The sequence below is a fragment of the Mobula hypostoma genome, chromosome 9 (assembly GCF_963921235.1).
Source record: "Mobula hypostoma chromosome 9, sMobHyp1.1, whole genome shotgun sequence".
In the NCBI taxonomy this organism is placed as follows: Eukaryota; Metazoa; Chordata; class Chondrichthyes; order Myliobatiformes; family Myliobatidae; genus Mobula; species Mobula hypostoma.
The window spans coordinates 4,501,936-4,639,104 of NC_086105.1; the positions used below are offsets into that span (position 1 = coordinate 4,501,936).

The following is a 137,169-nucleotide window of genomic DNA, read 5'->3' on the forward strand; positions in this document are numbered from 1 at the left end:
AGGGAGTCGTCAACGGGCTGTTTTGGAATGTTGTTAATCACATTCCCGTCAAATGAGACGGTTTGATTTAGAAGATCTTCAAAGTGCTCCCTCCATCTAGAATTGATGTCAGCATTGCTCTTCAGGATGGTTGAACCATCTTTGCTTTTGAGAGGGGCTTGACCGTGCGTGGATGGGCCAAAAGTAGCTTTAGTTGCGTTGAAAAAGCCTCGAGTGTCGTTGGTGTCGGCTAGTTGTTGGATTTCTTGAGCTTTCTTCCTCCACCATTGTTTTTTCAGGTTTGGGGTGTTCTTCTGGACTGCAGCCTTGCATTCCTGATAGCATTTCCTTTAACTTCTATAGTTGTACTGTGGAGAGCATTCTGACAGACTGCATCACTGTCTGGTATGGAGGGGTTACTGCACAGGACTGAAAGATGCTGCAGAAGACTGTAAGTCTAGTCAGCTCCATCTTGGGCACTAGCCTACAAAGTACCCAGGTCATCTTCAGGGAGCAGTGTCTCAGAAAGGCAGCATCCATTATTAAGGACCTCCAGCACCCAGGGCATGCCCTTTTCTCACTGTTACCATCAGGTAGGAGGTACAGAAGCCTGAAGGCACACACTCAGTGATTCAGGAACAGCTTCTTCCCCTCTGCCATCCGATTCCTAAATGGACATTGAATCTTTGGACACTACCTCACTTTTTAAAAAATATACAGTATTTCTGTTTTTGCAAGTTTTTAAACATCTATTCAATGTACGTAATTGATTTACTTGTTTATTTATTATTATTTTTTAAATTTTTCTTCTCTGCTAGATTATGTATTACATTGAACTGCTGCTGCTAAGTTAACAAATTTCACGTCACATACCAGTGATAATAAACCTGATTCTGGTATGTTGGCAAAAGACAAGAATTTACATTCGAAATTTAAATAGTATCTTGATGCCAGATTTTTATTTTAAAATTAATGACCATAAAGGTTAATTGCACATTTACAGATAAAACATCAATCTCTGATAAAATATAAAAATGGATTTGCTTCAAGAAATGGATCACTTTGAACATACAAATACAATAAAAGTTACGGTCACCCTATCACACAGTTGCACCAATTCCTCTAAAAATAAATAAAATTTCTAACGCCACTGTCATCTGTAATATCCAGGACAGGCACTTAGGTATGGAGTGTGCGGAGAAGAACAGATTGAGATGAAAGATGTGGTCAGATTTAAATATTTATACTTTTGGATAGCATGTTAAAATTAGTGCATTTTGACATATTAACAAAAGTATAAATATTTAAATTACATCAGTTAATGTATTTTACAGTAATACAAGCAGTACTCTGGTGCACACATAGGTGCAGCATTAGATCAAATGCAACTACATTTGCAAAGTTCAAACGCCATAAAAGACCCTACAGTCAAATTGACAGTACAGGCTCTTCGCAGTCCTCAAAGTGACAGTATGATCATCTTATTTCACAAACTGTTTTTTTTAAATAGTGCAGTAGTTCAAACAGAGTATAATACCATTTCTGCAATGTACGCAGGTGCTTCTCACTGAGTACTCCAATGACTCCTTCCGAGAATGTCTCCACCAAATCTATCTGTGATACTGATTTCCCATCCCTGATGTACTTTCATGCTTTCAATAATTTTGTAGCTTGTGAGAAAGCCCAAATGGCATTAAATACAGCTGTTTCTGTAAAATACGCTCAGTTTCTGGTCCGCTACTTTCCAGGGTAATACTACTACTGTACCCAGTTCCATTCCTTTTGGTTCATTCAGAGCCTTGTTTGCCTCTGTTATTCAATTCATCCTATGATTATTACAGTTAATCACTTTCTTCCTTCTTGCTGGAGAAACATCTGAATTTTGGATTAAGAACAGAAGTAGAAGTTTGTCATCGTTCCCCTTACACACTGCTTCGATCAGGAGCAACATTTGTGTACACTCGTCTTCTTGGGAAAATTTTTCGCTTTAGTGCAATTAACTGAGGAAACAAGAAGCAATGTGCAATCTTTAATGAGAAATGAAATCTTTTTGAGTGCTACTTCAAACCATAATTGCTTGTCCACAAAACATCTCTTAACAGGAAGAAAGGACACACAAAGCAACATTAAAACAAGAGAAGTTTACACACAATGAGATTATGTGATTAATAGATTTGGTTTGGGATGTTTAATTATGGTGCTTTTTACTACAGCATTGTGAACAAGTTGATGAAAACAGCACTTTGCACTCATAGCAACATCTATGGGTGTAATAGGATCTACAGAAAATGTAGACTTTTTTTTGGAGACTGTACTCACTGGAACTCAGAAGGATGAGAGGAGATCAGCGAGAAGACTTTAAAAGTGAGAAGAGTTTAAAGGGAGTTGGTTATTTCTTCAGCATTTTGATCGGAGCATGACTCCGCAAGCGTGTGGACGTCAGCCAGTGAAAACAGCAAGAAGAGTTTAAAAGGAGACAGCATTATAGAGCAGACGTTCGTGGAGTGGGTGACGGAGTAGAAGGAGACAGAGTAGGAAGGCTTTGGCGTTAACAGGTCAAGGTGAGGTAGGTTGCCTGAGCAGAATACAGACAGGAAGTATGTGTGTGAGGCCAGTTTTCTGTGCTTGATGTCAGATGTGGGATATCTGGGAGACTCCCAGCCTCCTGGACGGCCACATCTGCGCCAGGTGTGTCGTGCTGCAGCTCCTTAGGGACCGTGTTAGGGAACTGTAGATGCAGCTCGATGACTTTCGTCTGGTCAGGGAGAGTGAGGAGGTGATAGAGAGGAGCTATAGGCAGGTAGTCACACCGGGGCCTGGGGAGACAGTTAAGTGGGTAACAGTCAGGAGAGGGAAGGGCAGGAGTCAGAGGCTAGAGAGTACCCCTGTGGCTCTCTCTCTTAACAATAAGTACTCCTGTTTGAGCACTGTTGGGGGGAGACTGTCTACCTCTGGCACAGAGTCTGGTCCTGTGGCTCAGAAGGATAGGGAAAGGAAGAGGATTGCGGCAGTGATAGGGGACTCTATAGTTAGTGGTCAGACAGGGATTCTGTTGACGCAGGAAAGAAGCACAGATGGTAGTTTGCCTCCCCAGTGCCAGGGTCCAGGATGTTTCTGATCGCGTCCACGATATCCTGAAGTGGGAAGGAGAACAGCCAGAGGTCTTGGTCCATATTGGTACCAACGACATAGGTAGGAGGTCCTGAAAGCAGACTACAGGGAGTTAGGAAGGAAGTTGAGAAGCAGGAGCACAAAGGCAGTCATCTCGGGATTACTGCCTGTGCCACACAACAGTGAGTATAGGAATAGAGTGAGGTGGAGGATAAATGCGTGGCTGAGGGATTGGAGCAGGGATTCAGATTTCTGGATCATTGGGACCTCTTTTAGGGCAGGAGTGACCTGTAAAAAAAGGACAGGTTGCACTTGAATCCCAGGGGAACCAATATCCTGGCAGGGAGGTTTGCTAAGGTTATCGGGGAGAGTCTAACCTAGGATTGCTGGGGGATGGGAACCAAACTGAAGAGACGGAGGAAGAGGCGGTTGGCTCACAAATAGAGAAAGCTTGGAGACAGTGCGGGAGGAAAGATAGGTGGTCGAGAAGGGACGCGCTCAGACCGATGGTTTAAGACGTGTCTATTTTAATGCAAAGAGTATTATGAACAAAGCGGATGAGCTTAGGGTGTGGATCAGTACTTGGAGCTATGATGTTGTGGGCATTATAGAGACTTGGACGGCTCAGGGGCAGGAATAGTTACTTTGAGTGCCAGGCTTTAGATGTTTCAGAAAGGAGATAGTGTCACAGCTGCAGAAAAGGAGGAAGACATGGAGGGGATGTCTACTGAGTCTCTGTGGGTGAAAGTTAGGAACAGGAAGCGGTCAATAACTCTACTGGGTATTTTTTATAGCCCACCCAATAGTAACAGGGACATCAAAGAGCAAATAGGGAGACAGATTCTGGAAAGGTGTAATAGTAACAGGGTTGTTGTGGTGGGAAATTTTAATTTCTCAAATATCAATTGGCATGTCCCTAGAGCGAGGGGTTTAGATGGGGTGGAATTTGTTAGACGTGGTCAAGGAAATTTTTTGACACAGTATGTAAATAAGCCTACAAGAGGAGAGGCTGTACTTGATCTAGTATTGGGAAATGAACCTGGTCAGGTGTCAGATCTCTCAGTGGGAGTGCATTTTGGAGATAGTGATCACAACTATCATAGCACTGGAGAAGGATAGGAACAGACAAGTTAGGAAAGCGTTTAATTGGAGTAAGGTGAAATATGAGGCTATCAGGCAGGAACTTGGAAGCATACATTGGAAAGAGACATTCTCAGGGAAATGTGCGGAAGAAATGTGGCAAATGTTCAGGGGATATTTGAGTGGAGTTCTGCATAGGTATGTTCCAATGAGACAGGGAAAGGATGGTAGGGTACAGGAACCGTGGTGTACAAAGGCTGTTGTAAATCTAGTCAAGAAGAAGAGCTTATGAAAGGTTAAAAAAGCTAGGAAATGATAGAGAGCTAGAAGATTATAAGGCTCGCAGGAAGGAGCTCAAGAAAGAAATTAGCGAAGCCGTGAGAAGGATTAAGGAAAACCCTAAGGCATTCTACAAGTATGTGAAGAGCAAGAGGATAAGACGTGAGAGAATAGGACTAATCAGTTGTGACAGTGGAAAAGTGTGTATAGAACCGTAGGAGATAGCACAGGTACTTAATGAGTACTTCAGTATTCACTATGGAAAAGGATCTTGGTGGACTGAAAAGCTTGAGCATGTAGATATTAAGAAAGAGGATGTGCCGGGGCTTTTGGAAAGCAGCAAGTTGGATAAGTCACCAGGACCGGACGAGATGTACCCCAGGCTACTTTTGGAGGAGAGGGAGGAGATTGCTGAGCCTCTGGATATGATCGTTGCATCACCAATGGAGATGGGAGAGTTTCTGGAGGATTGGAGGGTTGTGGATGTCATTCCATTATTCAAGAAAGGGAGTAGAGATAGCCCAGGAAATTAAATGAAGAGCAAGAGATACTGTATGCTTTATAAATCCAAAGCCAAACCTCATACACTTCCCATCATGCCAAATCTTCTCAGACTCTCAAACCAAGAATTCTATAGTATCTAAATAAATAGTCACTTCTCCACTGGAAACATTGCCCCAGCTACATGAAGGTACACCATGACTTTCAATCAAACAACATCCATAACAAATTCAAGATTTACGCACCTGTTCAGCAAAGAAAGAACAAACAGTGAAAGCGATGAGAGTCACAAGCACACAATGTGTCCAGAACTTCAACTTGTCTCTGTAAGCTCTCCTATAAGGAAAACAGTCAATTACATTTAGTTAACTATTTTAAATACAAATCATAGACTTGGCAGCTGATCGATTCTCAAAAGTGTTTGTTATTGCTGACATGATAAACTTTGATAAGCATCTGATAAACTTTGCCCCCATCCAGATCTGTCCACTTGGCGTGTGTATGGGAGAGGGGGAAGGAAAGATGCCCTATTTGCACCCACATTTAATTTTAATATTCTTTTATGTGTTCATTCTATAATTTAATCCACTGTAATGTTCTGAGCTATAGCAAATACGATTGAATAGGAACTCAAATGATCAAACTTAATCAGTTGATTTTTTTTTACTAAGTCAACATCTTCAATGGCTGAATATCCAGACTTTCAAACAGCTTTGCAAATTAAATTTCTCACCCATGATTTCACTAATTAATCTCAATATTTAAGCAACTGTTTTGCTATTCTTACCAAGGTGAAGGAGTGAAGACTTTGACAATCACAGCTACTTCCTGACCCAACCCCCAACACCAAACATAAACAATAACCCCACCACCCCACAAACCCTTATTATATTCATAACCCTAAAACTCAAGATAGATACAAAAAGGAAAAAGATCTCAATAAAGGCAGGTAATGTGGGACCAGGTTAGTGAAGACGTGGGCCAGATCAAAGTGGCAGGGTCGAGCGACACTGAGTCTCCAGTAATGAGATGAAGAGACAAGAGGGATCATTTTCCCACTGTCCACATAATTACATCCTAACCCCACTACAGATCCCCGCAAGGCAGGCAGACCAACTCAAGGGGCACTTCACACCATTCTGCAAGTAGATATACTGAAATATGGTGCCCCAAGATGGAGGGTCATTATCAAACATGGTGATTTTCCACCAAGAACATAAACTACAAGCCACATTTGAATTGTATGAAATCCTGACCATCCCTCAGACTGAGTAACTTGCAAAGGCAACATTCAACACTGAAGCTTACCAATCAACCTGTTTTAGGAGCGCTCCAGTGTAACATCGGCCAATCTGTAGCCTTCAGTCAATGTAGATTTCCACTGTTCGAGTTTTAGATGTTCCTATATAGACCTTTTAGCTTCAGTCACAAAATCCTACAAAAGGTAGTGGACTCGGCCCAGTACTTCATGGGTAAAGCCCTCCCAACCATTGAACACATCCACATTACTGTCGTAGGAAAGCAGCATCCATTAGAGATCCCCACCACCCAGGCCATGCTCTTCTCTTGCTGCTGCCATCAGGTAGATAGTACAAGAGCCTCAGGATTCACACCACCAGATTCAAGAACAGTTTATTACCCCACAGCCGTCAGGCTCTTGAACAAAGGGGATAACTACATTCACCTGCCCATCCATTGAGGTGTTCCCACAATCATTAATCGCACTTTAAGGTCTCTTTATCTTGTTCATTCATGTTCTCGTTATTTATTTCTATTTGCATTTGCAGTTTGTTGTCTTCTGCACCCGGTTGATCTTTCATTGATCTCATTATTGTTGTTATTCTATAGATTTGCTGAGTATGCCCACAGGAAAATGAATCTCACGGCTTTATATGGTGACATATACTGTATGTACTTTAATAAAATTTACCTTAACTTCAATTTATTCCTTATGCTTTTAAATTTACAATGACATTTTTCTGTCCATTCAAAAATGATTTACCTGAGCATGTACGTGTCCCTGATGTAATACTGATTAAGAGAGACAAGCAGATTCTATTCTACAGCGGAATGTTATAAAAAAAAGAGCCTGTGAACTATAGTTTGACTAATCTGGAAAATGGGCAAAGTGCACATGGAATACAGTATAGGGAAGTGTATGGTTGTGCACTTTAGTAGAAGGAATAAAGATATTGACTATTTCTGAATGGGGAGAAAATTCAGAAATCAGAGGTGCAAAGAGACTTGGGAGTCCTCGTGCAGGACTCCCTAAAGTTTACATTGCCGGTTGAGACTGTAGTAAGGCAAGGAATTGCAATGTTAGCATTCATTTTGAGAGGACTAGAATACAAAAGCAAGAATGTGATGCTGAGTTTTATAAGGCATTGCTTAGATTCCACTTGGAGTATTGCGAGTAGTTTTGGGCCCCCTATCTAAGATAGAACATAGAACAGTACAGCACAGGGACATGCCCTTTGGCCCACAATGTCGTACTTTACCTCAAAGTGCCCTAGCATATCAATACACTCAGCACTGATCTCCCTATCCTCATGTCTTTCTCCTTGGTAAATACTGAGTACTTATTAAGGACTTCACCCACATCCCCTGCGTCCAAGAAAATGATCTCCTCCCCCCCACCCCCACCCTGTTACCTTTGAGTGGTCCCACCCTCTCCCTAATTATCCTCTTGCTCCTGATGTATGTATAGAATACCTTCGGATTAATTTTAATCCTACTTGCTAAGGACATTTCATGGACACTGCTGGGTTTCCTAATTCCTTTCTTGTGTTCTTTTCTGGCTTTCTTAGAATTCTCAAGGGCTCTGTTTGATTCGAGCTTCCTAAGCTTTACATACTTTTCCTTTTTGTTACTGACTAAATTCATCACGTCTCTTGACATCCAAGGTTTCCCTTATCTTCTCCTTCCTTCTACAGGAACATTCTTGTCCTGTACTCTCTGCAGTTGGTCTTTAAACACTCTCTACATGTCAGATTTGGACTTGCCCAAAAACAGTTATTTTGATGAAGGGTCGACTGTTTACTCTTCTCTACAGATGCTGCCTGGCCTGCTGAACTCCTCCAGCACTGTATGTAGCCCCAATTAACTCTCCCTAGTTCCTGCCTAATGTTTTCATAATTTGCCCTGCTCCAATTTAACACTCTCCCACAAGGTCCATGCTTATCTGTATCAACAGCTATCTTAAAACGTATGGAGTTGTGGTCACTGTTCACCCACTGAAAGGTTGGTCACCTGGCCAGACTCATGACTGAACACCAGGTCCAAAACAGCCCCTCCCTCTTGTTGAACTATCTACGTACTGATTTAAAACTTCCTGGATGCAGCTAACAAACTGTGCCCCATCTAACCTCTTACACTAAGAAGGTGCCAGTATATATTAGGGAAGTTGAAGACCTCCATGACAACAACCCTATTGTTTTTACACCTTTTGTAATCTGCCTGTGCATCTGTACCTCAGTGACAATGTGGCGGGGCGGGGGGGTCTGCAATACAATCCCAGAGTGATCGCATCCTTCCTTTTTTTGTTCCATCCATATAGACTGTGCTGGCATTGGAGAGGGTTCAGAGGAGGTTAACAAGAATGATTCCAGGAATGAAAGGGTTAACATAAGAGAAGTGTTTGATGGCTCTGGGCTTGTACTCATGAGGGGAGATCTCATTGAAATGTTTCGAATATTGAAAGGCATAGATAGAATGGATGCGGTGAGGATGTTTCAAATAGAGTCTAGGACCAAGGAGCACAGCGTCAGAATAGAAGGACGTCCCTTCAGAACAGTGATGAGGAGGAATTTCTTCAGCCAGAGCCCGGTGAATCCAGTCAATTCATTGCTATGGTAGCCAAATCATTGGGTATAGTTAAAGTGGAGATGGGTAGGTTCTTGATTAGTCAGGGTGTCAAAGATTATGGGGAGAAGGCAGAGGAACAGGATTGAGAGGGATAATAAATCAGCCATGATGGAGTGGTGGAGCAGACTCAATGGCCTAATTGCGCACCTATGTCTTATGGTATGAAAGGACAACAGTTCATATAACAGATACCAGATTCAGAACGAAGTTAGGAGAGAAAAGGCCTCCAGGAAGGATATTATGTCTCAATTAGAAAGCATCACGTTTACTGAGTCAGAGTCATACAGCACAGAAACGTGACTTCCTCATCATGTATCTATCTATTTACCAGCAGTTTGTCCATGGTTTTCATCTTCTAACCATCCATCCCAGGCAACATCCTGGTGAACCTCCTCTGCACATTCTCCAGTGCAATCACATCCTTCCTATAGTGTGGTAACCAGAAATGAACAGATTTCAATCAGCTGTTCACTAACCAAATGCTTTATCTGGTGGAACCTGTTCTTATATTCCAAACCCTGGCTTTCCCACATGCCTTTTAACCATCAAAGCTACCTGTGCCTCCACTATCAAAAATCCTTGGTCTTGCACACCTAGCTCGCTCTGTTCCTCAGAATTCCTTATTATTGCATTTCTCCTACATTTCCTGGTCTCCCCAAAATTCCTTTAGGATTAAATTCTATCTGCTATTTCAATGTCATTTTACTCTCCATTCTTTCCTAGTTTGAAGCATGCCATTCAAGAAGCAATAGATTGGTGTCTACACCATGCTGTGAATCTTTATCTGCACGCATTCAAAATGAGCACACCATTTCTTTGACAAGGGCTAAAGACCTAGTAAATGACTACATTTATCTTGACTTGCTCACAAATGGAACTAAAAACTTACTGGCAAATTAAAACATTAGTATTTTTGACTCCAGTAAATCACATCCTTTTGTATATTAACAAAATGCACCATATTTTAGAATCAAAATTACTGTAACATTATCTTGCCGTATATAAATAGCTGTGTAATAGTCTGTAATCAAACAAATTAACAGTAGGTATAAATAAGACAAACGCTATTCTTGGCAACACACTGGACTAACCTGTAATTACCACTGGTCAAGTGAGGAACAACACATTTTATCATGTTGTACAAGGAGAAATAAAATGAAGTACAATTTATGATGATTTTACAAATGGAAACAGTATAGCAGAGAGTGTACTGCCCCTCAAGAGAACTGGAATAGGGATGTGTTACCATTCATCACCTTCATGGCTATAAGATAAAGTCTAAATATTCTACACACAAAATGCTGAAGGAATTCAGCAGGCCAGGAAGCATCCATGGAAAAAAGCACAGTCGACGTGTTGGGCCGAAACCCTTTGGCAGGACTAGAGGAAAAACGCTGAGGAGTAGATTTAAAAGGTAGGGTGAGGGGAGAGAAACATCAGGCAACAGGTGAAACCTGGAGGGGGAGGGATGAAGCAGAGCTGGGAAGTTGATTGGTGAAAGAGACAGAAGGCCATGAAAGAAAGAAAAAGGGGGAAGGAGCACCAGAGGGAGGTGATGGGCAGGCAAGGAGATGAGGTGCGAGGGAAAAGGGAATGGGAAATGGAGGGGGGGTGTGTTGGGGGGGGCATTATACAACACAGTCACAAGGGAACAAAAAATACAGGGTTAAACTCAATGCCTCGACTAATAAAGGTAAGCACAGCATAAGCCTTCTCAAATTGTGTGGCCACTTTCAAGGAGCTATGAACTTGGACTCCAAGATCTATCTGCTCATCAACACCATTAAGGGTCTTGCTCTGCCCTTAAGTATACTGTCTCTTTACATGGGTAACTCCATCTGCCATTTCTCTACTCATATCTGCAAATGATCTGTTGTACTCTTTATTAATTTTCTATGCTATCCACACTACCACCAATCTTTGTATAATTTGCAAATTTACTATTCCACCTACCTACATTTTCATCCAGGCCATTTATATACATGACAAACAGCAGAGAAACCAGTACAGGTCCCTGAGGAATGCCACGAACCACAAACCTTCAGCTAGAACAAATCCCTTTGACCAGTACCCTCTGTCATTTAGCCAGTTCTGAATCCAAACAGGCAATTTACCAGGGATCCCATGCACCTTCATCTTCTGGAAGAGCCTCCCATGGGGGACCTTTACAAACACCTTACTATTGTCCACATAGACAATGTCCACAGCTCTACCTTCATTGACCACTCTCATCACTTAGTCAAAAGAAAGCAGTTGTTGAGTCTGTGTCCACCACTCTCTTCAGCAATGTACACCAGATACTCACCACCCAATGGGAAAAAGGCACCCCTCAGATCTCCTCTAAACTGTTAACATCTTACTGAAAATCTATCTTTCCTTCAGTTTAATTCGCCTCTTTTACGGGGATGGGATGAAGATGCCTGCAGTCTAACCCATCTGTACTCAGTTTTATATATCTGGTAAAACAGATCTAGCCTCACTAGTCATTCCTTGTTACAACAAACAGTGCAAACCCTTTAGTAATGTATACCAATATTATGTCTTTGTACTGCAGTGTTCCTGCAAAAAAAAACAAATTTCATGTTATTTAAGACAGTGATAAATTTGATTCCATTCCAGACAACATCCTGGTGAATCTACTCTACACTGTCTCTGCGCTATCACATTCTTCCTGTACCTTGGTGACCAGACTACATACAGTGCCCCAGACTGAGTTCTGACCAATGTTTCATAACTTGTTTTCAGTGCTCCAGCTAACGAAGGCCAGTTTCCCATATGCTATCCCATTCATGACATCTACCTGCTTTGTCATCTTCAAAGATCTTTGGATGCACTCTTGGGTTCCTCTGTTCCTTAACATGCCCTAGAATGGTACCATCCATGCTGCATGCCTAAGCTTCATCAGTACTCCCTAAATTGAGCATCACCTCAATTGTCTCGATTAAATTCCATCTGTCATTTTCCAATCCATTTCAATACATCAGTATCACCCAGAAGCATAAGACTACCTTCCACACTGTCAACCGGTTCCCCAATCTTAGTTCAATCTGCGAATTTATTATTCATGCCACCGACATCCATCTCTAAACCATTCTTCTACATTAAGAACAATAAGAGTCCAGCACCAATCCCTGCAGAACACAAAAGTATCCAATCAGAACAACAACTCTCTACCACCATCTTCTGTCTCCTATTGCTAAGCCAATTTTAGATCCAATTTGTCACGTTCTGCTGGTTCCCATGGTCCCTTTTGGATCAGTCTCCCACGTGGGACATCATCGAAGAACATGTAAACACATCTAATGCACAGCTTCCTCAAAAAAAAAATGAGATTGGCAAGACCAGATCTGCCCTTGACAAAACCATGTTGACATCTCTGATTAGAATCAGGTTTTGTGAAATTTGTAGAATGCAATACATGATAAAATAGAAAAAAGTAACTCAATTACAGCAAGTATATATATGTATATTAAATAATTAAAAATAGTGCAAAAACAGAAATAATATTTTTAAAAATGAGGTAGCGTTCATGGGTTCAATGTCAATGTAGGAATCGGATGGCAGAGAGGAAGAAGCTGTTCCTGAATCGCTGAGTGTGTGCCTTCAGGCTCCTGTACCTCCTTCCTGACGGTAACAATGAGAAGAGGGCATGACCTGGGTGATGGAGGTCCTTAATAATGGCCACTGCTTTTCTGAGGCACCGCTCTTTGAAGATTTCTTGGATACTATGGAGGCTGGTACCCAAGAAGGAGCTGACTAATTTTACAACTTCCTGTAGCTTCTTTCAATCCTGTGCAGTAGCTTCCCCCATACCAGCATATCAGAATGTTCTCCATGTCAGGCATGACCCTGCCTTTAACTACTCCCACCGCTCTTTTTCTTACAGTAGCTTCCTTATGACTAATATCAGAACCACAGGTCTATAGCTGTTAGGCTTTTCCTCTGCAGTCCCTTCTTGAAGATTTACCACCCTCCAGTCATTTGGTACCTCCCTTCTGGATGGAAAAGATATAAAATTATCATCTAGAGGCTGAGCGAGTTGGTACTGCAAGGACTTTGTAGGCACTTACCACCCGGGTAATAGTTGGTGCCATAATTGTTCATTGTACTATTTATTGTTTACCTCTGCTGAGCACTACATGCATTTTGAATTATATTTTATTAACTTATTTGTGGTAATATTTTGGCTTATGTGCTGTGTGATACATGTTTTGTGGGTGCACTGTTATCCAGAAGACCATGTTTTGCTTGGTTGGATGTAAGTAAAATCAGATGACAATAAACTTGCAACTTACAGGTGAATCCAAACCCTAACATCAAACCACGTTTTTCTGGGACTACAGCACTTCAGCTTTGGTTTGCAGGCTGGCATAAAGCTGAGCTCTATATCTCTTGACATGAAGCTGGTTCACATTGTTTCTGGAAACATGAACTAACAGTTCCAATCCTCCAAGAGGACCACAACCTTATCGTTGGGTTTGGAGGCTTGCAGGCTTGCATCCTTCAATGACCCAGTGATCTATGCTGGCTTTATGCTCTGGCTCTTGCAGGGTCACCCGTGCCCAAAAGGTCAAAGGGTAGAGGCCAGATTAAGAGTGGTCCACTTGTCCTCTAGGTTTGGGGCTTCAGCTCAGGGCTAACAAACATGACTGGTAAAAAAAAAACTGTTAGGGAAACAGCAATAAAGAATTATTTTACATCTGTGTGTGATGGCATTCCTGAGTCTCCTCTAGGCCTAAAATGGCTGCCAAAGACAGACAGAGATGGGGGGCCTTCATTGCTGCCCAAAATGCCAGCTGGCATGACAGGCAGCAAGTAATAGTACCAATGAAAGAAATGAAATTGAAGTATCAAGTACAAAATTAATATTCTGAAAATGCCATTGGCATAATGGGCAGCAAGTAATAGTACCAATGAAAGAAGTGAAATTGAATTATCAAGTACAAAATTAATATTTTGAACAACATATTTCCTATAAAAAAGTGGGCTCCCAGACATAGTATCACCTTTAATAAGGTTGAATAGGTTCAAAAAGTTCAAAGTAAATCTATTATCAAAGTACATATATGTCATCCTATACAACCCTGAGATTCATTTTCTTGCAGGCATTCACACTAAATACAAGAAACACAATAGAATCAATGAAAAGCCACACACAACAAGATGGACAAACAATCCATGTGCAAAAGACAATTAACTAGGCAAACAGAAAGAAAAAAGTATAAAAAGTAACCAAAAAATACCGAGAACATGAGATGAAGAGTCGTTGAAAATGATTCCACAGGTTGTGGGAACAATTCAGTAATGGGTTAGGACTTTATCTGCAAGAGCGTAGGAGAATGAGGAGAGATTTGATAGAGGTATACAAAATTATGAGAGGTATGGATAGAAACATAGAAACATAGAAAATAGGTGCAGGAGTAGGCCATTCGGCCCTTCGAGCCTGCACCGCCATTTATTATGATCATGGCTGATCATCCAACTCAGAACCCCACCCCAGCCTTCCCTCCATACCCCTGATCCCCGTAGCCACAAGGGCCATATCTAACCCCCTCTTAAACATAGCCAATGAACTGGCCTCAACTGTTTCCTGTGGCAGAGAATTCCACAGATTGACCACTCTCTGTGTGAAGAAGTTTTTCCTAATCTCGGTCCTAAAAGGCTTCCCCTTTATCCTCAAACTGTGACCCCTTGTTCTGGACTTCCCCAACATCGGGAACAATCTTCCTGCATCTAGCCTGTCCAATCCCTTTAGGATTTTATACGTTTCAATCAGATCCCCCCTCAATCTTCTAAATTCCAACGAGTACAAGCCCAGTTCATCCAGTCTTTCTTCATTTGAAACCCCTGCCATCTCAGGAATCAATTTGGTGAACCTTCTTTGTACTCCCTCTATGGCACGGATAAATATAAGCTGGTTTTCCCGCTGAGGTTGGGTGAGACTCTAACTAGAAGTCATGGGTTAAGGGTGAAAAGTGAAATGTTCAAGGGGAACATGAGGAGAACTTCTTCACTTAGAGGATAGTATGTGTGGAACGAGCTGCCAATAGAAGTTGAGGATGCAGGTTCAACTGTAATATTTAAGAGAAGTTTGTGTTAGTACATGGTTGGGAGGGGTATGGAGGGCGATGGTCCAAGTCCAGCTCAATGGGACTAGGCAGATTAGTAGTTCGACTTAGACTAGATGGGCTGAAGGACCTATTTCAGTGTTGTAGTTCTCTATAAGCATATAGATGGGACGAGTATGTTGAACTATGGTCCGGGTATGGGTTGATGGAATGTGGGAGAGTAACAGTTCGGCATGGAATAGAAGGGCTGTTTCTATGACTCAACAGCACTTACCATTCTCGAAGCTCATGCATGTGGAGAAATCGATTGCGGTATTCCCTTGGAAGTTCAAACTGGGACGCTACTGGGAATAATGACTCATAGAAATCACGAAGCACTGCCTTCACTGTGGCTCCGTCTTTGTGATTGTGATCAATATTGTCATTCAAACAAATAAACTTCCTGTGGGAGCATGAAGATACAGTATATATTTAAATCAATGGTGGAACATTTGGTCATTAAATATTTGAAAACTCAATTCAGTTGTAGGAGCTCATTATTTTAAGCATATTTCTCAAATCTATAAGAGCCAAAACATGCTGCTTCCACATGACTCTAATACACATTTTTACATGGTGTTCAGTTTGTCTGTGTAGTTTAGATGCCTCCTGAGAAATTTCCCTCTCCAAAGGATTTATGCCACATACTTAACATTTATCTGCTTCAAAAGGTCCTTGGTTTTGTTGAATGCTGGAATTATGATGCTAGTGCACAGGAGGCTTGGTTTTAAATCAGTCCATCATTGCATGTCCTTAGTCCCACAATGTACACACTTTAAACATTCATCCACTTCCTATGTTAAGGCTGTAATGGATGCTGCTTTTGCACCTGTTCTGGCCAAAACAATTCATTATGCTGAGAGTATTTTGCCTTCTCTTCAGCCTTCTGACATCAGCTTAAATTTATACAATTGGAACCAACACCAATACCATGGGGTAGCACAGAAGCATCGTGGTTAGCACAATGCTTTACAGTACCACCGACCAGGGTTCAATTCCTGTGTCTTTCTGTAAGGAGTGTGTACGTTTTTCTCGTGATTGCGTGGGTTTCCTCCGGGTAATTTGGTTTCCCCCCACATTCCAAAGACATACGGGTTATTAGGTTAATTGGTCACAGGGCTGTTGGGCCAGAAGGGTCTGTTACTGTGCTGTATCTCTAAATTTAAAATTTACAGGAAAACTTAATTCCAATAGGAAACATCAAGAAAAATGAATCTGCAGAATCTCAAGCTAATGAACTCCACTTGCCAATTTATCTCACTATTTGTATCGTTAGCATTTTCTCTCTCTTTTCATTACTAAAGCTCTTCATAGTATCCATGAATCTCTTCTGTAATTTTCTAAATTAAGGCTCTTGGCACACAGATTGCAGCCACTGTAATATTAAGTGCATATTATTTATAAACTGAGAGGATTAATGGCCCCATTATGACATCTGGTGGTCAAAATCTGCATCTTTCAATTATTAAAAAAAAGGTGGGACAGCAGAGACCTAATTGGATGAGGACTAACCAATCAGGAGGGACAGAAAACAGGGTTATAAATACTACAGGACTAGACTGCCCAGGCATCATTTCTATGAAAATGATAAGAGTTTGTCATTGAAACATTGTTTAAGATCAATACCTGTATCTGGCTGGAAGCCCGAGAAGAGTTTATTCGTTATATACACCAGGAAATTAATAGATCCTTTTTTGTAAAATTAGAAACTCCTTAATCAATACTGTTGTCCAGCTAGTCTTCAAACACTCTCTGGCGTCACTCGCAATTTTATCAGCTTCCTCTGCAGCAGCTTAACAAATGCCTTCTGAATATTCAAACATTCTCTGCATTTTTCAACACAAATCATTTCTAGTGTTTTTCAGTCATAGAAAAGATGAACAGGACAAGAAATTCCAATGTTGATTGGAGCCGGAATGACCACTGTGACCAGGCAAACCACCATCTTGTGACAAATCTCCTTGATTATATAATGCATCAACAAATAAATCGTACACACACACGTGGAGGAACTCAGCAGGTCAGGAAGGATCTATGGAAATTAATAAACAGCCAACGTCTCGGGCTGAGACCCTTCATCAGGACTGGAAAGGAAGGGGGGAATTATCTCAGAATAAAAAGGTGTAGGGAGGGAAGGAGGACTACCTAGGTGACAGATGAAGGCAAGTAGGTGGAAGAAGTAAAGGGCTGGAGAAAGAGAAATCTGATAGAGGAGAGAAAAGTGGACCATGGGAGAAAGGGAAGAAGGAAGGCGCGGTTGATAGATAGGTGAAGAGAGCAGGTAACAGGCCATAGTGGGGGATAGAGGAAAGTGATTTTTTTTTAAAACCAGAGAAATCTATAATTATGCCATCAGATGTTGTTCTTCCACAATGAGAGTAGCCTCATCACAGCAAAAGAGGCGGCCATGGACCAACATGCCAGAACGGATCAGGGCGAGGAATTAAAAAGGTTGGCTAACAGGAAATTCCACTCTTGGCAAATGGAGTTAAGGTGCTCGACAAAGCACTTTGTTTGAACTATTGCAAAAATCGAGCACTGCATAATTTCAGCATGACCTTGGGAGCTTTGATTGCTTAATTTTGTTGGCATTGGTGGCTAAGATATTTTTTAAACATCTTGATATGCTAGAATGAATTTGGAATTTTTACTCCATCCATTCAAACACATGCTTGGTTTATGAACTTAACCTTGGTGCATATGAAATAAAACTTTGATTTAGCCAAACAGACGAGGCTTGTCAGGGCTAGGAAAAGTGATCTCCTTGAACCCACTGTTGTGCCATTTTCCAAACACAGAAGTCTTTATACGTACAAAGACCATACAATGTATCATTGGATGCTACATAATTCATAACAATTTATTGAAATGTCAGAGAAAATATTGCCATGGTTATTACCACATTTATACCTAGGGTTTCTTCGGATATCATCCAATTGTCCAACAACATGAGAAACATTAGTGCGAATCATTTTAAAAGCAATCTCTTCTTCACCCATTATTTCAAACCTGTGTATAAATAAAAGGGGAAATTAGTCCAGAAACTCTTCCTCAATAACAGAGAGTAAGGGCTGAACAAGCAAATTATAGACTATTAAATGTGCTAGAACTATAAAGTACAAGGTAAATTTATTACCAAAGTACATATATGTGTCCACATACAATCCTGAGATTCAATTTCTTGCAAGCATTCAAAGTACAGAGAAACAATGAAATGGTAGAAAAACCGCACCCAAGCGCAAATAACCAATGTGCAAAGACAACTGCACAAATACAAAGAAAACAAAATAATAATAATAAATAAATAAGCATTAGGTGTCAAAAACATGAAGAGTCCCAGAAAGTGAATCCATATGTTATGTGGAACAATTCAGAGTTGGGGTGAGTGAAGTTATCCCCTCTGATGGTTAATAACTGTTCCTGAACCTGGCCGTGTGGGTCGAATGGCTCATCCTTAGGCAGAAATATTAAACAAAGGATGAGTAGATAATATGGAGACTAACAAAAACGTGTGAAGCATCGGTCTGTTTGATTGCAGTTTACTCTAATGGGATAAAATCCCATCAGTAATCCCACATGCAACTATTGCTGGTGTTGATCTTATTTCCAGGGTTAATGTTTAACTTGGCCACTTTATCATAAACTGACAAAATTGGGAGCATGCTTCCGATTACAACCGGTGAAAAAGCTCATCGTAATTTATTGAAGACTAGAGAAGTGAGGAAAACTCCTGAGCAGAGCAGAGAATGGTTCATGTTAAGATAGTGCACTCTCAATCTCTCCCCCACTGCCCCACCACTGATTAAAGAGTGCAGAAAAGGTTTACCGGGACGTTGCCTAGACCTGGGAGAGGTTGTGTAGAACTGGACTTCATTCTCTGAAGATAGGAGCTTGAGGAGAAATCTGATAGAGGTATACAGGATCATGAGTGGCACAGACCAGGTGAAAGCACAGTGTCTTTTTGCCACTGAGGGGATGCTAAAAGGAAGAGGGCACAGGTTTAAAATCCCAAGAGATTTTAAATGGGCATTGGGGGCAGCTTCTTCACTCAAAGGGTGGTGTGCATTTGAAATAAGCTGCCAGAAACAGTGGTTGAGGCAGGCATATTAGCAACTTTTAAGTAAGTCCATGGATAGGAGAGGTTTAGAGCGCTATGGGATAAACTGGCAGATGGGACTAGCTCGCTGGACAACACAGTCAGCAACAATGAATTAGGCTGAAGAGTCTGTTTCTGTGTTTATGACTCTAATTCTGGAAACGTCTGATGTGACATATTGCTCAAAATGGATTTTTTTTTCATGAGATGCTTTTAAAAGGAATAAAATTATTACATATCTACAAACATTAGTTGTTTTCCAATGGATATAAATGGATAATCAAACCCAAAGTGCTTATATCCAAAAAAAACCGATCTATATAGCTTTGTACATACTTGTATTTATTTTTGTCCTTGTAAGCCTTACGAATACGATCAGTAACGGGCTTGCAGTTGATCACAAGTCCTTTAGTCACTGGAGGCTAGAGCAAAGATTTTAAAGAAATTCAAACATTACTCAAAGGAAGGAACAGCATTTACCACATTAATATTACCACAAGTAAAGCAAACATGAAGAGATTCCATCTCATTGCTCAAATGCTTTGCAATTTTACCTATTTAATACATTTCCCAGAATTCATCTATCATGCCAGTATCAAATTATCTGACTTGACATTAGTTTTTAACTGAATGTTTTAAATCACCTTTGTAAAAATAAGTACTTATACATAAAACATTAGAAATTTTTATTTCAGATCCATATAATTGCTAGATGTTTTAGTTTTAGTCTTAGTCTCACTATTATGCATGCATTTCAACACACCACTGCACAACTCAAATTCCTCACTGAAAGCTGCACTAAATCAACACTACTTTAACTACACATTACATAGAATGCAACTTTACAAATGGTTATCACTTACAAATGGGATCCTTCCTAATATTCTACTCTGATAATAGACACTGGTTGTGGCGTCAACATAATAGAACATAGAACAGTACAGATAATATAACACAATAGGCCACAATGTTGTGCCAAACCAATTAAATTAGTAACTAAATGACTAACTAATCTCTTCTGCCTACACAATGTCATATCCTTCCATTTTCCTCATATTCACGTGCTTAGCTAAACGTCTTTTAAAAAACTCAAATGTTTCTACCTCTACCACTGCCCCAGACAGCACAGTCCCAGACACGCACCATTACTATTCTGTGTAAAAAAACCTGCCCCTCACATCTTCTTTGATATTACCCCCGTCACCTGAAATGGAAACGGGAAAAAGATACTGTCTATCTATGCCTCAATTTTGTAAACCTCTCATCAGATCTCCCCTCAGCCGCTCGCGAGAAAACAACCCAAGTTTGTCCAATCTCTCATGATAGCACATGCCCTCCAATCCAGGCAACATCGTGGCTAATTTGTTCTGAACCCTCTCCAAAGCCTTGTCATCCTTCTTATAAAAGGGTGACCAGAACTGTATGCAATACTCCAGATGCGATCTAACTGGAGTTTTATAAAGCTGCAACATAACTTCCTAAATCTTGAACTCAATATCGCGACTAACGAAGGCAAACATGTCATATACATTCTTAACTTACCCTATCAGCCTGTGTAACCACTTTCAGGGAGCATTTATTGTGAATAAATTGCTTACGAATAAAAACAATGGCCACGGAAACTCAATCATTTTTACCTGAGTTTTTATGTGTTGCACTGTACTGCTGACATAAAAAAACCAAATTTTATGACACAAGTGAGTGATGACAAACCTGATTCTGATACGGGTCTCTATTGTGGACTGAGAGTGGAAAGGGGGCAGGGAAAGGGGAATCATGGTTGGGAAAAAGGGAAGGGAGATGGGAGGGACCAGGAAATACCAGAGACACGTTCTGTCATGACCAATAAACCAATTGTTTGGAATCAAGTTGTGTGTCGGCACCCCCACCACCAGCACTTCATCCCTCAGTGCTCCCCTTTGCTATTCCCAACATCCTTTGCTCTCACCAGATTTAAAAACTCACCCTGGGCTCTATGTTGGCAAATACAGTACTGTGCAAAACTCTTGGGCACATAGATATAGCTAGGGTGTCCAAGACTTTTGCACAGTACTGTATACAATGTCATCAGTAAAGCAGTGATTTTCACCAATGAGGAAAAGCCAAATGCATCCCTGTTTTACGACAGGAAGTTGGCCCTAACAGAATTCACCAATATCAAAATGTTTGTAATACAGAATAAAAATTCACTATTTCAGAATTTGAAGAAAAAGAAACACACAATGACAAAGAAACACAAGGGAGATTGAAAATTTGGCCGAGTGGTGTTAGAACAATAACCTCTCACTTAATGTCAATAAGACCAAAGAATTAATTGTAGACTTCAGCAAAGGAAAACCAGAGGTCCATGAGCCAGTAGCCAGTATGCATTGGAGGATCAGAGGTAGAGAGGGTCAGTAACTTTAAAATCCTGGGTGTCACCATCTCAGAAGACCTGTCCTGGAACCATCATATAAATATATTTGCAAAGAAAGCACGACAGCACCTCTGCTTCTCAGAAGTCTGCAGAGATTCAGCACGTTATCAGAAACCTTGGCAAACTTTTATAGATGTGTGGTGAAAAGTGTGCTATCGAGTTGCATTACAGCCTGGTATGGGAACACCAATGCCTTTGGGCAGAAAATCCTACGAAAGGTACCTACGCAGATCATAGGTAAAGCCCTCCCAATCATTGAGCACATCTACATGAAATGTTCATCAAAGAACTTCACCACCCAGGCCATTCTTGCTGCTGCCACCAGGTAGAAGGTACAGGTGCCTCAGGACCCGCACCACCAGATTCAAGAACAGTTACTACCCCTCAATCACCAGGCTCTTGAACAAAAGGGGATAACTATATTCATTCTAATCCTGGTGTTCCCACAACCGATGGTTTCACTTGAAGGACTCTATATCTTGTTATTTCATGCTTGTTATTTATTGCTATTTATTTATATTTGCATTTGCACATTCTGTTGTTCATTGATCCTGCACACAATTACTGTTCTATACATTTGCTAAATATGACCACAGGAAAAAGAATCTCAGGGTTGTATGTGGTGACATGTATGCACTTCGATAATAAATTTTACTTTGAACTTCTGAACTTATTTGGGATTTCTAATTATTTTGTATATTAGCAATACAATTAATTTAAAAAGCATTCAGCCCATTGCACTGGTTGAAATATTACTTCACCAATTAAAGTATTTCATTTGTAAAATATGAAGTTTCTAATTATACTTGAATAACAAATGGCATGGATTAGTTTATTTGCAATTCTTACCAGGTTGGGGTCATAATACGCTTCCTGAGTGGGAGGAACTCTGTCAATTTGCGTTTCATTTGTCGGAAGCACCTTTGAACAATTGATCAGCATTTGTTCCAGACTGGTCAAATCCTGAAATAAAAGTAGCATAAAATCCAAGAAAATGGTGACTATTCACAAGAGACATCTCTGCATCCTCAACCCCATGGTGGATTATGATGTTTCTGATCCAAGATTTATTCAGAAATCAAGAAAGTAGCACAATATTTGTTGTTTTACGATCATTTAATTAAGTGCTATAGAACAAAGATTCGGAAATGTAGAGCTGCAAAAGTCTAGTAGCTAAGATCAAAGAACAGAAAAAAGTAAAAATGCTGGGACAACGCATCCTGCCCTTCGTATACTTCATAGATAAGAAACATTCCATTCAAATTTGTAGATAAGTGTTAACCAATCAGATGGCCCCTATTTAAATAAGGTGATACCAAGTTTCCAGAAAGACAACTGTTCATCTGTGGGACACACAGAACAATTGCATATACATACTAAAGTTATATTTTTATGTATTGAGATACAGCACTGGGTGCCACACCACCCAGCAATCCCCCGATTTCTTAACCTGAGCCTAAGCACAGGACAATTTACAATGACCAATCAACCTACCTACCAGTACATTTTGAACTGTAGGGGGAATCAGACCAGAGCACCCAGAGGAAACCCACATGGTCACGGGGAGAACATACAAACTCCTTACAGGCAGTGGCAGAAATTGAACCCTGGTCATCTGTACTGTAAAGCGTTGTGCTAACCACTATGCTATTGTGCTGTTATATAAAATACAAACAGGCATAAATTTTTAAATTGCAAAGAAAATAACAATTATACAGTCTGTCAATGAAGGTTCTCAGTCATCCAAGCCATTGGATATCAAGCAATAGTAAATCAGGCAACTGGACTTACTGTATCGCACTCATCCGAGGCTTCTGGTTTGATCCATGGTGAGTATTTTTCCAGTTTATAAATTCTGAGTTGTTTAAAGCTATAGCAATCACATGAGTTCACACCTCCATTCATGCAAAGATAAGACTAATCACCTGTACAACTCTTAAAGACCCTCATTTGATTGCTATACCTTTAAACAACTCAGAGTTTATAAGCCAGAAAACTACCCACCATGGGTCAGAACCAAAGAAGCCTCTCGGATGAGTGGCAAAACAACTTCTAGACAACACAGCAAGTCCAGTTGCCTTGAGTTACTACTACTTGATAATTATGCAATACAGTCTAACAATCATTTTAGTAAAATTATTAAATTGGTATGGTCAGCATATAGATCAGTAAATAAAAAAAATGTTCTTAGTTAAAGAACGCCCTCAACTGTCCATTTAAAAACCAGGCGATTCACTCAGATCTGCTCTGTTTAAGCAATTAAATGGAGCAGATGCTTGGGATTCCTCAATGTAGGCTGAACTGCAACCTTCCACATAATTAAGTCCCAAGCACCAGAAATCTACCAGTGGGAATAAAATGGGGCATCACAGACTCTTGTTCAGAATGAAATTGCTCCCAATGAACACCCACAAAGATAGTGGGAACAACTGGCTGCAAGGTGACGGGGAAGTAGATCTTTTCCTTACATTTAATTCAGATGTAAGTAAATTAATTTCAAGTCGATTTTTTTGCATTATTACAGATTTTTAAAACATGTTCCTCAATTTTCCGAATAATGGTTTCTCAGGAAAGGCAGCTGGTCATATGTAATTCCAGATCCCCATTAAGACCATAAAAGCATGGAGTCAGAATTAAAATGAGGGGAGACTTAATACATATACAGAATTATGAGGGGTAAATGCAAGCAGGGTTTTTCCACTGAGTTTGGGTAAGACTAGAACTAGAGGTCATGGGTTAAGTGTGAAAGGTGAAATAGTTGAGGGGAACATGAGAGGGAACAACTTCTCTCAAAGGGGGTTGAGTGTGCGGAACGAGCTGCCAACAGAAGTTGAGGAAGCAGGTGGAATTTCAACATTTAAGAGAAATTTGGATAGGTGCATGGATGGGAGGTGTATGGAGGACTATGGTCCAGGTGCAGGTCGAAGAGACAAGGCAGATTAATAGTTTGGCATGGACTAGATGAGCCAACAGTTTCACTGCTGTGGTGTTTTATGACTCTAGGCTACTCAGCCCATAAAGTCTGCCCCGCAATTCAACCATGGCTATTTATTATCCCTCACACCCCTTTTCTCCTGCCCTCTCCCATAACCTTTGATATCCTTACTAATCAAAAATCTATCATCCGTTAGTCTTGCGAGACCATGGATCTGCGCCTGGAAAGTCTTCACTCTCCAGGGCGCAGGCCTGGGCAAGGTTGTATGGAAGACCGGCAGTTGCCCATGCTGCAAGTCTCCCCTCTCCACGACACCATTGCTGTCCAAGGGAAGGGCATTAGGACCCATACAGCTTGGCACCAGTGTCGTCGCAGAGCAATGTGTGATTAAGTGCTTGAATCTATCAACCTCCACTTTAAATATACCCATATTAATGGACTCTATTCTGCTGAGAGACTGTCACTGGAGAAACAGAGTGGTCCAAGCATCAATGATCTTGGTATTAGTAGATCTGCTCCAACACATAAATGTTCCAGACAACAATCGTGATTCAGAACCCAAGCAGAGGATACAAATTTTACCTGCAAGCTCAGGGGGAGCTCATGAATCCGAGTTGCCAATGTCCTGATTTCTCGGTCAGAGAGAATTCCTGATCGATCCGTGTCAATTTCATCAAAAACATCTGAGAGGTTTAATGGCTGGAGTGCACTCATGACATAGTAAAAATATGAAAATGCAAACTGCATGTCCTCAGAATGACGAACTTTATGGTTAGAAGTCTTGTCAAACGCCTCGGGAAATCTGTCCAAAAACATACTATTTTGGTAAGTGAGTTAAATAATGCTGGGTTCTAAGCATGTTAAAAGATTAAGATTAACAAATTTTGTAAAGTGGCTTTTTTCCCCAATTTCCTATATCTTCCTGTTATCTGGATTTTTACTCAAGTCTTGTGTACACTTTGTTGCCTTAAATAGCCATTCAGTGCTTCCAACCACGCTCAGAGCAAAGAAAGATCACAAGGCAAAGTCAAACTCTACCACTCAGAGCAGGTTTCAATCTATTCATTTATTTAGAGACATAGCGTGGAGTAGGCCACTCCAGCCCTTCGAGTCGCACTGCACCACTTTAACTCTAACCTAATCATAGGACAATTTACAATGATCAATTAACCTACTTGGTGCACCTCTGGACTGTGGGAGGAAACCGGAGCACCCAGAGGAAACCCACACATTCATTCCATGGGAGGATGTAGACTCTTTACAGATAATGCTGGAATTGAACTCCGAAGCCCTGAGATGTAATAGCATCGAGCCAAATACTACACTACCATGTTTCCTGTATTATGCAAGTACAACATCTGAGAACGGCCATGGCCTCAGGCAAACAGATTGACAACTTAAGGCCTTCCAAGTCTTGTGACAGCAAGTCATGACGAATGGGGCAAATCAGTCTGATGTTGGCTGAGAAGAACAAAAATGGAAATCTTGGAGGTGCTGAAGAAGGTACAGATATCAGGAGGTGGCTGAGGAAGATCTAATAGAGGTTTATAAAATTATGAGAGGCATATATAGAGTAAACAGACCATCTTTGTTGAAATGTCTAACACAGAGGGGAGAGGAGGTAATTTCAAAGGAGATGCAAGTTGCAAGTTTCTTTGCACAGAGAGTGGTGGGCACCTGGAATGCACTGCCAGGAATGGTGGTAGAGGCAGAAACATTAGGGCCTTTTAAGAGACGTTTAGACAGGCATATCAATGTGAGGAAAATGGAGGTATGTGGACATAATATACAAAAAGGAGATACGTGATTATTAATTGAATTGGATCAGCACAACATTGTGGGCCCAAGGGCCTGCTCCTGTTCTATGTTCTCGGGGATGTGTGGTGGCTTAGCTGTTTGAACTTCCTGCTAAGGTACCCAACTTATACTGTAAATTTAGCTTAAAACCAAAATTTAATCTGAAACTTTCTCTGCTTACATGACCAAGTACTCTCACCCTCAGACCTGCCTTGGGTTAGTATATTAAATATTAAAATTTAAGAGAATGGACACAAACCTAGCTATCTTTTGTTGACAGTTAGAAGAAACAGAGGAGTGCTTTTTGCAGGCCACTGTACACCCACAATCCTGATTTGCAGGCTGTGATATTGTTCTGCTCAGCTCCAAGTTTGGGACAGGGGGCATTTGTCCTAAACTGAGGAACTAGTTACATTTGTACCTGGCCATGCCTCCTAGACCCCAATGGAAAAGATAAATGAAGAAAAGCAATCTATTTTATTTTAATTTCTAACAGTTAATGTATTTTAATAATTTGAAATCTAATTGTATTTTTACTCTTTAAATGCCTTCAACTCATTGAAAGGCATTTAAAGATCTCATTGAAACTTATCAAATGTTGAAAGGCCTTGATAAAGTGGACGTGGAGAGGATGTTTCCTATGATAGAGGTGTCTAAGACCAGAAGACAGGGACGTCAACTTAGAACAGATGAGGAATATCTTTAGCCAGTGAGTGGTGAATCTGTGGAATTTGTTGCCACAGGCGGCTCTAGAGGCCAAGTCACTGGTTATATTTAAGCCAGAGGTTGGTAGATTTTTGATTGGTCAGAGCATGAAGGGATACGAGGAGAAGGCAGGAGATTGGTGCTGAGAGAGAAAATAGATCAGTCCTGATGAAATGGCAGAACAGACTCAATAAGCCAAATTGCCAAATTCTGCTCCTATATCTTATGGTCGTGGTCTAACTACCAGAGATGTTTAGAAACAGTCAAAAAGACCTTAAAAGATGTTAAAGGGTAATTAGGCTAGTCAGAGTATAACATCGGACTCCACTGTCAAAGGACAAACCACCCCTTGGACTCACACACTTCACAGAATAACAATCTAGACAAGTGCATCACATGGCATGTCGAGCCACATTGCCTCACAGAAAGGATAACCATACTTAGATTATATTTTAAATCATGCATTTTTGTGTCATGCTCCTTCTCAAATTAACATTAGAACATATTGCAGTGAAAATCAGAACCCCATAACAGATAGATTAATTAAAAAAAATTAAAACTGGAAAAGTGAAATTGACAATATCTCACAGATCTTGAAGATCACTCATGATTATGCGGTCAATCATATGAGGCATATGAGCAGGAACTTTACGAGAAGTAAATCCAAATTTGGTATTGAGAAGTTTATTAACATAACGCAGTGAGTCTGCAAATGTGTCCTGGAGTTTTCTTCGCATTTGTTTACCATCAGTGTGATATGCACTTGCCTTCTCCAGTTTTTCTTTCTCCTAAAATAAACATGTTATAGTTCATGAGATTTTAGGTTAAGTATTAGGTATTTTCAGACGTGAACTGATGACATACATTTTTAAAAGACTGAATTAAAAACGGAGAAACCAGTCAACAATATTGCCATAGGATAGTTTTCAATTAAACATAGACAGCAAAGCTTAATGCCAGTTATCCCAATTTGCACACACATCCCTCATTTAATGTAACCAATCATGTATGTAGTGAGGGGAGGTAGATAAACACAAGCAAGTGCGGAGACTTTGTTCAACAGCATTTGTCTGAAGTCATTTTTAAGGCTATTATGAGCACCCTGACCAAGTTTTTGATCTCACCAGCATCTCAAAACAACATAAAATTTATAGAACAATGTTGCGTGTACCAATACGTCTACGTTGGCTTAGAAAGAGCTGCCTAGTCTAATTCCATCTCCCAGCGCGAAGTCCACAGTTTTGTTGGTCAAGGCTCATTCAACATGCAACTTCTATTTCAATGTGACGAGTTTCTGCCCTTACCACCTATTAAATAGTAAACTTCAGCTTACGAGCGTGGGGAGGGCAAGAAACACTGTCACCCTCCCTTTAAACCTTGTACCAACTATTAGTAAGGTTGATCAATAGCTCCAATCACTAATTCACCCTCCACAACCCCTCACCAGCTACCTTATCACGTAAATTCACAGGGTGGTGAATTTGTTACCACAAGCAGCTGTGGAGGCCAGGTTGTTGGATGTATTTAAGGTAGAACTTGACAGGTATTGATTGCAGATGGCATCAAAGGTTACAGGGAGAAGGCTGGGAATGGGGTTGAGGAGGGGAAAAAAGGATCAGCCATGATTGAATGGCAGAGCAGACTTGATGGGCCAGATGGCCTAACTCTGCTCCTATGTCTTATGTAAACTCCTATGTTAACTTCTCCTTGTTGGACAAGTGCCATTACGAAGAAATCAGGCAGTGCGTCTATTTTCTTAGAAGTCTGAAAAGATCTGGCTTGTCATCTACTACTTTGACAACCTGCTATAGATATGTGGAGGAGCGTATGTTGACTGGTTGTATCAGGGTCTAGTACGGAAACACCAATGCCCTTGAATAGAAAATCCTTACAAAAAGTAGTGGATACGGCCCAGTCCATCACAGGTAAAGCCATTTTAGGAACATAGAAACATAGAAAACCTGCAGCACAATACAAGCCCTTTGGCCCACAATGCCGTGCTGAACATGTACTACTTTGATAAGATGGCGCATCAATTGGGGATTATTAAAATTGCAGCAAACAGATATGGGCATCATATATTCTCATGGATTGAGAAATGGCTAATGAGTTTTTAAATAAAAGCCTTGGAATACAAACATGATTTTCCAGTTGGGAGATTGTAACAGGAGAGGTGCTTCAGAGATCTGTGCTGGAATCCCAGCTGTCTAACATATTTTCAAAGTTCAAAGTAAATTTATTATCGAAGTACATATATGCCACCATATATAAACACTGAGATTCATTTTCTTATGGGTATTCACAGTAAATAAAAAGAAACACAAATATTCATAATAATAATTAAATAAGCAATAAATATCAGCTGCAAGTAAGTCGATAGGTTGTGGGAACAGTTCAATGTTATGGTGAGTGAAGTTATCCCCTCTGGTTCAAGAGTTTAATGATTGAGGGGTAGATATGTGATACAGTTCTGGAACACAAATTGGATCTACAATATCTACTTTGCTAGGTATAATCTCAAAAAATACATATGCCAAACAATTGCTCTATAATAGAGCCAAGCTGACTTTGGTTAATCATATCATTTGTCAAATGCTCTACCATTCTTCAATAATAGACCACTACTTTTCACTCCAACTGTCATGTTAACTGGTCTATAGTTCTAGTTGTTTTTTTCTCTCCCTTCTTAAGTAACTGCTTGGAAGCATTCTAAATTCTATGGGACTTTAGAAGACGCCAGTCAGTAGATCCACCATCTTCTTGGCCACCTCCCATAATTCTGGGATGCTAGTAAATCCTGGGGACTTAACACCTCTGGATTCCAATAATTTCTTCAATACTATTTTTTTTAAATAATGGAGCCAATTTCTTTGAGCTCCTCATTCACTAGACTTGTGGCTCTCTAGTATTTTCTATAAAAATAGCAAAGAAATTAAGACCATAAGAGATAGGACAGGGGTTCCCAAACTGGGGTCTATGGATCCCTCAGTAAATGGTAGGGGTCCATGGCATTAAAAAAAAGTTGGGAACCCCTGAGGTAGGAGCAGAATTAGGCCATTCGGCCCATCAAGTCTGCTCTGCCATTCCATCATGGCTGTTTTATTATCCCTCTCAATCCCATTCTCCTACCCACTATCCATAACCATTGATGCCCTGATTAATCAAGATCCTATCAACCTCCATTTTAAATATTCCCAATGACTTGGCTTCCACAGCCATCTGTGGTATTCAGTTTCACATATTTACCACCTTCTGGCTAATGAAATTGCTCATCACTGTATTCTCTAATATTCTGCTTCCGGTTCCAGTATAATTTCTCTTGTCTCATTTACAAGGCACCCACATTAACTTTAATTAATCTCTTACACATTTTTAAAAATGCTTATTGCATAAACACAGAATTACCCATTTTTGATATTTTTGTACCAAGCCATTCAAGTGAATAGTGGATTTTGTAAACTACTTACTTCCAACAGATCTTGGAAATACCCTTGTTTCTCCCAAGGTAAAAAGCCAGCATAATTTTCCACATAATTATGCAGTTTTCTGCTGGCATGAGCTGCATCCATATTTTTAGATTCAGCTTCTGGAGCCACAGTATTGCCTCCTCTCAGTGCTTTCTCCCTTTTCTCTTGGTGCTTGAACTTGGTTTCAATTTCCCTTGCACTCAGATCCTGTTTCAGTTTGCTGTTCTCATTTGGTATGAGAATATTAAGAATTTTCTGTGAAGTTACGGGCTTAACATCAGCTTTTTGGAAGTCTGGGATGTCTTTGGCTGGGTGTTTTAGCATGCTGTTCACTTTCATAATAAACGAAGTATTTAGAGTCACTGGATTGTTAGCTGGTTCATTTCTTCCAGGTTGCTCTTTCTCAACTTGTGCTTTTGTCAAAAAAGTCTTAGCTTTTTCATCCTTACCCTTATATACTGTAACAGCAAATACTCTTTTTAATAAGTCCTGATCCTTTACCAAAGTAATCATTCCTGTGTGCTGAGACATCTCTTTATTTTCATTTTGTTTTGAAGAATGGATAAGATTTCTAAAAGGTTCTAAAATTAACAACTTTGTACGATTGTACCCTTTAAGTGTAATATCCCCATCTTTTAATTTTGAATCTAATTCTTTTAACTCATTTTGAACAGTAATAGGCAGAAGTGATACATTAATAAACTGAAGGTCATGAAGGTGGCGGCTGATATTCAAGTGATCCAGAGTCCTTTCCTGAATTTTGGGATAAAGCAGTTCTTCAGCAATGTCTTTGAAAGGTATTTCTATTTCCAGTGGTGATGCAGTGACATTTATCGCCTTTCCTTCCTTCATGCTGGTAGTTTGGTTTGATTTTGGATCTTCCCTGGTGTCAACATCTACAGTAAGGTGCCTTTTAAACTCCTTGTCATTTTTATCCAGGAAAGTCAGGTTAAAATGGATGGTAGTTGCATTCATTCCTGTGTGCATGATCAAGTGAATGGTCTTCCATTTGTTAGCCACTGAGGCATGCCGAATAACTGCATTATCCACGTATGATGCCTCTGTGATCTTGTTAGCAACGTCCTCAAAACTGAAGTAAGGTAAAGCCTCACCTTTCGGGAGCACATAATGGGTCCGGTTGGGATGGAGAATCACACGGTACATCTGATCAAAGTGTTCTGTGAAAAATTGTTGAAAACCAAGTCAACACAAAATGCCTTTAAGCAGCAAAGATTTCTATGGATTTTGTCCTCTCATTTCTGCAAAACTGAAATCAGATATAAAATAATTTCATAACATTTTGGCAATAATAGAAATGGACAGTTAATGCAAAAACGATCTTGCAACCCTTGAAATAAATGTAACCAAAGTGATTGAAAGGAGAAGTAACGCAAGGTTAAAAAGTGATGTGGTTCTAAAGGCATCAGATAATAGACCATTAAACTTTCCTCTGTACTGTACATTCAAGGTGTTTAAATTCAAAAACTAGCTTGCAAAATATAATTACAGCAAGGAAGTGTGATTGGTGACATCCAAATTCTAGGAGAAAGTGAGCTTTGGGGAGAGGTCCTTTTGCAGGAGTTGGAGAAGAAGTGAGGTGCGGAGCAGAGATAACAGAAGACACTTGCGAAACCCTGCCCGAAGGATAGATCCTGTTGTAAGAACCCCTTTGTACAAACAAATGGTTCCAGAGGAAGTGCCAACACTTCTGAGTTAGCTAGTTATTTCAAAATAGACTTCGAGGAAAGTTTGAATTGTGGCTGGTGTCCTTCACACTGAATGTGGGTTTAACACTGTGGGTAATTAATGAAAAGCACCCCACTACCCAGCAATGAGCTCCAACATTTATGTGCACATCATAGACTGGCTTAATTATAATGGGCCCTTTTTCTGTTAACTGAAAGTTAAAGCTGGAATATCTGTAAATATACTTCTACTTTAAGTTTATGCCAGTGTAAGTTACATTATTTCCTGACAAACAATACCTTTTGCACAAGGCAGTATTTATACAGCATTCACCATAACTTGCGTCCGCTCAACAGAACATTCCAAGTTTCCTGTTTAGTTGAACCAGAATCATAGCGACCCTGGACGTGTGTTGCTTATTCTCACCGTACCCATGCATCACTGAGTCACGTGGAAGTTGCGGAGGATGATGTGCTGGGTCTGAAGGCCCATGGGATGGCAGGCAAGGACGAGAGGAACTCCAGCACTGTTAAGGTGCTGGGAAGATGGGGTGAGCACAAATGTCCAGGAAATGGAGATGACGACGGTGAGGACAGCATCAACGGTGAGGAAAGGAAACCCTGTTCTTTGAAGGAGGACATATCTAATGTCCTGGAAAGTCGCATCCTGGGAGTAAACAACAGGAATTCTGCAGATGCTGAAAATTCAAGCAACACACATCAAAGTTGCTGGTGAACGCAGCAGGCCAGGCAGCATCTCTAGGAAGAGATACAGTCGACGTTTCAGGCCAAGACCCTTCGTCAGGACTAATTGAAGGAAGAGTTAGTAAGAGATTTGAAAGTGGGAGGGGGAGGGGAGATCCAAAATGATAGGAGAAGACAGGAAGGGGAGGGATGGAGCCAAGAGATGGACAGTTGATTGGCAAAAGGGATATGAGAGGATCATGGGACAGGAGGCCCGGGAAGAAAGACAAAGGGGGGAGGGACCAGAGGATGGGCAAGGGGTATAGTCAGAGGGACAGAGGGAGAAAAAGGAGAGTGAGAGAAAGAATGTGTGTATATAAATAAATAACGGATAGGGTACGAGGGGGAACTGGGGCATTAGCGGAAGTTAGGGAAGTCAATGTTCATGCCATCAGGTTGGAGGCTACCCAGACGGAATATAAGGTGTTGCTCCTCCAACCTGAGTGTGGCTTCATCTTTACAGTAGAGGAGGCCGTGTCAGAATAGGAATGGGACGTGGAATTAAAATGTGTGGCCACTGGGAGATCCTGCTTTCTCTGGCGGACAGAGCGTAGGTGTTCAGCAAAACAATCTCCCAGTCTGCGTCGGGTCTCGTCAATATACAGAAGGCCACATCGGGAGCACCAGACACAGTATATCACCCCAGCCGACTCACAGGTGAAGTGTCGCCTCACCTGGAAGCCCTGAATGGTGGTAAGGGAGGAAGTGTAAGGGCATGTGTAGCACTTGTTCCGCTTACAAGGATAAGTGCCAGGTGGGAGATCAGTGGGGAGGGATGGGGGGACGAATGGACAAGGGGGTCGCGTAGGGAGCGATCCCTGCGGAAAGCGGGGGGGGGGGAGATGTGCTTAGTGGTAAGATCCCGTTGGAGATGGCGGAAGTTACGGAGAATAATATGTTGGACCCAGAGGCTGGTGGGGTGGTAGGTGAGGACCAGGGGAACCCTATTCCTAGTGGGGTGACAGAAGGATGGAGTGAGAGCAGACGTGTGTGAAATGGGAGAGATGTGATTGAGAGCAGAGTTGATAGTGAAGGGAAGCCCCTTTCTTTAAAAAAGGACATCTCCCTCGTCCTGGAATGAAAAACCTCATCCTGAGAGCAGATGCGGCGGAGATGGAGGAATTGCGAGAAGGGGATGGTGTTTTTGCAAGAGACAGGGTGAGAAGAGGAATAGTCCAGATAGCTGTGAGAGTCAGTAGGCTTATAGAAGACATCAGTAGATAAGCTGTCTCCAGAGATAGACACAGAAAGATCTAGAAAGGGGAGGGAGGTGTCGGAAATGGACCAGGTAAACTTGAGGGCAGGGTGAAAGTTGGAGGCAAAGTTAATGAAGTCAACGAGTTCAGCATGCGTGCAGGAAGCAGCGCCAATGCAGTCGTCGATGTAGCGAAGGAAAAGTGAGGGACGGATACCAGAATAGGTTTGGAACATAGATTGTTCCACAAAGCCAACAAAAAGGCAGGCATAGCTAGGACCTATACGGGTGCCCATAGCTACACCTTTAGTTTGGAGGAAGTGGGAGGAGTCAAAGGAGAAAGTATTAAGAGTAAGGACTAATTCCGCTAGACGGAGCAGATTGGTGGTAGAGGGGAACTGATTAGGTCTGGAATCCAAAAAGAAGCGGAGAGCTTTGAGACCTTCCTGATGGGGGATGGAAGTATATAGGGACTGGACATCCATGGTGAAAATAAAGCGGTGGGGGCCAGGGAACTTAAAATCATTGAAAAGTTTAAGAGCATGGGAAGTGTCACGAATATAGGTAGGAAGGGATTCAACAAGGGGGGATAAAACCATGTTGAGGTACGCAGAAACGAGTTCGGTGGGGCAGGAGCAAGCTGAGACAATAGGTCTGCCAGGACAGGCAGGTTTGTGGATCTTGGGTAGGAGTTAGAAACGGGAAGTGCGAGGTGTGGGAACTATAAGGTTATCCATCCAATATAAGCTATATATCCATCCAATATAAGCTTAACTATAAGCTATCCATCCAATTGATAGCTTTTGATTCTCATTAACATATCCAAATGACATTCACCTAAACAGTTTCTCAGCTTGTTTTTGATTTGATTCATTAGGCTAAAACCTCGCTCACAGTCCGCACTAGACGCAAGAAAGGTTCCCCCAATGTCCATCAACTGTGCAAGGTCGCAAAACTGTTCATTTTGAAGTACAAATGCCACCATTTGAGCAAAGTTTGAAATCAGTTTGGATTTAATTTTTTCTTGCACGGAAAATTTGAAATCATTAAACTGTCTAACTATTACAATATTTTCAGCTAGAAAATCATGATATTTTAGACATAAGGCATTAACTTGTTCATCACCAAATGTGAAGTTACAATCTGCAATTGCGGAGAAATCAAAAGCTGACCATTCTTGTACCTCATCTTCAGGAAACCTTTCTTCCAAATGAACACTCCTATAACGGGTATTAACGTGTTCTGTTGCCTGAGCTTTTGTACACCGTCCAAATGCAATTTACTTGCCAAATGACGCTTCAAAAAGTCAAGTTTCCAAATATCATCCCACTTCTTTCCACTAGCAAATTCTCCAGCAACTTTCGCATCACGACAATACAAACAGGTAACTCCAGTTTCCGAATCATACATAAATACTTCTCATAGCTGAACATTCATGACCTCATGAGCTTTCGATGTAGCAGTTTCTACTATTTTGTTAAGCCAAACAACTTTAAACAAATTTGCAGTTCTTTTGTGCTTCACGCTCTTTGCTTCTTTTGAATTTGACATAGTGAATCAATTTTTTTTTCGGTAAAAACTTAGTAAGCTATCTACAGGATTTGAAACAGATTTCTGTAAACTTTACAATATGAACACTGTCAGCCAAAGATGGCTGCCGCCGTGACGCAGTTGTACAAACCGGAACAGGAAAAGTGAAGTGATGTATATTAGTGACGTGCATTGTGGTATTTGAAAAACCGACTAACTAATTAACAGAAATATTTAGCTAAAAGATTATTTTCAATAATCTGTTAGGGATAAATTTGTCCCAGTGAGGAAGATAAAGAATGGCAGAGTGAAGGAACCACGGCTGACAAGTGAGGTGGAAAATCTAGTCAGGTGGAAGAAGGCAGCATACATGAGGTTTAGGAAGCAAGGATCAGATGGGTCTATTGAGGAATATAGGGTAGCAAGAAAGGAGCTTAAGAAGGGGCTAAGAAGAGCAAGAAGGGGGCATGAGAAGGCCTTGGCGAGTAGGGTAAAGGAAAACCCCAAGGCATTCTTCAATTATGTGAAGAACAAAAGGATGACAGGAGTGAAGGTAGGACCGATTAGAGATAAAGGTGGGAAGATGTGCCTGGAGGCTGTGGAAGTGAGCGAGGTCCTCAATGAATACTTCTCTTCGGTATTCACCAATGAGAGGGAACTTGATGATGGTGAGGACAATATGAGTGAGGTTGATGTTCTGGAGTGCGTCGATATTAAGGGAGAGGAGGTGTTGGAGTTGTTAAAATACCTTAGGACGGATAAGTCCCCAGGGCCTAACGGAATATTCCCCAGGCTGCTCCACGAGGCGAGGGAAGAGATTGCTGAGCCTCTGGCTAGGATCTTTATGTCCTCATTGTCCACGGGAATGGTACCGGAGGATTGGAGGAAGGTGAATGTTGTCCCCTTGTTCAAAAAAGGTAGTAGGGATAATCCGGGTACTTAAAGACCAGTGAGCCTTTCGTCTGTGGTGGGAAAGCTGTTGGAAAAGATTCTTAGAGATAGGATCTCTGGGCACTTAGAGAATCATGGTCTGATCAGCAACAGTCAGCATGGCTTTGTGAAGGGCAGATCGTGTCTAACAAGCCTGATAGAGTTCTTTGAGAAGTAACCAGGCATTAGATGAGGGTAGTGCAGTGGATGTGATCTATATGGATTTTAGTAAGGCATTTGACAAGGTTCCACATGATAGGCTTATTCAGAAAGTCAGAAGGCATGGGATCCAGGGAAGTTTGGCCAGGTGGATTCAGAATTGGCTTGCCTGCAGAAGGTAGAGGGTGGTGGTGGAGGGAGTACATTCAGATTGGAGGATTGTGACTAGTGGTGTCCCACAAGGATCTGTTCTGGGACCTCTACTTTTCGTGATTTTTATTAACGACCTGGATATGGGGGTCGAAGGGTGGGTTGGCAAATTTGCAGACAACACAAAGGTTGGTGGTGTTGTAGATAGTGTCGAGGATTGTCGAAGATTGCAGAGAGACATTGACAGGATGCAGAAGTGGGCTGAGAAGTGGTAGATGGAGTTCAGCCTGGAGAAGTGTGAGGTGGTACACTTTGGGAGGACAAACTCTAAGGCAGAGTACAAAGTAAATGGCAGGATACTTGGTAGTGTGGAGGAGCAGAGGGATCTGGGAGTACATGTCCACAGATCCCTGAAAGTTGCCTCACAGGTAGATAGGGTAGTTAAGAAAGCTTATGGGGTGTTAGCTTTCGTAAGTTGAGGGATAGAGTTTAAGAGTCGCAAGGTAATGATGCAGCTCTATAGAACTCTGGTTAGGCCACACTTGGAGTACTGTGTCCTGTTCTGGTCGCCTCACTATAGGAAGGATGTGGAAGCATTGGAAAGGGTACGGAGGAGATTTACCAGGATGCTGCCTGGTTTAGAAGAGTATGGATTATGATCAGAGATTAAGGGAGTTAAGGCTTTACTCTTTGGAGTGTGACGAAAAACCAAGTTATCAGAAGATTGATGCAAATGAGAGAGATAAGGGAGAAGTGTTCAAAATGTTAATGAGAGACGAGAGAGATTAACGAAAAGACACACAGTTCCGAGTATTGACAGACCGGTTGCTTTGAACCTGAACCGTTTGAAGTTTGATGGAGAGGCGATACCCCAGCAGGGGGATAAAACGAACAGGTTCGCTAAGGCAAGACAGACACCACGAGATCACGAGACCCTGGAAGAGTGGTGTTTGGAGGTCTGGTCGCGGGACCGACCATAGACGCACAGGGTGAAAAGGTACGATCGGCGGGATCCTGGTGTGTGTGTCCGCCCTTGCCTGGGTGCCGGGTTCACCGCGGAAGAACGATCGTATCCGGAACGGAGGGGTCACAGTTGGTGACCTCAGAAGACAGTAAAAAGGCTCGCCCGAAAGCTAACTGCGAGGAACATCAAAGGTCTGTTTTGAATCAGAAAATTTGCATATTCGCTCTCTCTCTCTCTCCAACTGCACAACAGCGATTACTGCGAACTGTACTAATCTGAACTGAACTCTGCGTCACTTGAGACTAATCATTTTACCCCTAGACTGCGATAGAGCTTGATTGATTCCTATTATCCTAGTTCTGTGTACATGTGTGTTTTATCATTGCTAACTGTTGCATTTATATCCTTACGATTAGAATACTGTGTTACTTATTTCTTTAATAAAACTTTCTTAGTTCCAGTAATCCAGACTCCAACTAAGTGGTCCATTTCTGCTGGTTTGGCAACCCAGTTACGGGGTACGTAACAGGAGAGACGGAGGATGAGAGGAGACACGACAGAGGTATACAAGATATTAAGAGGAATAGATAGAGTGGATAGCCAGCGCCTCTTCCCAGGGCACCATTGCTCAATACAAGAGGACATGGCTTTAAGGTAAGGGGTGGGAAGTTCAAGGGGGATATTCGTGGAAGGTTTTTTACTCAGAGAGTGGTTGGTGTGTGGAATGCACTGCCTGAGTCGGTGGTGGAGGCAGATACACTAGTGAAGCTTAAGAGACCACTAGACAGGTATATGGAAGAATTTAAGGTGGGGGAGGGGGTTATATAGGAGGCAAGGTTTGAGGGTCAGCACAACATTGTTGGCCGAAAGGCCTGTACTGTGCTGTACTATTCTATGTTCTATAAGTATAATTACTAATTACTACATTATTTTAGGTAACTAACCTTTTGTGCGCACATTAATTTCCTTTGTGTGCTGGTACAGAGAGATTGAGAAAGGGGAGGGAGGTGAAGGACCAAGTCAATTTATGGACAGGGTAGGAGTTAAGGCAAAGTTGATGAAATTGACAAGTTCAGCATAGGTGTAGGAAGCAGCACCAACGCAGTGGTCAACGTAGCGGAGGAAGAGTACCGGGGAAGGCTTGGAACATGGGACTGTTCTACATAGCCAACCAAAAGACTGACATAGCTGAGGCCCATGGCTACTCCTCGAGTCTGGAGAAAGTGGGAGGAGCTAAAGGAAAAATTGTTGAGGGTGAGGACCAGTTCGGCCAGACAGAGGAGGGTGGTGGTGGAAAGAAATCAAATCCAACTTGCAATAAATCCGCTTTTGTATTTCAACATATTTCAAGGTCAGAGTTCAACTTACCCTGCCCACAATCACCAGCGTCAAAACCACATGACAGGATGTTACAAGCTTGATCACAAAATTTATCAGCCAGCCAGGAATTGGCACAACCTTGGTTGCAATACGTTAATCCAGGGAGACCACCGCCAAACTGCCAGACCTGTCCATTTGCCATTCCTCCAGCATTACCACCACGACTATTTGCAGTGTTTCCTGTAATTACAACACCAAACATCAAGAATCTCTTCAATAATTTGCACTTAGAGCATCTTTAACATTGCAAAATACCCCAAAATGTTTCAATAAAATTTGATACCAAGCCATAAAGAACATAACTTGTTCCAAAGTTTGTCTAAAGCTTGATCAAAGAAAATTTGTAAAACCTCAGATGAGGAAGAACCAAATTACATGGATTTATAGTGAGCGGCAAAAAGACAAGAGAAAGATTTAACAATTTATATTAATTCAGCACCTTCTTACGCAGTGAAGCATCAGAGCTGGGGAAGTGGGGAAGAGAGGATCATAGTATTCTACTGAGCAGCAAGAATATCTGCAATTCAATGTTCTCTGGAGATATGAAAATCTATAATAGACAATTGTAAGTGGGCAGAGTGGCTGAGCAGACATCATTAGCAGTCTATTAGAACAGAAGAGGCAGGAGATCAATAGCGTAATGTTCAAAGTTGGAACAGGAAACACAAAAGTGGGTGAGCCTACAAATTTTGTATCTTGAACCATGCAGTGAATAGGCCCACCTACATTACTTTTATGACAATAAGACAAAGGAGCAGAATTGGGCCATCCAGTCCATCAAGTCTGCTCCGTCATTCAATCATGGCTGATCCCTTTTTTCTATCTCCTCCCCAACCCCAGTTCCTGGACTTCTCCCTGTAACCTTGGATGCCAGGTCTAATCAAGAACCTATCAATCTCTGCCTTAAATACACCCAATGATCTGGCCGCCACAGCTGCATGTGGCAAAGCATTCCACAAATTCACCACCCTCTGGCTAAAGAAATTTCTCCATATCTGTTTTGAAAGGGCGCCCCTCTATCCTGAGGCTGTGCTCTCTTGTCCTAGACTCTCCCACCATGGGAAACATCCTTTCCATATCTACTGTGTCTCGGCCTTTCAACATTCGAAAGGGTTCAATGAGATCCCTCCCCAATCCTTCTGAATTCCAACGAGTAAAGACCCAGAGCCATCAAACATTCCTCGTATGATAACCCTTTCATTCCTGAAATCATTCTTGTGAACCTCCTCTAGACCCTCTCCAATGCCAGCAATCTTTTTTAAGATGAGGGGCCCTAAAACTGTTCACAATTCTCAAGGTGAGGCCTCACCAGTGCCTTATAAAGACTCAGCATCACATCATCACATTTTATGATTCTTAAGTAGAATGAATGTAAGTGGTTTGACCTACCGAGACAATCGCCTCCATCCCAATCACAAGCTGAATTATTGCAAGCCCTATCACAGTAGCCATCCTTAATCCAAGACCCAGGACATCCATCCGCACAATTTGGAACTGGCCAGGTTAGATAAACCTAATAAAAAAAAAATTGGCTTCTGTAACATTAACTGGCAGGGTGAATATATTGCAAAATTTAATTTGTTTGCTAAATTAGTATAAAAAAAAGTATCAATTGCTAAATTAGTCGCCTTGGAAATTTCCTTAGATCTCTAGAAGTGTGAGATTTCACGTTGTTACTAGAATGTATCTACTGTATCTAATTAGTGCAACTGAGAAGACACAATTACACTGCATAAATCAAATCAAAATCCATAAACAATTCTGCAGATCTACACAATTTTGTTCAAGGGTGGCATGGTAGCAAATGTGTACTGAATAGTGCAACACTATTAAGGCACTAGCAATCCGGGTTCAATTCCGCCGCTATCTGTAAGGAGTTTGTACCTTCTCCCCGTAACCTTTAGGGTTTCCCTGCCAGTGCTCCGGTTTCCACCCACAGTCCTAGGACACAGGGGTCAGTAGGTTAATTGGTCACATGGGCATGGGCACGGTCTCATTGGCCAAAAGGCCTCATGACTGTGCTGTATCTCTAACAATCAAAATACAAACGTTGTAGTATGTCATGTACTAAATTTAAAATACTGCCTACCTTTTGTCCATTTGAATGAGAGTAAAAGTCATCAGGCCATACTTCCTTGCCAAACATTACATCATCATTTAAATAGATGAATTTCTGAGAAAGGCCAGGAATGCGATGCAGGTGTGTTTCAATAGCTGGGGAGCTGAATGTTGGCAAATGGCTGAGATTCCTGAAAACTTCCTAAAGGAGAAAGGTCAAACATGAAAGGCAATCTGATTACTGTTCGAAATTAGATTCCTGGAAAGCAGTTTCACAGCAAATGGGCACTGAAATACCAAATGCCAGTTTAATAATTCTAAACAAATACAGAAAGACCTTGATAGGTTAATGTATCAAACTGACAAATTCAAAGTATTAGAAATAATACTTATTTATAATATAAGCATTATAACTTATTTATAGAGGACTTGTCATGCAGGCAATGTAGTTCAAAGCGCTTTACAATGGGATAAAGTGCAAACGTAAAAATAAAAGACAAAAAGATGTTAGTTAAAAACAAGGTTAAACAAATAGGTTTTCAGCTGGCATTTAGAAGTTTGCATCCCTTATCTTTTTAGGTATTGAATCCCAGTTTAGGAGCTTAATTCAAAAAAGCTGACCTGCCAATTATATTTCGAGACATTGTTTAAACTCAAGAGACTGGCAGAAGAAAACCTGAGAGCTAGAGTGGGATTATAAAATAAAAGTGATTTTGTGATATACTTCAGTCCCAGACCATTGGAAAGGATTAAGAACAGGTATAATACGAACTAAAAAACAGAAGCATTCCATGTGAAATGAAACCAAACACAGTGTACAGCGGTAGATGCAGAACTATATAAGATTGCAAAGATGCAGTCTCCACAGAAGGGGATTGACATCAGCAAATGAAACCATTTAGATTCAGGACTATGAGCAGAAAGCAACACTTGAGATCCAAGCCATTTTCAATCTTCTTAATGATCTTGTATATGATTTGGTTCCTTAAGGTTGTCATCGCAGGAGGGGGCAGTGGGGACATGCTCCCATTACCTATTAAGTGCTCCCAATGTTGTATGCCTCTAATAGCCTCTGACATGCCTTCACGTGTGGCTTAGCTACTAAACCTGGCCAAACAATTTCTACTGACAGGAGAAGGGGCAAAGATGGGTTATTGGCGCTTTAAAACCAGTTGCTTCGGGCGGATAGGGCTTATCAACTGTGGTTGGCCACTCATTCAGGAGCAGGAAAACTATTTCAAACCTCCGCTGCCTTGCAGCTATACTCACTCATGGGGAAGGCTTCAGCAGTAAACCCCAACGAAACATCCAGAGCTGCAGTTCCTAAGGTAGTCCTACACTGAGTCCAATGCTGACTAGCAACTCCACTGTTACCAAACTGTATAAGTCTCTGCCATTCCTTTGGATTCATTGGGTGTATGGAGAGGGGAAGTTTGGTACATGGGCAACAGCTTACACTCCATATTGTACTGTCTTGGATGGCATACTGACTCGAGTACTGATTTCGACAGCAAGTTCGCCACATCCATGGTCGATCCTCACCAACTGAAGCCAATTAAGATGTAGCCTGGATGATGGGAGTGATGGCTTTGTGGCCAAGTTTGTGGATGATACGAAGACAGGTGGAGGGGAAAGCAGTGTTGAGTCACTGAGTCATAGAGGAAGCAGGAAGAGGCTTAATTCTGTTCCTGTGTCTTATGATCTTATATTGTTGATTGCTTTTCAGAAGGTACATTTAGGAAACAAAGTGCAGTACAGTGGATTCTAGTTAATTGGGACACATTGGAACCAGTACATTTTGGCCCAATAAAGCGGCTGCCCTAATTAGCCAAAGTTTCATGGATATAGTTAAAAAGGTTTAAAAACAAATTATTGTTTAACTGAGTAACTAGTTATGTATTTAAATGAAATACAGAACAAACTAAACCACCAATACTACTAGAGTACTATAAAATTGTATTAGTTCCTAATAATTACCGATGGAGGTACTCATCCAATGTACCCTGCCATATAGGGCAATTTTTTCAGCTCGAGTCAATTTTTTTTTTTGTGGTACCTTGGCAAGGGCCTGAATTTTTTTTTTTAAAAAAGTCAAATCACTGATTTTTGAATCTGTGTCTATCAGCCCGAATGGATAACAACACACAAGCATGCGTAACTGACACTATTAAAAACTCTGAGCAAGGTGTAGTGTCTAACGGCCACACAACTGCACATGACTGACACTAATTAGAAACTGTTTGGCAACAGTCTCCTGTCTCAATTAAGTGGCATAGTGTCCCAAATAACCAAAGGGAATCCCAGTAATTTTCTCAATTAGCTTTTGTCGTAAGTAAATGGCTACTCTGATTAACCAATGTCCTAAGGGGAATCCACTGTACTGTTCCTTGCTTTTGATTTTAATGCATTTATTTTTTCTCAATTTGCCAACTTTTCACCCACAAAATTACAGCTGTGATTGTAAATGTACTTGCCTGGTGTGTTACTATCGTAACACGAGGATTGTCCAAGTTTAACCAAGAAGGAATTTGGCCATTCGTTACGATAAAGACATGTCGTATCCAAGGTGCATATCTCTCCACAGAACGCAAAGAGTATCGTAGTTCCTCATTGTCCTCAAATCGACTGGCTGAAATATCGTCGTCCTGCTTGGACTTGTGGAGAAGAGTGAGGCTGGTGAGGAATGGACTTTCTGTGTTACAGTTTTCAACTGCTTGTACACAATCATTGCAGTAAACATCAACTTATTTCCAGGTCCAATCCAGAACTACCATCATTATAACATTTAATGCAACTGTTACATACAGTCTCTCGTTCCGCGCCTTGTAAGGCATGAAAATGCCCGAGGCTGGCCCCTCAGGCCTGAGTTGACGTCATCATCATGTAACATACTATAATCTCAACATATTATTTAATAATGTTGAGAATAATGGAGAAGTATTTTATCTCCAGTTCGCCTTCCACACTTGCGGTCTGAGCAGTAATTTTGTTGGTCAGATCTCAAATTTCCACCAACTGCAGTTTTTTTAATTACACAACTTCTAACCTTTCAATCTTATATTAACAATATACAATATGTAGAAGAGAAACAGGCCTTTCAGCCCACAATGTTGTGCCAAACTAATTGAATTGAGCAACTGACACCTAATCACCTTTGCCCGCATATGGTCCATATCCCATTGTCTGCATATTCATAGGCCTATCTAGAAGTCCCTTAAATTCTCCAATTGTATTTTCCCCCACCACCTTCCTGGCAGCACATTGTAGACACCCACCACTATATCTTTAAAACAAAGCTTCCCCACACATCTCCTTTAAACTTCTCTCCACTCACCTTGAGTGCCTGTCCTCTAGTGTTAGACATTTTGACCCTTAATATTATAAACCTGCATCAGATCTCCCCTCAGCCTCTGCTGCTACAGAGAAAACAATCCACGTTTGTCCAACCTCTCCTTACAGCGCATGTCCTCAAATCCCAACAGCATCCTGGTAAACCTCTTTTGCACCTTTTACAAAGCTTCCACATTCTTCCTATAATGGGGAGTCAAAAGTGAATGCAATAATGCAGATGCAGCCTAACCAGAGTTTTATAAAGCTGTAAAATAACTTCCTGATTCTTGAACTCAATGCCTCGACTAATGAAAGCATTCCATTCCTTTCCAGATGTTTATAAATTCTATCCCTCAATTCTCTCCAACAGCTTCCCGACCAGTGCTATGAGACACACCCATCTATAATTGCCAGAATTATCCCCATTTCTCTTCTTGAACAAAATGAACATTAGTTACTTACTAGTCTCTGAGGATCGTTTCGGCGGCAAGAGAGGACACAAAGATCTTGGGCAAGGCTCGAGCAATCATTACCTCTTCTCAATAACCTGACGTATATCCTACAAAGCTCTTGGGTCTTAACTACATTAACATGAGACCCAACACCACCTTGTTATCTCAAAATGCCCTTGCATATTAGCATCTCCACACTGAACTCATGATCATTGATGACCTTCTCCTGATAATACTGGCAAAGTATTCATTTAGGAACTCATCTACATCCAAGCACATATACCCTCATTTACCCCTCTTGTTCTCGAACGGATGAAACACTTTGCATACATTCTACATAAATACTGCCCAACCAGCTGTTGGTTCTCACTTTTTTCCTAATTTTAAGTTTCCAGCATCTATAGCAATTTATTTTTTGGCTTTGGTTCCCCACATTATTTTGGTGCTTAGTGGAGAGAAACCCTTCAAATGAAATATACAGTATGAAACTCCTGTTACACAAAATGTAGGTTACACAAGATACCGCAAAAGTGAATTTCAGCAAGGCATTTGATTAGGTACCCCATGCAAGGCTTATTGAGAAAGTACGGAGACATGGGATCCGAGGGGACATTGCTTGGTGGATCTAGAACTGACTTGCCCACAGAAGGCAAAGAGTGGTTGTAGACGGGTCATATTCTGAATGGAGGTTGGTCACCCGCGGAGTGTCTCAGGGATCTGTTCTGGGACCCTTACTCTTCGTGATTTTTATAAATGATCTGGATGAGGAAGTGGAGGGATGGGTTAGTAAGTTTGCTGATGACACAAAGGTTGGAGGTGTTGTGGATAGTGTGGAGGGCTGTCAGAGGTTAGAGTGGGACATTGATAGGATGCAAATCTGGGCTGAGAACTGGCAGATGGAATTCAACCCAGATAAGTGTGAAGTAGGTCAAATATAATGGCAGAATATAGTATTAATGGTAAGACTCTTGGCAGTGTGGAGGATTAGAGGGATCTTGGGGTCTGAGTCCACACGACGCTCAAAGCAGCTGCGCAGGTTGACTCTGTGGTTAAGAATGTGTACAATGTACTGGCCTTCATCAATCGTAGAATTGCATTTAGGAGCCAAGAGGTAATGTTGCAGCTATATAGGACCCTGGTCAGACCCCTCTTGGAGTACTGTGCTCAGTTCTGGCCACCTCACTACAGGAACGATGTGGAAGCCATAGAAAGGGTGCAGAAAAGATTTACAAGGATGTTGCCTGGATTGGGGAGCATGCCTTATGAGAATAGGTTGAGTTGACTCTGCCTTTTCTCCTTGGAGTGACAGAGGGTGAGAGGTGACCTGATAGAGGTGTATAAGATGATGAGAGGCATTGATCATGTGGATAGTCAGAGGCTTTTTCCCAGGGCTGAAATGGTTGCCACAAGAGGACACAGGTTTAAGCTTCTGGGGAGGAGGTACAGAGGAGATGTCAGGGGTAAGTTTTTTTTTACTCAGACAGTGGTGAGTGCATGGAATGGGCTGCCGGCAACGGTGGTGGAGGCAAATACGGTGGGTCTTTTAAGAGACTTTTGGATAGGTACATGGAGCTTAGAAAAAGAGGGTTACGGGTAAGCCTAGTAATTTCTAAGGTAGGGACGTGTTCGGCACAACTTTGTGGGCCAAAAGGCCTGTATTGTGCTGTAGGTTTTCTATGTTTCTATAAAAACATACTTGATGTATTAAAATACTTAAAAATTCTTAACACATGGTATATTTTAAAAGTCCACATTTACATTTGCAGTCCTGTAACAACTTGAAGGACGTACCTGGCTGATGGTGCTGAGGTCCCACAATAAATAGACTGGGTTGATTGTTATCTCTTTTCCTTCCATAGTCATGTTGTTCTTGGGTTGTTTGGTTAGTTCTACAAAATCTCTAGGATTTTTGAGCAACAACAGCACAACACCAGCCTCAGAATATAACAGAAACTAGAGAGAAAACATCAAATTCAGAACGTTACTGACTTTGCAACATGGATTTCTGCTGCTGAAGGGGTCACAACAATCGTGGATGCCCAATTTTCAGCAACATTTGATCTGACGTCATCCCGTTTAGTAAGTTAGTAGGTAAATTGTCCTGTGATTTGGCAAGAGTTAAATCAGTGGATTGCTGGCGGTGTGATTCGAGGGCAGGAAGGGCCTATTCCGCACTATATCGCTCAATAAAGTAATAAAATAAACATGGTGCTTTTCAAATCCAAATTTCCTGCCAAAGTTCCCTCCAGCCAAAGAGCCTGGATTTGAAATACTTACTTGCTGGAAAGGCTGATCTTTCAGTCCAAGGCAATTAAGTTTGTTTTTACACTATTGCTACAAGGTTCAGAATTCATTTACAAATATTTAAATGTCTGAGATATGCAAGACATTTCAACTTTTAAGCAGGGAAAGAAATTCTGATGATCTAGCCACTAGCAACATAGTTAGATTTAAGCTGTTTATGTCATATTAATGTTTGTCTTGAGGTACTTGTATCCATTAACATGGAACAGGTTTACATTCCATATTGGTGGAAGGTTTAAGTTGATCAGGATCTTGCTACAGGTTTGACAGACCAATCTGAAGAGGAAAGTAAAGGCACAAGTGTGACCAGTTGAAGGTCAACAAAAATATCCATGCAACTTCTGACAAGAGTCCACGAGACCATAAGACATGGAGGCAGAATTAGGCCATTCTATCATGCCTGATTTATTAGCCCTCTCAACCCCATTCTCCTGTCTTCTCCCTGTAACCTTTGACACCCTGACTAATCAAGAACCTAGCAGCCTCCACTTCAAATATACCCAATGACTTGGCCTCTACAACCATCTGTAGCAGTGAATTCCATGGATTCAGCCTTCTGGTTAAATTAATTTCTCCTCATCTCTGCTCTAAAAGGACATCCCTCTATTTTGAGACTCTGTCCCCTGGTCTTAGACTCACACACTATAGGAAACATCCTCTCCACATGCACTCTGTGCAAGCCTTTCAATATTTGACAGGCTTCAATGAGATCCCCTCTCATTCTTCTAAACCGCAGAGAGTACAGGCCCAGAGCCATCAAACATTCCGCACATGTTAGCCCTTTCATTCGTGGGTTCATTTTCGCTACCCTCCTCTGGACCCTGTCCAATGCCAGCATAACTTTTCTTAGATAAGAGGCCCAAAACTGTGAACCTCCTGTGGACCCCTTTGAACAGTCAGTTTCATAGCTAATGAATTCTGTCCACAGAACAGTTTAATGTTTATGTGGTATAATACACCTTAATTATAAAATTTACATACCAGGTCAAATAAACCAATCTCTCAGCTTACAAAATAACTTGCATTATAGCAGAGGGAATATCAATTAAACAACACTTGCATGGCATAGGGAAGAACAGGACAAAGAAACATTCAGTCATTATTCACAAAAGTAAGAAATTACTTCAGTTTGGAAACATTCACTGCATCAAGTTCATTGGTAAGCTACAAACAGAATAATTTATTGCCATCCTATGTTCAATATGACTTTTAGATAATACTCTAAAAATATTCCTTTCGTTAAGGCCTAAAGATCTAGCATGTCCGTTGAGGCTTTTCATGGAAAGAGGTCAAGAATAGCCAGGACAATTGAAAGATGACCCCAGCATTGGCTGACTGATATTCTGCCAAGCCTGATTTGAATTTCCAATACTATGCTGTTGAAATGCATAGACCCATTTAAGAGAATACACGGATCGAGTATCAACTTTCTAAAGTCCTGAGCAATGATCAAACAATTTCCAATTAGCCCGTGTCATCCTTTACATTAGTAATTAAATAACTGTTGCAAAGGCAAATGTGCTTCTGCTCAGCTGGAATTTAAAAGGTGCTATAAAATATTGTACTGCAGTACTCGACTTACATGGGACAATACAACACACAAAGAAGCTCTTCAGCCTTCAGTGTCTGCTCTGGACATGATACCACATTACATCTCTTCTGCCTACCCCTCCATTCCCTGCACACTGCCTGATGTCATACAATTAGAAAGATCATGCTACTTAAAGCTGACAAAGCATTAGTTTAATTCCTCTGCCACTTCCTTACTCTCCATTGTAAATTCTCCTGTCTTTTACCACATTTATCCTCATTAGCCCTTTATTAAATATATACTTAAAGCAGCTTTTACTAATTTTTATCTTATTACTTTACTCACATTGTTTATTTTCACTTTCTTAATTTTTTGAACGTATTTTGTTGATTTTTTTAAATATGTCCCTAGTCTGCCTATTCTAGCAATTTTATAAACCAAATCTTTAGATTTAATCGCAAACAACAGGAATTCTGCAGATGCTGGAAATTCAAGCAACACACATCAAAGTTGCTGGTGAACGCAGCAGGCCAGGCAGCATCTCTAGGAAGAGGTACAGTCGACGTTTCAGGCCGAGACCCTTCGTCAGGACTAACTGAAGGAAGAGTGAGTAAGGGATTTGAAAGCTGGAGGGGGAGGGGGAGATGCAAAATGATAGGAGAAGACAGGAGGGGGAGGGATAGAGCCGAGAGCTGGACAGGTGATAGGCAGAAGGGGATACGAGAGGATCATGGGACAGGAGGTCCGGGACGAAAGACAGGGGGGGGGGGGACCCAGAGGATGGGCAAGAGGTATATTCAGAGGGACAGAGGGAGAAAAAGGAGAGTACGAAAAGTTTAAGAGCTGTCTCTTGCAAAAACGCCATCCCCTTCTCGCAATTCCTCCGTCTCCGCCGCATCTGCTCTCAGGATGAGGCTTTTCATTCTAGGACGAGGGAGATGTCTTCATTTTTTAAAGAAAGGGGCTTCCCTTCCTCCACTATCAACTCTGCTCTTAAACGCATCTCCCCCATTTCACGTACATCTGCTCTCACTCCATCCTCCCACCACCCCACTAGGAATAGGGCTCCCCTGGTCCTCACCTACCACCCCACCAGCCTCCGGGTCCAACATATTATTCTCCGTAACTTCCGCCACCTCCAACGGGATCCCACCACTAAGCACATCTTTCCCTCCCCCCCCTCTGCATTCCGCAGGAATCGCTCCCTACACAACTCCCTTGTCCATTCGTCCCCCCCATCCCTCCCCACTGATCTCCCTCCTGGCACTTATCCGTGTAAGCGGAACAAGTGCTACACATGCCCTTACACTTCCTCCCTTACCACCATTCAGGGCCCCAAACAGTCCTTCCAGGTGAGGCATCACTTCACCTGTGAGTCGACTGGGGTGATATACTGCATCCAGTGCTCCCGATGTGGCCTTTTATATATTGGTGAGACCCGACGCAGACTGGGAGACCGCTTTGCTGAACATCTACGCTCTGTCCGCCAGAGAAAGCAGGATCTCCCAGTGGCCACACATTTTAATTCCACATCCCATTCCCATTCTGACATGTCTATGCACGGCCTCCTCTACTGTAAAGATGAAGCCACACTCAGGTTGGAGGAACAACACCTTATATTCCGTCTGGGTAGCCTCCAACCTGATGGCATGAACATTGACTTCTCTAATTTCCGCTAGGCCCCACCTCCCCCTCGTACCCCATCTGTTACTCATTTTAATGCACACATTCTTTCTCTCACTCTCCTTTTTCTCCCTCTGTCCCTCTGAATATACCTCTTGCCCATCCTCTGGGTCACCGCCCCCCCCCCGTCTTTCGTCCCGGACCTCCTGTCCCATGATCCTCTCGTATCCCCTTTTGCCTATCACCTGTCCAGCTCTCGGCTCTATCCCTCCCCCTCCTGTCTTCTCCTATCATTTTGCATCTCCCCCTCCCCCTCCAGCTTTCAAATCCCTTATTCACTCTTCCTTCAGTTAGTCCTGACGAAGGGTCTCGGCCTGAAACGTCGACTGTACCTCTTCCTAGAGATGCTGCCTGGCCTGCTGCGTTCACCAGCAACTTTGATGTGTGTCTTTAGATTTAATACCAGTTTTAACTTCCTCTGTAATGCATGGCTGGCCCACTTTTCCAGAAGTATTTTAAAGGAATGCAGATTTGTTGCAAATGTCTTCAAGTATTAATCATTGTTTACCCACCATCATTCTCACTAATGTAATCTACCACAGCCAATTTATCCCTCATAGCTCCACAAATTAAGACGGAAAGTGGTAGTCACTCCTGAGTACAGATTGAATTAGTTTGGATTGGTACAGTCAGCATAGACATCATGGGCTGAAAGGCCTGTTTCCGTGCCATACATTGCGTTACATGTAGAACTGATGCACTGTTAACACACACGGCACTATCTGTGCAGGAGAGACTTAACCAATGTTGAACCTTTATTAATGACCAAATTAAATTCTAACTTGTACTGCTACCACAGTTAATTAACTATTTTTCCAAAAAGAACTTGTGACTAAGGTTAGATAGTAAAACAATAAATCCCACGCCATAATGTGCTGGAATATTAACCCCAAGCACAGATAGTCTGAAAATGTGCAGAGTACCATCTAGTGGCTGAAATCAGTCATGTCCAAAACAAGCAAGATAATTAGCAGGCAAAGATCTTCCAATGATATTGTATGGACAATGTAGAGTGGAGAAGTAGAAAGACCACAGATTGTATGCAAGTGGTTTTGTAGCTAATTGGTCAAGTTTCACCGAGCAAGCTACGATGGTGGAAATTAACATGAAAATAAAACAAACTAGCCCTACAGCCCGAATTAAGATAAATGGGGACCTGACTCCTTCATTTTAGAGAGAGGCACTAGACAGGGATGCCCAATTTCTCCTCTCCTTTTTGCGCTATATATTGAACCACTTGCCCAACTAATAAGACAGAGCGAAATCGTAAAAGGTATCAAGGTGGCAGGGATTGAACAGAAAGTGGCGTTATTCGCAGATGATGTTTTGGTCTATCTGAGTGAACCAGAAAAATCATTTATAGGATTGTTTACACTGTTGATGACTTTGGGAAAATATCAGGTTATAAAATAAATGTAAAGAAAACGCAGGTTATGTCCCTAGATTATACACCATCCAAAAAATTGCAGGATACATACGATCTTAAGTGGGAAGCTAAATCATTAAAATATTTAGGAATAACCCTGCCGAAGGATCTTTCAACACTGTCACAGGTAAATTATGGGCCATTAATCTCAGAGATAAAAGCAGATATGCATAGATGGAATCTTATCTCCTTTTTAAGTTTAAATTCAAGGATAAATACTATAAAAATGAATATTCTTCCTCGGTTATTATATCTTTTCCGTACTTTACCAGTGGAGGTGGATGATAATCAATTCAGGGAATGGGACAAATGGATTTCCCGCTTCATTTGGCAAGGAAGGAAACCTAGAATTCGATATAACACCTTACAGTTAGGGAAGGAAAGAGGAGGTATGGTTCTTCCTTGCCTGAGAAATTATTTTTATGCCTCACAGATAACCCCTCTGTTATATTGGTGTAATAGGGAATATAAGGCTAGATGGAAGGAAATAGAATTTGGATTAGTTGACTGTTTTCCTCTTCAGGCCTCAATAGCTGACAAAGGATTGATGGCCCAGTTGGAAAAATTTAATAATGCTTGGATAAATCTTACATTAAAAGTATGGCAGAAGGTGGTTAATTCATGTGGAATTAATAACATGCTAAAACTCTTTAGATGGTGTGCATATGATACCGAATTCCTTCCCAACAGAGGAGATAAAAGATTTGAGCTATGGATAAAGAAAGGTCTTACAACCTACCTCTCATTTATAGATAAAAGAGTATTACAAAGTTTCCAAATCCTGCAGGACAAACATGGCCTAGAACATAATGACTTTTTTAGGTACCTTCAAATACGAAATTATGTTAACCAGAGTTGTAGATATACAGACCCAACAGTAGAATTAGAATTTTTCAAGATTCTGAATTCGGCTTGCAGTTTAATACCTAGTAAATCAGTTTCTCGCCTATATAATGCACTCTCCCATGCTAAAAATGTAAATACACTGTATATTAAAGAGAAGTGGGAGAAAGAAGCGGGGTTGGTACTTTCAGAGGAGGCTTGGGGGAAAATCTGCAGCTTTCAATGGTCCTCGACTAATTCTTTGACTTGGAGAGAACATTGTTGGAAAAACATTATAAGATACTTCAAGACCCCATATCAGGAAAAATATAAAGATACAAATGTGATGTGTTGGAGAAGGTGCGGCTCCAAGGAGGCAAATTGTCCTAAATTAAGTCTATTTTGGGAAGGTATTCATAGAACATTAGTTAAGGTACTTAGGTCCCAGATACCTCTGAACTTTGAGACGCTCTACTTGGGGCATGTATTGTTCCTTGAACAGAAGGAAGATATAAAGTTGCTGCAGGCCCTCTTAGCGGCAAGTAAGAAATCAATCACTAGAAAATGGCTAAATCCAATACCACCTACATTAGAAGATTGGTACGAAATTATCTTGGAAATATTTAAAATGGAAAAGTTGACCTACTCCCTGAGAACTCAAAAAGAAACATTTTATCAAATCTGGAATAAATGGATTGAATATATAACCCCAATGCGAGCAGACTTTAGATGACTCTCCTAATGATTTATATTGCTCTTCTCATCAACACAGTAATATTGCTAACGTAAGCACCCCTAGTCTAAATGTTTGTTGTTTTTTTTTATGGAAAATAGAGAATTATCACAAGTAAAGGGAAAGATTTGGGAAAGGGATAAAAAAAAATGAAAAAATTAAGTAAATAAGTACATAGGGATTGGATAATTATGTCTGCGGGCAGGAACAAGCACGAACAAATTGGGATATAAACACCTACAATGGTTGGTATATAGGCTTGTATGCAACATTTTGGACCAGTGGAAATGGTCCAGAAGGGTTGTATGGAAACTATTATTACCATTTTTCTTAACAACTAATTTCATTACTTAGCCTAATAGGTTAGATTTACCACAGTACATAATTATCTATTTAAATGTTTATTTTGCTTTTATATCATCACAATGTGTACTTAAGAATGTATAAATAATTGTAGTTTTATACATATAAAAAAATGGAAAAGGTTATATGTGTGAAAAAAGTACATGATAATTGTGAACTCCTTATCCAAATAAAAATAAAATTAAAAAAAAAATAAAACAAACTATGTCAAAGGCTGTAGGAAGAACAGACTGACCTTGACACATTGTCACAAATTACTTTGTACTAGAGTACGTCTGAAAACATAATGAGGGGAATCAGAAAGGAATTTGGGGAAAGGAATTAGTTTTGGAAGGCTATAACAATTGAATGAAGATTCAGGGTAATTTAGTGGTGTTTAGTAATTTAGGGGTTAGTGAAAGCAAGCATTAAAACAATCAGTCTGATCGACCGTCAATTTGGAAACAAAGTCAAATCACTTTAACTAGTTTTTAATTAAGATCATAAGACATAGGAGCAGAATTAGGCTATTCAGCCCATCAAGTCTGCTCCAACATTACATCATGGCTGATTTATTATCCCTCTCAACCCCATTCTTCTGCCTTTTCTCAGTAACCTTTGATACTCTGACTAATCAAAAACTTTCAACCTCCACTTTAAATACACCCAGTGACTTACCTGTGACAATGAATTCCACAGATTCATCACCCTTTGGTCCTAGACTCCCCCATTATAGGAAACATCCTCTCCACATCTGCTCTATCTAGGCCTTTCAATATTCGATAGGTTTCAATGAGATCCGCCCCCCCCCCCCACCATTGTTCTAAACGCTGGCACGTACAGGCCCAAAGCCAAACATTCCACATACATTAACCCTTTCATTCTGAGAATCACTTTTGTGAATCTCCTCTGGACCCTCTCCATTGCCAGCACTTCTTTTCTTAGTGAAATCAAGCTTAAGAGAAATTTTTTAGAATAAGAATCACCAATGAGAACAAGGAAGAACCTTGCTAAGAGTGTTGTGAAAGTTTTCTACTAGAGCACTTTGAGTCACATCACTAAGTATATTCAGGGCTGAGACCAAAGTTTGAACCAGCAGGATATAGAGCATTATGGGTTACATAAAGAATGACGACTATGGCCGAAACCAAATCACTGATGAACTTACTGAGCAACTTGAGGGGCCAAAGTCTACTCCTGTTTCTATTCTTATGTTCCCATGGAATACTGAGCTAGCAACAGTCTGATTTCCTTTTGCAATCAATGAAATAACACATTTTCCTTAAAATTCAAAACAATTGTAAGGATAAGATATTACCTGTTTCATTTTGCCTGCAATAAATGGTGGCAGCTTGGCTCGAATTTGTTCCTCCTCTTTGCAGGACGCTGGAAAACCACTCAAGAAAGCAAGATTTTGCATTAGAATGGATCCAGGAGAGTCTTTATCTGTGGTCTAGACAAAACAGTTACTTGCTGTTAATTGTGTAGAGTTACAGTAAATCCTCACTGCTATTCATGCATTCACAATTCTCATGTAACTGGCAAAAACTGGCTTTTAATCGAAAAATAAGCTTAGCAAATTTAATTTTGTTATACAAAATAGGTGTAAATAACTTCCATCTCCCTAACGGAACTGTAAAATGCACTCAGTGCCCACTTTATTACGTACACCCGCTCTTAATGCAAATATCTAATCAGCCAATCATGTGGCAGCAACTTGATACCTAAAAGTATGCAGGCATAGTCAAGAGGTTCAGTTGCTCTTCAGTCCAATCATAATGAAGAAGAAATGTGATCTAAGTTACTCTGTGGAATAATAGTTGGTGCTGGATGGGGTGGTTTGAGTATCTTAGGAACTGCTGATCTCCTGGGATTTTCACACACAACAGTTTCTAGAGCAGGAGTTCCCAATCTGGGGTCCATGGACGCCTTGGTTAATGGTAGGGGTCCATGGCATAAAAAAAGGTTGGAAACCCCTACTCTAGAATTTACAAAAAATAGCGCTAAAAATAAAAATACACATCCAATGAGCAACGGTTCTGTGGATTAAAGCATGTTATTAATGAGAGGACAGGGCAGAATAGCCAGACAAGCTGATAGAACACAAGAAATAAGAGCAGGAGTAGGTCATCTGGCCCGTCGAGCCTCCTCCGCCATTCAATAAGATCATGGCTAATCCAGCCAAGGAAGGTGACAGTAACTCAAATAACCATGTGTTAGAACAGTGGTGTGCAGAATAGTGTATCTAAATGTACAACACATTGAATATCGAGTGGATAGGTGACTGGGATCCACTCCTGTACATAATAAAGTGACCTAGTGCAGCTGTAAAGAAACGGACTCAGATTCAGCACTCATCTACCCAAATGCCTTACCGCAGCATTATTTCAACTTTTAGTTTATTTATGTTTACACATGAGGGCAATACAGTTGTAGGCTGATAAGGTTATCAAAGATTTAACACTTCATATGATGATGAGTTCAGTCATTGTGGATAGTATGGAGGGCTGTCAGAGGTTACAGTGGGACATTGACAGGATGCAAAACCGGGCTGAGAAGTGGCAGATGGAGTTCAACCCAAATAAGTGTGAAGTGGTTCATTTTGATAGGTCAAATATGATGACAGAATATAGTATTGATAGTAAGACTCTTGGCAGTGTGAAGGATCAGAGGGATCTTGGGGTCCGAGTCCACTGGACACTCAAAGCTGCTGTGCAGGCCAACTCTGTGGTTAAGAAAGCACATGGTGCATTGGCCTTCATCAATCGTGGGATTGAGTTTAGGAGCTGAGAAGTAATGTTGCAGCTCTACAGAACCCTAATCAGACCCTACTTGGAGTACTGTGCTCAGTCCTGGTCGCCTCACTATAGGAAGGATGTGGAAACCACAAAAAGGGTGCAGAGGATATTTACAAGGATTTTGCCTGGATTGAGGAGCATACCTTATGAGAATAGGTTGAGTGAACCCAGCCTTTTTTCCTTGGAGCAACGGAGGTGACCTGGTAGAAGTGTATAAGATGACGAGGGTCATTGATCGTGTGGATAGTCAGAAGCTTTTTCCCAGGGCTGAAATGGCTAACAGGAGAGGGCAACAGTTTTAAGGTGCTTGGAAGTAGGTACATAGGAGATGTCAGGGGTAAGTTTTTTTTAAAAAAATACAGAGGTGAGTGCATGGAATGGGCTGCCAGTGACAGTGGTTGAGGCAGATATGATAGGGTCTTTTAAGAGACTCCTGGTGAGGTACATGGAGCTCAGAAAAATAGGGGGCAATGGGTAACCCAAGGTAATTTCTAAGATAAGGACATGTTCGGCACAGCTCTGTGGGCTGAAGGCTTTCTACGTTTCTCTTAATTTAATTTTATTTTTGGTGTATTTTACATTACTATCATTAGACCATAACTCAGGAGTGGAATTGGGCTACTCAATCAAGACTGCTTTATATTCTGACTGAACCCATTCTTCTGCCTTTTCCCCGTAAACCTTCACATCCTTACTAATCAAGAACCAATCAATCACAGTTTTAAATATACCCAATGACAGCCTCCACAGCCATCTGTGCCAATGAATTCCACAGATTCACCAAACTCTGGCTAAAGAAATTCCTCCTCATCTTTTATTCTGAGGCTGTGCCTTCTGGTCCTAAACTCTTCCACTATTGGAAATATCCTTGCCAGATCCACTCAAAGCAAATCACGGTCACTGTAAATTTATTATCAAAGTACTTTTGTGATTTACATCACCATATACAACCCTGAGATTTTTTTTTGTGGGCATACTCAATAAATCCAAGAACCATAATAGAATCAATGAAAGACTGCACACAACAGGGTGGACAAACAACCAACGTGCAAAAGACAAATTGCAAATACAAAACAGAAATAATAATAATAATAAATATTGACAACATGAGATGAAGACTCCTCAAAAATGAGTGCATAGGTTGTGGGAACATTTCAGTGAAGGGACAAGAGAAGTTGAATTAATTTATCTCCACTGGTTCAAGAGCCTAATAACTGAACCTGGTGATGTGAGTTCTAAGGCTCGAATACCTCCTTACTGATCGTAGCAAGAGGGAGAGCATGACCTGGGTCAGTACTCCATGTAGATGGTGAGGAAGGCTTTATTCATGATGAACTGGGCTGTATCCATTACTTTTTTGTGGTATTTTCAGTTCAAGGGCATTGGTGTTTCCACATCAGGCTGTGATGCAACCAGTCAGTATACTCTCCACCACACATCTGTAACAGGTTGTTAAAAGTATTTGATATCATACTGACATCGTTTTGGTAGATCTACCTCGGCCTTTCAATTTTCAGTAGGTTTCAATAAGATCCTTCCATTATTCTTCAAAACCCCATTAAGTACAGGCCCAGAGTCATTCAACGCTCCCCATACACTAACCCTTTTATCCCCACGATCGTTCTCATGAACATTCTCTGGATTCTCTTCAATGCCAGCACATCCTTTCGCAGATAAGAGGACCAAAACTGCTCACAATATAAGTCAGTGATTTTAAACTGATGATTCTGATCAGTTTATTACAAGATAATGATGTACAGTTTTATCCAAGAATTGTTTCAGCACTTCAAAATTAGAAACATAGAAAACCCTACAGCACAATACAGGCCCTTCGGCCCAAAGTTGTGCCGAACATGTGTCTACCTTAGAAATAACTAGGATTACCTATAGCCCTCTATTTTTCTAAGCTCCATGTACCTATCCAAAAGTCTCTTAAAAGACCCTATCGTATCCGCCTCCACCACTGCTGCCAGCAGCCCATTCCACGCATTCACCATTCTCTGCATAAAAAACTTACTTCTGACATCTCCCCTGCACCTTAAACCTGTGCCCTCTTGTGGCAGCCATTTCAACCCTGGGAAAAAGCCTCTGACTATCCACACGATCAATGCCTCTCATCATCTTATACACCTCTATCAGGTCACCTCTCATCCTCCATCACTCCAAGGAGAAAAGGCTGAGTTCACTCAACCTGTCTTCATAAGGCATGGTCCCCAATCCAGGCAACATCCTTGTAGATCTCCTCTGCACCCTTTCTATGGTTTCCACATCCTTCCTGTAATGAGGCGACCAGAACTGAGCACAGTACTCCAAGTGGGGTCTGACCAGGGTCCTGTATAGTTGTAACATTATCTCTCAGCTCCTAAATTCAATTGCACGTTTGATGAAGGCCAATACACCATGTGCCTTAACCACACAGCCAACCTGTGCAGCAGCTTTGAGTGTCCTATGTACTCGGACCCCAAGATCCCTCTGATTCTCCACACTGCCAAGAGTCTTACCATTAATACTATATTTTGCCATCATATTTGACCTTCCAATAGTTATCCATGCTCTTCTGGTGTACGCTTTGCAAAGATAGCACTGGCAAATTGCTTCTTCAAAATCTAACAAAATATGATAGGAGTCATAAGAAACTGCAAATGCTGGAATCAGGAACAAGACAATCTGCTGGAGGAACTCAGCGGGTTGAGCAGTGTCTGTGGGAGGAGAGGAATAAGTGAATAATTCCTTTCATTCTCAAGAGGCTGCTCATTTCATACGGTTCCTCCAGTGGGTTGTTGCATAAGGTTACAGGACCTCAATCACAATTCATTCACATCATATTCAGGTCCATGTAATCGGTTCAGATTCAGATTTATTTATCACATGCACATCAGAAGGTACAGTGAAATGTGTCAGCTGTGTTAACATGCCACACATTCTGGCATCAACATAGGATGTCCACAATACAATATTTAATTGTCCAATATTTAGCAAGGTTTCAAAACTATTAGAACAATACAATATTTCAAAGTAAACTTATTATCGAAGTACATTTCACCATAAACAATCCTGAGATTAATTTTCTTGTAGGCATACTCAATAAATTCATAACAGAAAAATAACTGTAATGGAATCAAAGAAAGACCACACCAAGTTGGGTGTTCAATCAGTGTACAAAAAACAAACTCTGCAAATGAAAGAAATAATAAGTAAATAAGCAATAAATAATAGAGAACATGAGATGAAGAGACCTTCAAAGTGAGTCCATAGGCTGTGGGAACATTTCAATGATGGAAGAAGTGAAGTTGAGTGAAATTATCCCTTTTGGCTCAAGAGGCTGATGATTGAAGGACAATAAATCAATACCACTCTTCCAAAGACTGCTGAACTAAATAAAAACAAAAGAGGCTTGCTTTTGGATATTTTATATTCACCTACCCACCTAACATAGGCGAGTTACCAGGTTTCACCATCTTGGTCCTCACCTGCTTGTACTGACCCGGGCTGAATGACCAAACTCTCCACCCTGAACAAACTAGGTGATGAGGCATAACAAACACTTGTATTTTCAGATGGCACACTGCTGAGAACCTGCTCTGGAATATGACACCAGTCCTGATGATGAGGCAGGGAGCAGTCTCCTGTCAAAACTGCAAAGACTTTGAAACAATATTTAAATGGTTGATACTTAGAAAAAAGTATTTTAAGTCGCTTAAAATAAATTTAATTTGAAGTTAAAAAACACACATTAAAGTTAAAAAAAATCTATTACTAATTTTCAGCACCTCACTACTCAAGTCAATAGGGACAGATTTCAGTTTAATGCTCTACTATTGGATTCTGCAAGAGCCCCAGCAAAGAAGACGAATTGTCACTGGTCATCGGTCACATCCTGAACTTACTGGAGGTGGCCGGGCACTGAGAGCACAGATTTTAAAGTCTGGTGTTGGATCCTGATGCTTTTGGAAGTTAAGAATGAACCATAAAACTTGTAGCTTACCATTGTTTTATTAAGCGTTATAAGAACAAAGGAAGCAAGGGGAGAAGTGTAGTGAGAGACATAGAAGGAAAGAGTAGAAGAAAAGAGCCTAAGGTTAAAAAAAAACAAAGGTGGCCTGGTCTTCTTATAACAGACCACAGATTCCATTGAAGTTCCAATTAAAGAACAGATTCAAGTTATGAGAAATTCACTACAGAAACCAAGAAGTTTCGGAAAAAATACAGAGGTATATGTAACCACTGGAAAACTCACTGAACAATCACGTATATAAAAATACAGCATAGGAAACAAACAACACAGAAGATAACAATTCTACAGTCCAATCCAACAAAGGGCAAAAGATACAGGGAAGTGGAGGGTCAGTGTGGAGAAAACACTCTCAGATACGTATATACAAAATGGTTATGATCTGAATTTCTCTGCCATTTAGAATGACAGAAATAGAATCAATGTCATTGACCAGAAAATCCTACAAAAGGTAGTAGATTCAGCCCAGTAGATCATGGGTAAAACCCTCCCAACCCCTGAGGACATCTACATGAAAACTGTTGTAGGAAAGCAGCATCCATCAGAAATCCCCAGCACCCAGGCCATGCTCTTGTCACATGGCTGCCATCAAGCAGAAGGTACAAGAGCCTCAGGACTCACACCACCATATTCAAAAACAGTTACTACCCCATGACAATCAGGTTCTTGAACAAAAGGGGATAACTACACTCACTTGCCCATCCATTGACGTGTTTCCATGACCAATGATCTCACTTTAAGGACGCCTTGGCTTGTTATTTCATGTTCTGGTTATTTATTTCTATTTATTTATATCTGCATTTGCACAGTTTGTTGTCTTCTGCACTCTGGTCGAGCTTTCATTGATCTATTTTATTTACTATTCTATAGATTTGTTGAGTATGCCCGCAGGAAAATGAATCTCAGTGTTGGATGTGGTGATATCTATATACAAACCCCGTTTCCAGAAAAGTTGGGATATTTTCCAAAATGCAATAAAAACAAAAATCTGTGATATGTTAATTCACGTGAACCTTTATTTAACTGACAAAAGTATAAAGAAAAGATTTTCAATAGTCTTACTGACCAACTTAATTGTATTTTGTAAACATACACAAATTTAGAATTTGATGGCTGCAACACAGTCAAAAAAATTGGGACAGAGGCATGTTTACCATTGTGTTACATCACCTTTCCTTTTAATAATACTTTTTAATTGTTTTGGAACTGAGGATGCTAATTGTAGTAGATTTGCAATTGGAAATTTTGTCCATTCTTGCTTGATATAAGACTTCAGCTGCTCAACAGTCCGTGGTCTCCATTGTCTGATTCTCCTCTTCATGATGCGCCATACATTTTCAATAGGAGATAGATCTGGACTGGCAGCAGGCCAGTCAAGCACACACACTGTGTCTACAAAGCCACGCTGTTGTAGCCCGTGCAGAATGTGGTCTGGCATTGTCCTGCTGAAATAAGCATGGACGTCCCGGGAAGAGACGTCGCCTTGATGGCAACATATGTCTCTCTAAAATCCTAATATACACCTCAGAGTCAATGGTACCTTCACATACATGCAACTCACCCATGCCGTGGGCACTGATGCACCCCCATACCATCACAGATGCTGGCTTTTGCACCTTTCGCTGATAACAATCTGGATGGTCATTTGGCATGGAGAACTCGATGCCTGTTTTTTCGGAAAGCTAGCTGAAATGTGGACTCATCTGACCACAGCACACAGTTCCACAGCCTTTCAGTCCATCTGAGATGAGCTCAGGCCCAGAGAACTCACCGGCGTTTCTGCATGGAGTTGATGTATGGCTTCCTCCTTGCGTAATACAGTTTCAAGTTGCATTTCTGGATGCAGCGACGGACTGTGTTGAGTGACAATGGTTTTCTGAAGTACTCCCGAGCCCAGGTGGCTACAATTGTCACAGTAGCATGACGGTTTCTTAGGCAGTGCCACCTGAGGGCTCGAAGATCACGCGCATTCAACAGTCGTTTCCGACCTTGCCCTTTACACACTGAAATGTCTCTGAATTCTCTGAATCTTTTCACAATATTATGTACTGTAGATATTGAAAGACCTAAATTCTCTGCAATCTTGCGTTGAGAAATGTTCCTTTTGAACTAACAATTCTCTCACGAATTTTGGCACAAAGGGGTGAGCCACGACCCATTCTTGCTTGCAAAGACTGAGCCTTTGACGGACACTACTTTTATACCCTGTCACGACACCTCACCTGCTACCAATTAGCCTGCTTAATGTGGAGTCTTCCAAACCGGTGTTACTTGAATATTCTGTGCACTTTTCAATCTTATTTTACCTCTGTCCCAACTTTTGTTGAGTGTGTTGCAGCCATCAAATTCTAAATTTGTGTATGTTTACAAAATACAATTAAGTTGGTTAGTAAAACTATTGAAAATCTTTTCTTTGTACTTGTGTCAGTTAAATAAAGGTTCACGTGAATTAACATATTACAGATTTTTGTTTTTATTGCATTTTGGAAAATATCCCAACTTTTCTGGAAATGGGGTTTGTACTTTAATAAAATTTACTTTGAATTGGAGTGAGACTTGAGAGAGATTAGTACATGGGCAGGGAAATAGATTGCTCAACTAACAGACAAGATTTAATGGGCCAATTGTCTTCCTCTGCAGTGTAGCAATCACACAGTTCTATGTGTCCTACTTTGATAACAGCTAGCCAGCCAAACGTCCAAAATTAGCTTGAATAATGCTACGTTTTACGACTAGGTCATACAAATAGCTTAAGCTTTCTAAGCAAGCACTGTAAGCGTGAACCTGCTTAAGTAAATGGAATAACAATACGGCATTGCTGCAAGAATTAGATATGAAAACAAACACATACCAGATAACCTCTCCACGCCAATTGTTTATCATTTTGGTTTTGTGTTGTTGAAAGGGCATCATCCACTAAAAGAAACATTGAATATTATACTCGTGCAGATTTGCCGATAATACATTTTGACTGCATAAAGCTTTATTTGCTTCTTAATACAACCATTCCATTACTTATTTGTTGGAGACACAGCATGCTAACAGGCTCTTCTGACCTAACGAGCCCTCTCCGCCCAATTACACATAGCCAATTAACTTATTAATCCATATATCTTTGGAATGTGGGAGCACCGGGAGAAATCCATGTGATCATAGGAAGGTGGTACCAACTCCTTACAGACGGCGGAGGGAAATTAACGCTGGTCAGTGGTACTGTAAAGCTTTACAGTACTGTGCCGAGATAAAACTATATGAATCATGACTGGACCTGATGTAGTACCTGTATTAAATGAGTTTTATGGCCCAATACAAGTTTCACAGATGAACTTAGAAGCTAGCAAGCCAAATTTTGTGTGAACCAAAAACAATTCAGATAAGTTAGTGTAGAAATTTAGTCATGGCTATCATGGAGATAATCATTCAAAGCAAGATCCCACAAAAGCCATAAACCAACTGACCAATCTTCTGCAGAGCTCTCCTTTGAACACTTCCACAAGATCTGATGTAATGGGCAAAACTACCATCCCATTCAAATGCATTCTGCTTCAACCACAGTGCATTCTACAATTTTAGAACTTTGAAAAAATTTCTCCCACACTGTCCAATATCTCAAAGATTAACTTTACACCATTTTCTCGATGATTTATAGCTTTAAAAAATAATAAAATGCCAACAATTTTAATCAACTTCCTACTTTACCAAATACACGGTTTAAAGTTGTGTTATAGTTACCTTCTTTTTGATTATCAAACATAACTACAGTAATATTGGATGATGGGCTTTTCAGCTTTGGTATTTGAAACAGATGCTTTACAGCACGGAAGTGAGGGAAGATTGAAGGCAACTCCTTGACTGTAATGTTTGCTGGTAAACTTGGATCCAAAACGATCATGGGTCCCTTTACACAGTGCGATAACAAACATTCCGGTTGCTTCTCACTGTAATAAACAAAACCGCATTTATTGTAGTCATATTAAAAACATTTACCAGACTCACTGCTTAGTGTCCTCAGCCATAAATAAATGTTTGTTGCTATAATCAGTTTTGGAGCAGGCAGCTTCAATTCAATTTCCAATCAACAGGGAGATTTGCTTGCTTCTCCCTCTAAAGAACTTGGTAAATCACAGACCTCCCAGTCAAGATATTCTTTGTAAAACTAAAGCATTCTCCACTCCAGGAGAGAAGTCTCCACTTCAAATCCATATGCACTAATCTATTTAGATCCTCACAGCTTAAAGTTTAAATTCAAATGAGAATATGGGAACTTTTGAGCAACACACACAATATGTTGAAAGCCAGCAGGTCAGGCAGCATCAATTGAGGGGAATAAACAGACAACATTTTGAGCAGCGATCACTAATCAGGACTGAAGAAGGGTCCTGACCAGAAACATCAACTCTTTATACCACTATAGATGCTGCCTCAACTGCAGGGTTCCTCCAGCATTTTATGTGTTGCTCTGGGTTTCCAGCATCTGCAGAATCTTTTATGTTTATGAAATGAGAACTTTTCTAGCTTTCAGCTAAACTAAGAGTAAAGCCTGCCTATCCTAAACCAATTGACTTTAGGCCCTGTTCATGCCATCTCAAAAGCTGCAAGCAACTAGTCACATAACTAGTCATTAGTAAACTACAGTATGTATTTACAAAACATTCTGAAAACAGCAAGGTTAAGAAGGACTTGATATCACTTAGCATCATTATGGCATTTGAAAATAAGCAAAACATCCTACAAAATATAACTACTTTTACAAATGACCTTCTGCTAGTATTATTGTGAAAAATATTCACAGTGACAAGGTATATAAAAAATGTCTCAGCTGCCTCCTGTCCTTACCTAAAATAATACAAACTAAGACAACAAAGTTTAACATTTTAAAATGTCTGTACAGTAAAATAGGTTCACGTACAAGTTACCTTTTCATAGTAGCTTCTGTGACATTTCCAAGACTTTCTCTAAAAGAAAGAAAATGGTGTTAATAGAATGAACAAAAGTAGGAACTACTGCATTCAGATCAGCACCGACCTGCCACACAAACCTAGATCTATGCAGAAACACCGACAGTGAAAATAATACATAAATTTGCAATAAAATGTCAAAAGGCATGTTTAAAAAGTTGAAGGAAAAATACACCTCAGCTTATGCTGGTCTTTCTTCATCTGCTCCCTTAATTCTTGTAGTTCCTTTAGCAAACCTGGATCTGTACCATTGACCCATGTATATACCACATCAATTGGCATTGGTAGACATAACCTAGTAATAACAAAAATGGTAATAAAATAGAATACTGTTAATTTCAGTCCAGTCTAAGGACAACCAGATTGCAGTGCAACTCCATTCAGTGCACAACAACATACTGGCAATTCAATTACTAAAATCACAATGACTACATTTAAAATAATGTCCGAGTTATTTAAAATGACATCTAAATTACAACTGAATTAAAAACAATCATATCTAAAATTAAAAGAAACAGTCGCAGCCCATTTAAGTATTGCACATATCCATGTTATAAAATACAATGATTAAATATAAAATAGCATCAAGAATTAAATCTCAGATTTTAAAAAAGAGCTCTGATATCAAAGGAAGGCTGTTGTCTCATTCAAATCCAAATATTGCACATGCCCATATATTGCACTTAAGAGATTGTTCATTATGACTATGGGGGGTGGGGGGGGGGGTGTTCAGTTGCACAAAAGCCATGGGGACAAAGCTGTTTTTCGGTCTGGATGTCTGTGCAGAGATATTTCTGCACCTCCTGGTAAGAGATTGAACAGGTGATTACTGGGAGGGAGGACAGGCAGGCTGAGCCCATCCTGATTTTGCAAGCCCACTGTAGATATCGCCAGCTGTAGATGGTTTCCCTATCTGATAGTTGTGTCTGAGTGATGTTTTGTGCAGTCCTGACCACTTGATGTGGTGCTTTTTTCGATCTTGTTGCAGCTAGTATACCATACTGTAATGTGGTAGTAGGTCAGTATGCTCTCAATCACACATCAATAAAAGTTTACCAGCAGCTTTTGGAGCAGATTTGCTGTCTTTAAACTCCTACGATTGTATAGGCACAGCTGAGCCTTCCCTACTATCATGGAAGTATTGGTGGTGGTCCAAGGAATCCCCCTGATGATGTTCACTCCTAAGAATTGAAAGCTGGAGACCCATACAGAGGTACAGCCTCACACTTCTCCTCTCCTCAAAGCAGCTAGAAAGTTGCTACATTACAGTAAAACTGACTTGATAAGCTCAATACTAATAAGCCCCAATCTCTTATTTGAAGCATTTCCACAAACTTGATTTAAGTTATTCCTTACTAAACCAGGTATTAAGTGTCAAATGTACAGTAAGGTTCCATGTTTCTTAACCACTCCTTCAAAAATTCCACATATACTTGTATGAAGTAATATTTATGGTACCACCCATCCACACAACCTTTAAATCTATCATGTTACCTTGAACATACTGACACATAAGTCAAAGCTACCACAAATTGAAATGGCTCAGTGGTAGCTAACCAACTCTAGCTTGAAGGCTGAGAGTAGAGTGCCATCCAGTTTCAGAGCAGAAGTTTTAGATTCCAGCACAGCATTCAAGAAGCCATCCACAATCAAAGGTGTTGAGTTACAAAATACTAAGCTCCATTCCAAAGGAAAAGAATCAGTGGCATTTTTGTGAAAAGCAAAGGGAATCTCTCAAATATCTTGCCCAATATTTATCTTTCAGATGGCCACAAGCTACGTTAGTGATGATACTACCACATTGCTTTTTCATGGAGATTTCCACATGCTAATTAGATCCTCTTTTCTTACAGTATTGCCTGCACTTCAAAATTACTTAATTGGCTCCATCCTTATTACCTGTAATGAATAAGGATATGGACATCCCACAAACAACAAAAAACACAATATTACAAATGATCTTCTGCTTCGTACTGAACCCAATCTTCAAATGAGCATAAATGTACCTTATAATTTTCCTCATGGAATCAACCTAAATTAATAAACACATTAAAATGCTTAAACACCTAAAATGAAATGATATTGGCCAACAAATGATTTCCACTGAAGCTTACAAGCAGGATTGGTTTCAAAAATCACATTGTGCAGCTGTGTCAAGAATGCACTCACTTAGGGTCACAAAGCATGGAAACTGACCCTTCAGCCCATCTAAACTGTGCCAAACTATTATTCTCCCTAGTCCAATTGACCTGCACCCGGAGCAGAACCCTCCATCCCTTTCCCTTCTGTTAAAATCCACTCAGCAGAAAACCATCGATACAAGTGGTTTAGGAATGGATCAGGATATTTACATAAACAAGTTGACTCTTCAATGATTAAACACTTTTGTTTTAAACACATATCTACACACAAGGAGCTTTTGCTTATATGCTAATTGATAGAGAGCAATTCGTTGGATAATGAGGTCTGAGTGCAAACTAGTTTGGCTGGTTTGGAGGTAAGAAACTATGTAAGCACAAATACACAAATTTTTTGTCTGCTTCTACCGATCATCCAACTGCTGCCTCCTAATTATACCTTTCCCCTCCCCCACTTAGTCTGATCAACCCATCAGCCCTCGCCCCTCCTCAGTCCATCAATCACCTTAGGCTCCTGTCTCATCACTCCCCTTTCCCCTTTTTATACTAGCCTTCTCTTGTTCTTGTCCTGATGCAGGATTGACAATTCTTTACTACCCGCTTCCCAGAGGTCCTCCAGCAGACAGGTTGCTGCTCCAGATTGCAGGATCTAGTGTCCAGTTCCTCTCCCAACCGTGCCCCCCCCCCCCCGTCAACACAGCTGGCTCCATCTGACCATCTCTCCTACTTGGTACACCTATCACTCCTGGCTCCTGAAAGACCTGTCCCCACTATTCTCTTTATTCTGGCTGCCTTCTCTCTCCGTTCTCAGTCCTGACAGTCTCAATCTAAAACACAAGGAATTCTGCAGATGCTGGAAATTCAAGCAACACATCTAAAATGTTGTCAATTCCTTCCCTCTCCCCCACTGTTCAACCTGCTGAATTCCTTCCTTAGTTACTGCTCATCACGCCTGCTGGCATATCAGACAGCAATAAAGGTCCTCCATCTCAGTACGTCTTTCCAGAAGACAACTTTGGTCTTCGTCTGGGCAACGTTCAGGGCTTCCTTCATCGTGCCAGTGGCTTCCTCTCTGTTTTCACTACTGTTAGCCATGCAAGTCCCAGGTGGAGACTCAGGAATACCGCTGTACTCAGATATAGACTTTTTATTGCTGTTTCTGTAACTAGTCTGGGTTGTTAGCCCTGAGCTGAACCCTTGAAACTGGAGGACTGGTGGACCACTCTTAGTCAGGCCTGTACCTTTTGACCTATTTGGCATATTTGGCATGGGTGACACAACCAAGAGCCAAAGCACAACGTCTCGACTTCGGCCAACATAACTCTCTGGGCCACTGAGGCACTTCAGCCTCAAAACCACGAGGACGTGGCCCTTTTGGAGCTGTAATTCCTACACAAATGCAACTATTTGTTTTAAAGGTTCAATTCATGTTCCATTAATATACTCACTTAGTTCCTTGAAGGTTGTTATAGCCGGGAGTGGTAGTGGGGACAAGGTCCCACTACCTATTAAACGCTCCCAGTGGTGTGCAACTCAATTAACTTCTGACAACCAAGTCCAGCTCTTGGCCTTCATGTGTGGCTTAGTTACCAAGCCTGGCAGAACCATTTCTACTGACGGAAGGGGCAAAGGTGGGTTACTAGTGCTTTAAAACCAGTCGCTTTGGTCAGATGGGGCTCATCAACTGTGGTTGGCAGCTCATCTAGAAGAAGAACTCTAATCTCAAACCTCCACCACCTTTCAGCCTCATCCAGTCATGGGGAAGGCTTCGGAAGTAAATCCCAAGAAAAAAGTCTGGAGCTGGAGTCCCTAAGGCAGTCCTACATTGAGCTCAATTCTGACTGGCAACTCTTCCAAAGCTGCTGGTGCCAAACTGTATCGGTCTCTGCCATTCCTTTCAGTTCATCAGATGTGTGGAGAGGGGGAGCTTGCTACATGAGCAACAGCTTGCTCTCCATATTTTATTACTCAGGCTTGTGTATCTAGACAGCTAGGATGCAACATACATGGTCGACACTAACCAACAGAGGCCTCATTCAATCAACAGATTCATATTCTCTCTTCTGTACACCCCACTCAATAAGCTGTGTTCTGACACAGATAACATGGTTTCTAAAAGACCACATTTTGTTATTAGAGTAAGTTGAGAGAATAAGGCGGGAGGAGAAGATGGTGGTGTGCCTGCGTGTGCGCAGCCCTCCGGTGAAAAATTATATCTTATCTGTTAAATAGGGGCTGTGGACAATTCTGATTTGACGGAGAATGGACGTGAAAGCACAGAGCAACATCTGGAGAAATTTCTGAAATGCCCGTTCGCTGCTGTCGTTACTGTGTGGTCCGGAATCTTTCGGAGGGTAGGCCTCAAAATCCCTGGCCTTGCCTGCTTTTGGCGACCGAGAAGGAGGTCAAATCATTGGACAGAGATGGCGCTCAGTACTCGGTGTCAGAGAGCTGATCAGAGCTCGAAGTTTTCGGATGGCTCAGAGTCAGATTGTGGTCGGCATGGCAGGGAGTTTTTCTTCCTTCTCCCGTCTGCGTGAGATGTGGGATATTTGAGAAACTTTGAACTTTACTGTGCTCATGGACTTCTTCATCAAATTATGGTATTGTGCACTGTTGTAACTATGTGTTATAATTAAGTGGTTTTGTCAGTTTCTTCAGTCTTGGTCTGTCCTGTGTTTTGTGATATCACACTGGAGGAAATGTATCATTTCGTAATGCATGCATTACTAAATGACAATAAAAGAGGACTACGTGTCTTCATAATGTAAACTGACAAGTCCCCTCAAGTGAGCAAACAATTAATGAAACTTGTAATAAGCCAATTAGCTAAAATAAACAAGAGATGTGGAACATGTTTACATATATCAGTACTCAGGAAGGGTAAGACAAAGGAACACATACCAATCCTCATAAAGGGATCAGAAGTGGAGAGAGTGAGCAGCTTCAAGTTCCTAGATGTCAAGTTTTCTGAGGACCTAACCTGGTCCCAACAAATCAATGCATTTATAAAGAAGGCAAGACAGCGACTATACTTCATTAGGAGCTTGAAGAGATTTGGTATGTCAACAAATATTCAAAAACTCCTATAGTTATACCGCGGAGAGCATTCTGACAGGTTGCTTCACTGTCTGGTATGGGCGGGGGGGGGGGGGGCTACTGCACAGGACCGAAAGCAGCTGCAGAGGGTTGTAAACTTAGTCGGCTGCATCTTGGGTACTGGCCTACAAAGTACCCAGGACATCTTCGGAAAGGCAGCGTTTATTATTAAGGACCTCCAGCACCAAGGGGTTGCCCTTTTCTCACTGTTACAATCAGGTAGGAGGTACAGAAGCCTGAACACAAGAACACACAAGATCACAAGAAATAGGAGCAGGAGTAGGCCATCCGGCCCATCGAGCCTGCCCCGCCATTCAATAAGATCATGGCTGATCTGTCTGTAAACTCAGCTCCATCTACCTGCCTTTTCCCCATAACCCTTAATTCCCTTACTATGTAAAAACCTATCTAACTGTTTCTTAAATATATTTAGTGAAGAAGTCTCAACTGCTTCCCTGGGCAGAGAATTCCACAGATTCACCACCCTCTGGGAAAAAGTTTCTCCCCATTTCTGTCCTAAATCTTCTCCCCTGAATCTTGAGGCAATGTCCCCTAGTTCTAGTCTCACCTACCAATGGAAACAACTTTCCTACTTCTATCTTATCTATCCTTTTCAAAATTTTGTATGTTTCTATAAGATCCCCTCTCATTCTCCTGAACTCCAGAGAGTATCCCCTCTCTGAAGGCACGCACTCAGCGATTCAGGAACAGCTTCTTCCCCTCTGCCATCCGATTCCTAAATAGACATTGAACCCTTGAACAATACCTCACTTTTTAAATATACATTATTTCTGTTTTTGTATGATTTTTAATCTATTCAAAGTATACTGTAATTTACTTATTATATTTTTTTCTTCTATATTATGTATTGCATTGAACTGCTGCTGCTAAGTTAACAAATTTCATGACATATGCCAGTGATAATAAATCTGATTCTGAGATATTAGTAGATGCACCACCCAGTGGACCAGAAAATCTAAGTTTGGCACAGAAGATTCAAGGATACAAGGTTATTAGTTTTGTTACATTACGGTCAAGTCAATCTGTATGAGGAGTATAGATAGGGTAAATGCACTGAGGTTGTGTGAGATTGGAACTACAAGTTGTGTGAAAGGTGATATGTTTAAGGGGAACCTGAGGGGGAGCGTCTTCATTCAGAAGGGAGTAAGAGCACGGAATGAACTACCAGAATTTGGATAATGACATGGATGGGACGTTATGGTCCAGGTTTAGGTCGATGGGACTGGGCAGATTAACATCTTGGCACGTACAGTGAAAAAAGGGCAACCCCTTGGTGCTGGAGGGAAGGGCCTGTCTCTGTTCTGTAGTGTTGTACGTCTCTGGCTCTAATGCTCTAAACCAGTAATCGAGAAGGGTTTGATTTTACTTTTACCTATTTTGAAATGATTTTCCTGCTACATTGTCACGATATGAATCAAACATGACATGATACTGATCCCGACTCCATTCCAAGAACACCTAGGGAAACAAAATTAAATTAAATTAAAAAATAAATGTAAATTGTTTGTTCATTAACACACACTTCCGAGCGCAGTTCAGTATCATTCGAATAACAGTCTTAGAGTACTAGAATTTAACTCTACTGGGTCCTTAGGGAAACTAATTAAATACTTTCTAACCTGTAATTGACTAATTTAGCTGTCAGTGTATATGGAACACCAAGTCTTTGTTGGAAGTATTTGGAAAGCAGTTTGAAGGTTGCCTAGTCTACATTTAGCCTCGGCAGTGCAGAAAAGACCACATCAACAGCATCAAATGGAGCAAATGCGGTTGGAATAAATGTCTACAACCTAATATTTTGAACATTGACTTTTTAATTTCAGTTAACCTTTACCCTCAGTTACCCACTCTCACCTCTGGTCCAATTTGTTCCCTTTCCCATAAACTCGTGTAACCCCCTGGCCAGCCTCAGGGTCGTTTGGCTCGCTGTCGTCTAGGGAAACAGCCCTCGGCCCCGCCAAACTGGGTAATAGTTTGTGTGGATGCTGCGTGATGTACCCCACCCTGCCCAAATAACAGACAATACACCAGATACGAGTAAATGATCTACAGTTTATAGATATTACTGGAACTATATAATAGAGAATAAAATATAAAATGAAAATCAAAGGCACCACACTTATCAAAGTTCAATCTCTTCATGCACAAACAGTTGGAGCTCAGGACCCTTCTTCTTCACCCTGCAACCCCTCGAACCACCTCGACCAGCCGTCTGGGACCAACAATGGTGGTCAACCAGACGCTCCACACGAGTCCGTCTCCTCTCCTCGCCGAACACCCCGCTCGGGGTCTGACCCCGTTAGCGGACTCACAGCACCTGGTCCATCCTGTCTCTCTCTCCCGCCTTCTGCCCCAAAACCCCGTGCATACAATATCATCAGATACACCAAAAACATAACAACTATCCCAAATGGTTCGTAACATCTTATCACAGCCTAACCCAAAACAAGCTGCTAGCGCAAGAACTTTCTCAGCGCTTAACAAAGAAGCATTCCCAGGTTTAACATAACAAAGAAGCCATTTTAATTAACCTACGCAGTAACATAAAAGATGAAACCCCCTTACACTCGCCCTCAGCATCATCCATCCAAATTATTGGCTCTTTCACCTCCTTGATCTAACTTCTAATGTAGCAGCTTTTGAATAGCCAAACTCCTATATAATAGTTTAGTTACCCACCTCTCCGAACTGGAAAGCAGACACAATCATGAGCACTATTCCTCCGAAGCAAAGGTAAAGGCCATATCGGTGAGACAGGCAGGTGTAAGTCTGCCTCTGAACCAACTTCAGCACTGAATTGAGGACCATGACCAATCCAGCATACTCATTACAAATAACCAGAAGTCCAACAGTCACAAATGCAGGGAGACCACAGGCCGCTTACTACAGAATGGAAAAGAGATTCAAGATGTTATCCACAGAAATGAATATTTTATACTGGCCACACAATGACGATGCACACCTTCTAAAGCAGGGGTTCTCAACCTTTTTTATGCCATGGACACCAGGTTGGGAACCCCTGCTGTAATATTAGCATATACCTACACAGTTATGAACACGAAAACATAATTACAACATAATGGGCTAGTCATTTAAAAGTGAGGTACAGTGAAATCACCTCGGAGGGTATCACAGAATTCTCCACCCTAAAGGGTGTGCAGGCCACATCATTAGATATGTTTAAGATGGAATAAATATTAGACAATAGATAAATATAGACAAGGTGGTGCATGGGAGTGAGAAAATTTCAACTGGTGTCACAACAGCAAGACCAAGTGATAGTGGACATCAGGAAGGGAAGTCAGGAGAACACGCACCAATCTTCACTGAGGGGTCAGCACAGAAAAGGAAGTGAGATTGGTATGGGCCAGCCGAGATCATATTGAATGGCTTGAGGGGCCTGGTGGCCACACCTATTTGCTAGTGTCCTTTGGTTCTATGTCTAAAATTGCTACTCGTCCATAGGTAGTTGCCATGCCAGTGCAGTGTCATTAATCATTTGCAGTTACAGATGAAAAACGCAGTTTCAAGAGATTCTGTAGGTGTTGGAACTCTTGAGCAACACAAAAAAAGCTGGAGGAACTCAGAAGGCAGCACCTGTGGAGGGAAATGAGCCGTCAACATTTCAGGCCAAGACCCATCATCAGGACTGGAAAGGAAGAGACAGAAGCCAGAATAAAAAGGTGGGGGAGGGAGAGGGACACAAGCTGGTAGGTAAAAAGCGAGTACAGATGAGAAGCGGAAGGTGGAAGTGCACAGGGACCAGACACACGCGAAAATAAGGAGGTCAGAGCCAGGAAGCTGGAAGTTGAATTGATATAAAGCATGAATGGAGGTGGGAAGGGAATGAACTAAAGGGTACAAAATAGAGTCAAGATATGCAGACAGAAGTCTGTAGTTGGGAGATCTCCAGAGGTGATGAGGACAGTAATGACTTCTCTAAGTTTCTCTAAAAAAAATCTGAGTTACCTTTTTGAACTGTTGTCCATGTTAAAGATACCTACCCAGTACTAATCGGTAGGGATAAATAGGAGCATGTAGGTCATGCCAGCTGTCCAATGGAATCAAGGTTGATCTTTTACCCCAGTGCCACTTTCATGCTCTAATCCCATATACTGTACCTTAAATCTCCAGCTAAAAATTTATTGATCTGTCTTTAATATTAACCGCAATTCAGTTTCCACTTGTCTAGTAGATTCATCAAGCTGTGTGAAGGAGTTTCTCTCATCTTTGTCCTGAATGACCGGCCACTTATTTAGTCACGGTGACCATCATTCGATACTCCTCAGCCAAAAAAAACATCAATCCTGCATCTACCCTCTCAAGCTCCTTAATGCTGAACACTTTTCAATTTCTCACGCGGCTAATCCTCTCTCCTGTGAAAAGCCCACTGCCCTGGGCGTCAACCAAGTGACCCTTTGCTTCATTCTCTCTATCTTAGGAATACTGTTCCTTAGGTAGGAATAATCCATCAATACACAATCTCCCAGATAGGACTCTATATCACAATCTCACTAGGGCTCTGTATAATTGAAGCACGCTAGAATCCAAATCCTTATGCAATAAAGGCCACATAACTTTCGTCTTACTGCTGTTGAACCAGCATATTAATTTTTAGTGATTCTTTTAGGACACCCAAAAATTTCCGATCACAACACCTTTTAATCTCTCAAAAAGTTACTGGATGGCACTGAAGACGCATGTACAAGTCCAGAGGAAGATATGTAGCTGCTGTTGTTCTCATGGGCCTGAAGGGAACCAAAATGGTCAGGGGTATAATAAATGCGTGAAATTAAGGATTTTTTTTTAATTCACTGCAAATAAAGAAACTGTATGCTCTTTTAATGAAAATTATTTGTCGACAGTCTATTGAACTTGTTCTGCAAGTTTGCCAAGCTACTGGCCCGTTTTAGCGCTTCAGTTGCTCGGAAACCATACTTGCCACTCGAGAGCTGCCTTTTGACTTGGACATGGCACCACAGAAACTTCAACAGTCTGCAGTGCAGTCATGAGGAAGTTGTTCCCTATCAGAGGGTAAAGCATTCAACCCACACCGCATTTCCACTAAGGTGAATGGAAAAGCTCTCAAGGCTCTTCAAAGAGCAAGCAGCATTTTCTCCAGTATGCTGGACAATATCATCAAAATCCAGGTCATCTAGTCTTCATTGTTTGTTGTGGAAACTTGCTGTATGAAAGGTTGCTGACAGTGACTCCAATTACAAAACTGTAGGGGTGACAAACACACTGGAACATCTAAAGACATTATGTACAGTGTAGCAGCTAGCACAACACTATTGTTCAATACAGACTACATCCATTGCTCTACCTTCAATCACCCTTATCAAAAGTAAGTAGTTTGTACATTTCTCCGTGACTGTGTGGATTCCTCACAGTTGCTCTGCCTTCCTCCCACAGTCCAAAGACATACTGGTTGGTAGATTAATCGATCATTGTAAATTGTGCTGTAACCTTTTTGGATCAGTAATAGGGATTCTTTCTAATTGCTCATATTCCTGGTTTAACCATTCTTCTTTGGCTTTTTGACATAAGCTTTTAACTTTTTTATCTAAGGGCTTATATTCTACAGGATTTGCTTTCTTCTGTCTCCTTTCTTCCATAAGATTTTTGATTTCATCTGTCATCCATTTATTCTTTGTGCTTTTTTCTTTTTTAGGAATCACTGACTTTGTTGATTCTACCAAGGCATCCTTTAGAGAGTTAAACTTTATTTCTACATGATTGCTATCATCTTCAACATATTCTATTTCTAGACTTTGAAATCTATTCCCTACTTCAATTGTAAATTTTTGTCTTAAGTTTTCTTCTTTAATTAATTGCAAGTAGTCAAGGGATTGTTCAGGTTTTTGCTTCTTTAGTTTTTTAAGTCTTACTTTTACATGACGTATTACTGGGTTATGGTCACTATTACAGTTTGCACCTGAATAAGTTATTCAAAATATTACAGGAAACTCTAGATCTAGATTCGAAAGATCTCCATCTAATCAGAAATCTGTACTGGGAACAAACTGCCGCTGTAAGAATAGATGGAGAAGTGAGTAAGTTTACAAAACTCAAGAGAGGCGTTAGATAAGGGTGTGTTTTCTCCCGATTTGTCTAATGTGTACAGTGAAACAATATTACAAAAAAAAGAGAAATCTTGGGAATCAAAGTTGGCCGTGAAAACATTAATAATTTTAGTTATGCAGATGACACTGTGTTCATTGCAAGTACAGAAGAACCACAAAACTTAATTGATATAGTTGTTGAAGAAAGTGCAGAAATGAGTCCATCTATCAATTGCCAAAATACAGAATGTATGGTGATATCCAAAAAGAAGAAGAATTCTATCTGCAGGCTGAGAATAAACAGGGAAGACATAAAACCAGTACAGAACTTTTGCTACTTAGGAAGCTGGGTGACATCAGATGGCAGGTGCGACATGGACATCAAAAGAAGAATAGGGATGGCAAAGGACACCCTTACGAGAATGAAAAGTATACTGACCAACACTAAACTAGGCATGACAACCCGCCTCAGAACACTGAAATGTTACGTTTATCCAGTTATGTTATATGACTCAGAATGTTGGACAATATCTGGTAACATGAGGAAACGAATTGAAGCAGCAGAGATGTGGTTTTTGAGGAGGATGCAAAGAATATCATAGACGAAACAAATATCTAATGAGGATATCATGAACAGTAGCAAGCACAAAAAGAAAAATAACGTATGAGATCACGAAAAGGTAACGTGACTTCATTGGACATGTGATTAGGAAAGAGTTAGAATGCACGGTAATTATGGGAAAGATTGAAGGGGAGAAAGCAAGAGGAAGGCAAAGACAAATGATGATGGAGACAGCAGCCAGAGAACTGGAAATGAATACCAATGAATTGATCCACTTGACCCAAAACAGGAGTGTGTGGGCCATGGCAGTCAAAGCTCAAACTGGGCACGGCACCTGATGATGCTGATGAAATTGTCCTGTGATTAGGCCAGGGTTAAATCGGCGAGTTGATGGCAACATGGCTCGAAAGGCCAGAGGGTTTGATCTGTGCTGTTAAAATATTTCTTGTTACAGTATGTAACCTCAGTGGCAAAATCCCAGGCAAGGTAAAATCCAACACCCAGCAATGTTTTGGGTTTAAATTAAATTAAATGCTGAATGCAGATTTTAAAAATGTCTTAAGAGCTAATGTTTTCAAGACTCTTGATGATTTTAAGTCTTAAGCTGTTAATTTTAATGTTTGAGTAAGATGAAGATGACATTTGATTGCACTGATGGAGATAAAACCACAAACACTTTGGACACTGTTTTTCATTCAACAGTACTGAAACTCCTAAACTAGAAGCATCAAGCATCAGAGAACAGAAACTGCTGCAAAATGAAAACACTTTAATGTTACAGTATTCGTTTGGCCTCCTTCACTGTTTTAAAACAGCAAAAGTTGTGCAAACAGACCCAAGGACAGAGCACAGAATCGCAGCCCAATTCCAAGTCAATTCACTGATTCCTGTTCCTGAGCATTTTCTTCACAGCTCTGCTATTTCTTGACGATTAGGTTCTCATGCAGCATGAACACACCTTTTTGGAAGTCACCCCAATTGTTCCGGCAGGCTTAACCTTATACGAATATTTCAAAAAGCAACTAAACATTCCAGCAGAACAAGATCCAGGTCTGCAGAACAACAGCATCCTTTAAAAAAACACAAACACGAGGAAATCTGCAGATGCTGGAAGTTCAAGCAACACACATCAAAGTTGCTGGTGAATGCAGCAGGCCAGGCAGCATCTCTAGGAAGAGGTACAGTTGACGAAGTCGACTAACCTTAGTCCTGACGAAGGGTCTCGGTCCGAAACGTCGACTGTACCTCTTCCTAGAGATGCTGCCTGGCCTGCTGCGTTCACCAGCAACTTTGACGTGTGTTGCTTTAAAAAAAAACTCAATTTGAACAGTAGACTATAAATTGAACCTCAATTTTCCCTCCCCTACACCAAATCTAATCTCCACCTTGGTTTCACCCCCTCCACACACAAACATATTGTCCTGTGTCTTCTGTTCCCTCTCACTGAAACTCCACCCACCCCGATCTCAACTTTCCCCATAACTTTTCCTATACCTCCCCTACACTCCACCCTTCCCCTTAGTAGGACCAAATACTAAATAACAGGGGAACTGCAGTACTCAAGTCCAAAGATCCCTAAAAGGTGTCAATGTTGGGAAGAAACCACGAGATACAGTAATTAGATTATCTAAGTATCTGATCAGGGAGGTAATGGTGCCACTACACAAGAAATTGGGTAGACCATAGCTGGAGTACTACAGTCTGCAGGCAGCCTGTCCTGGGGTAGGGTGGTGGTGGTAGGGTGAGGATTAATGTTGCTTGTTGTATGCTGGCTGTGTGTTGCTCAGCTGAACATTGTACACCTGCTATATTGGTGCTAGAATGTGTGGGCAACATTTGCACATCCTCAGATTGTGATGGTTGTTCATGCAAATGATACAATTCACAATGCTTTAATGTACATGTGATCTCTACAGCCACACTGGAGACGGTAGAGATACACCAAGATGCCCTGTTTCAATTCTGAAGAGGTTGCATTTGTTTACCCTAGCAGGTGGAGGCAGGGGGTAGAACTACCTGAATGAAACATTTAAGACGAAAAGGCATAGGAGCAGAATTAGGCCATTTGGCCCATCAAGCCTACTCTACCATTCCATCGCTATTTATTTTCCCTCTGAACCCTATTCTACCTTCGTCCTGTAACTTTGACACCCTGACTAATCAAAACCTTATCAACACACAAAATGCTAGAGGAAGTCACCTCAACTTTAAATACACCCAATGACTCCATTCAAACCCCCTCCCCTGATTCCTTCTTCTAAGTTTCTCTCCAATCACCTGCCCTCGTCCCATCCCAGATTGCCTTATCCTCTCCTCTTCCCAGATTCCCTCTCTGCATCTCAGGTCCCCATCCCTCATCTCCTCCACTTTCCTTCCTCTTCCCTCAGTACCCTCTATTCATCTCCCTTCCACTACCCCTTCACTAGTTCCCTCCTTGTCCTTCCCAGTCCCATCCTCCATCGTTTCCATGTTCCCCTCTCCGCTGGCTGCCTCCCTCTCATCCCCTTTCCCACCACTATCCCCTCCTTGCCTTTTTCCGCCCCCCTCCAGTTCACTCCCATCTCCTCCTCCCCTCCTTTCTGTTCCCTCGTCCTCACACCACCCACTCTCCTCCCCGTCCCCTGCACCCAGGCTCCATTGAAGCCGAAGCGGCCGCACGCTCACCGGATTCAAACGCCGCTGCCGTCCAGCCGAGCCGCCGCTGCCAACCGGCGCCGTTGTACTGTACGAGTCCCATCGACGCACTGCGTCAGAGGTCACCAGCCGACCCACAACATGCGCATGCATCCTTAGCCGCCAACATATGCGCATGTCTCTTTCGACCCTGCTGCAATGCCATTGTTCTCTATTAGTAGTGACGTGTTGAAGCCGTCATCTTGAGTGTGGCATCGGGGTGAAGGGACACCTGGGCGGGGCTTCTGGGCAAGTTGCGCTGTGAAGTTGGGTTCATCTCCGACCAAGTCAAAGTTCAAGTTATTATCAAAAGGTCATATTACCGTTCAGTACCTTGAAATTTATTTTCTTTCCGGCAATTACAGGAAAATAAAAATAAAATAAAAATAAAAATACGTTAGAATTTATGAAAACTATACATAAAGATTGACAAGTAACCAATGTGCAAAAGAAGACATAGAACATAGAATAGTACAGCACAGTACAGGCCCTTCGGCCCACAATGTTGTGCCGACCCTCAAACCCTGCCTCCCATATAAGCCCCCACCTTAAATTCCTCCATATACCTGTCTAATGGTCTCTTAAACTTCATCAGTGTATCTGCCAACACCGCTGACTCAGGCAGTGCATTCCATGCACCAACCACTCTCTGAGTAAAAAACCTTCCTCTAATATCCCCCTTGAACTTCCCACCCCTTACCTTAAAGCCATGTCCTCTTGTATTGAGCAGTGGTGCCCTGGGGAAGAGGCGCTGGCTATCCACTCTATCTATTCCTCTTATTATCTTGTATACCTCTATCATGTCTCCTCTCATCGTCCTTCTCTCCAAAGAGTAAAGCCCTAGCTCCCTTAATCTCTGATCATAATGCATACTTTCTAAACCAGACAGCATCCTGGTAAATCTCCTCTGTACCCTTTCCAATGCTTCCACATCCTTCCTATATGAGGTGACCAGAACTGGACATAGTACTCCAAGTGTGGCCTCACCAGAGTTTTATAGAACTGCATCATTACTTCGCGACTCTTAAACTCTATCCCTCGACTTATGAAAGCTAACACCCCATAAGCTTTCTTAAGGTTGTTCTCTGGCAAAGATGTGATTGGTAGGTGGGAAGCCTTCAAAGGGGAAATTTTGAGAGTGCAGAGTTTGTATGTTCCTGTCAGGATTAAAGGCAAATTGAATAGGAATAAGGAACCTTGGTTATCAAGGGATATTGCAACTCTGATAAAGAAGAAGAGGGAGTTGTATGAAATGTATAGGAAACAGGAGGTAAATCAGGTGCTTGAGGAGTATAAGAAGTGCAAGAAAATACTTAAGAAAGAAATCAGGAGGGCAAAAAGAAGACATGAGGTTGCCTTGGCAGTCAAAGTGAAGGATAATCCAAAGAGCTTTTACAAGTATATCAAGAGCAAAAGGATTGTAAGGGATAAAATTGGTCCTCTTGAAGATCAGAGTGGTCGGCTTTGTGTGGAACCAAAGGAAATGGGGGAGATCTTAAGTAGGTTTTTTGCGTCTGTATTTACTAAGGAAGCTGGCATGAAATCTATGGAATTGAGGGAATCAAGTAGTGAGACCATGACAACTGTACAGATTGAAAAGGAGGAGGTACTTGCTGTCTTGAGGAAAATTAAAGTGGATAAATCCCCGGGACCTGACAGGGTGTTCCCTCGGACCTTGAAGGAGACTAGTGTTGAAATTGCGGGGGCCCTGGCAGAAATATTTAAAATGTCGCTGTCTACGGGTGAAGTGCCGGAGGATTGGAGAGTGGCTCATGTTGTTCCGTTGTTTAAAAAAGGATCAAAAAGTAATCCGGGAAATTATAGGCCAGTGAGTTTAACATCAGTAGTAGGTAAGTTATTGGAGGGAGTACTAAGAGACAGAATCTACAAGCATTTGGATAGACAGGGGCTTATTAGGGAGAGTCAACATGGCTTCGTGCGTGGTAGGTCATGTTTGACCAATCTATTGGAGTTTTTCGAGGAGGTTACCAGGAAAGTGGATGAAGGGAAGGCAGTGGATATTGTCTACATGGACTTCAGTAAGGCCTTTGACAAGGTCCCGCATGGGAGGTTAGTTAGGAAAATTCAGTCGCTAGGTATACATGGAGAGGTGGTAAATTGGATTGGACATTGGCTCGATGGCAGAAGCCAGAGAGAGGTGGTAGAAAATTGCTTCTCTGAGTGGAGGCCTGTGACTAGTGGTGTGCCACAGGGATCAGTGCTGGGTCCATTGTTATTTGTCATCTATATCAATGATCTGGATGATAATGTGGTAAATTGGATCAGCAAGTTTGCTGATGATACAAAGATTGGAGGTGTAGTAGACAGTGAGGAAGGTTTTCAGAGCCTGCAGAGGGACTTGGACCAGCTGGAAAAATGGGCTGAAAAATGGCAGATGGAGTTTAATACTGACAAGTGTGAGGTATTGCATGTTGGAAGGACAAACCAACGTAGAACATACAGGGTTAATGGTAAGGCACTGAGGAGTGCAGTGGAACAGAGGGATCTGGGAATACAGATACAAAATTTCCTAAAAGTGGCGTCACAGGTAGATAGGGTCGTAAAGAGAGCTTTTGGTACATTGGCCTTTATTAATCAAAGTATTGAGTATAAGAGTTGGAATGTTATGATGAGGTTGTATAAGGCACTGGTGAGGCCGAATCTGGAGTATTGTGTTCAGTTTTGGTCACCAAATTACAGAAAGAATATAAATAAGGTTGAAAGAGTGCAGAGAAGGTTTACAAGGATGTTGCCAGGACTTGAGAAACTCAGTTACAGAGAAAGGTTGAATAGGTTAGGACTTTATTCCCTGGAGCGTAGAAGAATGAGGGGAGATTTGATAGAGGTATATAAAATTATGATGGGTATAGATAGAGTGAATGCAAGCAGGCTTTTTCCACTGAGGCAAGGGGAGAAAAAAACCAGAGGACATGGGTTTAGGGTGAGGGGGGAAAAGTTTAAAGGGAACATTAGTGGGGGCTTCTTCACACAGAGAGTGGTGGGAGTATGGAATGAGCTGCCAGAGGAGGTGGTAAATGCGGGTTCTTTTTTAACATTTAAGAATAAATTGGACAGATACATGGATGGGAGGTGTATGGAGGGATATGGTCCGTGTGCAGGTCAGTGGGACTAGGCAGAAAATGGTTCGGCACAGCCAAGAAGGGCCAAAGGGCCTGTTTCTGTGCTGTAGTTTCTATGGTTCTATGGTTTCTTTCTAACTACCCTAACCACTTGTGAGGCAATTTTCAGAGATCTGTGGACATGTACCCTGAGATCCCTCTGCTCCTCGACACTACCAAGTATCCTGCCATTTACTTTGTACTCTGCCTTGGAGTTTGTCCTTCCAAAGTGTACCACCTCACACTTCTCCGGGTTGAACTCCATCTGCCTCTTCTCAGCCCACTTCTGCATCCTATCAATGTCTCTCTGCAATCTTTGACAATCCTCTACACTATCTACAACACCACCAACCTTTGTGTCATCTGCAAACTTGCCAACCCACTCTTTGACCCCCACATCCAGGTTGTTAATAAAAATCACGAAAAGTAGAGATCCTTGTGGGACCACTAGTCACAATCCTCCAATCTGAATGTACTCCCTCCACCACCACCTTCTGCCTTCTGCAGGCAAGCCAATTCTGAATCCACCTGGCCAAACTTCCCTGGATCCCATGCCTTCTAACTTTCTGAATAAGCCTACCATGTAGAACCTTGTCAAATGCCTTACTAAAATCCATATAGATCACATCCACTGCACTACCCTCATCTATATGCCTGGTCACCTCCTCAAAGAACTCAATCAGGCTTGTTAGACAAGATCTGCCCTTCATAAAGCCATGCTGACGGTCCCTGATCAGACAATGATTCTCTAAATGCCTATAGATCCTATCTCTAAGAATCTTTTCCAACAGCTTTCCCACCACACTGCTAAGACTCACTGGTCTATAATTACCTGGACTATCCCTACTACCTTTTTTGAAGAAGGGAACAACATTCGCCTCCCTCCAATCCTCCGGTACCATTCCCGTGGACAACGAGGACATAAAGATCCTAGCCAGAGGCTCAGCAATCTCTTCTCTCGCCTCGTGCAGCAGCCTGGGGAATATTCCGTCAGGCCCCGGGGACTTATCTGTCCTAATGTATTTTAACAACTCCAACACCTCCGCTCCCTTAATATCAACATGCTCCAGAACATCAACCTCACTCATATTGTCCTCACCATCATCAAGTTCCCTCTCATTGGTGACTACAGAAGAGAAGTATTCATTGAGGACCTCGCTCACTTCCACAGCCTCCAGGCACATCTTCCCACCTTTATCTCTAATCGGTCCTACCTTCACTCCTGTCATCCTTCTGTTCTTCACATAATTGAAGAATGCCTTGGGGTTTTCCTTTACCCTACTCGCCAAGGACTTCTCATGCCCCCTTCTTGCTTTTCTCAGCCCCTTCTTAAGCTCTTTTCTTGCTTCCCTATATTCCTCAATAGACCCATCTGATCCTTGCTTCCCAAACCTCATGTATGCTGCCTTCTTCCACCTGACTAGATTTTCCACCTCACTTGTCACCCATGGTTCCTTCACCCTACCATTCTTTATCTTCCTCACTGGGACAAATTTATCCCTAACATCCCGCAAGAGATCTCTAAACATCGACCACATGTCCATAGTACATTTCCCTGCAAAAACATCATCCCAATTCACACCCGCAAGTTCCAGACTTATAGCCTCATAATTTGCCTTTCCCCAATTAAAAATTTTCCTGTCCTCTCTGATTCTATCCTTTTCCATGATAATGCTAAAGGTCAGGGAGCGGTGGTCATTGTCCCCCAGATGCTCACCCACTGAGAGATCTGTCACCTGACCTGGTTCATTACCTAGTACTAGATCTAGTATGGCATTCCCCCTGATCGGCCTGTCCACATACTATGACAGGAATCCGTCCTGGACACACTTAACAAACTCTGCCCCATCTAAACACTTGGAACTAATCAGGTGCCAATCAATATTAGGGAAGTTAAAGTCATCCATGATAACAACCCTGTTATTTTTGCACCTTTCCAAACTCTGCCTCCCAATCTGCTCCTCTGTATCTCTGCTGCTACCAGGGGGCCTATAGAATACCCCCAATAGAGTAACTGCTCTCTTCCTGTTCCTGACTTCCACCCATACTGACTCAAAAGAGGATCCTGCTACATTACCCACCCTTTCTGTAGCTGTAATAGTATCCCTGACCAGTAATGCCACCCCTCCTCCCCTTTTTCCACCCTCTCTATCCCTTTTAAAGCACTGAAATCCAGGAATATTGAGAATCCATTCCTGCCCTGGTGCCAGCCAAGTCTCTGTAATGGCCACTACATCACAATTCCATGTATGTATCCAAGCTCTCAGTTCATCACCTTTGCTCCTGATGCTTCTTGCATTGAGGTACACACATTTCAGCCCTTCTACCTTACTGTCTTTACACTGTTTATTCTGCTTCTCTTTCCTCAAAGCCTCTCTGTATGTTAGATCTGGCTTTACTCCATGCACTTCTTTCACTGCTCTATCGCTCTGGGTCCCATTCCCCTCGCAAATTAGTTTAAACCCTCCCGAACCATGCTAGCAAACCTACCTGCAAGGATATTGCTCCCCCTCGAGTTCAGGTGCAACCCATCCAATCTGTACAGGTCCCACCTTCCCCAGAAGAGATCCCAACGATCCAAAAATCTAAAACTCTGCTCCCTGCACCAACTCCTCAGCCACACATTCAACTGCCATCTCCTCCAATTCTTACCATCACTGTCACGTAGCACTGGCAGCAATCCTGAGAACGCCACCCTAGAGGTCCTGTTCTTCAGCCTTCTGCCTAGTTCCCAAAACTCACACTTCAGGACCTCATCCCTCTTCCTGCCTATGTCGTTGGTCCCAACATGTATCATGACTTCTGGTTGCTTTCCCTCTCATACCAGGATGTCGTGCACCCGGTCAGAGACATCCCGGACCCTGGCACCCGGGAGGCAACAAACCATGCGGGTGTCCTTCTCACGTCCACAAAATCTCCTGTCTGCTCCCCTGACTATAGAGTCTCCAATGACAACAGCTCTCCTCTTCTCCGTCCCACCCTTCTGCACCACAGGGTCAGACTCAGTGCCGGAGGCCCTGCCACCGTGGCTCACACCTGGTCGGTCGTCCCCACCAACAGTATCCAGGACGGTAAACTTATTATTCAGGGGAATGGCTACAGGGGTGCTCTGCACTACCTGTCTGCTCACCTTCGCTTTCCCCCTTCTGACTGTCACCCAACAACCTGCTTCCGGCAGCCTATGTGTGACTACCTCCCTGTAGCTCTCATCTATGACTGCCTCATTCTCCCTTATGAGTCGAAGGTCATCCAGCTGCTGTTCCAGATTCCTTACATGGTCTTCCAGATCGCCCAGCCGTATGCACTTCTGGCAGATATGACTCTGCGGGAGAGGGGCGTTCCCCCAAGACTGCCACATCTCACATGAGAGGCACATCACTGTCTCAGGAGACATTGTAAAAACTAACTGCGAGCTAGCTTGTCCTCCGCCTCTTCTCGTCAAAGCCTCTCGAGTCAAAGCCTCAAAGCTCCACTCCTTCACTGGCCCACTCACGCACTGGCCGCTTTCCACAATTAGTGCACATTTAAAAACTAAATAAATACTGGGATGAGGAGGGGGAAAAAGGATCAACCATGATTGAATGGTGGAACAGACCCAGTTGGCCAAATGGCCTATTTCTGCTTCTACGTTTTATGGTCTCTGGTCTTAACATGAGTTGTAGAGTCCTTGTGAACCTGTAGTGTGGAATCAGCTCAGACGTGTAGTGAGTTAAGCAGACATCCCACCTCTGCAAAAACTCATTTCAGGGAGGTAGCACCATCAATTTGCGGGAGGCTTCCGGGAGAGGTGAGACATCTGCAATAGAGTAGCTCCTTAGCAGCCAGCCAGCTAGTTTAAATAACGTTAGCTATGCTAATGAACGAATGACACCTGTTAAACTCACCTCAACATGTCTTTTACAGTCTTAATCCACCATGGGCAGTAGAAAAGTCACTGTTGCAAACAGTGCAGCGAGCAACACTGTCATTATTTTGACCCCTATTAGGCAGGGGTACACTTTAGTGTAGTCTGGGGTGACGTACGTTTTATTTTTTTTGGAACACTCCGCCATGGCGCGCTCTTGCTCGCTCTCTCTCTCTCTCTCGTGGTCGCTCGTGTGCTCTCTCTAGCTTTCTCTCGCTCGCTCTCAAAAAAATTGATTTCCGTGATATTGTATATAATTTGCGGGCATCAGGGAGCCACTATTAATATGCGGGAGACTCCCGGAACTTCCGGGAGAGGTGGGATGTCTGGTTAAGTTACCCACACTGGTTGACTTAGATAAATTAGTTAAGAGAATGGGTAAAGAAGCAGTAGATGGAATAGTGTTGGGAAATTTATGGTCATGCTCTTTGGTAGAAGAAATAAAAGTGTAGATTATTTTCTAAATGGAGAGTAAATTTAAGAATCGGAGGAGTAAAGAGACTTGGGAGTCCTCATGCAGGATTCCCCAAAGGTTCATTCGCAAGTTGTGGTGAGGAAGGCAAAAGCGATGTGAGCATTCATTTCAAAAGGACTAAAATACAAAAGCAAGGATGTTATGCTGAGGCTGTATAAGGCACTGACAAGGAGTATCATGAGCAATTCTGGGCCCTCATCTAACAAAAGGATGTGCTGACTTTTGAGACGATTCAAGGGAGGTTTATGAAAATGATTCCAGGGTTAAACGTCTTGTCATATGAACAGCATTTAATGGCTCTGGGACTGTACTCAGTGGAATTCAGAAGAATGAGGGGTGACCTCATTGAAACCTATCGAATGGTTCAAGGCTTGAAAGAGTGGATGTGGAGAGGATGCTTCCTATGGTGGGAGAGTCCAAGACCAGAGGACACAGCCTCAGAATAGAGGAACGGAGATGAGGAGGAATTTCTTTAGCCAGAGAGTGGTGAATCTGTGGAATTCTTCACCACAGGTGCCTATGCAGGCCAAGTCATTGGGTATATTTAAGGCAGAGGTTGATAGATTCTTGATTGGTCAGGGCATGAAGGGATACGGGGAGAAGGCAGGAGACTGGGGCTAAGAGGGAAAATGGATCAGTCATGATGAAATAATGGAGCAGACTTGATGGGCTGAATGGCCTAATTCTGCTCCTATAGCTTACAGTCTTATGGTCCAAGAGCCTGATGGTTGAAGGGCAATAATTGTTCCTGAGCAACACACACAAAATGCTGGAGGAACTCAGCTGGTCAGGCAGCATCTATGGAAATGAGACCATTCATCAGTGCTGGAAAGGAGCAGGGCATGGCGTAATTGTTCAGGTTTAATACGGAAAATGTTTGTCACATTTCAAACAAGTAATGAAATCTATTATCTCACCAATTCAACAGTTAGAAGTCGTAAAAATAAATTATTGCATTCTTCCAGACAATTCTTGGGTGTGTCAATGTGAGGCAGCTAACAAAACAGTCTACGCCTCCTGAGTTTCATGTATTTTTTTACTTTGTTTATGTCACAAACCTCAGTACATTTATAGGTAAAACAAATTGGAAAATTCAATCATGTCAGTCACCTCTGATGCAAAATAATATAAAATGCCTTTGTGTTTACCACAGGGTGAACACAGTCTCATCAGATCTCGCGGTGGAACTTTAAGCTCTTTGTCGAACTGAACATATCTCGGTGTCAGAATCAGAACTAGGCTTATTATCATTGACATGAGTTGTGAAATTTGTTGCCATGTGGCAGCAGTACAGCGTCACACATAAAAGAGACTATAAATTTCAATAAGAATTACATGCAAAAATAATGAGTTCATGGATTCATTGTCCATTCAGAAATCTAGTGGCAGACTGGACAAAGTTGTTCCTAAAACACTAAGCATGCATCTTTAGGCTCCTGTGCCTTCTCTCTGATGGTATTAATGAGAAGAGGGCATGTCCTGGTTGATAAGGATCCTTAATGATGGGTGTCACATTTTTGAGGCATCGTCTTTTGAAGACGTCCTGGAAGGTGAGGAGGCTATTGCCCATGACAGATCTACGGCCCTCTGCAGCTTTTACCAATCCTGTGATTTGGAGCCTCCAGACCAGACAGTCATACAACCTGTCAGAATTCTCTCCACGGTACACTTGCAAAAATTTGCTAGTGTAATTTCAATATAGTGTGGAAAGTTTTGTAAAAGTTTGTACTCTCTTCCAGCTGTGTTCCTGGATACATTTATAATTGGAGCACTGTTACATTGTATCAATATATAGTTTCAAACCCCTGTGAGTGCACATCATACAGAGCCTCTCATGGTCCCAGAACACATCCGACACATTCAGGAAAGCACTCCAACTCCGCTACTTTCCGAGGAGGCTGAAGAGGGCTGGACCTTGCACGTCCATACTCTACGTCATTCTCACGCTACTGCCCGCGAGGGGTTTGTACATTCTCCCCGTGATCACGCCGGTTTTTCCGGTTTCACAGATGTACATGTTGGTGGGTTAACTGGTCATTGTCAATTGTCCTACGATTAGGCCGCGGTTAAATCGGAGGATTGCTGGGCGGTGCAGTTCAAAAGATTGAAAGGCCCTGTTCCACGCTGTATATCACGGCTTGGCTTCGCGAATGAAGATTTAGGAAGGGGGCTGCCCGCGTCTGCTGCGGGCTCGCTGGTGGCTGATGAGGCCAATACAGAACAGGCAGGCCCGGCCACAGCGGCTGCAAGGGAAATTCTGTTCTGGGTTTGGTGTTGCTGTGTCACGGTTCTTCCTCCTTCTCCTTTTGTCCTCAATGCCAGCCCTGCCTGCGTTCTCGAAGGAGGAGACAGACTGGTGAATGGTGTGTCACCAGGCCTCGCAATCGGAGGCTAGATTAGACCACTGGTGATGGTCAATGTGACAAGCACCAAGGGATTTCTTCAGAGAGTCCTTGTACCGCTTCTTCGGTGCCCCTCTGTCACGGTGGCCAGTGGAGAGTTCTCCATACAGCACAATCTTGGGCAGGCAATGATCCTCCATCCTGGAGACGTGCCCTGCCCAGCGCAGCTGCATCTTCAACAGCATGGCCTCGATGCTGGTGACCTCGGCCTGTTCGAGGACTTCGATGTTGGTGACGAGGTCACTCCAGTCGATGTTGAGGATGGTGCGGAGACAGCGTTGGTGGAAACGCTCAAGGAGTCGTAGGTGGACTGTCTTCAGCTCTACCTCACCGATGGTGATGAGGAGAGGGTGGTAATCTTCCTGAGGTGCAGGCTGATGGAGAACTTCTGTCTTCTTCAAGCTGACTTCCAGTCTGAAGAGTTCGGCAGCCTCTGCGAAGCAGGGTGTTATACGCTGCAGGGCTGTCTCTGTGTGGGCAACAAGGGCAGCGTCGTTGGCAAAGAGTAGCTCTCAGATGAATTGCTCCAATGTCTTGGTGTGGGACTGTAGTCGCCTCAGGTTGAACAAGCTGCCATTGGTGTGGTATTGGATGTAGACACCGTCCTCATCATCAAGGTCTTCTGTGGCCCTTTCGAGCATCATGCTGAAGAAGATGGTGAAGAGAGTCGGTGCGAGGACGCAGTCTTGCTTTACCCCGTTGCCTATTGGGAAGGGTTCTGAGAGGTCGTTTTTGTGTCTGACTTGGCTATGCTGATCTTCGTGTAGCTGGATGACCATGCTGAGGAACTTTGGGGGGCATCCCAGTCGTTCTCTGATCTGCCACAGACCTTCCCTGCTCACGGTGTCGAACGCTTTGGTAAGGTCGACAGATGTCATGTACAATCCCTTGTTCTGTTCTTTACATTTCTCTTGGAGCTGCCTGAGAACAAATAGCATGTTGGTGGTGCTCCTGTTGGCTCTGAGGCCACACTGGCTCTCTGGGAGGTGTTCTTCTGCAATGATGGGCACCAATCTTGTGAGGATTTTTCCTGTGATAGAGAGAAAAGTTAACCCCCAGTAGTTGGAGCAGTCGGACTTTTCCTCCTTGTTCTTGTACAGGGCGATGATGACTGCATCTCGGAGGTCCTGTGGTAGTTTACCTTGTTCCCAGCAGCAGACAAAGAACTTGTGGAGTTTGGTGCGTAATGCTGGGCCCCCACGCTTCCAAATCTCAGGTGGGATTCCATCAACTCCCGCTGCCTTGCCACTTTTCAGCTCCTCTATGGCCTTGACTGTCTCTTCTAGGGTTAGAATCTTGTCCAGATCTGTTTTCTCTGGCTGTTGCGGGATGCGATGAATTGCTGAGTCTTGGACCATGCAGATGGTGCTGAAGAGAGTCTGGAAATGTTCCGACCACTGGTTCAAGATGCCTTGTCTGTGAAGAGCACCTGACTGTCTGCACTGCGCAAGGGTCTCTGATGCGAAGGGCCGTACACCACTCTTAGGGCTTCATAAAACCTTCTGTAGTCACAAGTGTCTGCGCAAAGCTGAGTTCTCTTTGCAAGGTTGGTCCACCACTCTCGAAACTTGCGCTGGAGGTTGCTACATACAAGGTGGAAGGCTGATTTCTTATCAGGACAAGACAGCTGAGCAAGATGCGCCTGGTGGGTGGATCTCTTCTTCACCAGCAATTCTCGGATCTCTTGGTTGTTTTCATTGAACCAGCCCTTGTTCTTCTTTGTGGAAAACCCTAGGACTTATTCAGAGGTTTGCAGGATGGTGGTTTTTAGGTGTTCCCAAAGCACTCCTGGAGAGGAGTCTGTGGGGAAACTGGGATCCTGAAGCCTCGAGTGAAGATTCGTCTGAAAGTCAGCTTTCACTTCAGCTGACTGGAGGTTGCCAACCTGAAACTTCTTCCTTGGAGCGCCTCCTCTCCGGCTTGGGTTTGAAATGGAGACTGAGTTTGCAGCGGACAAGACGATGGTCTGTATGAAACTCTGCGCTGGGCATCACTTGGGTGAGTAAGACGTCCCGAAGGTCTCTCTGGCACACCAAGATGTAGTCTATGAGGTGCCAATGCTTGGACCGAGGATGCATCCAGGTTGTCTTCAGACTGTCTTTCTGCTGGAAACTGGAGTTAGTGATGGGGAGTTGCTGCTCCGTGCAGAACTCTAACAGAAGGTGCCCGTTGTCATTGCAGTTTCCAACACCATGTTTGCCAAGTACTCCTTTCCCGGCTGTTTGTCCCACTCCCATCAGGAAACTGCACTTTGCCAGAGGACAGGAAAGCTCTACTGCCCAGCACATCTCTGGCACCAGCCTACCCGCCACCAATCACATACACACAGAAAGGTGCTGGGAAAGGGCCAGGAACATCATGAAGATCCCACCTACCCTGCTCATGGACTGCTTGTCCCACTCCCATCAGGGAGAAGGCTACGTAGCATCCACACCAGGACTACCAAACTCAAAAACAGTTACTGTCCCCAAGCAGTAAGACTGTCAACGACTCCACCCACTAACCCACCACTACCTTGTAACTTCCTGTCAGTCACCTTATGTACAGCCTAATGTCACTTTATGGACACACAATCAATCTATGTATATGTAAGGGGGTTTCGTCTTTTATGTTACTATGTAGGCTAACTAAGATGGCTTCTGTGTTATGTTTTACTTGGGAATACTTCTTCGTTATGTTAAACACTGAGAAAGTTCTTGCGCTAGCAGCTTGTTTTGGGTTAGGCTGTGATAAGAAGATATTACGAACCAATTGGGATAGTTGTTATGCTTTTGGTGTATCTGTAAGTTTTGTATGCGCAGGGTTTTGGAGGGAGAAGGCGGGAGAGAGAGAGAGACAGAGGATGGACCAGGTGCTGTGAGTCCGCTAACGAAGTTGGACCTCGAGCGAGGCGTTTGGCAAGGAGAGGAGAGGGAGACGGACCCGTGTGGGGCGTCTGGTCGACCACTGTTGTGTCATGGTCCGGTCCGTGAAGTCTGTATTCCGGTTCACGGTCCGGTCCATTGATTCTTGCTCCAGGTTTTCCTGTCTACCCTGTTTCTGTTCTTGTTGAGCTCTAATTGAGGCAGCTGATTCTCATTGGAGCTGCCTGCATAAATACCTCCAGAGACCAGGGTGTGGCTGCTGGATTGTTCTTATCCTTACTCTTTGTATCCCTTCCTCTGCCTTCTGTTTCCTGAAGCCCTGCCCTGCCCTGCCCTGCCCTGCCCTGCCCTGCCCTGCCCTGCCCTGCCCTGTCTTGGTGGTAGCTCTCGCCTCGCCTGAAGTTCTCGTTTCGCCTTGCATTGCCTGAAGCCTTGCCTGGTCTTGCTGGTAACTCTCGCCTCGTCTCACCTGCAGTCTTGTCCTGGAACCACCCCGTGCCTAGCTCCCTTCCTGTCCCTTGCCTCCGTTGGGTAAGCCAGGCCGTATTGCCGCTGCCTACGGTTGGTTCTGTCCCTTCCTGCCCCTTGCCTCTGTCGGGTGGAGAACTGCGCCCTGCCCAGGGGAAGACTCCAGCCTCCTGCCTCCTTGCCTCAAGTCTCCAGCCTCCTGCGTCCTGCCAAGCCTCGCCTCTAGTCTCCAGCCTCCTGCCAAGCCTCGCCTCGTCTCTAGCCTCTAGCCTCAAGCCTGAAGACCCCAGCCTCCTGCCTCCTGCCAAGCCTCGCCTCAAGTCTCTAGACTCAAGCCTGAAGACTCCAGCCTCTTGCCTCCTGCCAAGCTTCGCTTCAAGTCTCCAGCCTCCTGCCTCCTCCCAAGCCTTGCCTCGTCTCTAGCCTCAAGCCTGAAGACTCCTGCCTCCTGCCAAGCCTCGCCTCTAGTCTCTAGCCTCAAGCCTGAAGACTCCAGCCTCGTCCTGCCTGCCAGCCAAGCCTCGTCCTTGCCTAGTTCTGGGGTCCATACCAGAGGCAAGACCCAGGCACTGGGTTCACGGTCTGGTCCATTGATTCTTGCTCCAAGTTTTCCTGTCTACCCTGTTTCTGTTCTTGTTGAGCTCTAATTGAGGCAGCTGATGCTCATTGGGGCTGGCTGCATAAATACTTCCAGAGACAGGGGCATGGTGCTGGATTGTTCTTGTCCTTACTCCTTGAATCCCTTTCTCTGCCTTCTGTTTCCTCGCCTGAAGCCTTGCCTGGTCTTGCCGGTAACTCTCGCCTCGTCTCGCCTGCAGTCTTGTCCTGGAGCCACCCTGTACCTAGCTCCCTTCCTGTCCCTTGCCTCCGTCAGGTAAGCCAGGCCATCTTGCCGTTACCTGCAGTTGGTTCTATCTCTTCCTGTCCCTTGCCTCAGTCAGGTGGATTACCGCGCCCTGCCCAGGTGATCCGCGCCCTGCCCAGGTGATCCGCGCCCTGCCCAAGGGAAGACTCCAGCCTCCTGCCAAGCCTCGCCCCTAGTCTCTAGCCTCAAGCCTGAAGACTCCAGCCTTCTGCCTCCTGCCAAGCCTCGCCTCTAGTCTCTAGTCCCAAGCCTGAAGACTCCAGACTCCTGCCAAGCCTCGCCTCGTCTCTAGCCTCAAGCCTGAAGACTCCAGCCTCATCCTGCCTGCCAGCCAACCCTTGTCTTTGCCTAGTTCTGGGGTCCAAGCCAGAGGCAAGACCCAGGTACTGGGTCCTTGTCCAGTCTCTGGCTCGGAGTCCAAGCCTGGGTTCCAAGCTCTCTTGTCCAGACCTGTTCTGGGTTCCCGGTTTTCGTGTCCATGTCCTTGCCCTCACCCTGTATCCTAGTCCTGTCCCTAGTACTTCAGTGTCTGTGTCTTGCACTTGGGTCCGTTTCCAGCCACCTCCTTATGACACATTGTTGGTCCCAGGTGGCCGGTCGACATGGTCCGAGGGGTCGCAGGGTGAAGAAGAAGGGTCCTGAGCTCCAACTCTTTGTGCACGAAGAGATTGAACTTTGATAAGTGTGGCACCTTTTATTTTCCTTTTATATTTTATTCTCTATTAATTATATAGTTCCAGTAATATCTATAAACTGTAAATCATTTAATCGTATCTGGTGTGTTGTCTGTTATTTGGGCGGGGTCAGTTACATCACACAGCTTCCACACAAACTAATTACCCAGTTTAGTGGGACCGAGGGCTGTTTCCCTAGACGACAGCGAGCCGAGCGACCCTGAGGCTGGCCGGGGGAGCTACATATAAAAACTATTATGCATTTATACTTATTGTGTATGTTTTAGTAATATTATTAGGTTCTTTATCTTTTGTGGGTATTGCTTTGTGCTGCATTGAATCCAGAGTAACAATTATTTTGTTCTGACACTGTACTGGAAATGATCTGGAATCTTGAATCTTGCAAAAGTGTGACAGTTACCTCCATAAACAGCAACTTGGTTAAGTTTCTGCAATTTTGATGGTAATCCTCTAACTAACCTGCACAGGTAGATGTGCAGGGCAAAATCACTCGCATGACTATAATGTAGTCACCTCCACCTTTATCATATTTTATCTACATGCCCACTTGCAGTCTGTATTTACTTTCGAGGTGATGCAAACAGTGGCTGTGATAACAGCTGCAAGTGCATTACACGCAATGATTTAGGAATTGCTTCAAACACAGAGTCATAGAAAACTACAGCACATGAACAGGACCTTTGGCCCATCTAGTCCATGCTAAACCATTTAAACTCTCTACTCCCATCGACCTGCACCTGGGCCATAGCCCTCTGTATCTCTTCATATCCCTGTACCTATTCAATTTCTCTCAAACATTGAAATCAAGCGTGCATATGCCATTGTACTTTGTAACTCGTTCCACTCTGTCACCACCCTCTGTCACCCTTAACCCATGACCTCTGTTGTAGTCCCACCCAAACTCTGGAAAAAACATGTTTTCACTTACCCTATCTACACCTCTCATAATTTTGTAAACCTCTATCAAATCTCTCAAACTTCTACGCTCCAAAGAATCAAGTCCTAACCTATTCAATCTTTCCCAATAACTCAGATCCTCCAGTCCTGGCAACATTCTTGTAAATTTTCTCTGTACTCTTTCAACCTTATTTAGATCCTTCCTGTAGGTAGGTGACAAAAACTGCACACAATACTCCAAATTAGGCCTCACCAACATCTTATACATCTTCGACATAGAACAGTACAAAACAGGGACAGGCCCTTTGGCCCACAATGTTCTGCTGTACCAATTAAATGGCCAACTAAACTAATCTCTTCCACATAGACATTTCTCTCACTCACGTGCCTAGCTAAATGTCTAAGCTTCTTCCCTCTGCCATCAGATTTCTGAACAGTCCAAGAATCCATGAATACTCTCTCAATATTCCTCATTTGACCTAGAGCATTTACTTATTTTTGCAGCTTATAGTAATTTTATATCTTGGGCTGTACTGCTGCAGGAAAACAACAAACTTCAGGACATAGGTCACTGATAATAAACCTGAGTAACACACACAAACTGCTGGAAGAACTCAGCAGGTCAGGCAGCACCTATGGAGAGGAATAAACAGTCGACATTTCCGGCCACGTTCCTTCATCAGGGCTAGAAAGGAAAGAGGCAGAAGTCTGATAAGAATGCGAGGGAGGGGGGAGGAGGTCAAGCTGGCATGTGATAGGTGGGACCAAATGAGGGGGAAGGTAAGTAGGTGGGTGGGGGAGGGGGGATGAAGTGAGAAGCTGGAGGTGATACGTGGAAAATGTAAAGGGCTGAAGAATAAGGAATCTGATTGGAGAGGAGCGTGGACCACGGGAGAAAGGGAAGGAGGAGGGAGCACTAGAGGGAGGTGATGGACAGGTGAGTGTCATGGTACAGTCCATGAAATCTGTATTCCGGTTCACGGTCTGGTCCATTGACCCTTGCTCCAGGTTTTCCTGTCTACCCTGTTTGTTCTTGTTGAGCTCTAATTGAGTCAGCTGATGCCCGTTGGGCCTGGCTGCATAAATACCTTCAGAGACCAGGGTGTGGTGCTGGATTGTTCTTGTTCTTACTCCTTGTATCCCTTCCTCTACCTTCTGTTTCCTCGCCTGAAGCCCTGCCTTGTCTTGCCGGTAACTCTCGCCTCGCCTGAAGTTCTTGTCTCGTCTTACATTGCCTGAAGCCTTGCCTTGTCTTGCTGGCAACTCTCGCCTTGTCTCGCCTGCAGTCTTGTCCTGGAGTCACCCTGTACCTAGCTCCCTTTCTGTCCCTTGCCTCCGCCCAGGTAAATCAGGCTGTCTTGCCGTTACCTGCGGTTGGTTCTGTCCCTTCCTGTCCCTTGCCTCCGTTGGGTAAGCCAGGCCGTATTGCTGTTACCTACGGTTGGTTCTGTCCCTTCCTGTTCCATGCCTCCATCGGGTGGTGATCCGTGCCCTGCCCAGGAGTACCACGCCCTGCCCAGGTGAACCGCGCCCTGCCCAGGAGGAGCCTGCCTAGCCTCAAGCCTGAAGACTCCAGCCTCCAGCCTCCTGCCAAGCCTCGCCTCTGGTCTCTAGCCTGAAGACTCTAGCCTCATCCTTGCCTAGTTCTGGGGTCCGAGCCAGAGGCAAGACCCAGGTACTGGGTCCTTGTCCAGTCTCTGGCTCGGAGTCCAAGCCCGGGCTCCTAGCTCTCTTGTCCAGTCCTGTTCCGGGTTCCTGGTTTTTGTGTCCATGTCCTTGCTCTCACCCTGTATCCTAGTCCTGTCCCTAGTACTTCAGTGTCTGTGTCTTGCATTTGGGTCCATTCCCACCCCCCGCCTTGTGACGGTGAGGTGAAGAGAAGGGGTAAGTCGGGAGCCAGAATACAAATTGATGGGGGGGTGGCTGATATTACCAGAATTCTGGTAAATTAAATTACCAGACTACCAAAGCTAATCTTAAAATACTATTAATATTACCCTTAATCTGTCCTGATGAAGGGTCTCGGCCCAAAATATCAACTGTTTATTCTTTTCCATAGATGTTGCCTGACCTGCTGAGTTCTTTTGACATTTTGTGTGTGTTGCTCTGGATTTTCAGCATCTGCAGAATCTCTTGTGTTAAGAATAAACCTGATTCTGGTTGTGACTGTGGGTTGTTCACTGCGACTGCCCCAGCAGCTGTGATCTTCACCACTATGGAGACGAAGAGTGGCAGGAGCAAGGAGCACCACCACCCACAGGTTCCCCTGTAATCACACACCTTTCTCATGTCAAAGGTTCAAAGGTTAATTTTATTGTCAAAGTATCCATGTACAATACAACTCTGACATTTATCTTCTCCAGATAGCCATGAAATGCACACAAAAAGAAAAAGAACCAAAACTCACGGACCCCAGATTCCCCACCCCCTCCCCGCAGAAAAAAACAGCTACAATAGCAACAAATCTCCACCCCCTCCCCACAGAAAAAAGCAGTGACAATAACAATCCCCGGCCCCCTCCCCTGCAGAAAAAACAGCGACAATACAAATCCTGATCCCCTAACTCGAAGAAAAATAAAGACATCAACAATATTGGAAATATATTGCTGGTCCTATCTCAGCACTGTGTCTAAATCCCTGAGGACCCCTCCACAACAAAATTTCTCAGGAAAAGTAAATGTGAAGAGCTGCACTTTGGGAGAGCAAATGTAAAGGAAAAGTTCTCAGCTAATGGCAGAACTTATAACTGTGATAAGAGTCTATAGTGTCAGTGCTCCCTTTGTGGCCTGCTCTGCATTGGTGAGACCTGTTGTAATTTGGGGGACTATTTCATCAAGCATCTCTGCTCCATCTGCCAAAGATAGAACTTCCCAGTGGCCGAACGTTTTAATTCTGATTCCCATTCCCATCCCGACATATCTGTCCGTGAATGCTCTTGTGCCAAGATGAGGCCACCCTCTGAGTGGAGGGGCAATGTCTGAGTAGCCTCCATCTTGAAGGCATGAACGTTGATTTCTGCTTCCAGTAGAATAAATCCCCTCTTCTTTTATTGCCACTGTAGCCTCTTGCCTCTTCTTGCTTGCCTATCACTTTACCCCTGAGTCACCTCCTCCTTCCCTTTCTCCCATGGTCTACTCTCCTCTCCTATCAGATTCCTTCCTCTCCATCTTTCCTACCTATCTGGCCTCACCTTTCGTCTTCAGCTATCCTCCTTCCCCTCCCTCCATGTTTTTATTCTTGCATTTTCCCCCTACCATTCAGTCCTGAAGAAGGGTCTCGGCCCAAAACGTCAACTGTTTATTCATTTTCATGGATTCTGCCTGACCTGCTGAGTTCCTCCAGCATTTTGTGTGTGTTGCTTTGGATTCCCAGCATCTGCAGATTTTCTTATGTTGATATACTAAGTGACATTGGATCCAAAGTCCACAGCTCGCTGAACGTGGCTGCTCCAGCTAACGGGCCGGTGGAGAAGGCACATGGCATGCTTGCCATTATTAGCCGGATCTCCTGAACCAGTGTGGATAACTTCACTCATCTCAAATTCTGAACTGAATCCACAAACCTGTGGACTCACTTTCAAGGATTCTACACTCGTGTTCTCAGTATTATTTATTGATTTTCCTATTTGCACAGTTTGTCTTCGCTTGTTCGTCAGTTCAAGCTTCAGCTGAGAAAGTTAAGGAGTGAGCGTTTTCCAAATGGGAGAAGCTGAATGTACGATGTGTAGAACCCACAGAGCCAATCCGCATTCATACACACAGATAATGAAACCTGCCGCAAAAAGATTCAAAGATTTAAAGTACATTTATTATCAACGTATGTATGCAGTGTGCAATCGTGAGGTTTATATTCTGCACAGACAGTCACAAAACAAAGAAATCCATGGAAGCACCCGTTCAAAGAAAAACATCACCCCCCACCCCCACACCCCCGCACCCCCACACCCCCCACCCCCGCACCCCCGACCCCCGCACCCCCGCACCCCACACCCCCCCACCCCCGCACCCCCACACCCCCCACCCCCGCACCCCCACACCCCGACCCCCGCACCCCCGCACCCCCACACCCCCCACCCCCGCACCCCCACATCCCCGCACCCCAACACCCCCGCACAAAAGAAAAACAAATCGCACAAACGGCAAAGAAAATTAGCAAAAAACAGAGATTATAAAACACAGCACAGGCATATTCAGTTCAGCTCATTTCTGTTTAATCTAGTGTTGTTATCTGCAGGCTGCCCCAATCAAAATCGCATAAAATAGCAACAAATGGAGCGACCAGAAACCAGAAACACTTCTTAACGTGAGCTACAGAGTCCAACCCACAAACTGTATTGATCAAACCTTGCCCAAGACCCAGGGCTCCAGGACCGTCCTCAAACAGTATCGAGGGAGAGAGAGACCATTGAAACACAGGGACCTTCCGCTGGGAGCAGTGAGCGAGAGGGAGAGACCATTGAAACACAGGGACCTTCCGCAGGGAGCAGTGAGCGAGAGGGAGAGACCATTGAAACACAGGGACCTTCCGCTGGGAGCAGTGAGCGAGAGGGAGAGAGAGGGAGAGACTGTCACACACAGACACCCTACTCCAGCAACAGTGAGCCAGAGGCAGGTAAACAGCCCTGAACACCTACTTGCCTTGATGATTTCAATCTTATTATAGAATATAAAGATTATTAAATAATCAAAATTGCATTTGATGAGGTGGTCTTCACATCTAGCAGAGTTATTAATGGGTTCCAGTCTTGATGAAGGGTGTCAGTTTCAAAAGTTGGCTCCATAAATTCCTCTCCATTGATGCTGCCAACCTGCTGAGTTTCTCCAGCATTTTGTGTGTTGCTTTGGATAATGCACTGAATTGCTGCTGCAAAACAAATTTCATGACATCTACGCTCCATCTGCCAGAACAAACGGGATTTCCCGGTGGCCACCCATTTTAATTCCGCTTCCCATTCTGATATGTCCATCCATGGCCTCCTCCATGGTCGTGGTCAGGCCACACTTAGGTTGGCAGAACAACACCTTATTCTGTTTGGGTAGCCTCCAACCTGATGTGAGCAGAATTATCTGCAGATTAATGTGAAAAAGACTAAGGAGCTGGTGGTAGACCTGAGGAGAGCTAAGGTACCGGTGACCCCTGTTTCCATCCAGGGGGTCAGTGTGGACATGGTGGAGGATTACAAATACCTGGGGATACGAATTGACAATAAACTGGACTGGTCAAAGAACACTGAGGCTGTCTACAAGAAGGGTCAGAGCCGTCTCTATTTCCTGAGGAGACTGAAGTCCTTTAACATCTGCCGGACAATGCTGAGGATGTTCTACGAGTCTGTGGTGGCCGGTGCTATCATGTTTGCTGTTGTGTGCTGGGGCAGCAGGCTGAGGGTAGCAGACACCAACAGAATCAACAAACTCATTCGTAAGGCCAGTGATGTTGTGGGGATGGAACTGGACTCTCTGACGGTGGTGTCTGAAAAGAGGATGCTGTCCAAGTTGCATGCCATCTTGGACAATGTCTCCCATCCACTACATAATGTACTGGTTGGGCACAGGAGTACATTCAGCCAGAGACTCATTCCACCGAGATACAGCACTGAGCGTCATAGGATGTCATTCCTGCCTGTGGCCATCAAACTTTACAACTCCTCCCTTGGAGGGTCAGACACCCTGAGCCAATAGGCTGGTCCTGGACTTATTTCCTGGCATAATTTACATATTACTATTTAACTATTTATGGTTTTATTAGTATTCATTATTTATGGCGCAACTGTAACGAAAACCAATTTCCCCTGGGATCAGTAAAGTATGACTATGACTATGGATGAACATCAATTTCTCAAGCTTCCAGTAGTGTCTCCCCACTACCCCTTCACCATTTCCCATGTCCCTCCCTCAGGTTATCTCCTTGCCCGCCCATCGCCTCCCTCTGGTGCTCCTCCGCTGCCCCCCCCCGCCTTTTTTCTTTGTTCCTTGGTCTTCTGTCTCTTTCACCAATCAACTCCCTAGCTCTTTGCTTCATCCTTCCCCCTCCAAGTTTCACCTATCGCCTGATATTTCTCTCTCCCCTCCTCCCACCTTTCAAATCTATTCCTCAGCTTTTTTCTCCAGTCCTGCTGAAGGGTCTCAGCCTGAAACGTCGATCGTGCTTTTTTCCACAGATGCCGCCTGGCCTGCTGAGTTCCTCCAGCATTTTGTGTGTATTCCTCGGATTTGCAGCGTCTGCAGATCTTCTCTTGTTCACGACAGATCAGTGATAATAAACCAGAGTCTGACTCCGATTCGTCATATGTGAACGGGTCACAGTTCTGCATATCATAGAATTCTGTACATCTCTTTCTAGTCTATTATCAACGTTCCCTGCAAGGAGGACAATGCAGGTCACTCTTGTATTAAGTTTCTGCTGAAATCTGCACAGAACCATTCATGAAAATCTTAAACACAAGAGATTCTGCAAATGCTGGAAATCCACTCAACAATTCAGGAACAGCTTCTTCCTCTCTGCCACCCGATTTCTGAATGGACATTGAACCCATGAACACGACCTCACTACTTTTTTTATTTCCTATTTTTGCACTTATTTAATTTAACTATTTAATATATACCGTCATAGCAGGCGATTTTAACTATGTGAACCTGAAGACAATCCTGCCTAAATTCCACCAGTTGGTTTTTGCTACCGGGGTGAAAATACACTATAGCTGGTTTGCACTAACATACTGGCTGCCTATAAAGCAGTCCTTCCACCCCACATTGGACTGTCAGATCACTTATCTGAAAAATTACTTCCAGCATGCAGGCCAGTGTTCAAATGGGTCAAAGCAGTTCTAACGGTGGTGAAAACCTGGCCCGAGGGGGCAATCTTTGCACTGCAGGACTGCTTTGATCATACGAACTGGAGAACGTTCAGGGAGGCTGCTAGCTATGGAAATCATGTTAACATCAAGGAACCTGTGGATTCTGTGACCGGCTACATAGAGAAGTGTGCTGAGGCTTTTATCATCACCAAACTCATCCTGGTGAGGGAAATCAGGAGCAATGGCTCACCGCAGAGGGCCGTGCATGGCTGACTAATCGTGATGCAGCCTTTAGATCAGGGGATGCAGCAACTCTCAGGAAAGCAAGAACCGTGCTTTCCCACTCCATCAGAAAGGGGAAATGGAGCATTCTCAGAGAATTTACAGTCACTTCTGCGATACCAGATACACAAGGCACTTGTGGCAGGAAATTCAGAAGATTTTACAGTCGACCCTGCGTGTCAGTGACCAGGATGCTTCACTCCCTAAGAGGCTGAATATCTTCTACACCCAGTCTGATACAGAACAAAGTGCTGGCGAGGAAGGCACCCCTCCCCCCTGGGGAGCAGACACTCCGTCTGGCTGAAGCTGAGCTGAGGAAAACCCTGGTCAGAGTCAACCCACGTAAAACTGCGGGGCCCGATAACATACCAGGTCTGGTTGTGAAAGACTGCGCAGCCCAGCTGACAGAAGTGCTGACTGATGTATTTAACATCTTTCTGGAACAATCCATTGTCCCCTCAGTTTTCAAGGCGCAACATCATTCCAGTGCCATAGAAGACGACAGTAACCTGCCTAAATGCCTATTGTCCAGTGGCATTAACATCAACCATTATGAAATGCTTTGAGCAGCTGGTCATGGAGCACATTAAAGCCTTTCTCCCGGTTACACTGGACCCTTTCCAGTTCGCTTATCACTGAAATCGATCCACTGATGATACAATAGCCTCTGCCCTGCACTCTGTCCTGTCCCCTGTGGAAAATGGGGTCTCATATTCCAGACTGCTGTTCATAGACTTCAGTTCAGCGTTCAACACCATCATACCCCAGAAACTGGTGGGAAACTGTCCTCGCTGGTCTCAACACCTCCCTCTACAATTGGATACTGGACTTCTTCACAGTAAGGCCACAGTCAGTCCGTGTGGGCAGCAACGTCTCTGGCCCCATTACGCTGAGCACCGGCGCTCTCCAAGGCTGTGTGTTCAGCCCACTGCTGTTCACACTGGCGAAGCGTGACTGTATCGCAGGATCCCGCTCAAACCGTGTCATCGAGCTTGTGGATGACGCAACAGTGGTTGGTCTTATCAAGAATGATGACGAGATGAAGCATGGAGGAAAGTGGAGCGGCTGGTGGATTGGTGTAAGAAAACAACCTAAACCTGAACATAGAGAAGACAAAGGAAATCATTGTGGACTCAGGAAGGGTCAGACAAACCATCCCACTTTGCAAATACATTGCTCCTCGTAGAGAGGGTTAGGTGCACCAAGTTCCTGGGAGTTCACATCACAGGTGACCTCTATTGTTCCCTTAATATCATCTCCCTGAACAAGAAGGCACAGCAGTGCCTCCACTTCCTAAGAAGATTGAGGCGTGCAAGGCTCCATCCTCCCATCTTTAATACACTTACAAGAGCACCATTGAGAGGGTCCTGACAAGTTGTATCTCCATCTGGTATGGGAGCAGTCGAGCATCGGACCAGGAGTCCCTACAAAGGACTGTGAGAACAGCTGAGAGGATCATGGGGGTCTCCCTACCATCCACCAGGACATTTATCAGGAGTGCTGTGTACACAGGGCCCTAGGTATTATTAAGAATCCCACCCATCCATCCAGCATCCTCTTTGACTTTCTAACTTCAGGCAGGAGACTATGATGCATAAAAACAAGAACGGTCAGGAGGGAAGCAGTTTCTTCCCTCAGGCTGTTAGGCTTCTGAACTCCCTGACACATCGCGTTACTGGTTAATCTGTTCTGCAGCTTAAAATATTTAATATCAATGCCTAAACACGAGGAATTCTGCAGATGCTGGAAATTCAAGCAACACACATCAAAGTTGCTGGCGAACGCAGCAGGCCAGGAGGCATCTGTAGGAAGAGGTACAGTCGACGTTTCGGGCCGAGACCCTTCATCGGGACTCTTCCTGACGAGGGATCTCGGCCCGAAACGTCGACTGTACCTCTTCCTACAGATGCCTCCTGGCCTGCTGCATTCACCAGCAACTTTGATGTGTGTTGCTAATATTAATGCACTTGAGTTTGTTATTTATGTAGATTTTATCCTTACCTTCATAAATCATCATGTGTTATGTGTGCTACTGCACTTTACACCCTGTAGAGACATATACTTACTGTAATTCACAATTTTCTCTTTCTCTCTATTTTCATGTACTGCTTTGTACTGCTGCCACAAAGTTAACAGATTTCATGACATTTGCCATTGATTTTAAACCCGATTCTGATTCCAGAGCAACCCACACACAAAATGCCAGAGGAAATCAGCAACTCTAGACATGAATAAACAGTCACTGTTTTCAGCTGCGACCCTTCATCAGGACGGGAAAGGAGAAGCCAGAATGAAAAGGTAGGGGGGGGAGAAGGTGTACAAGCTAGATACATGACGTGGTAGCGAGTCTGGGTGGGCCCATGGTTGGAGAGTCAGGGGGCAGCAGAGGTCACAGAGGGTGAGTAGACAGAGAATTCCCGTCAAAGAGAAGATTTAAATTTCATCCGGGTAGGCACCCCTCGAAGAGACTTCACAGTGGAGCAGCAAATCATAAACAAAAGAGATTCTGCAGATGCAGGAAATCCAGAGTAACACATAGACAATCATTCCTGCAGCTTCTCTACATCTTCATCACACCACCGCAGCCCAGTGGTGTCAGTGTTACTGAGACAAGTTTAAATGTAATGAATTTAAATAGTGAAAGAGAGAATGCCACAGGATCTTCCGCAGGACCAGGGACATCAGATGATTTTAAGTTCCTCTAATGCTGAGGACTGGAGTGAAATATACAGCAAAGACCAGTGACTCAGACACACAAGCACTTACCACTAAACCACGTGTGTTGCTACAATCTGGCTCAGGAAAGATCATGGGAAATTCCTGACAACCAGCGTAACCCATGACAACAGGATGTGCACATAGTGGAACGGTGGTTCAGTGAGTAACATTCCTAACAATTTGTGTCAGTTTTGTGTCAGAGATAGAGATAGAGAGAGAGAGAAAGAGAGATTAGATTATGAGGACACTCAGTCCTCGTTTATTGTCATGCATTAAGAAATGATACAATGTTCCTCCAGAATGATATCACAGAAACACAAGACAAACCAAGACTAAAACTGACAAAACCCACATAATTATAACATATAGTTACAACAGTGCAAAGCAATACTGTAATTTGATAAAGCAGACCATGGGCACAGTAAAAAAAAGAGTCTCAAAGTCCCGATAGCCCCATCATCTCACGCAGATGGTAGAAGGAAGAAAAATTCTCCCTGCCATGAACCTCCAGCGCCACAAACTTGCCGATGCAGCACCCTGGAAGCACCCGACCACAGCCGACTCTGAGTCCATCCGAAAACTTCGAGCCTCCGTCCAGCCCTGCGACACCGAGCACCGAGCACCATCTCTGCCGAGCGCTTCGACCCCGGCCCCGGCCGCCAAGCAACAAGCAAAGCCGAGGATTCGGGGCCTTCCCCTCCGGAGATTCTGGATCACACAGTAGCAGCGGCAGCAAAACAGGCATTTCAGGAGTTTCTCCAGATGTTCCTTCATGCTTCTCACATCCGTCTCCATCAAATCAGGATTGTGCATGGAATCCTATTTAACAAATAACAGATATTCATTCCCGAGTGGCTGCTGCACGCTGCGACGCATCGGAGAGAGAGAGAGAGACCCCCTTTGGCCTTCAAACACTGCGACAACATTCACACATCTATTTCTACCATTCTACACAAAGTCATGGAATCATAGAGTACAGAATAGAAACAGGTCCTTCAGCCCATCTGGTCCATGCTAAAACTAGTTAAGCTGCCTACTCTCTTCGTCCTGCACCATATAACAATATAACAATTACAGCACAGAAACAGGCCATCTCGGCCCTTCTAGTCCGTGCCGAACTCCTACTCTCACCTAGTCCCACCGACCTGCACTTGGCCCATAACCCTTCATTCCTTTCCTGTCCATATATCTATCCAATTTAACTTTAAACGTCAATATCGAACCTGCCTCAACCACTTCTGCTGGAAGCTCGTTCCACGCAGCTACCACTCTCTGAGTAAAGAAGTTCCCCCTCATGTTACCCCTAAACTTTTGCCCTTTAACTCTCAACTCATGTCCTCTTCTTTGAATCTCCCCCACTCTCAATGGAAAAAGCCTATCCACGTCAACTCTATCAATCCCTCTCATAATTTTAAATACCTCTATATCAAGTCCCCTCTCAACCTTCTACGCTCCAAAGAATAAAGAAACAACTTATTCAACCTTTCTCTGTAACTTAGGAGATGAAACCCAGGTAACATTCTAGTAATCCTCCTCTGTACTCTCTCAATTTTATTGACATCTTTCCTATAAGTCGGTGACCAGAACTGCACACAATACTCCAAATTTGGCCTTACCAATGCCTTATACAATTTCAACATTACATCCCAAAATACTCACTGCTCTGATTAATAAAGGCCAGCATACCAAAAGCTTTCTTCACCACCCTATCCACATGAGATTCTACCTTCAGGGAACTATGCACTATTATTCCTAGATCCCTCTGTTCTACAGCATTCTTCAATGCCCTACCATTTACCACGTATGTCCTATTTTGATTAGTCCTACCAAAATGTAGCACCTCACATTTTTCAGCATTAAACTCCATCTGCCATCTTTCAGCCCACTCTTCTAACTGGCCTAAGTCTCTCTGCAAGCTTTGAAAACCTACTTCATTATCCACAATGCCACCTATCTTACTATCATCTGCATACTTACTAATCCAATTTACCACCCCATCATCCAGATCATTAATATATGACAAACAACATTGGACCCAGTACAGATCCCTGAGGCACACCGCTAAACACTGTCCTCCAATCTGACACACAGTTATCCACCACTAGTCTCTGGCGTCTCCCATCCAGCCACTGCTGAATCTATTTTACTACTTCCATATTAATGCCTAACGATTGAACCTTCCTAACTAACCTTCTGTGTGGAACCTTGTCAAAGGCCTTACTGAAGTCCATATAGACAACATCCACCGCTTTACCCTCGTCAACTTTCTTAGTAACCTCATCAAAAAATTCAATAAGATTTGTCAAACATGACCTTCCACGCACAAATCCATGTTGACTGTTCCTAATCAGACCCTGTCTATCCAGATAATTATATATACCATCTCTGAGAATACTTTCCATCAATTTACCCACCACTGATGTCAAACTCACAGGCTGATAATTGCTAGGTTTACTCTTAGAACCCTTTTTAAACAATGGAACCACATGAGCAAGCGCCAATCCTCCGGCACCATCCCCGTTTCTGAATGACATTTGAAATATTTCTGTCAGAGCCCCTGCTATTTCCACACTAACTTCCCTCAAGGTCCTCGGGAATATCTTGTCCGGACCCGGAGACTTATCCACTTTTATATTCCTTAAAAGCGCCAGTACTTCCTCTTCTTTAATCGTCATACTTTCCATAACTACTCTTCTTGTTTCCTTTACCTTACACAATTGAATATCCTTATTTCTACATTCTTTATATTCCTCGAGTAACTCATTAACTCCAAGCTGCCTATTTTTATTGTAAATCCCTCTCTTTTTCTGAACCAAGTTTCCTATATCCCTTGAAAACCATGGCTCTCTCAAACTTTTAACTTTTCCATTCAACCTAACAGGAACATAAAGATCCTGTACCCTCAAAATTTCACCTTTAAATGACCTCCATTTCTCTATTACATCCTTCCCATAAAACAAATTGTCTCAACCCACTCCTTCTAAATCCTTTCGCATCTCCTCAAAGTTAGCCTTTCTCCAATCAAAAATTTCAACCCTGGGTCCAGTCCTATCCTTCTCCGTAATTACACTGAAACTAATGGTATTGTGATCACTGGACCCGAAGTGCTCCCCAACACATACCTCCGTCACCTGCCCTATCTCATTCCCTAACAGGAGATCCAACACTGCCTCTTCTCTAGTTGGTACCTCTATGTGTCGCTCCAAAAATGTTGCAAACTCCAAACCATCCAGCCCTTTTATAGAATGGGCTTCCCAGTCCATGTGTGGAAAATTAAAATCTCCCACAATCACAACCGTGTGCTTACTACAAATATCTGCTATCTCCTTACAAATTTGCTCCTCCAGTTCTCGGTCCCATTAGGTGGTCTATAATACACCGCTATAAGCATCACTACACCTTTCCCATTCCTCAATTCCACCCAAATAGCCTCCCTAGATGAGTTCACTAATCTATCCTGCCAGAGCACCGCTGTTATATTTTCTCTGACAAGCAATGCAACACCTCCCCCTCTTGCCCCTCCTATTCTATCACACCTGAAGCAATGAAATCCTGGAATACTTAGTTGCCAATCACACCCCTCCTGCAACCATGTTTCACTAATAGCTACAACATCATATTTCCCGGTATCAATCCATGCTCTAAGCTCATCCACCTTTCTTACAATGCTCCTAGCATTAAAATAGATGCATTTAAGAAACTCTCCACCTCTTACTCTCTTTTTATCCTTAATGGAGCAAACAACTTTGTTATCTTTTTCTTCGTTGTCCCCTACATCTTTGGTCTGAGTGCTCCTGGTCTCTGCCCTTAAACTTTTCACCTTTCACCCAGCCTCAGCGGGAAAAGCCTGCTTACATTAACGCTATCTATACCTCTCATTAATTTGTATAACACTATCAAATGTCCTCTCAATCTTCTGCGTTCTAAAGAATACAGTCCTAACCTATTCAATCTTTCCTTATAACTGAAGACCTCCAGACCAGGCAACTTTCAAGCTTGTTTACATCTTTCCTGTAGGTAAGTGACCAAAATTGCACACAATACTCCAAATTAGGCCTCACCAATGCCTTATGTAACTTCAACATAACATCCCACCTCCTGTGCTCAATAGATTGATTTATGAAGGCCAATGTGCCACTTTCAATGAATTATGGACCCGTCTTCCCAGATCCTTTTGTTCTACCACACTTCCTTAGTGCCCTAGCGTTCACTGTGTAAGACATATCTTGGCTGGCCCTACCGATGTCCAAAACCTTGTACTTGTCTGCATTAAGTTCCATCTGCCACTGTTCAACCGAGGCAGATCCCTCTGCAAGCCACTGTCCACGACACCCCCAATCTTGGTGTCATCTGCAAACTTGCTGATCCTATTAACCACATTATCAAAAAGATCACTGATATAGATGACAAACAAGGGACTTAGCACTGATCCCTGTGGCACACCACTAGTCACCACATTAACCTTGTTTAATCCTCCCCACATCCGTCAACTCTTGCCCCCACCCCAGGTTTTACCACTCGGTTTAGTTGATTTCACACCATTTTCAGCACAGATATTGTGCGCCAAAGAAGGAACAGGAGCCTCAGGACCTACACCACCAGGTTTAGGAACAGTTATTACCCCTCATCCATCAGGCTCCTGAACCAGTTGGGGATAACTTCACTTGCCCCATCACTGAACTGTTCCCATGACCTATGGACTCACTTTCAAGGAGTCTTCATCTTTTGTTCTTGATATTTATTGCTTATTTATTTATTATTATTATTTATTTTTGTAGTTGCACATTGGGTGCTGTTCATCCTGTCACATAGTTTTTCATTAATTCTGTTGTATTTCTTGTATTTACTATATATGCCCACAAGAAAATGAATCTCAGAGTTGTATTTGGTGACATATATGTATTTTGAAAATAAATTTGCATTAATCTTTGAACTTTTGTTCGTGTTGTAAAAAGAGGAAAAAATAAAGAGCTCTACATGTGCTACAAGTCACAGTGGCCAATTAATCCACCAACCCACACTCACTGGGATGTGGGAACATACATGGTCACAGAGGGAGAGTGTAAACTCCACACAGAGAGTGCCGAAGTCACAATCAAACGTGGGTCACTGGAGTTCTGAAGCTGTGCCTCTGCCTGCAGCACATCCAGGTCTCAGCCCTCGAACCTGTGGTTTGGTATCAGAAAGGCAAACTTTCTGGTGTGAAATCTCCTCCCATCATCTGTGCACTGATAACCCTCTCCATTCCCCAAGCCTTCCACTTTTATTTATTTATCTGTTTATTTACAGTATATTTATTTATCCACAGTATGTATTTAATCCTCAAGTATTATCAGCAGTGTTCTAGATAAAAGTTGTGAACCTAAGATTCATTTACCTGCAGTAATGTCATGAAGGATCCCACCCACTCTGTTAATGCCAAACAAGAGAAAATATGCAGATGCTGGAAATCCGAGCAACGCACACAAAATTATACATCATTATACATCATTATACACCAGTCATTGAAAGTGGGCATGCAGGTACAGCAGGTGGTGAAAAAGGCGAATGGTATGCTGGCATTTATAGCGAGAGGGTTCGAGTACAGGAGCAGGGAGGTACTACTGCAGTTGTACAAGGCCTTGGTGAGACCACACCTGGAGTATTGTGTGCAGTTTTGGTCCCCTAATCTGAGGAAAGACATCCTTGCCATAGAGGGAGTACAAAGAAGGTTCACCAGATTGATTCCTGGGATGGCAGGACTTTCATATGAAGAAAGACTGGATGAACTGGGCTTGTACTCGTTGGAATTTAGAAGATTGAGGGGGGGATCTGATTGAAACGTATAAGATCCTAAAAGGATTGGACAGGCTAGATGCAGGAAGATTGTTCCCGATGTTGGGGAAGTCCAGAACAAGGGGTCACAGTTTGAGGATAGAGGGGAAGCCTTTTAGGACCGAGATTAGCAAAAACTTCTTCACACAGAGAGTGGTGAATCTGTGGAATTCTCTGCCACAGGAAACAGTTGAGGCCAGTTCGTTGGCTATATTTAAGAGGGAGTTAGATATGGCCCTTGTGGCTACGGGGGTCAGGGGGTATGGAGGGAAGGCTGGGTTCTGAGTTGGATGATCAGCCATGATCATAATAAATGGCGGTGCAGGCTCGAAGGGCCGAATGGCCTACTCCTGCACCTATTTTCTATGTTTCTATGTTTCTATGTAAAAGGCCGGAGGAACTCAGCAGGCCAGGCAGCATCTGTGGAGAAAAGCACAGGCGATGTTTTGGGCCAAAACCCTTCGGCGGGACTGGCAAAAGGTTCTGGCCCGAAACATTGACTGTACTCTTTTCCTAGATGCTGCCCGGCCTGCTGAATTCCTCCAGCACTTTGTGTGTGTTGCTCAGATTTCCAGCATCTGCAGATTTTCTCTTGTTTGTGATTACTTTATCATTTCCTGTCAGAGTCACCTTATGTACCAACACTCCTGTGCCTAGTGTCACTTTATGGACAAACAATCAATCTATGAATATAAACTATCTTATGTATTTATTTATTGTGCTTTTTTAGCATCACTGCCTGTTTCGGAAATTGCACCATCTCGGATCGCAAGACCCTGCAGCAGATAGTGAGGTCAGCTGAGAAGATCATCAGGGTCTCTCTTCCCGCCATTACAGACATTTACACCACACGCTGCATCTGTAAAGCAAACAGCATTATGAAGGACCCCACGCACCCCTCATACAAGCTCTTCTCCCTCCTGCCGTCTGGCAAAAGGCACCGAAGCATTCGGGCTCTCACGACCAGACTATGTAACAGTTTCTTCCCCCAAGCCATCAGACTCCTCAATACCCAGAGCCTGGACTGACACCAACCTACTGCCCTCTATTGTGCCTATTGTCCTGTTTATCATTTATTGTATTGCCTGCACTGTTTTGTGCACTTTATGCAGTCCTGGGTAGGTCTGTAGTCTAGCGTAATTTTTGTGTTGTTTTTACGTAGTTCAGTGTAGTTTTTGTATTGTTTCATGTGGCACCATGATCCTGAAAAACGTTGTCTCGTTTTTACTGTGTACTGTACCAGCAGTTATGGTCGAAATGTCAACAAAAAGTGACTTGACTTGATTTTACATTAATATCATAAGACCATAACTCATAGGGGTGCAATTCGGCTAATCAATCAAGACTGCTTTACCTGGCGTACTGTGCTCAGTTCTGGTCACCTCACTACAGGAAACTTGCTTTATGTTCTGACTGAACCCCATTCTTCTGCCTTTCCCACCTTGCAAATGGATTGTAAAACTCCTGAAGGATTGCACTCCTGCAGATCACCACGCAACTTCGCCATTTTTCTTCATCCTGTATCCTCAACAAACATCTGCTTCTTACAATTGCTTCTATTCCATCTGACCCAGCCAGTTAGATAAATAAAAGAGAAGGACCATGTTTTCATTTTGCTGCTATATACACAATACCTGCGGTCCCATCCTATTGGTTCACAAAACACTGTGGGCTGAATGGCCTTTTCCTGTGCTGTACGGATCTATGTTCTGTTCTGTCAGAGAGTGCTGACCCTCGAGAGTTGCCTGACCCAGAGATACAGCTCAGTAACCTTCCAGGCCAACAAGCGCAATCTGCCCAATTACACCCATATTCCTACAGATGAACTGTGGAGACCGTTCTGACTTGTTGCATCACTGTCTGGTATGGAGGGGCCGCTGCACAGTGAGGCAGGAGGCTACAGACCATTGTACACTCAACAGGATTCATCAGGGGCAAAACCCTCCTTGCCTTCAAAGACATAGAACATAGAAAACCTACAGCACAATACAGGCCCTTCAGCCCACAAAGTTGTGCCAAACATGTCCCTACCTTAGAAGTTACTAGGCTTAACTATAGCCCGCTATTTTTCTAAGCTCCATGTACCTATCCAAAAGTCTCTTAAAAGATCCTATCGTATCCGCCTCCACCACCGTTGCCAGCAGCCCACTCCACGTACTCTGAGTAAAAAACTTACCCCTGACATCTCCTCTGTACCTACTCCCCAGCACCTTAAAACTGTGCCCTCTTGTGGCAACCATTTCGGTCCTGGGAAAAAGCCTCTGACTCGTTGTGGCTATCCCTCGAGGTCGAGGATGATGGTCTTCATTTTGTTGATTTACTTATGAGCTCTCAAGTGGCTTATGACTGTCTATCCACACAATCAATGCCTCTCATCGTCTTATACACCTCTATCAGGTCACCTCTCATCCTCAGTCGCTCCAAGGAGAAAAGGCCGAGTTCACTCAACCTATCCTCATAAGGCATGCTCTCCAATCCAGGCAACATCCTTGTAAATCTCCACTGCACCCTTTCTATGATTTCCATGTCCTTCCTGTAGTGGGGCGACCAGAATTGAGCACAGTAATCCAGTGGGTCTGACCCGGGTCCTATATAGCTGCAACATTACCTCTTGGCTCCTAATTTCAATTCCACGATTGATGAAGGCCAATGCACCGTATGCTTTCTTAACCACAGAGTCAACCTGCACAGCTGCTTTGAGCAGCCTATGGACTTGGACCCCAAGATCCCTCTGATCCTCCACACTGCCAGGTCTTACCATTAGTAGACAATAGACAATAGACAATAGGTACAGGAGTAGGCCATTCGGCCCTTCAAGCCAGCACCGCCATTCACTGTGATCATGGCTGATCATCCACAATCAGTATCCAGTTCCTGCCTTATCCCCATAACCTTTCTATCTTTAAGAGCTCTATCCATCTTTCTTGAGAGCATCCAGAGACTTGGCCTCCACTGCCTTCTGGGGCAGAGCATTCCACATATCCACCATTCTCTGGGTGAAAAAGTTTTTCCTCAACTCCGTTCTAAATGGCCTCTCCCTTATTCTTAAACTGTGGCCTCTGGTTCTGCACTCACCCATCAGCCGGAACATGCTTCCTGCCTCCAGCGTATCTAATCCCTTAATAATCTTATATGTTTCAATCAGATCCCCTCTCATCCTTCTAAATTCCAGTGTATACAAGCCCAGTCGCTCCAATCTTTCAACATATGACAGTCCCGCCATCCTGGGAATTAACCTTGTGAACCTACACTGTAGATTAATACTAGAATCTGCCATCATATTTGACCCACCAAAATGAACCACTTCACACTTATCTGGGTTGAACTCCATCTGCCACTTCTCAGCCCCCTTTTGCATCCTATCAATGTCCCGCTGTAACCTCTGACAGCCCTCCACACTATCCACAACACCTCCAACCTTTGTGTCATCAGCAAACTTACTAACCCATCCCTCCATTTCCTCATCCAGGTCATTTATAAAATCACGAAGAGTAAGGGTCCCAGAACAGATCCCTGAGGCACACCACTGGTGACCAACCTCCATGCAGAATATGACCCATCTACAACCACTCTTTGCCTTCTGTGGGCAAGCCAGTTCTGGATCCACAAAGCAATGTCCCCTTGGATCCCATGTCTCCGTACTTTCTCAATAAGCCTTGCATGGGGTACCTTATCAAATGCCTTGCTGAAATCCATATACACTACATCTACTGCTCTTCTTTCATCAATGTGTTTAGTCACATCCTCAAAAAATTCAATCAGGCTCGTAAGGCACGACCTGCCTTTGACAAAGCCATGCTGACTATTCCTAATCATATTATACCTCTCGAAATGTTCACAAATCCTGCCTCTCAGGATCTTCTCCATCAACTTACCAACCACTGAGGTAAGACTCACTGGTCTATAATTTCCTGGGCTATCTCTACTCCCTTTCTTGAATAAGGGAACAACATCTACAACCCTCCGATCCTCTGGAACCTTTCCTGTCCCCATTGATGATGCAAAGATCATCGCCAGAGGCTCAGTAATCTCCTCCCTTGCTTCGCACAATAGCCTGGGGTACATCTCATCTGGTCCTGGCGACTTATCCAACTTGATGCTTTCCAAAAGCTCTAGCACATCCTCTTTCTTAATATCTACATGCTCAAGCTTTTCAGTCTGCTGCAAGTCATCACTACAACCACTAATGTCCTTTTCCATAGTGAATACTGAAGTAAAGTACTCATTAATACCTCTTCTCACGCTCTTAAACTTTTCGATGATTTTAAGTTCCCTGGCCCCCACCGCTTTATTTTCACCATGGATGTCCAGTCCTTATATACTTCCATCCCCCATCAGGAAGGTCTCAAAGCTCTACGCTTCTTTTTGGATTCCAGACCTAATCAGTTCCCCTCTACCACCACTCTGCTCCGTCTAGCGGAATTAGTCCTTACTCTTAATAATTTCTCCTTTTGCTCCTCCCATTTCCTCCAAACTAAAGGTGTAGCTATGGGCACCCGTATGGGTCCTAGCTATGCCTGCCTTTTTGTTGGGTTTGTGGAACAATCTATGTTCCGTGCCTATTCTGGTATCTGTCCCCCACTTTTCCTTCGCTACATCGACGACTGCATTGGCGCTGCTTCCTGCACGCATGCAGAACTCGTTGACTTTATTAACTTTGCCTCCAACTTTCACCCTGCCCTCAAGTTTACCTGGTCCATTTCCGACACCTCCCTCCCCTTTTTAGATCTTTCTGTCTCTGTCTCTGGAGACAGCTTATCCACTGATGTCTACTATAAGCCTACTGACTCTCACAACTATCTGGACTATTCCTCTTCTCACCCTGTCTCTTGCAAAAACGCCATCCCCTTCTCGCAATTCCTCCGTCTCCGCCGCATCTGCTCTCAGGATGAGGCTTTTCATTCTAGGACGAGGGAGATGTCTTCATTTTTTAAAGAAAGGGGCTTCCCTTCCTCCACTATCAACTCTGCTCTTAAACGCATCTCCCCCATTTCACGTACATCTGCTCTCACTCCATCCTCCCACCACCCCACTAGGAATAGGGTTCCCCTGGTCCTCACCTACCACCCCACCAGCCTCTGGGTCCAACATATTATTCTCCGTAACTTCCGCCACCTCCAACGGGATCCCACCACTAAGCACATCTTTCCCTCCCCCCTCTCTCTGCATTCTGCAGGGATCGCTCCCTACACAACTCCCTTGTCCATTCGTCCCCCCCATCCCTCCCCACTGATCTCCCTCCTGGCACTTATCCGTGTAAGCGGAACAAGTGCTACACATGCCCTTACACTTCCTCCCTTACCACCATTCAGGGCCCCACACTGTCCTTCCAGGTGAGGCATCACTTCACCTGTGAGTCGACTGGGGTGATATACTGCGTCCGGTGCTCCCGATGTGGCCTTTTATATATTGGTGAGACCCGACACAGACTGGGAGACTGCTTTGCTGAACATCTACGCTCTGTCCGCCAGAGAAAGCAGGATCTCCCAGTGGCCACACATTTTAATTCCACATCCCATTCCCATTCTGACATGTCTATCCACGCCCTCCTCTACTGTAAAGATGAAGCCACACTCAGGTTGGAGGAACAACACCTTATATTCCGTCTGGGTAGCCTCCAACCTGATGGCATGAACATCGACTTCTCTAACTTCCGCTAAGGCCCCACCTCCCCCTCGTACCCCATCTGTTAATCATTTTTATGCACACATTCTTTCTCTCACTCTCCTTTTTCTCCCTCTGTCCCTCTGAATATACCTCTTGCCCATCCTCTGGGTCACCCCCCCCCGTCTTTCTTCCCGGACCTCCTGTCCCATGATCCTCTCGTATCCCCTTTTGCCTATCACCTGTCCAGCTCTCGGCTCTATCCCTCCCCCTCCTGTCTTCTCCTATCATTTTGCATCTCCCCCTCCCCCTCCAGCTTTCAAATCCCTTACTCACTCTTCCTTCCGTTAGTCCTGACGAAGGGTCTCGGCCTGAAACGTCGACTGCGCCTCTTCCTATAGATGATGCTTGGCCTGCTGCGTTCACCAGCAACTTTGATGTATGTTGCTTGAATTTCCAGCATCTGCAGAATTCCTGTTGTTTGCATTAATACCTCTGCTTTTTTTTTACTGGTTTTTCTTTTTTGTTGTTGTTGCGTTGTAGAAACTTCTAAAAAAATGAATTAAAAAAAAGTACCTCTGCTATTTCCTCTGGTTCCATACACACTTTCCCACTGTCACACTTGATAGGTCCTATTCTTTCACGTCTTATCCTCTTGTTCTTGTACATACTTGTAGAATGCCTTGGGGTTTTCCTTAATCCTGCCCGCCAAGGCCTTCTCATGGCCCCTTCTGGCTTTCCTAATTTCCTTTTTAAGCTCCTTCCTGTTAGCCTTATAATCTTCTAGATCCCTAACCTTACCTAACCCTCTGAATCTTTCATAAGCTTTTCTTTTCTTCCTGACTAGATTTATTACAGTCTTTGTACACCACGGTTCCTGTACCTTACCATAACTTCCCTGTCTCATTGGAACGTACCTATGTAGAACTCCACACAAATGTCCCCTGGACATTTGCCACATTTCTTCCGTACCTTTCCCTGAGAACATCTGTTCCCAATTTAAGCTTCCATATTTCCTGCTTGATAGCTTCATAATTCCCCTTACTCCAATTAAATGGTTTTATAACTTGTCTGTTCCTATCTCTCTCCAATGCTACTGTAAAGGAGATAGAATTATGATCACTATCTCCAAAATACTTTATACTTTATTGTCGCCAAACAATTGATACTAGAACGTACAATCATCACAGCGATATTTGATTCTACACTTCCTGCTCCCTGGATTAGAAATCGATACTAAATATTTAAAATTTAAATTATAAATCATAAATAGAAAATAGAAAAATGTAAAGTAAGGTAGATCAAAAAAAAACCGAGAGGCAGCTCCAGATATTTGGAGGTTACAGCCCAGATCCGGGTCAGGATCTCCCACTGAGAGATCTAACACCTGACCAGGTTCATTTCCCAATACCAAATCAAGTACAGCCTCTCCTCTTGTAGGCTTATCTACGTATTGTGTCAAGAAACCTTCCTGAACACACTTAACAAACACCACCCAGTCTAAACCCCTTACTCTAGGAAGATGCCAATCAATATTTGGGAAATTAAAATCTCCCATCATGACAACTCTGTTATTATTACATCTTCAAAAGATGATTCTTCAAGAGGCACTAAGGACCCTCACTATCCAAGACATGTATTTTTCTCATTTTCGCATTAGGGAAATGATACAGAATCCTGAAGACCCATACTCAGTGAGTCAGGAACAGCTTCTTCTCCTCCAACTTCATATATCTGAATGGTCCACAAAGTCCTCTTACGCACTATCTGTTGTAACTTAAATGTATTGTGCTGTACTGCTGCCACAAAACAACTAATTTAATGACATATAAATCAGTGACAGTTAATCTGACACTGAATATAAATATTCTGGATTATCAAGTTACCAGCTAAACTAGCACCAACAATACCTGCACAGCCCCCATTCTTTAGAATAGAGTTCCATAAGAGTGCCCTGGTAGCATTGCAGTTAACGAGACACTATTAAAGCTCGGACGTCAGAGTTCACCGGTCTTCCGTAAGTAAGCTTGTACGTTCTTTCCCATGTGTGCTTGGGTTTCCTCCAGGTATCCTGGTTTCCTCCTACAGCCTAAAGATGTACTGGTTTGGAGGCTGACTGGTCATTGTAAATTGGGCACGGGTTAAATTGGTGGTTTGTTGGTCGGAGCAGCTCACTGGGCTGGAAGAGTCTGTTCCACACTGTATCTCTAAATAAACAGACAAATAGAACAAGAAAATGGGAAAACATGGGACATAATTCTCCGAAAGCTGTGGGCAGTTCTCGTTTGTGTTACCCTGGGACTCAGTTCTTCATAAAGGCCATACCTCAGTCATGAATTAGGCGTTCTGCTCAATCATTAACCAATGTTGTTCCATAATTAGAGGATTTATTGAAGTTCAAGGTTAATAGATTACCAATTAAAACAGAAAATTTGGAGGTGCATTGTCAACAACAGTACTTATTAATAGATTCGGAGCTTACTCTACACAGGTGAGCAGAGATCAAAGTTTTTCCTAAATTAACAATGTATTTTGAGAAACACAAGGTTCCACAGATGTTGGAAATCCAGAGCAACACACACAAAATGCTGGAGGAACTCAGAAGGTCAGGCAGCATTTATGAGAATAAGTAACCAGTCGAGGCTTTGGGCCGAGACCCTTCATTAGGATTGGAAAAGAAGGGGCAAGATGCCAGAATAAAAAGATGGGGGGAGGGGATGGAGGACAGCTGGAAGGTGAGAGGTGAAGCCAGGTAGGTGGGAAAGATAAAGTGCTGGAGAAGAAGGAATCTGATAGGAGAGAAGAATGGAGTATAGGAGAAAGCGTCCCCGGGGCAGGTGATGGGCAGTTGAGAAGAGTTAAGAGGCCAGAGTGGGGAATAGAAGAGTGAAGGAAAAGGGAGAAAAAGGAAAAAAATTACTGGAAGGGGAAATGGATGTTCATGCCATCAGGTAGGAGACTACCTAGATGGAATATGGGGTGTAACATGTCCTCCATTTCCCAAACATTTGCCATTACCTCATATTTCTACTGCCTTAACTGGGATAGAATGCCTCTTGGCCTCACCTACAGCCCCATGAGCCTCTGCATACAACACATCATCCTCCAGAACCTCCGCTATCTTTAACAAGATCATACCACCGAACACATCTTGCCCTCCTCCCCTGTCGGAACCCAAGGGCAGAGGAACTATAAACTCTGATGTAGAGACAGTGACAAGAGTTTATTCATAAGAATTCCAACAGAACATCGGGTACTCGGCCGAGTGACACCGTGAGATGTAAGATTCCCAACATGAAGACCCTCTCCACAATTAATGGGGCATCTGCGTAAATAACACATATAACACGGAATCTCCAGATCTATCAAAATAAACTTAACAAGTTTAAACTGAAGGCACTAGGAGACCACATTACAAAGAGAGGGTCACTTGAGAAAATCACAAAGAACTCTAAATGATCAATGACTCTAGTTAAACAACAATTAACCTATTCAAGTACTCCAGAAACCTTGGAGCCCAACGCCATCTGGCCCTGCACAAGCCTGAGGAGCTCTTTGGGTGACCTTATTGAAACCTATCGAATGGCAAAAAGCCTTGCTAGAGTGGATGTGGAGAGGAAGTTTCTATGGTGGGAGAGTCTCAGACCAGAGGACACAGGCTCAGAATAGAGGGGCATCCATTCAGAATGGAGATGAGGAGGAATTTCTTTAGCCAGAAAGCGGTGAATCTGTGGAATTCGGGCAGCTTTGGAGGCCAAGTCTTTACTTATATTTAAGGCAGAGATTGATTGATTCTTGATTGGTCAAGGCATGAAGGGACACGATGAGAAGGCAGGAGACTGGGGCTGAGAGGGAAATTGGATCAGCCATGATGAAATGGTGGAGCTGTTTCAATGGACCAAATGGCCTAATTCTGCTCCTATATCTTATGGTCTAATGGTATTATTACACTCTCCACTCTCTGCTTTCTGCAGAGATTGCTCCTTGTCCATTAATCCTTCGCCACTATTCTCCCTCCTGACACATACCCTTGCAAATGCCAGAAATGTTACACCTGCCATTCACTTCCTCCCTCAGCTCCATTCAGGGCCTTCCAGGTGAATCATTCTGAGGCCTTCATCTATCAATCAGTTGGGGTCGAATATTGTGTCCTCTAATCCTGATGCTAGTCATAAATTGGGAAACTGCCTTATCAAGCAATTTCACTCCTACCACCAAAAGCAGAATTTCCTGGTGGCCAACCATTTAAAACCTATCCCCATTTGCATTCCAAGATGTCGGTCCTAGTCTCCTCTTTTGGCGTGGTGAGGCCGTTTTAGGATGGAGGAGCAGCTCCTCATATAGCCTCCAACCTGATGGCATGAACGTCGATTTCTTCTTATGGTAATTTCCCCCTACTCCTTCCCTCTTCATCTATTCCCCACTCTGGCCTCACCTGCCTATCACTCTCCCCTCCCCCCATGGTACCCCTTCTTATTCCCCTTTTTCCTATGGTCCACTCTCCTCTCCTATCAGATTCCTTTTTCTCCAACCCGTGACCTTTCCCACCCAATTGGCTTCACCTATCATCTTCCAGCTATCCTCCTTCTCCTCCCCCCACCTTTTTACTTTGGCATCCTCTCCCTTCCTTTCCAGTCCTGATGAATGGTCTCGGTCTGAAACGTCAACTGCTTATTCCTTTCCTTGTTTTTTGAGATCTGGGAACACAGATGAATCATTCATTGAAAGTGGTGTCACAGGTCAATAGGGTCACAAAATAATAAAATTTATTATGAACTTTTAAAAAGAGCTTTTGGTTCATTGTTTTTCCGAAATCAGAGGATTTGGATATTATGTACGTTGATGATTTGGTGATTGTACGTTCTAATACCAATTGTTTGGCGACAATAAAGTATAAAGTATGTTGGAATTGCATAAAACGTTGTTGAGGCCTAATTTGGAGTATTATCTGCAGTCTGGTCACCTTGCTATAGGAATGAAATTAATAAGATTGAAAGAATTCACAGAAAATTTACAGGGATGTTGCCAGGGCTTGAGGACTCGAGTTATGGGGAAGAGCTGAAGGGGTTAGAACTTTAGTCCTTGGAATGAAGAAGGTTGAGGGAAGATTTAATGGAGGTATACAAAATTATGAGGGGTAGAGATCGGGTAAATACAAGCAAGATTTTCCACTAAAGTTGGGTGTGACTAGAACCAGAGGTCATGGGTTAAGGGTGAAAGATGAGGGGGATCTTCTTCACTCAGAGGGTGGTGAGAGTGTGGACCGAGCTGCCAGCACAAGCGAAGGATGCAGGTTCAATTGCAAAACTTAGGAGAAGTTTACATATGTGCTTATGATGGGTTTGGAGGGCTGTGGTCCAGGTGCAGGTAGATGAGACCAGGCAGAATAACAGTTCAGTTTTGACTAGATGGGCTGAAGGGTCTGTTTCTGTGCTGTAGCCCTCATTAACTCTATGTAAGACATGCTTTCAATAGAAGAAGGGAACTTTCTCATGAAAATTGTTATGCATTTAATATTTCAGTAATATTTGAGTAATCTTGTGTGTATATATAGGTTGATTAAGCATTCTTGTTTGCTTACATAATTCATTACAGGTTATAATTATAAATACATAAATTGTATGCATCATCATGATACTATGTGATATGTGTACACCTCACCTGAAGTAAACACGAAGTTAGACACACATTTTGGACTCCCGTGTCTTCCTTCGAATAAGTTTAACGTTTTGTCGCTCAAGATGTTATAGAGACGGACTTGAGCTCATTACAGACTTTGAGGAGTTGATCAAAAGACATACGTAACCTAAAACTAAAGTACATAGCTTCCTGTAAGTGGCTACACAGTTGATACGGTGGTTAAGAAGGTATATAGCATACTTGCCTTTATTAGTTGAAGCACTGAATTCAAAAGTCAGGAAGTTATGTTGCAGCTTTATAAAACTCTAGTTAAGCTGCATTTGGAGTAAAGCACACAGTTCTGGTTGCCCCATTATAAGGATGATGAGGCTTTGAAGAGGGTGCAGAGGAGATTTACCAGCATGCTGCCTGGATTAGAGGGCATGTGCTATCATGAGAGGATGGACAAATTTGAGTTGTTATCTCTGGAGTGGCCGAGGTTGAGGGGAGATCTGACTGCGGTTTGTAAGATCATGAGAGGCGTAGATAGAGTAGACAGACAATAGCTTTTTCCAATGGTTAAAATGTCTACTAACAGGTAAGAGGAGGTAATTTCAAAAGAGGTGTGAGGAACAAGTTTTATAACACAGAGAGTGGTGGGAGCCTGGAATTCACTGCCTGGGGTGATGGTAGAGGAAGATACGTTACAGATTTTTAAGAGATATTTAGATAGGCTCATAAATGTGAGGAAATTGAAGGATGTGGAGATTGTGTGGGCAGAGAGTAATAGTATAGTTGGCCATTTGACTCCTAATTTAATTATTTTGGCACATGATTGTGGGCTGAAGGGCTTGTTTCTGTGTGTCCTATTTGATGTTCTATTACACCCCAAAAATGGTTTTCAAAAAAATTTCTGCAAGGAGAGAGAAGCTTGGGAAACAAATACTGGAGAGTGGGATTAAAGAGAGAAATTTAGCATTTAATGACTTGTGAAACCTCAGGACCACCCGAAGCCAATGATATACTTTCAAAGTGAAGTCACCGGTGAAGATTATGGCAGCCAGTAAGCACAAAGGAAACTTGGACAAGTACCCAATGAGATAATTGAGTTAAATTCGATTTACGTTTATTGTCTGAGGCATCCATACCTAAGGTAAAATGCCAGGAAAATTAGCAGTCTACAGCAGCACAACAGCCTATTATAAGTATAACAGACTTAATGGAAACATAATTTGACATAACAAACATGAGAAATTCTGCAGATGCTGGAAATCCAGAGCAACAGACACAAAAAGCTGGAGGAAGTCAGCAGGTTCTGCAGCATCTATGGAAGTGAATAAAGAGTCGACGTTTCAGGCCGAGACCCTACATCAGGGCTGGAAAAAAGAGATGAGAAGCCAGAGTAAGAAAGTGGAGGGAGGGGAGGAAGAAGTACGAGGTGGTAGGTGATGGGTGAAATCGGGAGAGGGGGAGGGTTGAGGTAACAAGCTGGGAAGTCGACTGGTGAAAGAGATAAGGGGCTGGAGGAGGGGGATTCTGATAGGAGAGGACAGAAGACCATGGAAGAAAGGGAAGGGGGAGGAGCACCGGAGGGAAGTGATGACCAGGTAAGGAGATGAGGACAGAGAGGGAAACAGGAATAGGCAAATGGTGATGGGGGCAATTACCCGAAGTTCAAGAAATTGATGTTCATGCCATCAGATTGGAGGCTACCCAGACAGAATATGAGGTGTTGCTCCTCCACCCTGAGTGCGGCCCCATCACAGCAGTAGGGGAGGACATGGACTGACATGTCAGAACAGGAATGGGGAGTAGAATTGGAATGGGTGGCCACCGGGAGATTAACATAATTTATGTACACAAGGTGTCGTGGGGCTGCAGTTTGCATTGAACTCGTGGCTCAGACTTATTTGTTTTTTAAGTCGATAGGTGTTGGATTTGGGGGTAGAGAGGGGAGTTAGGGCAGGTTCGGGATGTTGAGAAGTTAGGCATCACACCTCAGCGCTGTGCCCTGTGTTCAAAAGCCAGCAGCATGAACAAGTGATGAAGGCCATCTGTGAATGTCGCCCAACCCAGGACGATGCCTCCCAGGATCGGATCAGGGAGACTGAAGGACTGATCAGATGGAGCTGAAGCCTGGCGTTCAGGGTCATGTTATCGGCTGGGCCAGGATCAATACCGAAGATCGAAGCCCGAAGGTCAATCAGAGGTCCGGGAGTCAAGTCCCAGTGGCCTTGGTCTGCAGACTGGAGACCAGAGGCCTCCCCTTGGGTTGCAGGATTGTCCATGAATATGGGTGGGAAGGAGGGTGGGGGGGGCTGAGAAAGGGGCTTGTTTTCCTGCTGTTGTTTTGTTGCTCGTTGTGTTGTGTGTTATTGTGCTGAACATTGTGGACATGCCGTATTGGCGTCGGAATGTGTGGCAACACTTGTGGGCTGCCCCCAGCACATCTTTAGTTGTGTTGGTTGTTTACACAAACTTCGCATTTCACTGTATGTTTCGATACACCGGTGGTATATAAATCTGAATTTGAATCTGACAGTTCCGGACTACTGGTCTCCGATATTGTGCATAAATTAAAAACTAACAAGATACACATAACTAAATTAGTAGTAGAGAGAGAGAGAGGAAGGAAGGAAGTATAGTCCAAGGTTATATTGATGTCCCACAGTTTCACCGTCACCCCTACTCCACACCCTGTACACTCGTGACTACGTCGCCAGATTCTGCTCTAACTCCATCTCCAAGTTTGTAGATGATCGCACCGCAGTGGGCCGTATCTCAAATAACGAGGAATTGGAGTATAGGGAGGCAATAGAAAACCTAGTGACATGCTGTCATGAGAACAACCTTTCCAACCAGAACTAGCATCCACAGCATGCAGGATACTTCTCTTCTCATTGCTGGCATCAGGGAGGAAGTACAGGAACAACTTCTTCCCTTCCATCATCAGATCTCTGAACGGTCCAGGAACACTGCCTCTTTGCACAATTTACAACTTGCCGCGTTTTAATTTTCATTTATTTAGAGATACGGCTCCTATGTCTTATGATGATATGCATGAGTACATGCATGTATGGGTGGAATGGAAAAGGTGAAACATCTTCAAAAGACGGTGCCTCAGGAAGGCAGCATCCATCGTTAAAGACCCTCACCGTTTGGGATAGGCCTTCTCATCGCTACCACAGGAGAGGAGGTACGGGAACCTGAAGACTCAGACTTGGGGTTTAAGGCACAGCTTCTTCCCTTCTGCCATCACATTACTGAACTGCCCATGAACCCTCGAGCGCTACCTCGTTTTTCACTCCCCTTCTCACTACTTTGTTGTATATTTCTTAGTGTAACTCCGAGTAATCTTTTTTAAACACAAGAAATTCGACAGTTACTAGAAGACTTGAGAAAGGGTCTCAGCCCAATTTATCGACTGTTAATTCCCTCCACAGATGCCACCCGGCCTGCTGAGCTCCTCCAGCATATTCTGTGTTTAGAAATTGTTTTCAAGATCCATGATCGTTTAATGTCATTTCCAGTACACAAGTGTAAGGGAAAACAAAATAATTGTTACTCTGGATCCGCTGTAGCATGAAAAATGCAGTAAGGTGAAAAAACACAATAGTAAAGCAACACAATAAATTTGAATATGTATAGATTATATACATGGATTGTCCATAAAGTTATGCACAGCACAGGAGTATCTGTACATAAAATGACTCACAGGAAAGGAGAAAGTAGTTTTGGTGGTTTCTCTACTACAGTATACCGCTGCCATAAACTAATACATTTCTCAAATTAGGTCAGGGTTAATGAACATGATTCTGATTCTAATTCTGATTTTAGAGACACTGAGCAGAAAAGAATAATCGGAGATAATCTTAATTAAATTATATTAAAGAATTCTCAATACATCTTGTTATTCATAATTAAAATACAGTGTTTGGCCTCCATGCCTTGAGGTAATTTTTATTTCAGTATGTCAATAGCAAAGACAGAATTTATCAAGCAATCCTGGTTGTCTATAACAAGAGAAAATCTTCAGGTACTGGAAATCCAAGCAACACACACAAAATGCTGGAGGACCTCAGCAGGCCAGGCAGCATCTGTGGAAAGGAGTAGTCAATGTTTTGGGCTGAGAGCCTTCGGCAGGACTAGTTATCCCTAACCTACTGTGTCTTGAAGTGTTACTGTTGACCAGAAAGAAGTACAGTGTACAACTCAGTGAATTTGATTGAATCAAGGAGAGTGGAAATGGACAGACCAATTGTCTTTGTTCTTGCCATGGGATCGAAGGACTGGAGGCTGCCATTTATTGAAGCTGATCTGCATCCTCCATTTTGTGAACTGGTTTTGCTTGGCTGAATCTGTGTTTTAAAGTAAATGCAATGGTGCTCCAGCCAATCTGCTGGACTAGAGATAATTTCCAAATAAGAAGTTATTTGTGAGGTGTTCTTTGGTATGATATAACACGCAAGTTTGTGAATGGTGGGGTTTGTGTCAGCCCTGAGTGATTTGAGCTGGTTACTGCAACACTCACAACACGCTGGAGGAACTCGGCAGGTCGGGCAGCATCCGTGGAAACGATCAGTCGATGTTTTGGGCCGGAACCCTTTGTCAGGACTGTAGAGGGAGGGGGCAGAGGCCCTAGAAAGAAGGTGGGGGGAGGGTGGGAAGGAGAAGGCTGGTAGGTTCCCGGTGAAAAACCAGTAAAGGGAAAGATAAAGGGGTGGGAGAGGGGAAGCAAGGAGGTGATAGACAGGAAAGGTGAAGAAGGAATAGGGGAAAGCACAATGGGTAGTAGAAGGAGGTAGAACCGTGAGGGAGGTGATAGGCAGCTGGGGGAGGGGGCAGAGTGAAACTGGGATGGAGGAAGGGAGGGGGAGGGAATTACCGGACCTACCAGCCTTCTCCTTCCCACCCGCCCCCCACCCTTCTTTATAGGGCCTCTGCCCCTTCCCTCTTCAGTCCTGACGAAGGGTTCTGGCCTGAAACGTCGACTGACCGTTTCCACAGATGCTGCCCGGCCTGTTGAGTTCCTCCAGCGTGTTGTGAGTGCTACTTTGACCCCAGCATCTGCAGAGTATCTTGTGTTGATGAGCTGGTTACTAGTTTGGTAACTGATTTAGAACAAAGAGCCATAAATAATTGTCACTTGCGGAAGAAGGCAATAAATGGACCAGAGCCAATAAGAAGGTCAGATGACCTACAGCCAATAAGACTGAAATGTAACATTTGAACTGGTATGGCAAGTGTATAAAAGCAGAGGCTTTGAATGCAATGCAGCGATGTCTCTAGTGAATAACCATCACAGATACAGTGTGAGTGATGCTATGTCAGACACATAGAGGGCAGATCGGGACTACGAGGAATGCTGGGCCAGCATAGACTCTTTTTCACGGGTATTAATTTTTCCATTCTTTGACTATTGAGGAGAGTCAGGGAAGTCTAGCAGGTGTACACACAGGTGTTGTGTTGAAGAATTCACATGGTTGTTAGTTGAGATAATAAAGGTATTTGTCAGTAAATATTGATTCTCTCAGTGCTTTATTACTAAGGATTAATCCTTGTAACGTTACAGTTCTTTGGGTAAAGGAATTCCATGGTGTTGGAAGCCAGTGAGATATGTCCAAATGGAGATATTGGAGCCTGCAGATGATGGTAGAGGCTGCTGTCAGAACACCCTAGGCAAGTAACTGCAATGTGTTTGGAAGATGGTACATGTTGTGACAACTAAAACTGAGCAACATGGAATCTGACATTGTAAAATATGAAAATCTTTATGATAACATAGAACGTTACTATACGTGTAAGCCCTTCGGTCCATGATGTTGTGTCAACATTTTAACCTGCTCTAAAACCAATCTAACCCTTCCTCTTACATAGGCCCACATTTTTCTATCATCCATGTGCCTAGTTTAAGAGTTTCTTAAAATGTATCTGCCTCTACCACCACCCCTGACAGTGTTTCATGCACTCGCTACCTCAGTGTAAAAACCCTTCCTCTGATATCCCCCTGTACTTTCCACCAGTCACCTTTGTTGTGAATTTCAATGTTATTTGATGGACTTGTAAACATATTGTTTGGTTAAGTGTTGTTTGTTGTTTACATATTTCATTATGGTTATTTTAAAAAAATACTTGAATTGCATACATCATCACGTCACCATGGGATATGTGTGTGCCTCGCTTAAAGTAAAACACGAAATTAGACTCACATTTTGGACTCCCATGTCTTCCTTTGAGTAAGTTTAATGTTTTGAAGTTACACAATGTAACAGAAGCAGACTTCAACTCATTTAAACTTTGAGGAGCTGACCAGAGGATATAGAAAAACTAAGACCAAAGTGCATAGCTTCCTGTAAGTGGCTACACGGGCTGACAGGGTGATTAAGAAGGCATATGGCACGCTGGCCTTTATTAGTCAAGGCATGGAGTTCAAAGGTCAGGAAGTGATGTTGCAGCTTTATAAATCTCCAGTTAGGCCGCATCTGGAGCTGTGCCCTGTGTTCAAAAGCCAGCAGCATGAACAAGTGATGAAGGCCATCTGTGAATGTCGCCCAACCCAGTACGATGCCTCCCAGGATCGGATCAGGGAGACTGAAGGACTGATCAGATGGAGCTGAAGCCTGGCGTTCAGGGTCATGTTATCGGCTGGGCCAGGATCAATACCGAAGATCGAAGCCCGAAGGTCAATCAGAGGTCCGGGAGTCAAGTCCCAGTGGCCTTGGGGAAGGAGGGTGGGGGGGGGGCTGAGAAAGGGGCTTGTTTTCCTGCTGTTGTTTTGTTGCTCGTTGTGTTGTGTGTTATTGTGCTGAACATTGTGGACGTGCCGTATTGGCGTCGGAATGTGTGGCAACACTTGTGGGCTGCCCCCAGCACATCTAAAGCTTTAAAAATTAATTTACTATCTAATAAATTGACAGTTTTGTTCAGTATAATCCCTCAATATATTCATGGTATTTCTATATCAGATCAACATGTAATTGCATTTGTCACATTATTGGCCAGAAGGGCTATCTTATTGAAATGGAAAGACGTCTCTGCTCCCACTTTGATACAATGGTTCTCTCAGGTGATGTTATGTCTTAGTTTGGAGAAAATCAGAAGTCGAACTTTTGATCCTCGATTTGACTTTGGGAAAAGGTGGGGTTCTTTTGCCGGCTACTATCATCTGATTTGAGTTAATTAAGATGGTTTCCTTCTGATTCTTGTTTAAATGGATTTGAGTTGGTGGATTGATGTTTGTCTTTTATGGAAGCTTGTATGACGTATAGCTCCGGGGTTGTGCTCTCAATGGGTTTTTTTTCTCTTTTCGTTTTTTTTGTTAGCAGGGTTTTTTTTTGTTTCAGTTAGTAGGGGTTCTTTTTATCCTTCTTTCTTTTTTCCAAAAAAATATTCTTGACTTTATTTTTTCTTATTATTATTCATATATTGTTTAGCTTTGTTAATCAGTTATTTGGTAATTTAATTCCTCATTGTACATATTGACATGTTGACTGGAATACTTAATGTATTTTTTTTGTTGATCTCAATAATAATCAATAAAAGGATTTAAAAATGAAAAAATATATATACTGGTGGTAAATAAATCTGAATTTGAATCTGACAGTTCCAGACTACCGGTCTTCGATATTGTGCATAAATTAAAGACTGACTAAATACACATAGCAAAATTTCTTGAGGTTCCGGTAATGGCCGCCCCTTCACCATTCCCCATCCCCTTTTCCCCCTTTCCCCCTCTTAGCTTATTTCCTTGCCTGCCCATTGCCTCCCTCTGGTGCTCCTCTCCCCTTTTCTTTCTTCCATGGCCTTTTGCCCTCTGTCCCCTTTCTCCAGCCCTGTATCCATTCCAGCAATCAACTTCCCAGCTCTGTACTTCATCCCTTCCCCTCCCGATTTCACCTGTCACCTTGTGTTTCTCTCTCCCTTCCCGCCACCTTTTAAATCTGCTCCTCATCTTTTTTTCTCCAGTCCTGCTGAAGGGTCTCCACCTGAAATGTCGAGTGTACTCTCTTGGCCGGCTGAGTTTCTCCAGCATTTTGTGTTTTGCGAAGAAAGATACTGGATGATGCCACGACTGTCCCCATGCTGGACACCATGACCCATTGTCCAACTGAGACAAGTGATGTCAGCATCTGTGCCTCTGGTTGGAGAGCACATTGGACCAAGGTAGAGCCATGATGCTCAGAGGGATTGTGGAAATGATGATAACAGTGGTCTGACTACAACAGTCTTTGTCGGCAACACTTCTGAGAAAGTTTCTGATATGTGAATCAGGCAGTTGCAAAATGTGATTTGGTTTTAAGCTGGAAAAGAGTTCAAGGGGCTTCAGGAAAGTTGCCAGCATTCAACTTTTGTGAGTATGAAGGACCAAAATCTACGTTGTGTGCATTAACGTCATTGAATGAACTGCAAGTGGGAGACAAAATGCTGCTTGTAAAAGTCGATGCCAAGACCAAAGCCCAGCTGGATGAATGGAAGGCCAAAAAGAAAGGAGTCAATGGAGATATGAAAACAGAGGATTCATCAGATGATGTTGTGGATGCGGAAATGAAGAGGAGAGATCATATCGTAAAGGATTAATAAGAAAAGACCCCAGTGAACTAAATGCACCTTCCCAAGATCAAGTTGCACAAAATAGAAGCAGCTACCGCTCTCAGAACCACTTCCTGCAGTCTCAGAGTCAACTGCTTCAACTACCACAGAGAAGGCCCCAGGACCTGAGATTGGTTCACAGTCACACCTGCCAAGCAGAGTGATCCCCCTTGTCAGGAAAGACGTTATCCCACAAGAGTAAGAAAGCCTTTGCAGTGGTTTAATGTTTAGACCTGAATGGAACAATTTAAAAATGACTATGCTGTGTATGTCTGTATATAGTAGTTGTATTATATAGTATACTGTACTGTGTATATAGTTGAGATGCATTCTGTATTGAGTTGGTGTTTATAGCTAAGCAGGAAGGAATGTTGTGTATTTAAGTAGATTTTGCTTCAGAGAATACCATGTTCCAATCCTTGTGTGTGGTAAATTTTTCAAATTCCCCCAAACCCAGGGTTGTGTCATATTTTCTTGGCAGAGGCCTTGAATCAATCTGCCTGTTTAGTAAGCCTGAAGCTTGAAAAATGAATGTTGAGCCCACAAGTAGGGTCACATAAAGCCATGGTGACTCACTCTGAGCGAGGGGCACTCCCTCCATTGTGGGATGGTTTTAATTTATTTTTTATTCTTAATCAGAATCAGATTTAATATCACTGGCATATGCTGTGAAATGTGTTGTTTTGTGGCTGGGAATTCAAGTATTTTTAAAAATAACCATAATGAAATATGTAAACCACAAACAATGCTTAAGGCTGAAGGAGCACAGAAAAAATTTACAAGGATGTGGCCAGGTCCAGAGGACCTGAGATATAAGGAAAGGCACGGACTAGAAGGGCCGAGATGGCCTGTTTCCGTGCTGTAATTGTTATATGGAAAGATTGAATACATTAGGATTTTATTGCTTAGAATGTAGAAGATTGATGGGAGATTTGATGGAGCTATACAAAATTATGAGGGGGTATAGATAAGCTGACCTTTTCCACTGAGGTTAGGTGGGACTACAACCAGAGGTCATAGGTTAAGGGTGAAAGGTGCATATGATCTCGTCTTCAATGTTTAAGGGAAGTTTGTGTAGGTACATGGATGGTTAGGGGTATGGAGGGCTATGGTTGATGGGGGGAGAAAATTGAAATGTTTTCAGCCTGGACTGGATGGGCAAAAGGGCCTGTTTCTGTGATGTACTTGCTATGACTCAATGACTTCAAGTTGCAGTGGGCTCTGCTGCCCTTTGTTCAGCTAGTAAAGATCAGCTTCACTTTGTAAAGTTCTGGCAACACACGGAAACTGAACTCCTTTTGGACTCAGGCTGAACTACAGAGGACGGGGTGGAGGCCTGGCCCCTGCACACGCAGCCCTATGTCCAGTGATGTGTGCTCAGGCCCTGGTGCTCATCGACCAGATCCCTCACTCTGGGTAAACAGCCTCAGTGACTTGTGGGCAGCCTTGGGAGAGACGAAGGCTCTAGGAGTAAACCCAGGCAGTAAACCCGGAGTGGAGCCCTTTAAGGTGGTTAGATGTCACTGAACATCCTTCCGGCAGCTCCTGCAGCCAAGCTGGTGCCAAACGTATTGCTTCACAAGCTTTCCTTTGGACTGCACTGGTGAGGCCGAGAGGGGGATCTTGAGAACTGGGCATCTCAGGATCTCCATACCTTCTGCCCAGGCTTGTGACGATGAGGACAATCACCCACTGTCCTTCGAGACCGAAAGATGCCAAACAAAGGTCAACTGAATTCTTTGTTCTTGTTGTCACAGTCCAGAGGCGGTTGACAAGAATGAAAAGGCTAACATTTGAGAGGATTTGATGGCTCTCGGTCTGTACTCACTGGAATTTAGAAGAATGAGGCGGATCTCATTGAAACCTATGGGATACTGAAAGGCCTTGATAGAGGATGTGGAGTGGGTGTGTCCTATAATGTGAGAGTCTTGGACCAGAGGGCACAGCCTCAGAATACAAGGACGTCCATTTGGAACAGATAGGAGCAGGAATTTCTTTAGCCAGAGGGTGGTGAATCTGTGGAATTCATTATCACAGAGGGCCTTGGAAGCTATATGATTGGGTATACCTATTTAGGTGGTGGGGTGGAAATATGTCTCTACTAAAGGAGGCATAAGCCACTCTTTCCCTCCGCTAGTCTGCAGGTCACCTTTGAGCAAGGTGTTTCACCTGCTTAGCCCCCTGATCAGGATCATGAGAAGGTGATGGATGGTTGTATGAGCAGCTGATGGATATCACAGGTCCTGGTTATGCGACCACTGATGCCAGGCAGACAATCTCTGAAGAGTATTGATAATGGCTGGGTTCACCTGTCTTGTAAAGACACTGCCCAGAAGCAGGCAATGGCAAACCACTTATGTGGAAAAATTTGCCAAGAACCAACATGGTCGTGAGACTGTGATCACCTGCGTCACATGACACAGCACATAATGATGATATGTAAAGGTATATCCAGATCCTCAGTATGACATACTTGCTTTATTATTTCCGGTCTCTTGAAATGAACGGTAACATTGCATTTGCCACCCACATTCAGGGGAAGTGAACATTGTCGCTCCATCCCTCCATACATGCTGTGTGACCCAGTGAGTTCCTCCAGCTCTATTCTGTGATACCTAATATTCAGGCTACGTAGGTTCCAGCCACAGCAGCAGCATTGTTTGTTACGCTGCTGGCACTCAGGGCAGAAAGCAATGTCCTCCATCTCTGGCCCTGTTCATAGCTTCCTTCAGCGTGCCAGTACCTTCCTCTTGTTGGGTCAGACATGCAAATCCCGGGTGGACGTTCAGGAATACCGTCACACTCAGATGTAGAAGGATTCTTCATTGCTGTTTCCATAACTATTTTGTTTTACGAGTCAGGGTTGTTAGCCCTGAGCTGAACCCTTGAACCCGGAGGACCAGTGGACCACTCTTAGTCTGGCCTCTACCCTTTGACCTGTTTGGCAAGGGTGACCTTACCAGGGGTCAAAGCATAAAGCCCTGAGCTCTCCGGGTCATTGAGACACACAAACCTCCAAACCACAATAAGGTTGTGACCTCTTAGAGGTCAAACTAGGTTGAGTCCTGTTAATTCATCTCACTTCATTTAATAACTGCAGTGTGTCCTGTTACCAATTGTTGTGGGGTGATGAAATTATGGAGAGCATAATGATGGATGAACGAAAATGAGAACCAGTTCTCAGGAAATGAAACTTGTTCACAATGTAATGGGATGTTCACATTCAGTCCCACTGAAAAACAAGGGGAAACAACAGATGCATGTTCCTGCTGGTCGCCCATTGTTAAAGGTCTACCCCCACCACTTAATGCACAGTTCAGGACAGATCTGCTTGTCATTTAACCTTCATTAAATTCTATCTGTCATTTTTCCAGCTCGTCCACATCCAGCTATAAGCTTTGATAGTCTCGCTTGCTGTCCACTACACCCACAACCACAATATATTTCTTGTGTTCTTTATCTGATTGTATTTTTTGTTCTGAATCAGATCTGGAGTAACAATTGTTCATTAATTCCATTTAATATCAGAGAATGTATACAATATACAACCTGAAATTCAAAATCAAAGTAAAAATTATTATCAGAGTACATACATGTCACCACATACAACCCTGAGATTCTTTTTCTGCGGGCATATTTAGCAAATGTATAGAACAGTAACTGTCAACAGGATCAATGAACTGTGCAAATGTAAATATAAATAAATAATAATAAACAACAAAAGCATGAAATAGCAAGGTAAAGAGTTATTAAAGTAAGACCGCCTACTGTGGGATCATCAGAAATAGAATGAGTAGAGTTATTCCATCTTGTTCAAGAGCCTAATGGTTGAGGGGTAGTAACTGTTCTTGAACCTGGTGGTGTGAATCCTGAGACTCCTGTACCTTCTACCTGATGGCAGCAGTGAGACAAGAGCATGTCCTGGGTGGTGAGGAGCTTTGATGATCAACGCTGCTTTTATACCTTGTCGTTTCACGTAGATATCCTCAACGGATGGGAGGGCTTTACCTGTGATGTACTGGCCTGAATTCACTACCTTTTGTGTGATTTTCTGCTCATCGACATTGGTATTTCCATCCTTCAACACTGTTACAAAAGGGATTTATTGGGATGTGCTACCAATGTAAATATGTAATTCTGTACATTTACCTGACTAGATTCCAAAAGTTAATGTTAAGTAGATGTTGGTAGCCATTGAAACCATACTTAATCATTTATTACAACAAAGAGAATATGCAGATGCTGGAAATCCAGAGCAACGCACACGAAATGCTGGAGGAACTCAGCAGGCCAGACTCACAGAATCCCAATGAAGGGTCTCGGCATGAAATGTCGACTGTTTACTTCTTTCTGTTGAAGCTGCCTGGTCTGCTGAGTTCCTCCAGCATTTTGTGTATGTTGCTTAATCACTTATTGTTCTCTTTGTGCTGGAGACGTATAAAACATACATAAGATCAGAACTGGTCTCTTTGGTCCATCGAGTCTGCTACACATTTCCTTCTCAGTCCCAATCTCCTGCCTTCTCCCAGTATCACTTCAGTCCCGGGATGGCGGGACTGTCATATGTTGAAAGATTGGAGCGACTGGGCTTGTATACACTGGAATTTAGAAGGCTGAGAGGGGATCTTATTGAAACATATAAGTTTATTAAGGGATTGGACACGCTGCAGGCAGGAAGCATGTTCCCGCTGATGGGTGAGTCCAGAACCAGAGGCCACAGTTTAAGAATTAGGGGTAGGCCATTTAGAACGGAGTTGAGGAAAAACTTTTTCACCCAGAGAGTGGTGGATATATGGAATACTCTGCCCCAGAAGGCTGTGGAGGCCAAGTCTCTGGATGCTTTCAAGAAAGAGATGGATAGAGCTCTTAAAGATAGCGGAATCAAAGGTTATGGGGATAAGGCAGGAACTGGATACTGATTGTGGATGATCAGCCATGATCACAGTGAATGGCGGTGCTGGCTTGAAGGGCCGAATGGCCTACTCCTGCACCTATTGTCTATGCTACGATCAATCAAGAATCTATCAACCTCCGCTTTAAATATACCCAAAGACTTGGTCTCCACAGCCGCCTGTGGCAATGAATTCCACAGATTCACCACCCTCTGGCTAAATAAATTCCTCCTCGTCTCTGTAAACCTGTCAGCGGAGTGATGTTCTCTAGCATTCTCCTGCATTCTCTCTTTCCTAGTGGTTCGTGATGTGGATATCACCTTATGAGGATAGGTTGAGCAAGCTGGGGCTTTTCTCTTTGGAGTGAAGGAGGATGGGAGGTGACTTGATGGAGGTGTACAAGATGATAGGAGGCTTTGGTAGAGTGGGCAGCTGGAATCTTTTTCCCAGGGCAGAAATGGCTAGTACCAAGAGGTATAATTTTAAGGAGACTGGAAAAAGTATCGGGGGGCGGGGGGAGAAGTCAGAAGGAAGTTTTTTTACATACAGAGTGGTGGGTGCATGGAACATCCTGCCGGGGTGGTGGTAGAGGCAGATACATCAGGTGCATTTAAAAGTCTCTCAGACAGGTTCATTACCGATCTCTAACAAGCCTTCAACAGCTGGTGCTGAGACACCTTCCTGACCTGGAGAATATGCTCCCGCACTGCGATTGGAGTTCCGGAATTAGACCGAATGACAATCGAGGAATTGTGGTCACTTTCCAAGTGTGGATATTTCCAAGAGAGAATGGCATGTAACAGAAAGGAATCTGCAGACTTTGGTGCTCCTTCCATTGACCTGGCCAGTGGAACCAGAATCAGGTTTACTATCACTGACATATGACATGAACCTTGCTGTCTTGTGCCAGCAGGACAGTGCAATATACAAGTTACACTATGCTATATTGACTGTCCTGTTGTACATACTATTTATTATAAATTAATATAAATTGCAGATTGCACATTTAGACGGAGGCGTAAAGATTTTTACTCCTCATGCATGTGAGGGATGTAAGAAATAAAGTCAATTCAATTCAATTCAATTCC

The 137,169-nt window shown here is 43.0% G+C and overlaps 1 protein-coding gene across 2 annotated transcripts; it reads right to left on the minus strand.

Annotated features, from left to right (window-relative positions):
• Positions 1–320: 320 nt before the first annotated feature.
• gnptab (N-acetylglucosamine-1-phosphate transferase subunits alpha and beta) lies at positions 321–80,188 on the minus strand. 2 transcript variants are annotated; one of them, XM_063057643.1, is made up of 22 exons: positions 80,073–80,188; positions 73,461–73,664; positions 72,154–72,239; positions 65,699–65,818; positions 65,482–65,520; positions 64,298–64,503; positions 63,417–63,481; positions 55,074–55,208; positions 46,706–46,867; positions 43,607–43,786; positions 41,164–41,334; positions 40,464–40,587; positions 39,063–39,254; positions 30,338–31,515; positions 27,459–27,658; positions 24,951–25,170; positions 22,283–22,396; positions 19,354–19,439; positions 17,832–17,930; positions 15,157–15,324; positions 5,196–5,286; positions 321–1,979 (listed from the first exon to the last, which is right to left on the minus strand). In XM_063057643.1, exons 2-22 carry the CDS (start codon positions 73,587–73,589, stop codon positions 1,902–1,904), a joined length of 3,843 nt encoding a protein of 1,280 aa, XP_062913713.1. In that variant the 5' UTR covers positions 73,590–73,664; positions 80,073–80,188; the 3' UTR covers positions 321–1,901. The 2 variants fall into 2 exon arrangements, with proteins under 2 accessions (XP_062913713.1, XP_062913714.1); XM_063057644.1 differs by lacking the exon at positions 80,073–80,188 and adding an exon at positions 78,367–78,440.
• Positions 80,189–137,169: the final 56,981 nt, after the last annotated feature.

Coding starts and splice junctions, on each gene's coding strand:
- gnptab (XM_063057643.1), bottom strand. CDS start 73,589: ATGGTCCTCAATTCAGTGCTGAAGTTGGTTCAGAGGCAGACTTACACC. Junction 72,240..73,460: donor CTGCTTTCCAGTTCGGAGAG/GTGGGTAACTAA, acceptor TTGTTTCCCTAG/GTGTTCTTGGAATGGAGTCG. Junction 15,325..17,831: donor GATATCCGAAGAAACCCTAG/GTATAAATGTGG, acceptor ATGCTCCCACAG/GAAGTTTATTTGTTTGAATG.